General features: G+C 41.3%; 6 protein-coding genes across 10 annotated transcripts; 3 read left to right on the top strand and 3 right to left on the bottom strand.

Annotated features, from left to right (window-relative positions):
* Positions 1 to 2,894: 2,894 nt before the first annotated feature.
* Positions 2,895 to 6,711, bottom strand: LOC121617002 (charged multivesicular body protein 1b). The gene is made up of 8 exons (XM_041951953.1): positions 6,556 to 6,711; positions 4,917 to 5,014; positions 4,676 to 4,822; positions 4,507 to 4,575; positions 4,284 to 4,391; positions 4,146 to 4,189; positions 3,842 to 3,914; positions 2,895 to 3,641 (listed from the first exon to the last, which is right to left on the bottom strand). The coding sequence occupies exons 1-8, from the start codon at positions 6,569 to 6,571 to the stop codon at positions 3,597 to 3,599; spliced, it is 600 nt and encodes a 199-aa protein (XP_041807887.1). The 5' UTR covers positions 6,572 to 6,711; the 3' UTR covers positions 2,895 to 3,596.
* Positions 6,712 to 11,503: 4,792 nt separating this feature from the next.
* Positions 11,504 to 13,816, top strand: LOC121617535 (terminal nucleotidyltransferase 5C-like). The gene is made up of 2 exons (XM_041952728.1): positions 11,504 to 12,069; positions 13,201 to 13,816. Exons 1-2 carry the CDS (start codon positions 11,504 to 11,506, stop codon positions 13,814 to 13,816), a joined length of 1,182 nt encoding a protein of 393 aa, XP_041808662.1.
* Positions 13,817 to 17,424: 3,608 nt separating this feature from the next.
* On the bottom strand, positions 17,425 to 36,905 carry brwd3 (bromodomain and WD repeat domain containing 3). The gene is made up of 40 exons (XM_041952292.1): positions 36,769 to 36,905; positions 36,543 to 36,601; positions 36,408 to 36,437; positions 36,164 to 36,223; positions 34,709 to 34,859; positions 34,435 to 34,533; positions 34,151 to 34,311; positions 32,416 to 32,637; positions 32,068 to 32,168; positions 31,906 to 31,976; positions 30,954 to 31,054; positions 30,805 to 30,845; positions 30,612 to 30,716; positions 29,269 to 29,419; positions 29,019 to 29,153; positions 28,797 to 28,925; positions 28,264 to 28,489; positions 28,019 to 28,159; positions 27,586 to 27,766; positions 27,342 to 27,435; positions 27,067 to 27,237; positions 26,731 to 26,804; positions 26,459 to 26,651; positions 26,208 to 26,318; positions 26,016 to 26,123; positions 25,454 to 25,578; positions 25,278 to 25,360; positions 25,078 to 25,189; positions 24,797 to 24,858; positions 23,234 to 23,389; positions 23,015 to 23,135; positions 22,774 to 22,899; positions 22,614 to 22,689; positions 22,468 to 22,512; positions 22,216 to 22,359; positions 21,919 to 22,071; positions 21,659 to 21,828; positions 21,240 to 21,328; positions 20,482 to 20,616; positions 17,425 to 20,372 (listed from the first exon to the last, which is right to left on the bottom strand). Exons 1-40 carry the CDS (start codon positions 36,800 to 36,802, stop codon positions 19,549 to 19,551), a joined length of 5,370 nt encoding a protein of 1,789 aa, XP_041808226.1. The 5' UTR covers positions 36,803 to 36,905; the 3' UTR covers positions 17,425 to 19,548.
* A 4,170-nt stretch (positions 36,906 to 41,075) lies between these two features.
* On the top strand, positions 41,076 to 86,808 carry npas2 (neuronal PAS domain protein 2). 3 transcript variants are annotated; one of them, XM_041952026.1, is made up of 22 exons: positions 41,076 to 41,323; positions 66,573 to 66,771; positions 68,826 to 68,882; positions 70,360 to 70,514; positions 70,635 to 70,726; positions 71,107 to 71,196; positions 71,745 to 71,865; positions 73,185 to 73,298; positions 73,497 to 73,615; positions 74,544 to 74,626; positions 74,726 to 74,832; positions 75,000 to 75,147; positions 75,270 to 75,354; positions 75,462 to 75,588; positions 77,692 to 77,786; positions 77,916 to 78,002; positions 78,404 to 78,601; positions 79,063 to 79,281; positions 80,284 to 80,471; positions 80,587 to 80,679; positions 80,796 to 81,006; positions 82,370 to 86,808. In XM_041952026.1, the coding sequence occupies exons 2-22, from the start codon at positions 66,716 to 66,718 to the stop codon at positions 82,586 to 82,588; spliced, it is 2,664 nt and encodes an 887-aa protein (XP_041807960.1). In that variant the 5' UTR covers positions 41,076 to 41,323; positions 66,573 to 66,715; the 3' UTR covers positions 82,589 to 86,808. The 3 variants fall into 3 exon arrangements, with proteins under 3 accessions (XP_041807960.1, XP_041807959.1, XP_041807961.1); XM_041952025.1 differs by having other exon boundaries at positions 77,689 to 77,786; XM_041952027.1 differs by lacking the exon at positions 77,916 to 78,002 and having other exon boundaries at positions 77,689 to 77,786.
* Positions 86,809 to 87,355: 547 nt separating this feature from the next.
* Positions 87,356 to 94,428, bottom strand: radx (RPA1 related single stranded DNA binding protein). Of its 2 annotated transcripts, none has more exons than XM_041952450.1 (15): positions 93,378 to 94,428; positions 92,902 to 93,044; positions 92,559 to 92,751; positions 91,918 to 92,026; positions 91,004 to 91,104; positions 90,783 to 90,902; positions 90,590 to 90,685; positions 90,325 to 90,492; positions 89,614 to 89,771; positions 89,382 to 89,533; positions 89,193 to 89,240; positions 89,001 to 89,113; positions 88,680 to 88,916; positions 87,885 to 88,067; positions 87,356 to 87,753 (listed from the first exon to the last, which is right to left on the bottom strand). In XM_041952450.1, exons 1-15 carry the CDS (start codon positions 93,964 to 93,966, stop codon positions 87,617 to 87,619), a joined length of 2,547 nt encoding a protein of 848 aa, XP_041808384.1. In that variant the 5' UTR covers positions 93,967 to 94,428; the 3' UTR covers positions 87,356 to 87,616. The 2 variants fall into 2 exon arrangements, with proteins under 2 accessions (XP_041808384.1, XP_041808385.1); XM_041952451.1 differs by having other exon boundaries at positions 89,061 to 89,113.
* Positions 94,429 to 96,776: 2,348 nt separating this feature from the next.
* Positions 96,777 to 113,584, top strand: tbc1d8b (TBC1 domain family member 8B). 2 transcript variants are annotated; one of them, XM_041952220.1, is made up of 21 exons: positions 96,777 to 96,985; positions 99,181 to 99,291; positions 99,545 to 99,663; positions 99,898 to 100,123; positions 100,639 to 100,879; positions 101,432 to 101,639; positions 101,771 to 101,938; positions 102,047 to 102,208; positions 102,464 to 102,614; positions 102,817 to 103,031; positions 104,081 to 104,198; positions 104,319 to 104,604; positions 104,694 to 104,823; positions 104,905 to 105,003; positions 105,087 to 105,155; positions 105,285 to 105,525; positions 105,614 to 105,679; positions 109,310 to 109,402; positions 109,576 to 109,623; positions 109,729 to 109,826; positions 109,989 to 113,584. In XM_041952220.1, exons 1-21 carry the CDS (start codon positions 96,859 to 96,861, stop codon positions 110,451 to 110,453), a joined length of 3,441 nt encoding a protein of 1,146 aa, XP_041808154.1. In that variant the 5' UTR covers positions 96,777 to 96,858; the 3' UTR covers positions 110,454 to 113,584. The 2 variants fall into 2 exon arrangements, with proteins under 2 accessions (XP_041808154.1, XP_041808153.1); XM_041952219.1 differs by lacking the exon at positions 109,310 to 109,402 and having other exon boundaries at positions 109,989 to 113,583.
* The last annotated feature ends 3,039 nt before the right edge of the window (positions 113,585 to 116,623 follow it).

Raw genomic sequence — 116,623 nt, 5'->3', positions numbered from 1 at the left:
ATTTGGACTGTTGGTTGGACAAACATTATAAAGATATCACTCTGGGCTCTGGGTAACTGTGACATTTCCTTTCTCACTATTCTCAGAATTTTTGCAAAGCAAACAATCTGTCGATTAATAAAAAAAACTAATTAGCAGATTAATCCATCATGAAATAATCATCGGCTGCACTATACAAAATAGTTCAAAATGAGCTCCACCTCAAAGAGCTACAACATTTTACTACATTTCCTGATCATAATTACATTCCTTTACTAAAGTACTAATTTCAGTGCAGAGCTTTTGTACCAGAGTATAAAGGAATAAATTAATAACAATCCAAAATAAACAGTTTAGGCTCGTTGAATGTCTTCCTGTAGATTCTAATTCTAATTTAGTGGATGGCAGGATAATTCATAAATGAATGTAACAAGTAAATAACAATGTAAATAATTCATAGCATCAACAAATTTTCGAACTTGTGCCTCTAAAGTAATTACTGTAGGTCCTAAGATTTGAAATTAAATCAATCCCCAAAGCTGTTTGTATGAAGAGGTAAAAAACAGACTTTTTCTGCATGCTGTTCAAATTGTCATGTCAACATTTACTGTTGTAAAGTTCACAGATAGCTGCTTCAGAGAGCACAGTATCTTCAGGAGAACATCAAATCCTAGTCACAGATCACGTGAGAGGAGAAACTGTGGTGGGGGTGCCAGCTGCTGGGCTTCAAAATCCTCCATCTTTCTTCTTCATCTAATGCTTAATGAGCTGCTCATAACGAAATTCGCTGACTTCATCCACAGCGAACAGCAAAGACTCTTTCTTCCATCTTATGACTCTGCCACCTGAATTGAGACATTTTGATTTATTTTGAAAGGCTATACAGGAAGTTTACCATGCTATCACACCTACCTTGACGCTGGAATGAGCATCTTCATCAAGACCCGACCAGAAAACTGTTTTAAAAAAAAACAAAACAAAATACAAACCGTTCGTTTTTGACAGTTTTTATAAATACCATTATTATTTTTAAAGCCACAATTTACCCGTTTACATATCGATATTAATTTTTTTAGATACATACAAATAAAAAGTGGTGCTGCAGTTCGTGACAATGGCCGTAGATGGCACTGAACAGTCATGACTTTGAAGGATTCAGCCACCATGGATGCGCTATAGGAACTGGATAACAAACATGGCGCCCACATTATTTAATTCTCTTTCACTTTTTATTGTTGTTTTATTGTGAAAGTTTTCACCGGATGTCGATAATTTTTTTTATTGCAAATTGATACGTATGCCAGAGGGTAAAGGCTAAATAAAACAAAGCTTCAGCAGTTCAGTTACACTATTTATATATACTGAGAGTCTCAAAGTCTTTTTACTCTTCTTTCTGTACGCACACTCACCTTGAACACAACCAAGTGTACAGGTCAGAGGGCTTCCACACTTATGTTTTCCTTAGCAAAGGTAAATAAATTGAAAATAAACAGGAAATAACAAGAGACAGATCTGTTGACAGGGTTTATAGAGGAGAACATGTTTAATATATTTTATACCATATGCCCATTGGGGATGACGTCACACAAATAAAATCACTGTTCCAGGCTCTGGGAAGTTTCACAAATATAAACTCTGTGTGGATGAAACATTCTGCGATGTTGGCCTATGGGAAAATTGCTTTTTGGGTTGCGGGGGATTTTTTTCATTGCAATACATTAAGTGGCTACTATGATAAATTAGCATCAAAGCTGATTGGTGGTGCTGCACCCATTATCCCCACACATAGGCTTCTACACTTTAACCATGTCATGACGTCACGTTCGGGCTATGCTGTGTTCCACTAGTCTCTGCAGCTCAGTGCAATATCTGACTCAGCATTTCCATTTATATTAATTTATATTTATATATTAAAGTACTGTGTACACACTGTACGTAGCTACGTCTGAGAAGTTAGGTGTGCTATTTGACCAATAGTCTGTCAAAGGAAAAATACCAAATTAGATATACAGTATAATATGCTGTAGTAGACCAACACTGTAAGACTTTTCATATTGTATGTTTCATGTTCTCACCTCCTTTATCTGTGCTGTTTCCTGGGGCTGCCCTTGACTGAAGAAATTCTCCATATTCATGCACAAGCACGATGACTGTGGCACACTTAAACAGCTGGATATGATGACAACCTTCTCAAACATCATTGGCATCTCTCGCACTGAACGTGGTTCAGCTGAAGAGAAGGAAGATGTGTTTGTCTTACACAGAAATGCATGTTTTAGGGCTCACACTGATGGACTAGTTCTGATTTTACCTGCATGCAGCAGAGCAGAAAACCAAAAAAATGGCTTGAAGTAAACACTTCCCCAAGAAGGGAACTACGATTGCCAAGAGGGAAACAGCCGCAACAGAGAGAGCAGTTGGGTTTGGATCTGGGTTGATGGGTGAATGAGGGAAGTCACTGACAATGACATGGTCAGAAATCCTGCACACCTGAAATACTTAATGACATCTTTTATATGATTACATTAAATATTTATATTATAGCCCTATATATTCTTGCACCAGATTTCTGACATTTCCTATGAAGGCTTAATACTGGATGTACTTGTCGTCTCAGTTGTTATTCTCTCGGTTCTCTGAGGATATTCATTAGTCAGCTGGCATTTATTTTCTCCAAATATTGGTACCTACATAATGTTGATAAATGATACTGTCTCCTGTTCACCCCGACAGTTGTAAGTGCCAATACTTCAACATAAAAACACACTGCAGTGTCTGAGATGTCTTCGAGTCAAGGATAAACAGTATGTGACTTTGTTTTGTAGTTCATCTTCAAAATAGACGTTTAGCTACAGACAGAATAGAAATCTAAACAGAATGACTGAAAATAATAATTTGTTGAACAGGCAAGGTGATAAAAGTATTAGAAATTTTTATTTGCTTACTGTATGTAATCTCCAAACTGTAACCCCTTCCCAAATGATTAGTGAACATACTGTAGATGACCAAACGCATAATCGTCCAGCATCTCCTTAAAATATTCGTAAAGTAAAGTAAAAGACAGCAAATCAATGCAAGAAGTCAACTCAACAGCACGGGTGAAGGTCTTTCACACTCTGATACCAAGAATAGAAAATGCATATGTTTTTCCTCCAATCATGCACATATGAACCAAAAACTGAATCCTTCCAGTCCAAAACCTTAAGCTTATTCCCCATGAGTATATGTAATCAGCCTAGAAATATAGGGTAATAACTGCTACACTTCAAATCTTTTCAAAATGCATGGACTTCTTAAGTATACATATTAAACAATTATGTCACATTCGATCTTCCTCACTGGTAAATACGTATATTTGAGAAACACATACATTTTTCACAACCAGGGTTTCCGTTAGATTACATAAAAGGTATCCAAAGGTTATTATAAACACACAATCGACAAGGAACATTATCTGTGATGAAAGCAATGATGCAGTAGCTCCTCGACAGAGACACATGAGACGGACAGAGGAGAAAAGACTTGATGTAAATAAAAGGGATTTGGGAGTGATATTCAGGTAGCGTATGTGTGTTCTAGAGCTCTGCATTGCGGTCTCAGTCCACTGCAGTCAGCCTTTACATTTGATCTCGGAGTTTGGCGAGCCTTTGAGACAGTTCATCCTTTGGACGAGAGGGAGCGAAGACATTCATTAGTGAGGAAGGAGAATCTCTTTTTCTCCACACAATCTACAGCATGTGATAAACCCTTAAATTATATTGCTACAAGCAAGATTTTTTGTGTCGATACTTACTACCTACTTTAACTTAAGTTTATCTGTGGCAGATGTGAAAAGATTTTAACACCAAGTGTGCACATGTACCTGTTCTGCAGAGGCCACGCTGGTACCCACTGATCCTGTCTGGCCCTGGGGGAGCTCCATGTTCAGGTCCAATCTAAACATACACACCGACATTCAAACCTTACTTTCAGATCAAAAACACATGTTTGCCTACATGACACCGAATAATACTGTCTAAAACATTTTTCAAATGAGTATCTATCAAATTCTTTGGCATGACAACCACTGTTTACGCCTCAGTCTATGCCTTTACTATAAGAATGCACGCCACACACCTGCATATGATGTAACGTTATTTCACAAAGACAACAAATGAAAAGCTTACCCTGCTTCATCCGCCATTTCATGCATTAATGATTCCACTTGATTCTGAAACACACGTTAGACTCACAGTGAATGCGTCTGTCTTTCAAAGACTGTCAGACAATGAGAAAGGATATGAGAGCGGAGCGGAGAAATGTACCTGTGGTGTCGTGAGTGTGGTTGTGCTGCTCATGGTGTCTTCCATATGGGCTGTCTGGACATCCAGAGTTTCAAACTGGTGTTCAAATTTGTCCATGAGAGCAGAAATCTGACAGAAAAGGGGGATTAAGAGGTTGTTTTATAACTCAGAGTAATTTGTTACCAAATGTTATGAAAATGACACTGCTTTTGCTAAAAAGAAATGTGAAAATGTCACTCTCCACCTTTTCCAGATTCATAGACTTGAGAGTCATATCCATGCCTTTCACCACTCCAGCCATAGATTTTGTGACCTGCGAAATAAAACACCATCACTGACACGGAAGCCAAAATGACAACAAACAAGGTGTTTTAGGCCTGCAGTAGCATGCAGTGACAGAACATTCAATGTACCTGGTTCATCGTAACTGCAGTTTGAACCCTTGCTGCCACTGCGTCTACCCGAGCGCTCATCCTCAGGAAGTTCACAGACTGGTTCTTCTGTCTAATGGCGTTCTCTGCATGGATCCTCGCCACGTCCATATTCCCCTTCTGGATGGCCTAGAGATGACACAGAAATAAAGCGGTTGAGTAAAAACCATGTGTGGTTAACACCTGCCAGCAAGCTGTCATCATCTTCAGAAGTGAAACTTACTTTCTTGACTTTAGCCTTCTCCGCTTTTTCCTCTTTGTCACATTTCTTGGAATTTCTTTGGAGTTCTTTGGCGGCGAACTTTAGATTGAAGAGGTGTTCTGGATTATGAAATTAAAGAAGAACGAAGTCCGAACAAAAACAACTAGCAACCTTAGATGACCATTTTTATTGCTGGGGATAACCCTAGAAACTGGGTCCGGTCGAATAGTCTATGTCCTATGTCTTTTGTTAAACACTCTGCTTTGACCTCGATGGAAAAGGCATAATAAAAGCCATCAATGGATGTAAAAGGGTGATGCACACTCGCGGCACAGAGAGATGATGTGGATGAGCGACACAGAGGGAGCCTGAGAATGGAAACTGAAGTGTCGCTGTGCTACACTGCAGACTGGACTCTCTGTTCCAGTGACAAACACACAGATCCATGTTTAGGCTTCATTCGTCTCCTCTATGAAACGTCTGTATCTTATGTATTATTATAAACTATGATAAACTGGTCGTGGGTCACATCTCTCACCGGCGCCCAGGCCTGTCTGTCCCCCTTCATCTCCTCGCAGCTCTCATGAATTACTTCCTTGCTGTCGACTGTGTAGTTTCTGTGGCTGCTTTCAGTATGTTGGTGTTCAAGTTTGCTGTTGTGGCATATTAAGCATTCAAAAATGAGTATGACTGTGTGAAATTAATGATTAAATTTATGTAAAACAGCCATAGTATGTCAGGCCTACAAATCTACAAGTGCACATATCGTCACTCGTTTGAACTATTTTGTGTTAAAACCATCATCTGGCTAAAAACGTTTCAGATCGCTTTTTACTGTTAGACAGACTTCTGTGTTATGATTAATACGCGGATTATGATCACGTTATAAGATTATAATATTTTAAGAGCTACACCTCAGTAAACATCTTGAAATGCTTGAATCCCTGTCAATCGGCACATTCTTGCAAATTTGCAATTAAACAAATACTGCAAAATAAGGTACTGAACCTGGAGCCTTCTGGGGTCCTGAAGTCTGGGACTCTTTTTTTTTTACCTGTTTTGCTTTACTTGTTCCTACTTACTATGCTTAATAGGTTTTAACTTTTAATTAACTGGCGTTTGGTCTGATATTTAAAATGAACACAATTACCGCAGCTGTAATCTTCACTGAGTTCACACGCAGTGACAAATGCAGGTTATGTAACTGGTGTTTCTAGAGTTTCCTATTAATGTTTACTGCAGTTCCCGTGAAGGTACCTTCAGGCGCTGTGTTACATTTAAAAAAAGTCACTACAAGATGACCTGGTCAAAAAACGGGTCAAACGTACAGGCGTACACCTAGAGAACATGGTTAGATCGAAATCACCAAGTGTAAGTTGTGTATTTCCAGCCATTAGCAATGAAGCTTCCAAGGCCTTCAGCCTCGTTATCTCCCATTTTATGACGCCTGGAATCGATTAGGCGACGTTCAGGTTGTTCAGCAGGGCAGCACTTGTGCCTTTGTTGAATATTTGACCTACTTAGCAACGTTTCAAACTTCTGTCAAACATAAATCTCACCGGTCTCATGTTGTTATTTTCGGTCTTTAAGCTCTCATACCGACGTTAACGTCACACCACAGTCTTACGTCCCTCTCGCACAGTTGTTTTTAAAAGGATACTGTCCATGCTCGGCATCTTCGGTCGACTCTTCGAGAATTCAACAATTTCACGATCAAATCCTCACGGTCAGTCCGCAAAACAAGCAGCTAGATGAGGCAAAACTCGCCAGTACAACTTCAGCCTTTCGGGTTTCGGTGCTCGCCTTCTTCCGCACTTCCTGGTATCCTACCAAAATACGAACGACGTCAGCGTCACGTGGCGGCGGTATTCCATTCAACGTCACGAGCGAGCTGCCCCCCTCTTCTCCCCTCCTTCCCCCCCGCAAAATGTGAATGAAAGGGGAAAAAACTACCCGTTAACAGTAAAACACGACACTTTAAACAATTTAGCTCGAGTTGGCGCCTTGCTGTCGTTCAGCGAGCGGACACACTGATATTGAAGCGGCCGCGGCGCTGTGGAACAGTGGGCGGTGAAGGCGGTTGATTGATGATTAGATTTACGGTGTGGATCACGGCGGGGAGAGAGGATGACTCACTCCGTCTGATGTGATGTTCACCCCACAACAGCTCGGCAGTGCGGTGGCACGCCGGCGGCTCAGCCTGACAGATCGGTGTGCTGCACCTGTGAAAGTCAAACTTTATCCAACTGTTAAGATGCGTTTGGACGGTGCCTTGTTTGTTTGAAACTTGAGCGGTCGTCACTCGGCGGTCAGAGAGACTGAGCGTCGTGATTTACCGTAAAATTTCGTGACGCCTGATTGCCATGGAAACAGTGCTCTCGTGCTGAGAGGAAACTGTCCGTGTTAACTTCAGCATCAACCTCTCCAACGGGGTCGGATAAACCTGTTGGATATCTCAGTGCTTTGCCTTTTCTCGCTGCTCTGGCTTTACTTTGCGTTGTATTTGGCCACAGATAAGGTGAGTTTTTCCAAATTGTGCAGCCGTTGTGTTTTTGTGTGTCATTCTGGCAAAACGCAGTTTATAACGTTGCTGTGTTTTTTTTCCCTCAGTTTCAGCCACAATATTAGCCTGTCCATTCACTCAGCCTGGCTGTCAACTTGTCACCTGCAGTGTTGTGACGGGTCTAAATGTAGCCTACAGTAAAATACAGAGGCTGGGCTCATTTTGAACTAAGTGGCGACTCAGTTAGTTGATGCATGGGCAACATTTTGAGTTCAGAGGACAACATGTAATGGCTGCAGAGAAACAGCAAAGAACAAAAGTGGCTTGTGCAAAATTGGTTAAATATGTCCACCAATATATGTGCCTCCAGATCACGACATCCATATATGCTGAGCTGAATAATATGGTCTGCAATGTGCTTCAATCCATTTCCAGTGCAATCAGGCTTGCTGATTAAATATTCAATGTATTTCGCGACCCTAAACGCCACCACAAGTGGTGCATTTTGTGTCGTTTGTGCGCACAGGGAAGAGGAGAGCCAGCGAGTGATGCTTCATTCAGGGGCTGTATGACTCATATAGTCTTATCTATAAAGAAGCCAAGTGGCAGGAGAGCAGTCCTGCTGCAGGACCGAGCTGATGTAACCCCTGAGATTCACTAGAGGCTGCTGTGGGCCGTGCTTCCCTGTGCCCCGAATTATTGACTGCATGTGTAGAGATGACCGCCAAACACCGAGCACAGGCTGAGGTTGTAGCCGGGCTGTTCACACGCCGTGCACCCAGCAGATGAGCTGTTTCCAGCACATCACACGACCAGGCCAGTTTCAAAACAATGCACATTTTCACTGACATAAAAATTGAAGGTTTTCCCCATCGCTATATGTAATTATTGGGATGCAAGACTTTTTGAAACACTTGCATTATCTTCTATCTTGATTCAATCTAAAAAAAAAAAAAAAAGCTAAAATAAAATAATAGAAAAATAACTTCAAGAATAACATTAGAGCAATATATGATAAACATTATGCTGATCATTTCTAACCACTGCTTAAGAGGAATATTTGGCATCAATTTCTGATTAAATGATGACATTTAACCAGCATTTTGCTCCAGTGTACAATGAGGATGTTAATAGGATTCACATTTGACCTCATACACAAAATAAGATAGTATAATAATAATAATTAGAATAATCTTAGCTGATACTTACAGCACCATAGATCTGATGACCTGAAAGTTGATGCAGCTTTGCATTTTCTGTCAGGTAATTGTACTGAGTCACAGACCTTTAACTCAGACATTGAAATTCACGTACAACTGTCTTGATTTTGATTACATTTTGGCGGTGGGGATGCTAGCATTAGTATGTTGGAGCAGCAGGAAATTAAATGCCAGCATAAAGCGAAACTTTCCTGTTTATATAATGTGGCTTCATGCAAACTTAAATGTACACACTCAAGCTTTTTATCAGATTTGTTTCTCAGAACTATTTGTCTCAGAAAGCCATGAAGGCAAAAAAAAAAAAAAAGAATCTAAGACTAGATCATTAAAAGTTCCTTATAACAAGTTCAGTATGTCTTATTATTAAATACAGTATGATTGAGAATATGACGAGAGCATTCATCTTTTAAAACACCCCGAGGATCCTTAACTGATCCCTGAACCCTTTTGTTGTCATAAAGGTATCTGAGAGTGTGATGGTCCTTTAAAGACTGCTATCAGTGGGCTACAAATCCGACATTTGCCTCAGTAGTGAGTCAGTCAGCATACATTAATGGTGATGCACATATTTCCCTTTTACAAATACCATGTTTTCACACTATAACAGCGGGAATAAGTACGCCGTCAATCAATACCATATTGTTTATTAGCAACATCATGCAGTCTATTGTATAACCACAGCATTATATTCCTTGTTGGGTATGGCAAGCTTAGATCCAGCACTCCTGCTTCAGTGGCAGAGAGCTTATACATACAGCTTCAATAGAAACAGACAAGTCTAGCCTGTTCCTTATAGATCTATCAACTAGATTGTCCCTGCAGCCGACAACCGGTGAATGACAGACAGGTGAGTCACCTGTAACCAGCAGACGGGCACATTGCCGCGGAGGACTTTCAACGTGACGACTGCTGAATGTTTATCTCGTGTGACCAACAAGTAAAATTTTGTGAGAAACAGCTGCTGACATTCATAATGCTGCTGAAATGTATTGACTCACTGTCAGAAAACCTCACAGTGCGTTGAGGGAGGTTTCGTAAAGTGGGCACGATCATCTGATTTTATGGCTCAACCAGGCAGATCTTACCAGTTTACTGTCTGCATTATTGGATGAAGCGAATATCTAATAATGAAATCGCTAATAATTCCAGAAAGATGCTTTACATTGGTTAAAATTATCTGGAAAATAACACAAATAGAACATTAACCACACATTGAAAGCAGTTCTGAGAAGGTGAGTTGTGGTCAGTGATTTGAACATGGACAGGTCGGTGCAGTCTCAGCTGTGTTTGGGGAGAGAGTTCCAGAGGAGGGGGCAGCTACGGAGAAGACCCTGTCACTCCAGGTCTGGTACTCTTTCCTGAGTGGTGGAGACAGGAGGTCGGCATCAATGGAGCGGAGGCTGTGGGAAGGAGTGTGATGGTGGAGCAGGTCGGTGACGTAGGAGGAGGCCTGGTTATGAAGGGCTTAGGGAGTGAGGAAAAAGACTTTAAGCAGTGGAGTTTATTTAAGACTTTGGCTGATGTGCCATAAAGAATGCTATTGCGTTTGCCTATTCTGGATGAGATGAAGGCACAGATCATAGTTTCAGCAGCAGAGAAAGAGAGAGATGGACGGAGACAAGCTATGTTTTTGATGTGGAAAAAGGCACTTCATGTGATTTAATTGACGTGCTGTTCAAAGGAGAGGTTGTGTCAAAAATAACTCCAAGGTTGCGGCTATGTGTGGAGGGAGACAGAGTGGATCTATTGATGGATGAGGCAGCGGTTGTAAGTGGTTTTGATGAGGGATTTTGGGCCAGTGGTAATGGTTTAGTTTCAGGAATTTGGCCTGCATCCAGGATTTAATTTCACTGAGGCAGTTGTTCAGGGTGGAGGGTGTTACAGTGGTGATGGAGTTAGTGGAAATGTAGAGCTGGACGCCATAGCAGTAGAAATGGAAACCATGACGGTGTAGGATGTTACCAAGGGGAAGCATGTAGAGGATGAACAGGAGAGGACCAAGCACAGGACCCAGGGGTACCCCTGGGGACAGAGCAATGCTGGAGGAGGTGCAGTTATTGATATGAACTTAGCCAGGAGATGGCGATGATGTTGAGGGAGGATTCAAGGCGGTAAAGAAGAAAGGTGTGGTTGAGGAGCTTGAGGAGGATGGGACTGCTGCGGTGACCGGAGCCTAAGGCGAGGAGGAGGTCGTTGGTAACTCTGAGCAATGGTGACATTGCAATTCCAGTAATGTCTGTTATCACGATAACCACGTTGGAGAATGTCACCATCTCATAGAAATAAACACGAGAGCACAGATTAAATTTACATATTGCAGATAAACCTGTTGAATTAGCTCGTTCAAATGTATTATCGCTGGTATCACATGTTCAAGCACTTACCATACTTCATGTTCTGATGCTGTTACATCTACTTAGTGGCAGCACATCAGACAAGATATTCATTCATGCTTCCTCAGTCCTCTGAGCTCACTTGTCTGTGTCCCTTTATGCTTCATGAGGAAGAAAATCAGAGCAGTGACTGTATTTCAAATATAGCTGATAAACAGTGTCACATATCTTAGCACATCCTGCAGTCAGAGAGGAATGAGGATGAATACGTCTCTCTCTGGCGCATTATGTTTGTTTTATTGCGCTTGTGCATTTGAGACTTTCAGGAGCTTTTTCTTTGTGTTTGAAAAGGGCATATTGCCCAGAAGACAAAATGGCAAAGGCTGGCAGATTATCATTCTAAGAAGACTTTTTTTTTAGATGACAGCATGTTTTCAACTCTGCTGCACTGCAGCAGTCTTTCATTGGCCATCATTTCTGGCAGGATGAATACTGTATAAATGTCATCTCATATTGTGATACATATGTCAGATCTCTATTTCACAGGTAAAGATGATGGAGCTTCAAACGGAGAAAAGGTTCCACAACTTAACCCTCGAGCAAGTCCAGGCTCTGGACAAGGTCTTGACTGAGGTGATCCCCATCCACGGACGAGGGAACTTTCCTACACTGCAGGTGAGAGCGAAAGACATCATTCGTGTGGTGAAGGATCGGCTGGTCGAGAGAGACATCCAGGTGAAAGACATACGGCTTAATGGCGCGACTGCCAGCCACGTCCTGGTGAGGGATAACGGCCTGGGCTATAGGGACTTAGACATCATTTTTGGAGTGGAGCTGCCCAGGCAGGAGGACCTCCAGGTGATTAAAGAGGTGGTGCTGGGCAGCCTACGAGACCTCCTCCCTTGTGGAGTTAACAGGCGGAAGATCACCTGCCTGACAATGAAGGAGGCCTATGTGCAAAAGATGGTGAAAGTTTTCAATGAGCATGACAGATGGAGCCTTATCTCGCTCTCTAACAACAGAGCTAAAACTGTGGGGCTCAGATTTGTCAGTTCCCTTCGAAGGCAGTTTGAGTTCAGCGTGGATTCCTTCCAGATAATATTAGATCGAATGCTGGAGTCCTACTGGGAGACTGAAAGGAAACAAGGAGGAAAGTTGGCTTTGAATGCTGGGAATTTGTCTAAAAGAGACAATAAAGATGAAAACAAAGAGCAAGAGAAATCGAGCATTCCCCAGGATGTGGAAGCAGATGTTGAAAAAGACTCAGCAATGGCAGCCAGTGGAGAAAAGGGGTGCCAGGATCAAGCGGTTTCCGTGCTTGAGAAAGAGCTTCCGCATGCAGAGGTTGGGCGTGGAGATGGAAAGCAGGAGGCACAGGAGGTGGTGGAGCTTGAGAGCATTAACCTACCGCAGGAGGAAGAGGAAGTGGAGGGCATAGAGGATGTTCATTCAGAGGAGGACATTGTGTTTGACCTATGTGAAGAAAATAGCGGAGAGAAAGGACAGTTTCACAGCGATTATCCTTTAGTTTCTTCCCCTCAAACCTTATTTACAGATGTCAGGGATAAGCTGATGACACATGCATGTTTAAAGCTACAGAGCAACGAAGAGCTATCCGGGTCACAAGCTTCCCAGCCAGCTTCTGTGATGCATACAGAGACGTCAGCTCCGCAGGAGAAAGAACGCTGTGAAGAAATAAGTCAGTTCAAAGTCGACCCTGTAATCTGTAGGACTGACAGTAACTCAAACCTACAAGATTCACATCTTGAGTTTTCCTTTCCTCCTCCAGCTAAGAAAACCTGCAGTGCATCACAGGACATTGTGCCAGATTATTGCCCCTCACCAAAATTACAAAGAAAAATGTCACGGAAGACTATCAGTAAGCCTGAGAAATGGTCTTTACTGACTGATCTTTCAGATCTCACAACACAGCTGTTTCCACCCATAGAAATCCCGAAACCACTGCAGCCAAAGTCTCCTTCACAGGACAGTGCTCCAGTTCAGTGCTCAAATGTTCCAGCCTTCAAGCCAGAGACTTTAGACACCCTCACAGTTCCCACATTCAGTCGGGCCAGTGCACCTCAGGACGGGGCCGGCTTGAATGACGCTGTAGAACAAAGTGTAAAGCCAAAACACTCAAAGAAGCCTCCTGATTCAGACACTCAAGGCCGCACGTGTGCTGCAAAAGTAGCCTCAGAGCCTCAGATCAGTGAACAAACACCTGAGCTGGCAGACGCCGTCACGAAAAGCCGCGGGGAAAGCTCACAGGCCGGGCCAGCAGAGGAGCCCACCATCACCGTCGAAGCGGAGTGCATGTACGGAGACTTCGAACAGGCGATGGACCACCTCCGCCACCGCCTCATAGCCACCCACAACCCAGAGGAGATCCGAGGAGGGGGCCTGCTCAAATACAGCGACCTGCTGGTGAGGAACTTCAGACCGGCCAGCGAGACAGAGATCAAGTCCCTGGAGCGCTACATGTGCTCCCGCTTCTTCATCGACTTCCCCGACGTGAGCGAGCAGCAGCGGAAGATTGAGGCCTACTTGCAGTGCCATTTCATCGGCAGCGAGGAGGCGAGCAAGTACGACTACCTGATGACCCTGCGGCGAGTGATCGATGAGAGCACGGTGTGTTTGATGGGACACGAGAGGAGACAGACGCTCAACATGATCACGGTCCTGGCTCTGAGGGTGCTGGGCGAGCAGAACGCCATCCCCAACACGGCCAACGTCACCTGTTTCTATCAGCCGGCCCCGTACATGGCGGAGCCAATTTACAGCAGCTACTTCATCACCCAGGCCCAGCCCCCGCTCGTCTACCACCCCTACCCTCTACACGTCCACATGCAGACTGGCCTGGTGTAGCTGCAGTGACGTGCCCACAGAGAGTGTAGGCATGTAGGCTGCTTTCAGCTCGGTGCTCTGCATGCAGAGGCACAAATGGAAGTTTTACCAACAACAGGCAACCGCGGGCGCAGTGTTGTTTAACGCTTTAGAATCCCTCCTGCTTATGACATGAAAGACGACGAAAGGCCAGAACTGAAAGGGGTCTGGAGGCAAAGCATGTCACCCTTTCAAGAAGAACAATTTTCAAAAGGAAAGAAAACACTGTGAGGCCACTTTGGAGAGAGCATGTGGAGAGGATTTCATTGAAGTGGAGGGACTTTGTTTACGGCGGTTCCAGCTCGGTTTTGGCAGGGCTTTATACTGGTCGCCCTCCCCCTGTCGAGGAGAATGCTGTCATGTCATAAATCTCTGTGGCTAGAAGATAAACTTCTCTAGCATTTAAAAACATCTTGATTTGGTTAAAGTTTGAATAACGATAAATCCTTACAGTTTCTGAGGGGTTCAAACCCCATATAACTGTTTTGTGAATCATCGGTCTCTGTGGAGTAACTTTCAGCACGTGGTTATGTATTCACTGTATAGAAATAGGACACCTTTCACTGAGGGCATTACATTAGACAAGTTGCTGTGGTACTTCCATGATATCGTAAGTTCTGTATTTGTGAATGTAAACATTTAATTTCAAAGGTAGAATCAGATCCTAGGGTCACTTCAAGTAGGGATTGTAAGAAAATGATTTGAACCGAATGTTTCACTTTGTAAAAAAAGAAAAAGAAGCAAGGCCCTAAAACATATCTGAAGTACTTCTATAACTGTGTGGGTGTGGTTTGATCAGATTTGATTGACAGATGCTTGGCAACATAAGCAAACGACCCACCATCCAGAACAACAGATCTGAGTTTAAATGTTGCTGAATCCTGATTGGTTCACAGAGCTACAAGCCGTCCAGCGAGAGAAACTATGAAAAAATCCATCACGTAGGACTCTTAATAAAAAGTTCCTAGTGACTTTTAATGTTTTCTTGTAGCGTTTAAAGCATATTTATGTAACTGTTAAGTAGAAAAGCTGAAAAAAATAAAATTAAAGTGCGAAAAGGAGACCCCACCCCTTTCCTGACCCCTCTCCACCCCTAATAATTTTTGTACAATCCCCTACAATATTAATATATAAGCCAAACTCAGAGTTGCACTGATCCCACTCAGTGACAGTTGTTATGATCTTAGGGACTATTAGTAGTGCTTTTGCATTGTAATCAGCACAGCGCTCAAGGGTAAAAACCAGGAACTGTGGCCAAATCTCCCAGAATTCACCCAACAAATCATTTATCTAATCGATTCTCCTGTTCCACTTCAGAGAAACAAGGATTTGCCTCTTTACAGCATCATGAAGAAACCCCCGGCTGTCTCGTTTTAAATTTAGAAGAAAAACGAGGACACATCCGGAGCGACCATCTTCATCTCCATCTTCAGCGGGCTGCGTGTATTACACGACAGTTGTTTGTCGTAGTGGAAGTAGTGAGCGTCAGTTCTGTCGGGGTTTTGCCTGCCAATGTGAGCAAAAATGTTCTGCACTTTTAAATTATTCAAGCAGTGTACGACGCAGCCGGCAGTTGTTGCACTCTGTCCCTGTGTGTTTGTTCATTGTGTATGTGTAGCTACAGTACATGTGCTCAGTATTTAAAAAAAAGAGACAATTTAAGCACAGGTTAGGACGTGTGGGCCGTTCACACTGACTCTGAGACTGAAGCACAATGTAAATGCACATAGCTGTTGTTGAGTAATAAAGGTGTTTCTGACATTTGTGTGAACCTCCAACTAAATATTGAAGACATCTAGAATACTGTGTGCAGTAGTGCCGTATGTAGCTTCAAAGTGATGTATCTATCTAGAGACTTTGGGTATGTTGTGTATCGTTAAGGAACTCCTTCCCCAGTACAGAAATTAAAACAGTCCTGTTATGATATCTAGTTGCTGAGATTGTTGTGTTATTGTGGTAATAAATATAACACAACCGCTCTTTGTCTGGAGTCTTCCATTGGTGGTTGCACTGCTGTTGCGCTGTTGCATGCATTTTCAATTAGATTCTGGAGTATATAATCACACCTTCAGGGTTACTGTTTTACTAGATTGTATGCAAAGTGCACCAATCTTTTTACCGGCATCTCTGCGGTGGTCTGAGATAAATATTGGAGAAGTTGGGTACTCATGTAGTACCTCTTTATAGACATGCTTGGCCAATGGTACTGTTTACATTATTATCGTTATTATTATTTAATCCATTCATTTCTTTGAGTGTTAAATTTGATGTTCTATGTTTTCTTTTTCCAATTTTGTACTAACTCCTGTAAACGAATCATAAGTTTTTAATCAGGCCAGTCTGGTTTTAAAGAGCTGCTGTTTTCAGCCAATCCAGTGTGGGTAAGAATAACATTTTAGTTAGACTTGAAAGTTAATTACATTTATTTCTAAAAAAACAAAACAAACAAGACTGGAACAGCCTTGGAGTTTTATTTGAAAGCAAAACAAATATTTGCACCTTTCCAACTTCATTTAATGCAAAGCCCACGTGCTTTGCCAGTCTGTGCACACACCCTTCTGCTGTTCCTCCTCAATGCCCACATGCTGTAAGAATATCCTGTTTTTATGCACCAAGGACACCGGAAACATTGCTTCAACTGAAAGAACTGTTGGCTCTTGCCACAGTATGATACAACCTAAGCCTCAGCTCCACCTCTTTGTTTGGTACGTTTACATGAAAATGTGACATTATTTGGAGTCTTGTGAAAGTTTAGAATTCCTGAATGCTTTGTATAGATGAGTCACATTTGGGTGCTCGGCTGCTTATATCCAATTATCTAATAAGAGACACCAGCATCACTGATCTATTGCTGCATTTATGCGTACATACAGACCGGACAAGCTTAATCCTGAGAATATTTTTATTCCTGACAAAATATAGAACACAAGACTGCTAATTGTTTGACTAGCACAGTCTTTTTCTGGCCGAATTTCTTGCCCTAACCCAGAAATTGAACATATGCACACTGCTATTCCCAATAATGTGAAAACGGAACCCTTTTTAATAGTAGACATGGTTAATATTATCAGCACTGGAGATTTGAATAAAACATATAATAAATATATAAATAAAAATTGACCTTTTATTATCACCAGCTCATTTTTAATTAGTTCTCAACACCAGCATGTACACATGTGACACACTTTGTCCCTTTTGCATCCTTTAAAGTGACCTTTACATCTTAATGCATCGATCCCCTTTAATTCCCATGATCCTCCAGCATCTGCAGTTTCTAGGTGTGGCAGAGCATGGTGCGTCACAGCTCAACCTTGTTTGTTCCTCGTCTGACTCACTCCAGCTTTCAGTGCATTTATGCAGTTAGGTAGTAGCAAATAGCACGACTTTCACAGTCCACGGACGGTCGCAGCATTCTGTAACTCTAAATCTTTAGCCTTTGGTGCATGTTTATGACCCTACGATCGAAGCGACTTCAGATGACTCAGTCGCAGTGCTGGTGAACAGCTCCTGATGCCTGCGCTGGCTCAACACTGGCAGAAGTCATGAAATCATCAAAGAACAAAGACCACAGCCAAGAAATTCTTTTTGAGAAATCCAATGTTTTATTAAAAAAAAGAAAGCACATACAATCAAAACATTGTGTATAAAAGACAGTCACATATTCCACCTACAATATTTTGTCATCAACTAATCTGATACTTCGAGGCAAGAGCCATCAACTATATGAAAATAAGATTCCAAAATATGAATCTTAGTCTTCTCACACTCAACCAGAATCATTTCTAGACACCAGTTAATGCGGTCGCTTGGAGCACCCTAGATGCTGATTTGTGTGTTTTATCTCTGAGAACCTGACACTAACCAAACTCTTCAGCCAAAAGTTGGAAAAAAAAAAAAAGAAAGAAGCAAAATAGAGGCCTCTCTCTCTCTCTCTCTTATGTCGGTGACCACCCAGAGGCAGAGTGATGAGGAGGTGGGTTCGGATTAGAGCACCCAGTGTTGAAATGAGAATCTGAGAGTCAAGCTTTCCTGGTTTCTCCTGACTGACTCGAATGATTTACCAACCGACGACTGCACCAGCTTTAAAGTAAACATTATTGGTGCGACAGAACAGCATCCATTTTGATGTGATTCGGCTACGTGACTTTAGAATCATGGTCATGAATCACTCATTATAAAACCAGGCAGAACAACTAGTGTTTCTGAGTGTAGTATATTGTGAAAAAAAGCAATCGTGTGGAGTTGATCTACCCCAAAAGTCCAGATATGGTTAGAAAACCAGGGGAAAAAAATGGTACAACATACAAAGACTTGATCCATGGTTGCTACCTTTGCTTTAGGCCTATAGGAAGCATGCTTAAGATTTCAAAATGTTCAGCTTCATCACACACAGGCTGAACTTGTTACTTGTTCAAACAAAAAAAGACTGGATTGTGTGCTGGCACAGTCAGACATTCTAATACAGAAATCATGAGCGGTTTCATCTTATTTCTCTTTCTCCAATAACTTTATTACTCAGCTGCCATGTGGAGTAGACAAATGTGCAAATATTTCCTTTTCCTCATCACTATTAATGTACGAAATAGCTAAAGCAACCCAAGTATAATACAATGGAAAAATAAATATTTCTGTGGAAGAGAGTAGGCCAGGGACCCCTTGCTTTTGCACATGCTGGGTGGAGAAGGTGTGATGGAAGCAACCATGAATGGATGTGGGTCTGAACTCCCTGTACAACAGTACAAATACAAACAGGATGCAGTGGCTGTTTTCCCCGAGGGAAAAAAAAGAAAAGACAAATCTCTTTTACCCTAAAAAAATATAATAAAAACAAAAAAAAACAAGCAATCAATTCTAACCAAATACGAGAACCAAAGAGCCCAAAAACAGTCAACACCAGCAAAGGGAAGCAGGGAAAACATTTAACATTCACAGGCCAGGGACGTCAAGATGTCCGACGGGTTGTAGGAGCAGGGATTTTACTACGGTTCTGTACTCCGACTCCAGCCACTCCGATTCCTCAGTATTGCTAGTGCCCAAACTACTCGTCTTGACTCCAGCCGCAGATCACACACGAAATCTGACTGATGTGAGCTCTGAAAACTAAGGCTTGTGGTTGTGAGGAAAGACCGAGTACCAAAAAAGTTGACATCAGTAACCTTTAGTGATACTGCATGCGTTTCACGGCGGCCGTGACTGAACTTGGTGACCACGAGCACGAGAAGTTTTGTTAATTTACTCGTCGAGAAAAATCAACAAAACGGAGAAATAAAACATGAGCACCATTTTTTGGCATCTCCGCATCCTTCTTTGGTGACCAGGAGGAAGAAAAGTTGTGGGAGGGACGAGAGGAGTAGAAAGGAGGGGTATATAGTGTTTACTACCGGACGTGAAACGCACAGGATGAGGAAGAGAAGAAGAGCAGTGCCGTGTCGTGAAGGCTCCTCCAGCGAGCGGTAAGGCCGAGGTGAGTTAGTCCAGTTGGAGAGGGTCTGCGTTGAACAGTAGCTGTCGACCAGGGAAGGGAAACTCCTTGGCAACACATCGTGAGGACCAACTATCAGTTTGAGAGTCATAAGCAGTCTCAGATAAAAAGAAAATCATATATATATATTTATATATTATATATACACTTGTACAAAAGGAAAGAAAAAAATCCCTGAATTATTACTCATGTTTAACAGTTTTTTTCTTGAGGTTTGAGAAATGACGGCGTGTCAGTGACTCCAGCCCATGAGGTGGCTGACACGGGCTTTCTCGGTCATGCGGCGTACCCGTCCTGAGCGGGACATACCCAGGTTGAGGGGGTCTTCCTTCGAGCCGTGGCCGTCATCCTCTGAGTCGTCCCTGTACAGAACTGTCCTGCGGCCCTGGTTGCGTGTGTTGACCCGTCGAGACTTGCACTGGCTGCCTCTCACACTGCTAGCTGCCGTCGCTGCAGCCCCTCTCTGCACCTCATCAGAGTTGTCCTCATCCTCTTCCTCCTCTGGCTCTTCCTCCTCGTCCGGCTCCTCCTCTTCCTCTTCCTCCTCCTCCTCACCCTCCTCCTCTTCATGTTTTACATGCACCTGTTGCTGTTGCGGCTGCTGCTGCTGCTCCTCCTCCTCGTCCTCCTCCTCTTCTTCTTCTTCTTCCTCGTCCTCCTCCTCCTCCTCTTCTTCTTCTTCTTCATCATCCTCCTCTTCCTCCTCCTCCACCGGCAGCTGCACTCGTGCTCTTTTAGATCTCTGTGCCGCGTCCTCTCCTCCTTTGTGTTTCCTTTTCCCTGAGGCCGCCACCTTACCCTTAGCCGAGAGGCGTACTGACAGGCAGGGGGCTTTGCTGTAGTCGTGGTCTCCCCCTTCCACGTACTTTCCCATCTCAGAATCAGAGCTGTCCTCGCTGTCCGACGATGATGAGGAAGAGGAGGATGATGAGGTGGAGGAGGACTCTGATGAGGAGCTGTTGGATCCGGACGCTTCCTCATCATCGTCAGACTGCAGCTCGTCTGGCCTGTGCTGCTGTCTGGAGCCATTGCTTAGATGCAAGTTCTGCTGGTGCCCTGAAAGCAACACAAGAGGACCACGGCTAAGCTCTGCGCCGTAACTCTGAAGTCACATTAAAATGAAAGTTGACGATACATTTGGGTTAGAAGACACTGCTTGTGATACCTGACTTCTTCACAGGAGTTGCTTGGCTGCGAGTCACCCGGTGCAGCCCTTCATTTCTGCTCTCGCTGCTCGTCCCTGAACTTGGGGAAGAAGGCTGGGTGTCCTCTTCCACTGCTACACTGCTGCTTTTATGAGCTACAGCGACAAAAAACTGCTAATCACTCATCAGGACTGTAAACATATTACTTTTCACAGTACATTAGTATTGTAATGCCTTACATTTGATCTTCAGTAATTAGATAATGACAGGATATCTGAAAATGGTGTTATTACTTTACATATACTTTTACTGTTTGCTACAACATGCTGAATTTAAATGTGTGTCCAAACTGTGTCTATAAAGCAAAAATCTAGTTTCTTCTGCTGCCAGCATGTGTGCAAACCACAGTAAAATGCATAATGTGATACTTTGATAAGTGGAAATACACAGAAGGAGAAGAAGCTGCAGCCCTCTCATTTATTTAAATGGAGGCCAGTCCACAGGGCAAAAAATAAAAATAAACAAATATCCAGGGTTGCCCAACAAAACAAAAGTGGGACCAGGCTTAACCTTTGCTGAGCTGGTTAGAAAGTGATGCTGTATAATGTTTCTAATTGGGTAAAAGCTAAATTAATGTTTTTACAATTTTGGAAGGGTAATGTTTTTTTTTTTGTTTTTTTTTTACTTCCCCGACACTGACACCAATGACAATTTACAGCAGGATCCTGCACAACACAGCAACCTACAAACACATTAAGCCACAACAGTGCAGTCATACCCTGATATGGTCTCTGAGAACGATTCTTGGTTGAGGTCTGGGATTTTTTTGGCTTTGACACCTTCCCTGACTTGTGCTTCCCTTTAGGGCTGGACATATGGAAAACAGAGAAAAGACACATTTCAGAATAATTGACTTCTTTACACAATAGCAGGGTGCCTGCAAATTAATTATATTTAAGGCTCTGAAAAACCTTTTAAGACCAGGACTAGGGCTTATTTCTCAGCAGAAATCACATTGAAGAAAAACAATGAGAAGCATTTTAAAGCTGAATGTCAAATGTCAAGCAGGCCCCGAGTTTAATGCAGCACATGTGAGATATTTTCAGGAGCTGCAGACACCCCGTGAACAGCAGAATGACAAAGATCACTTGATAAGTTAGAGTGTCGAGTGACAGGTTTGTGAATGAGGCTCAGTACCTGGGGGATGGACTAATGGGCGGGGAGCTGCCTCCGTTGTGCAATCTGTTCCTGTAACTGAGTCTCTGACGAGACCGCCGCTCATTCTGAATGGCAGACTTGTGGTCGGAGATGATGGAGATGATGCTTTTTTCAAAGAAGGCCGACAAGCTGAGTGTCATGGTGTAGATCTAGAGAGAGAGACCACAATAAGAAAGTTTAATGAAACTACCAGACTACTACTTTGTCAGCTATAGTTAATCTCAGGGATGTTACTTCACCTGTGATTTCTTGTTCGGTGTGTACGCTTTGGAGTTGCTGAAAATGAGGCGTATGTCTTTGGCAAACTCCATCGGGTTTTCATAGTTCCCTTCAACCAGCGTCTCTGACACTGTACCCAGGTCCATGGGAGTGTCGATAATGTCTCGATAGTCCTGAACACAACAAAGCAGAGAGTAGAAATGTTCATGAACAGAGAGACTCATTTTTATTTGACTTCTGCTTTTGAATTTCTGATGTTGCATCTATGTGGATTGCATCTTTGCATTGCAAGTGACGGATGTTCCAGGTTGTTTTACCGGATACTCAAAGAGATCCACAGGCTGTCTAAAGGGTTCTGAATCTGGTGAGGCTATCATTCGACGCAGCAGCTCTCGGCATTGACCTCGCCATGCCTTCACATCCAAAAGCACGCCACGCTTCTTAGAATTCGGGTTGGTTCCCTGGCAGAGAGGAAAAAACATGAACCAAAACTGAAGCTACTGCACGTGATCTTAGGTCTGTGACGGTCCAAGACCATTTGAAGTAGATGGGACCGTGGTCCCTCTTACCCGATGTCCTGTAGATGTTCCTGGAGTGTCAGAGTCCACATCCAACTGCAGAGGAACACATACAAACCCAAATGACTATTTACAGCAAAAACAATCTAAAGAAAAAGCAGCAACAGAATGTAAAAAACAAAACAAAACCTTCTCACCTCAGCTTCTCCTCCGCTGCTGATCTCAAACTTCAGTTTGTGATACAGATCCAAGATGTCTGTGCAGCTCTGGTCCCTGAGGGAGACAGAGGGCCAAGGAATCAGACACATGTGTAGGCGTACTGATCAGTGATGTGGCTACAACTCTGTGGAGTCTTACCCGATGTAGTGAAGGAGAACGTCAGTCACCACCTTGGCAGTTGCTACAATGGGGCTCTGGGGTTCGTTGAAAGTGCGGGCATTGTGTTCAATGTAGCGCACCTCCCACATTAACGCAGAGATCCGCCTGCAGCAGAGAAGAATATCCATACGTGAAGCTCAAATGTCAACACATTGGCGTCAAGGCTTTGGATTTGTGTAGGAGATAAACTGTGTGATTGAGGTCATGTGTGCTGCTCCACCTGTAGAAACGGTTCTCCAGTCGTCTGCGGATGGTGCTGAGGTCAGTGGGGTAAGCCACGGCGGTGCAGTACAGAGGGTAGTCCCGCAGATCTACTGGTGACGCGAATGCCTTGGCTACCTCTGTGGACAAGCAGACATAAGATCAAACATGGCAGACATGACCGAGGTCACATGTATCCAGTAACAAACAGGCTGGTTTCCACCCTGTGGTGGCTTACCCAGTGTAAGAAGCTGATCGATGCCGTGGATGACTCTCTCGCAGTCTTCATCTCGTGTGTGAGCCCCCCATTCTCCCTCCTGAGGCCTGTACAGAAGAGCCTTCAGCTCCTCCTCCGCCACCTCCACGCCATCACCAACCTGTTCTGGCAACGCAGCTGATGGAGCCATACAATGTGTTGGAAAATAAACCCATGTTTAGTTAATTGCTCAACAAATAGAGCAAAAACGACAATAAATTACAGATAATCATCAGCCAAACAACCCTGATAAAATACTAATCTAGGTATCTGCAGGTTAGATGCTCTACGGCAGGGCTGCCTAAAGTGGCCACCATGGAGATTCGATATGGACCGGCAGATGTTTCAAGCAGGAAATTTTTTTAATGAATTATGACATAAATTAGCATTTATGTTGTTTAGTTTTTCGGGAGTTAAAAATGTGAGCATAGTGGGCAGACAGGGAAGTTAGGATCATTTCACAATTTTGCACATTAACAATACAATACAATACAGTACAATAGGTGTTTGCTTTTGGCCCGTGGCCCACCACTGAGTTTCAGTTTTGGGCCTCTGAGGAAGAAAGTTTGGGCCCTGTTGTAAAGGAAACAATCTCTTAGTTTAAGCTCAAGCATGAGGAAGGAATAAAAAGATAAACATCCATGTTTAAGAGACAGAATGTGTTTTCATTTTTCATCATTCTGCTACTGAAAAGAAATGTGCACTGACAGAGGAAACTGCATCAACAGACTGTGACTTTTCAAATATAAACGGACTACCTGGTTGTATAATTACATCAGAGAGGAAACAGTGCCACTTGAAAATGAGCAGCAAGTGGTTTCAACCCCACAGGTATGGTGACTAAGTCTTCTGTAATACGGAAGGTTCCCAACTGTTCAACACTATCGAAATGGCCATCACGACCATTTAGATAGTGTTGAACACTAGTTGAAGTCTAAATGCTAAAATAACGACCCTTTTTGTCCAGACAACAACCTTCTTTGTGGAAGGTAAAGAAGACATTATTTCCTGCTTTAGCAATGTGTGAAGTCCAGCTGGGTGTTTCCAACCAACCACAGGTTGATAAAGGCTTTACTATTTTTGTTAACATTCATACGGACTCTGAATCAAAACCCTTTTTCAGGAATGAAATGGGAAATTACAGCTTGAAACCAAATATTCCTGAACAGATACAGATCTATGAAAAAATATTGAACTCTGTGTGGTGTGTGTCTGTACATGATTTATTTCTGAGCACAACTGATCTTAATGAATATACTTTTTGGACTTTTTATTGTATTTTCTTTCACAGAGATTTGATTTCTCTATGCTGACACAGTTTCATATTTTGCAACACTCTGATGCAAATTTCAATGACATGTCATGCTCAATGACAATAAAGAATCTTGAATCTTGAATGTATACCTGCATTATTTACTTAAAATTTCAACTCACTCTCTTTTCTGAAACTTTACCTCATGGTGATTTCTAACGAAGCCAAGGAATCAACTAATTAATTGATTGAGGTTTATACCTAGGTGGAATTATTACATTAAAAATACTGACCTTCCTCAGGAATAGGCTCCATGTCCCAGGGACTCATTTTCTCCCGCTCACTATTGTCCCACCTGAAGAAACAAGGAATTACACAAAAAAACATGAGTTAGTTAATAAACTACACCGTGTGCGAGATTACAATCACTTATTTGATTTAACTTCAATGAAAAGTAACAGCGGGAAAACTGGCGAGGAGGAACATGATATTAACAGAGGGCACTGCTTGATACATTATGTTGGAGCGGAGTTCTCCTCCAGCAGCCACAAACACTGCAGAGATACAGACGTACTTCACTGCGTAGCACTGAAACAGGCTGTCTGGATACTCTGGCTGCAGAGGCTCCTGGTCCTCCACAGAGCCGAACCACCAGGCGTCATCAATGATGCTGCGGAACCTCATACCTGGGGAGAGTTAAGTGAAGACAGGCTCAAACATGAGCGAAGGACAGCCCACAACAATGAACACATCTCACATCTTGCAAGAACTAACCTGGCTGCCAGTTGTGCTCTTTAGCCTCGTTGTAAAACTGCTGGAGCACCAGGAAATCGATGACATCAGGCATGTCGTGGTACCTTTAGATGAGGGGAATGAAAAAGTAGTGAAGCTCATGTGCTTAAATGTACATTAATTATCTTGTCCTGTATATACTGTATATAAAGGCTCACTTTAAGGAGAATGAGTCATTGGTCATCTTCCCTGAGACTGCATCCAAGAAAGCCAGTTTTAGGCAGCAGAGGGTGGGGGGTCCCACTTCATATTTAATTCCAACCACCTTCACGGATTCCTGGTCCTGAAGGGGGGAAAAAAATACATCCAGTAATTGTTGCAATAGTTGAGTCTGGACCAGTGATACCAAGAGACTTATATTGCCATTCCTAAATTAGACTAGATCATTTAGGCTGCATTTCACAATTTATACTACATACTATATGTACTATTAAACCCATTAAAAACTGCAACTCAGTCTGCCCAGTGATTAGCAATATTAACTAGGCTTTACCACTACAGAGGTGAGCTATGCCATTCAGCTGTGAATACTGGTGCAAGTAGGACTGTGAGGATTGTGAAAGAAAGAATTTGCAGAGGGCTTAAAGCTAGAAGTGGGCATGACCGTTGGATTGCTACTTTCAGAAAGTCACAAAAACTGGCTGCTGTTTTCAGACTCTCTGAACAGCTTGTCTAAGGGCCGGTACACAGCACAGGCTTTAAAATAACACCTCGCCTTACCCTGAGGTCGAGTCTGTTCCAGGGCTGTTTCTGGGGGTTGATGCTGTAGGCCTTGGCCCTGCGGACAGCGCGGACGTAGGCCTGATGGCCCTGTTTGAAGTAGATGAGCTGTAGGAGGACGGGAGAACCACGGTCAAAAATGTACATAATGTAATGTATTTTTCTGGTTGACATTAGAGTGACTCTTCTCACCTCATCTCCCATTTGTGGAACAAAAGGAGAGCGCCGTGGGATGGTATCCATTATCCATGATGGTGGCAGCCACTCCTCCGCATCAAGTCCAGCCAAAGAGGACGTGGGTTTCTAAGTACATACAATTTGTTGGTCAGGCTACAGTGAGCATAAAGCTGCAGGACAGCATTTAAAACAAGGAACACGCTAATGTTTTCCACAAAGACATGGTGTCAGTGTGAGTACAGAAGCTGCAGGTCATGCTAGCTCACCTGTTTGGTCTCCTTGGGCTTCTTCCGCCTCTCATTTTCCTTCTTCTTGGCCTCCTTTGCCTTGTCATCGCCTTCTTCCTCCTCGGAGCTGCTGTAGGCCTGGGGCTGTGCGGGCCTCCTGGTTGATCGCTTCGGCGGCTGGAGGTTTATCCCAGCATCGGCTGTCCAATCCGAATATTCACTGGAGGAGTCACTGAGAATGACAGAGGGGTGTTGTTAGCTGTGTGATTAAAACTCCATCCTGAAAATGCTGCTCAGTCAAACATACTTACCTGGAGCTGCTTTCACTCTGCCACTGAGCTTCACCAGAGGAGGAGGCTTCACTTTGCTCTACCTGTTCTGCTGCCTGTTGACAAAAAGTCAAACAGCACCATTACTATCATGAATGGTTGTTAACAGATGGTGCTCATTTCTGGCTTAATTCATTCTCTAGTAGAGTATTTCCACAGCATTTTTATTTTCAGCTGGTTAAAATGGCAGTTTTCCTGACTTTCCTCACTGACAAGATTTATTGCGGACTTGATTTAAAAATGTTCAAGATGCTACACATGCACAAGAAAAATCTGCAGGCTATGTTTGTATATGTAGAGTACAAAGACCAAACATACCTCTCCATCGCTGTCAGAGTCTATCTGGCTGTCAGAGTTGCGGCGGTTGCTGGGATTTCGACTCCTGGTCCCTGGTCGGCGGACTTGAGCTGAGCGGGTCTGATAGGCGTGGCGCTGCTGCTTTTTCTTGGTGGGCCGCAGGGAGCGCAGGCGTGAGGTCAGCGGATCGCTCTGTAAAGTGCAGAAGGAGGTTGTAAAATGAGGAGAGTGGGAATGCATGGGCAGAGATCGTATTTTGACTTGTGAAAACAGCGGTGAATTGAAACACAGCGCACCTTGGGTGTGCAGGTGACTGGTTTCCTCCTCCTCTCTGCATTGTACAGAGAACATTCCATGTCTCCTTTGGCTTGTCTGCACTCCTCCAAAACTCTGATAAAAAAAAAAGAACAATTTCCATCATGAAGTTGTAGACAATTACTTAAAAAAAAAAAAAAACACACACACAAAAAGATCTATTTGTTCAAAAATCTAATCCTTTCACTTATGTGTCCTTACACAAGTTCCCTCCATTGGCCTCACCTGAACATGCCTTGCGGCACTTCATTCACTATCACTCTGCGGCTCCAGGCCAGTAGATCCCTCTCTGTGGCCACTTGACTACGCAGGGCGTTATGTTGCATCTGCCACACCCCGTCCACCTGCCCTCTTCTGCGTGGTCCAGCAGTCGGAGAGGAAGCCACCACCTCTGCTGCATTAGCAGCTAAACATTAGAAAAAAGGAGTTTGCTATGAAACATTACGTGGGAATTATTGTATTTCTGGCAACATGTAGCTATTAAAAATCTAGCATCCACACGATTCTCATGCTCACTGCTTTATCATAAATCTTTTTAGAGGCATAATTCCAGGCACACTGAACACACTTGACAAACCAAAAACATACTGTTAAGACTGTATATGACAGAAAAATCCCTGCAAAAATACTTGTCGACATAATGTAAAGTGAAACAGACCTTCTGCCTGTTCAGCCTGCTCCTGTGCGTTCTCACGCTCATCCTGCTCATTCTGCAACTGTCTGATGAGATTGTCCAGTAAGCTCTCTCTGTTTTCTGCCGTTTGCTGGCCAAGTACTTGCTCAACCAACTCTCCATCACCTAAGCAACAAAAAGGCAGATATTGGGTCAAACTCTGTCAATCATATTTCAAACTGTGCAAGCATTTTGAATGGTGCGAGTAACAAGAGAGGAGAGGGTTTTACTGTTAGCCATGTATCCTAGCTGGGGTATTAGCTGATCCTCCTTGCAGCTCTCTCTTCCCGGTACCAGGCGCTGGTAGTGAGGAGGGTGAGGATTCCCATCGACATCCACCAGGAAGGGTGGAGGCATGAGGTGTGGGGCTTGCTGCGTCTGCTCGTCCAGCACATAGTTATTAGAGTCACGGATAAGAGGTCGGTAGTCCGTGTGGAAGAACATCTGGTCAGGGATCTGGAGGGAATAAAGAGTACATTTGTGTCGATAATGAGGTAAGCCGAGTTCAAATTTACTGCTTGCTTGCTCCCCTGCACAGGGCAGACGAGGACCAGGAGTAAGTTACGATAGAAAGATTCTTTATGGTTATTTGCAGTCTTCCTTGTAGTATTTTAGAAGGATTCTTGCTGACATGTGGCTTAAATTCAGGTCTTTTGAGCAAAGAACTACATTGATTCTGAATGTTGCTCCTTTAAGCAAATATCAACTGATGGAGGGATTATTAAGGGTAAGTATGTTTTAATCAACAGTTATGTGCTGTTACCTTCTCATATGGTCTGCTGCAGCCGAAGCCAAAGATGAGCAAATGGCCATGTGAGTCAGTGCAGGCAAAATGCTGCCCATCAGCTGAGAACTTGCAGTCAAAAATAGCACCGTGGCCTTGCCCTTCAATCTGGAGACAAATATTTGAATATGAACTCAATGACAGTGTAAAAAACACTATAGATGATTTTAGGGAATGAATGACTAATTATTGATCGACTACCATGTTGAAGAAGTTGCGGATCTTGGCTCCTTTGGTCAGGTCCCACATGTAAATGTTGCCATCATGGCCAGCAGATAGCATGATGCGGGAGTCAAATGGGTGAGCCTCCATCACAAACACCTCGTCATCATGACCCTTGAGCAGAGAGAGCACAAACATTGAGTCAGTCAGTATGTCGATAGTTGTTTTATTCTTTTTTTAAAAATCCTAAAGCAGCTGTAAGGTAGAAATGTCAGCTTCAGCCACTCACAGATAACACATGCAGCAGCTGTCCAGTGGTTGTGCTCCACACTTTGAGCAGGTAGTTTGACACTGCTGTGATGACGGTGGTATCTGCACGGTCCCAAGCCACCATGGTCACCACCAACTTGGTTTTATCATCCCCATTAGCAACAGCACTCCTATAAGAAAACATCCCAGAAATTAGGAACCAACAGAGTTTATCGAGATAGAAAAGGCAGCGTGTAACTACGGGTGGGCGGTATGCCAGTTTTATCAGCATCACCGGTGTCACGTTCTGCCACGACATGAATTTTACAATTCCATCACTACTGTGACAAATGTTTCAGCATATTAAAAATATTGTGATTTAATGCAGCTGTGATAACACGCAGGGAGAAGGCTACACACATACTCAGAGAACTGGAGTTACATCCAATAACTACTACTTTCCTCACTAATGCCTATTCCAGTAACACAAAGACGCAGACTGTACAAGCAAAGTATGCCAATGTCTCTGTTGTTGGCTGCAGGAACCAACACGAAAATCTTCATCTACTCCCACCACCCAAGGAAATGAAGACCCAGTGGATTAACCTGATGGAAATGTCCCCACAACAGCAACAGCTGCAAAAGTCTCATATAGTGTGCGCACGCTAATTATTTTAGCTGTGCTTTGATGGCCAATATAAAGCAGGATTTGCTTCAAAACTGAAGCTCAAGGTTGGATTGATACCGACTTAAAACTTAAAACTCTCAGTGTTGCCATTTTTATGTTCCTTTACTGTTAAATTTACTGGTTAGCCTGTTAAACTTGGCATTAATGTGTTGGGTATCACCTATTGACACGCTGGAGTAATTGTGTGAACATTAAGTCTCATTTGAAGCCAGTTAAAAAAAGAGTAGTAGGTGAGATGTAGGAAACTATTTCTTCACGTTGCTTTTTGAGGTTTTGTTGTTACATGACAGCCCCATCTGCTCCAGGAGCTTTGCTGGTACATGATTCTGATGCTGTCATATGTAAATGTACTTGATAGACATGCCCCATGGTACACTGACCATTGTACTTAAATGATACACTTTGGGTTTTCTGCCAAACAAATGCTGCTGAGATGCCTGATCCTACCCCTTGCCTAACTGAAAATGACTCATTATATATTTACTAATTAACCTACATTATGGCACAGATTACTGCTCCAAAACACATCTAGGCCTGTACCCCTTTTGATTCCTATTTGGAGCCAATTAACACATCCATTTGTTTACATAATTTTTTGAAATTTTTGTAATGCTGTGATATAATACCATCACCGTTACAAAAAGTCATATCACCCACCACTACATGAAACTCTGTAATACTGTTTATTCTCTTACCCAGGCAGCCTGGCAGCCATGTCTAAAGTGATGCTCTTCCACTCTTGTTGCTGGTAATGCCAGATCCTGGCTGTGCCGTCACGACTGCCACTCACAAACCTTAAGCTGGACACATACGCACATTTAACGGTCAGAGGCTTGAAATCCACATAAAAAAACTTTTTGGAGTCTAAATCCCAGTAAATACACTCACCTGTCACTGTTATTGCTAAACTGGACGACCACAACTTTATCCTAAACCAGAAAAAGAAGACATGCATTTCCGTTACAGAGACCTTGTTTAAATAAAGTTTAAAGTATGAAATAGAAAGGAACAAGAATGATGCAGCTACTGCATCTTACCGTGTGAGCGTCCATCTCAGAAACCTTCATAGGAGTTTCAGCACCAAGGTAGTAGACTCTGATCATATGATCAGTGCCACCGGTAGCCATGAACATACCACCTATTAACAGGAAACAGAATGAAACGTAAGAACAAGAACACGTTCACTCTACCACACCATCCATATCCTCTCGTTCTGTCGCTATTTATATGTTTATTACATCTGCCCAGTGAATCTTGAAACAAACTATCAAAACATTCCCCATTCACTCTGCAGCCACTTTATTCCATACACCTGTACAATATCTGCCATAAAGTCTACTTTTACACTGTCAAAGAGGTGTTAATCCAATTATGGGTTTTAGCATTAAGGTCACAGTTAGTGATGGTGTTGTACTTCATTATGCTGTTGTCAAGGGTCTGTCACTGTCATGTATGTAAACAGGGAGGACAAAAAAAATAAAAACACCTCTCAATATAACTTATTCCAGCAAAACGCCACATTTAACTGTGACCTCAGCAATAAAAATATAATTTCATCGACACATTTCTGACAATATCAGCAAAAACTGAATATTAGAAACGTCTTAAAGTAGAATTTATGACGGAGCTGTTGCGTTGACTTGCAACAGATTGTACAGGTGTACCTAATAAAGTGGCCACAGTCACTGCCACACTGAGATTCCCTGTTCATTTGCTGAGGTAAGCAAATGTTGATACATAAAACTACTACTACTACTACTACTACTATTATTGCTACTACGTAGCCACTTTCTGTGCTTTACAATAAATGCTGTGGAAGTTTAAAAAAAAACAGATGATTTTTACACTTTTAGCAGCCTGAGTAGAAAAAAACAACATAAGCAAAAAAGTATGTTGTTGTCTGGATGTGGTTTGCTGCTCATAGCATCCAAACTACATGTTTGTTGTTGTTGTTAAATAAAATGCTGCCAGACAGGGAAATACACTTACCACTACTGAAGGAGGAAGTGGAAACCTGCACCCCTGGACGTGACCTCTCAACAAACTTCACTGGTTGATCACTAGGGAAACATAAAAGCTGTTGTTACTTCCATGTAACACAGCAACTTTAGTAGACCTAAAAATGCTACAACAGATATTTCAAACACTTACCTGAATTTCATGCTGACTGAGTGCCACTTCCAGAAACACACCATGCCGTCTGCACCAGTGGAGCCCAGGTACCGCGTTGTCCCTTTGACAGCAGGACAAAACTAAGGGAATAGAAAGTCAGAGCTGGTTAGTTACAGGCAAAGAGTGGCCAATATTTAACATGATACTACAGAAGCAAACAATTTGGTGTTGTGAAAGCTGACATGGTGCAGTAAAGGGCAGAAATAATAAGGTTTATATAAGTGACAACCTGTCACTGGCTGCTTTAGCTGGTTTGAGAAAGCCTGAAACAAATCCCATCCCTTCCCATTCCGATATTTTAATTCCTTCAAAATGCACCAGTCTCACCTGTATGGATGTGATGGAGGCACCATGGGCCTGCAGAACAGTGATGGGTGCACAGGTGCGTAGGCACCACACTCTGATGGCTTTGTCACAGCTCGCCGAGGCAAGGAGAGTGTTCTCATGGTTGACGGCCATGTCACAGATCTCTGCTGAGTGGCCGCGGAGTGTTGCCAAGAGCCGGCCGTCATCTGTAGCCCAGATTTTCACCAGGCAGTCATCAGAACCCTGAAACACATATGACATTGGCAACAAATCAATAAGAAGACAGTTTCACTGAGAACTACCTTCAATTTACAGTATCTCCACAAAACTTTGAAATCTGTTTTATTTTCCCCCCAATTCCCTATTTTCTGTTTTCATGAATCTGAATTCTGTCTTTTACATTTAAACACATATTGTCAACAGAGTGTCTAATCATGTGGCAGATGAATAAAATATCAACAATGCAACAACGAAATATTCAAAATGTAACAAATATCAATGACTTTGATGTAACACAACATTGTACTTTTTTTTTAATCAAACAGATCTTCTGCAGGACGGTCTCCAACACTTCGCCTTTTGCTTTTTCATTATTTCCAACAGAATATCTGACTCCACGCATACAGCCATGAAGTCTACAACGATTTGATGTGGTTACACTTCTGAGAAGTTGAAGCAATGAGTTCTTGCTAGTACACTGCCTCTCTCTCACTCTCTGAGGACCTCTTTAATATGACTGTGCGTATGTATGTATCTGTGTGTGAGAGAGAGACACCATGAAATAGCTGCATTGTTTTTTTTCCTGTTCATTCGCCTTAGGTGCTGTGAAAGAAATGCTTATAATGGTAGACGAAACCCTGCTTTTAGTAAATTGCATCCACATTTTGGCAATGGCCACAATGTTCTGCGTTTTACAGTTGATTCTGTTTTATCAAATTCTGTGACTCCTTTTGTGTTTTCTGCATTGTGGAAATTATAGGGCCCTGGAAACTGTCAACAAACGGGCCTGTAAGTTAATGTGAGCATCATTTGTGTCATTTGATCGTGCAAAGAGAAATGATTGACTATTCTGCATGGAAGAATGAATGGAAGAGTGAACCTAGTTTATAACTAATAAAACATACATTGCATACTACTTCAATTGTATTTCTGAATTTTCTTCCTTCAAAGTTTACTTCTCTGAATCACCTGTATATGGCAGACCTTTTAAAGTGAGTCTATCATACATCTGATTTATCTGCAATTCAGCTGGACCTTCACTCATTTTGACAGAGCAATCAGGTCCAACTTAACATTCAGCTGTGTTTGAAACCAGGTTGTGTTTTGGCTGAGCCTGTTCAAAACTGAACCAAGCTAATCAGATGCTAAGTGACACAACAAAAACACCTACATGTCTTGCTTTCATTAGCACGTACTTCATGCTCTATAGTAATCAGCAAAAATGAAATGACCAGAAAATGTTTTACGGCGGCGAACATCCATTAGTTTGCGAATTCTGTTTCTTAACAGACAGATTTGGAGATGTCCCTGAAATACATTTATGAAATAGATTCTGAACTACAGTAAAAATGAATGTGCTTCTCAACAAAACTGTATACAATGATCTGGAATGGAGAGATGCCTGATTCTCATTTTATCTTCTGCAACATTTGAAATGTTTGCTTTACTGGAACTCAGGAGATGGAAACACAAATAGTGAGACACTATAGATAAAGTTTTGTTGCCGTAATCATCTGGCCCAGAAATCATCACTTACCGTAAATATCCGACGGCCGGTGCGGTCAAAGGCTACGCAGTAGACTGAAGAAAGGTGGCCAAGGATACGTTTGTGTATCTTCATGTATTGGTAGGAGGAAGACGGCAGGGCCTGGCTGAAACGAGCAGTGCCTGTGGCCTGGCGAGCACCCATGATGGACACTTCATATAAAAGACACACAAGAACAATTAGTGGATGAAACAGACTGCTAAAGCAAACTTAATTGGCGTAGGGGCTTAGGGTCCTTTTAATGGGTATGAATTGAAACAAAAAGCTGTACACACCAACATTGGGAGGATCTCCACCGTTGACTGGAGGTTCTGGTGGACGTCCTCGGTGGAGTGCAACCACAGCTGAGCCATTGCATACTTTGCGGCTACAACCTGAATTACAGAGATAGTGAATTAAAAAATAGATAGCAAAAAAATAATATTAAGGAAACAGATCTACTGCTGACAAAAAAGAAACAATATAATTAACAGCTACAACAGTATTCATATGTGGATTGTCCATAAAAACAGAAAACAGGAACTATGGCGGATGTGAGGGAATGCCTACTTTTGGTGGTACGCAGCAGGGACTGTCTTCCAAGCCCCACAAGAGTTTGGACTCCAGGAACACTGGGTGGGATCTCCTTCTCTATAAGCGGGCCTATTCGCTGGCAAACACGCAGCAGATAGTCCGCAGGAATGTGCTGGTTTAGAATCACCTGCAGGAGTCACACACAGCTGTTACATAGTGACACAACAAATGTATAAGCAGAATTTACTGAAATAACAAACACCAAAACATTATCGTCACTGTTATTTTCTCAAAAATGGCTTTAACAAAAAGGCTAAAAAGGTCTAAGAAATTAAATGAACTCCAGTTTTGGTGAACAAATTGACAATTGAAAAACTTGCAAAGTAGACCCACTCTAAATTGCCACAAACATATCTTTGTACTGCAATTTCTTGTTATCCACCAGCACACTTAGACACTGATACCAACAGCATAAGACAATATTGTTCCATATGTTGGTCCAACCAATTTATCCTTCTGGCTCTATTTATAAGTCACATTTATTTTCCATTCAAGATAAAAAAGAAATATGACAGCAAAACATAATTTACCTATAAACATATTTTCACATTTTCACATACCACTAAGCTTCTAGTTGCATCGAATCTATATGTAGCCCCTCTTAGTGTTTCAATCAAAATTTCAGCTGGCATCTAATCCAATTTCTCTTCACTCTGCATTTGTCTATCCAGACTCCTTCAACATATGAGACTGGAAGGCAACATTCTCAAATAAGGAGCTAAAATACACACATGAAAAAAAAAACACAGACATGAAAAAAAAACCCCCAAAAAACCAACCAATGCCTTGTAGACTTTCTGTAATTTAATCATCATATAATAATGGTTGGATTTTTTTTTCACAACACTAATAAACTGAAAGATCAATTTCAGTTGAGTAGTAACAGCCAAGCACATAACTATCTACTTCCTCAAAAGTGACTAAACTAATTGTTTTGTTTCCTTTTTCACTTCCTGTTGATACTCGGAATATGTAGCATGGTTTTGCAATGCAGGTAGTTGAAAAACAATCAAAAGAGAAGGAGGGAAAGGGAAAGAAAAAGGCGGTGCAGAGAAGCTCTGAGCCAACCAAAAGACTCTCTCACTTCTCTTCCGGTTCGCTCGCAAAAGTAACTGTGATTCCATTGGCTCAAACAGATGACTGACAGCTCCCGGATCTGGTTCAGCCTATCACAATTTGCCCTTGCCTCTATTCTCCTCCTATTTGCTCACACAATAGCAAAGCCTGTTCATACTTATTTACCAATAATAGGCCTATACTAATATCAATGTTTAAACGTGTTCTATTAAATATAAATATATTACCGCCGCGTCTATTGTGGATTTCTAACTGAATTAAAAATATAGACATGCACTAAGACGCAACTGTAGACTAAAATAGAAGTTCCGCGCTTCATTTGAGTAAAAGTTAATAATGTCAATTCACACTCACCCAGTCTTGGAAGGTCCGTTTGTATTTATTCCCGTCCCAACTCCATCGTTCAGGGATCAACTAAAGTGAAAACACAAGATATTAGAGATGGCACATAATAGCCAGTTTCGTCCCGGCTCGGCAACACGCTACTTTGACTAACATCTGCCAAAAATACTGAAAACTTGCCCAAAAAGCGATCAGATAGGCAATATTGCGGAAACCACAGACGAGAATAAACACAGAAAGGTCCAGCTGAACCTACCTCATACTCCTCCAGCTCCTCAATCAGAATCTAACAACAGACGGACACAGTTAGCGTTAGCGGCTAGCACAAGCTACTTATTTAGACGATTAATAACCGATGTGATTAAATATCTTTCCTATTGTCGGGTGTTACCTGTGCTGCCTTTTTACAAGGTCCTGACTGCAGAAATCTGGCAATGAGGTAATACAGTTCTGAAAAGAAAGAGCGGTGTGTTAGCTTGCCAACAACTAATGTTACTATTGAGCCGAGCTAACATTAGCTAGCTTTAGGTTATACACGGTTACTTAACGTTAGCTCGCTGCAAACTGTGTAAATGCAAAATGTCTTGTAGCGAATTAAAGGGACGCTCAGCACTCACCAGCTTCGGTCTGCGAACACTGTTCTCTCGCCATGACTTGATAAGACAGGCGACATTAAGACAAACTGATGTTTTAGCTTGCTCGTTAGCCGCCGGCTAGCTAACAGTAGCTAGGTGTGTGTAGCTAAAACAGGCTAGTGAATGGCCTCCTCCTTTCTCAAGTTGTTCCCAGACCACCTGGTGCTTTGTGTTAGCGCCCTCCAGTGAAACAATGCAAAACAGGACGGTTTGCTTTCTTTATCGAAAATGAATTAGCATGATAAACATTTAAATATTCAAATGTAAAACTTTCAATCCAACAGTTAAAATTGAAGAAAAATAGGTTTCATTTTCAGTGTTAGTTAAACTGTCAGATATTTACACTTCACTGCATTTGTTTTTTGAAAATTCAACAGAGGTAAAATAAGTTCCAATATTTATAAGAAGGATTTTGAAGAAATTTGTTTTTAGGTGACCAGAGAAATCTTGTTGATGCAAAACATCCTTTGCTTACCCTAAGTTTTACAACATGTTTACAAGATATTGCTGTCATATAGCTACATACATACAGCACATGCACAGTACATAGCCCATATCAAGATCAAATTGTTTGGGAAATCTTACTCATGTATTGGCTCATTTTCTCTGCAAAAAACGCATTCCTGTTTGATACCAGGGCAGTATTTGGAGACTTTCACTCTAAGGACAGCATCTGGGTTTAATTTTGGAAGAGGCCTCCTTGACCTTAATGGTAACAAAGAAAAGCTGCAGGTTATATTCCAGAGTGGTAGATCATACATTTTCAAGCTTAAAAGCAGGAACCATGTCACCCCAGATTTTTTATTTTAAAAAATGAGCCTTTCTAATGATGGCATATAGGGAACTGAACATCATGGACCTTCTTTATTTTAGATTACTTATATCTTGCCTACAATTCAAATAAAAGATTACAGTACTAAGAGGAACGTTTATACAGTTTTCAGTAGACTATTGAAAATGTTCATAAGATGAATATACAATTACAGAAAACATTGTCATTACTGCAGTGAAGTTGAAGAAAACATACTGCAAAACCCATCAATTCCTTGAAAACTGCAACCTCACAGAACAAGTGAATAAGTTACATAGCTGTTTTTTTCACAGGCATTCATTTGCTTAAAAAAAAAAAAAGAAAAGGTCATGGAAATCTTGAGAACATGTCTGAGTCTCAACTAACAACCAAGATGATGTCAGTACTTATTTGGAAAGCTGAAAGCAAATGTCCTATGATTCATCCTATGATGTTTTTTACTTATCTGATACTGAAAAGAACTAAGAAAGACTGCATTCAGCGTAGGCAGTACATTTATGTTCAGTTTGACATTGTGTGAACTGGCTGTGTGTGTGCATGACTTGACTCCATGATAAAGCTTGGCAGATCATGAAATTGGAGCAGCGATGTTCTGCCTGAGTAGAATACATTCTGTAATACTAAGCTTAAAGGATTTCACATCCTACATTGGATGTTTATCAATGAATTTCTTTTTCAATACTTATGACTTTTGTACCTTAGTTATTGTATCAATAGTGTCTCTGCAGGCACTTCAATTTGCCTGCACTTCACAGAAAGGCAGTGGAGTTACCTTGCTAAATGGTAAGTTGGCCTCTCATTTCACAGATGTTGACTGAAGGCCACAGACGAGCCAGTAGACTCAACAGAAATATCTTCTCCTTTAGATCAGCACTCCTTCTCCTGTTCTCACTACTAATTGCAGTTAAACTCACCCACATAATGCAGAATGCACACAGTGTATTCACACTGTAGTATTTTCACCTCGAATGAGTGCAAGTCCATCAGACCTCCTGGAAGGCGTCCTGATCCACAGCAAGCACAGGTTTAAAATGGTGTTCCTCCACTTGCCTGCCAAGCAACAAGACCTATCTGACTTGCTCATATGACAAAACATTAAACATCTGAGCAATGCAGACATGGCCATGTCTTAAACAATCCAGGCAGCTGCCAGGGGTGTGAACATCGGTAACAAGCTTATTTTATCTTGTGCAGCATCACCTGGTCCTCTCCCTGCACATGAATAGGTGTTAGCTAGGAAAAATGAAGATTGTTATTTCCTCTTTTGTAAAGGAAAGTTATGTGAAACATATGTAAAAATGGTAAAAGAAGAAATCTTACCTTGAGCCATATGAGCCTGAAAAGTATTTTTTTTGACTGAAAAGATCCCTCAAGAGTTTTCTGTTAAATTACTATCAACAGCCTTTAAACTAGGAATTACTTTTTTGAATGGAGAAAGATTGAATAGCATGTTTTTTTTTAAATCTTTCAGGGGCGCTTCACCGATTGCACATGTCTAAGTCAGTTTACAAGGGATGGGAAGGACCACTCAGCCTGTTACAACAGTATTGAAATGTCTTCCATGGCTCTGTGCTTTGCTAAATCGAAGAAAATAACTGGTGACAGAGTAATCTTAGATTGGGGCTACATTGTATCGGAATATTTGCAAGTGTAGGTCTGAGGACATGTCCATTTAACAGACAGGGAGGGCCTGACTAAAAACACTATGGAATTGCATTGTGGGTAATGTAGGACAGTCCAAAACTGAACAGAACTGTGATAGGAAATCATGCTGAAATTCATTATGGGCAGTTTTTAAATGCATCTATATCTCAGTAAACTAAAATCAATAAACCTTTTAAAGGACACTTACTTGTTGTATTGCATGCTTTTTTTTTTGTATTTCTTAATGGGTAATCAGAAGTGCTTTCATGTAGAGCAACGTAGTTCACTTACATTAATCCAAAGCCTGCTGCTTAGTCACGCAGTGTTTGTTTAGGCTGTTGTAACTTAAACAAGGGCAAAGAGCAGACGATTCTAAGCTTGAAGCTTTTATGCACAATTTGACTGCACATACCGAAGAAGAGCACTCAGACAAAAGCAATCAGAAGCCCTACGCACAGCTCATTTGAAGCTTTGACTGGCGACAAAACATTTTAGAGCGCATGTGGTTTACCACTAAAATCACAATCTGTTTACCAAATGACAGCATGTCTCAGTTACTGTTTAGTCGACACATTTCATCTTTCATTAAGTATGTGTGGTATGTCAACAATCAGGGCCAAAAGCTGTTCACCTCTGACTGTCGCGAAGGCCCAAAATAGGGTCTTGGCGACAGCCATGGAGAAGCCAACGACTCTTCCAGCTTGAGCCACGCCAAATAGTAGTTTGGAACAGTTTATTTGAAGTGGTAATTGGCAGTTTACATGACGTGTTCCCTCTGAGAGATACTGGCTTTTCAGGTGGTGATTGAATGATTGGATTTTTTCACTCGGCTCTGGTTTTTTGGGTTTGGTTTGAGACATGAAAAGGTGGCAGCTCATTCCTTAAAGCTTTTTTAAAAAACTCCAGTGATGGAAAGTAACTGAGTACATATATTCAAGTATTGTATTTAAGTACACATTTGAGGCACTTTTCTTGTGTTTATTTCACAGCTAAAGATTAGTTACTTAGCAGATTAAAGAATTGTATCTACAAAGCATATGATGATTTTATATAATAAGTGGCAATATTGTAGATTAAACTACTCCACACACCCAGTATATAGACTAAAGATTTAATCCAACTTGACCATTTACAACACTAAAATGCTAGTTACAAGTTAATGCATTATTATTAACAATTCAGTATTAACTATGCCAGGAGTCACTTTAAGTCCATTTTTCTAATAATACGTTTACTTTAGTAAAGTCGAGCATTTTTTTTATATACACAAGTACACCTATTAAGCTGTGAGCAGTTATTCCACTGATTGACCTAAGGGTGGCGCCACGGCGTGCATTGATTTGTTGGGAGTCTGTGAAATTCGGGGGACTCACAACTGCACTCGTCTTAACATTTTCCAATCATTCACCGATCAGCACGGCTCCACGTAGACCGCCATGTGATGATCTGCTTTATAATGGCCTCTGAAAGCATGACTCAGAGAGCAAAAGGCATGACTCACTGAAATCACAGCGCATCAGTGGACTGCGGGCTGCACGTACGGAACCGTAGTCACCGCTTTTATAACGTGTTGATACTTGTTGATGCACGATCAGCCAGGTCGAATAAAGGCTTTTCAACAGAGATTTGGAGTTGAATTAAATATACTTCATCTACCATTCATTTAAAGGGCGTCTTTAAAGCCCTAGCCCCGCCACTACACACGCACACGCACACACACACACACACACACGCAACTTTATTTAGTATGTAGTCCAGTGGGCGGGACTGTGCGTGTTGACCGCTCCGGCTGCAGGAACCTCTTCATCCAGCCTTCACCGGAGTGCGCGGACAGGACACGTCTGGATCGGCGCTCAGTCAAATGAGACTGAAATGTGAGGTGTGGGCTGGACCAGGATCTCCCCTCAGCAGGCTGTAACCCCATTGTACCGGTGTTCACCGTCTCCTGACCGAGTCGGCGCCGCTGTCTCATCTCTGGGCAACTTTTTTGGAATATAGGACGTCGGGGGTTTGCTGTCGTTTAAGGCTGCTTTTCCACATGTCTCCGTTTGGACCCGTCTGACCCTTATCCCACAGAGTAAGGTAAGTTTTCAGCCGCGCGCTGCCGGTGCGCCCGGCTCGGTCCACGGTGTCCCAGGCTTCATGTTAGCTAACAATAACACCAACGTTGGACAAATTAGACACTCGTTAGCACGTATGGAAGGAAAACAGACGCGTAGTTTCTTCGTATTTTCTCTCTCTTTAAGTCTTTACCCAGCTTCATTTGCTTCGCAGTATTTCTGTACAAAAAATAAAACATTATTTTATTTAATCAGTGGACAGTCTGTTCCAAAGTAGCTTAAACAGGGTGCTTCTTCGTGCTTTAGCCATAATGAAAATAACATTTAGCTACATGACTGTTCACTTTATTCACGTCCCATTTTCGTCAGTTGGAGTTAAAAGCCTGTCTGTAACTTGAGTGTATTTTAAGGGAGTGACATTTCCTCTGGTGCTGTGTGAAGCTGTGCGCCATTAATCGAAGCTTTACCTTATTAGCTAGCTAATGAAGTGCTGTTGAACTATAACTTATGAAGTTTTGCATGTGTTGACATGGCTACTTGGTAACCAGCTGTTGGTTTGGGGCACGCCGGAGGCACATTATTACATCTGGAAAATTCAAACACGTTGTTCGAGTGGAGTGGGATGACATAAAATGAATGTGGCATAAATGTAATGCAGAGGGTGCACTAGTGAAAGAAGAAACAAATAGGCCTCTCCATTAGGGTTGCAACGTTATGAGATATGATAACTGCCTCAGAAAATATCATACAGTATTGCACAGTTATTATTATTGTTATCAGTTGCAGTGATCCTTAAAGGGATAACCATTTTTATTTTGTTTCACAGTTTTTAGTTTTAGTTTTTTTATTACAGTTTCACCAAATACTGTGTCCGCACAGACATGAAACTTGACAAAAACCTGAACTATTTTTTTTTTTAACAGCACTGATTTGATGGCCCTAGGTTTTCATACCATGGTGCATCCTCCACCAGGTAGCCCTACTCTCCATATATCATTGAAAGATGGCAGATTATGTGATTGGGAAAGACACCAATTTCACATGAGTTTGAGAAGGCTCCTGACCAACAAAATGACAACTGTGTCATTTTGCTGAGGAACCTGATGCTAAAAAGTAAGGTCTGCCCCTATGGAAACAGGTCAGGGATCAATTGTGGCCCTCATTTTTCTGGACTGTGCTGTACCACCCCCCCCTGACAGCTATCTCATTCACGTTATGGAAACCTGTGTCCGCCACTTGAAAAAATGATACGTTTCTCACAATTATGGGATACAAATTAAGATTGCCAATATTACCGCTAAATATTATAACAATCCACCTTTACTCACATTGCAGTTTGTGGTAATAAATTCTCTTAAGGCCTTATAGTAAAACTTTGAATACGTTTGACAATCAGTGACTTGTAACCAAAAAATCAACCAATCAATCAAGCCACAGTCCAAAAGTCCAGATTCTGTATGTGGTCACACTGCATTAGCCGTGTCATTGTTAAATTTGTTGAGCAGAGAAAGCACACACAAGCCGTGTCAGTTGTTTCACTATCTATGCACTATCTGTGCAGTCGCTCTGGGTGTTGGGAGTTTTATGTTAACCTAGAAACTCAGGAGAATGGTTTGAGGGTATCCGGTCGTAGGGTTTAGCAGTTTGCCTGATGTATGGACTGTCATAAGGTGGGGTGTGCGCAGAGGAAGGGAGAAGCCCAAGGCATTGTCCTGGTGCCACTCAGCAATCCCTCCGGTTAGTGTAGATATAAAGGGGTAATGTTTCAGTGGGAAGTTCTCTAACCATTGTTTAAACTGAAGAGTTTTATGTTATTGCAGTAGGTGATAGTATTATGAGATTCGTTTCCATAAGAAATGCTTTAGTATGTCATAGTTGTGTGAAGCTTTGTGATTATTATATGGTACTAAGCCACACAAGAAATCTCATAAGCTGTTCACGAATCTCATAACCTTGAGAGTTTTCACAAATATGATTTATCTCACAATTTGTAGGAACCTTTTGTAACTATTACTTATGATCTTATAATCATGACCAATTACACCATTACTATGACTAAGCATTTCACAATTATGAAAATTCTCATAATTAGCTGGCCCCATACTCACTGGTATCACAAACCAATTTTATTTGTCAAAGACAGAAAGAGAGTTCCCTCATCCCTTCATTTTTGTGCCATTTCTCCATGTCCTTATTTTTATTTCTGCTCTTCTGCACTGCCTCAGCTATCAGTTTACAGCATTGTATTTCACCTCTAAGAGTAAACTGAGAAAGAGGCCATATGGAGATTTCCTTTTCTGAGACATAACTGTTAACATTGGTATTCTGGTTTTGCTTAAGCAGTGCTTTGTCTGCGTTTTTGCGGCTCTTTGCTGAAACTATGGCGGCAAAGGTTAGTTAGCTGATGACACACAGCTTCGTCTCTGATGTTACAGAGCATGTTGTGGGGAAAGTAGGTTACTGGGCCATGTCCTGCAAGCTTAAACTGAACGGTAGTCTGAATATTGCTAGAGCTGCTTAGTGTGACTGGGCATGCACAAATGGTGTAGCTCTGTGCAACAGCAAAGGGAACATTTCCACCTTCTGTCTCTTTAAGAAAACAGAGCGGCGCTCCACATAGAATGAATGTTGAATGTACAGCCCATGTTGATTCATCTCAAACACACATGAAATGGAGTGAAATCTGACAACAGGTTGACTAACGTCACAGGTTGCAAATTACTAATCCCCACTCACCTTAAACATCAGTGCTCCCATCCCTTTATGTGTCAGCCGCCCATTTTTAGTATCTACTTTGTATTAATATTTCAACCTTACTTTCTCGCATTTATACCAATGTTTTTTTGTTTTAGAAATAAGAATTAAATGCTGATGTTGCTGAAGCTGAAGAGACATGTGACTAAGTGCGATCTTTTTAAGGAAGTTCAAGAAATTAATCTAGAAATTTGTTTCTCCAAAACATATTTCAGACCTTTGGAATCACAGTACAAGAGTTTGGTTAGTATTATATGGGCCTTGTGCATGCATGACTTTATGGTTGCTTCCTGTGGCCTATGGCCTATATCGGTATTATTGTTTTCTTTTTTAGACTTGACTACAGCATTAGTTTCCATCTTGTGACATATCCTATCATTGTTTTGCTTTTTTTATAATATAAAAAATTATATATTATAATCAAGTCAATTATAACTCAATTTGAAATTGAAATTCTATTCTGCAGAGGCCTGCACGCATTAAAAAACAATGTGAAACCTTTCTTTATTCAGGTTAGTTCCACAGAGATCAGCCCTGTACACAAAAAATACCTGACCTAAACATCAGAGGAATGCTTACCGAGACAGAGCAACAGTGAAAACCTCTCATAATAGGCAATGAAATAGAAAAGGCTGAAAGAGATGGGAAACAGACACTCTGACTAAACTAGACAGGCATTTGAACTATTTGTAATTTCCAACAAAACAAGACTAGAGTTCCACACTCGTTGACAACCTATAACAATAGTTTTTGATTTGTTTTGAATGCCCTCGGTCAAACCATTAAAGACAGTGTGCTGTTTTCAGAGGAAAGCAAGTCCTGGAATACTTAGTCCTGTATGAGTGAAATGTAATAAACATTTTTAAATATAAACAGGCACTGGATTAAGATTGAATGCTGCTTATTATTACTTACTCAAGAAAAGAGACTGGTAGCTGACATACAGTTTGCCTGTATATACATTCTCTACAGTTCAACCAGGAAAGACGATGAAACAATGATGAAAGTGTAAACTAAGAACACAAAAGTGTACAGATTGCATATATTGACATTATAAAACAGAAATCCAGTGGCCCCAAGATGTTAAAAGACAAAACACAAGACATGCAACATAAAACTAGACAATAAAACCCTGACACCACCACAAATTAAATATGAAACACCCACATCAAAACAAATGAACTATTTGTCGGCTGAAGTAAAAATGCAATTGAAAATTTCATAATAAGTCTGTGACCATAATCCATGAAAAAGTCACGACCTGATTTTTATATGCCCCTCACATTTTTTAACAACTGGATGTGTAACAGAAAGCTGTTCCATAATACGGTGTCAGAAAAGGAGGATCATCAACTCAAAGCACTTGACATGAACTCACACAGGCAAAAGTTCTGGCAGCTTCAGTCAATTTGTCATAAAACTGATGCAATGGCATGATTTTTGTACTAGAAGTGTAATAGTGATGTGATGTTCATAGTGTCAGTATCATTGTTGAGTTTATATGCAAGGAATATGATACAGAGGCTGTCATGAATTCTCCTGACATTTCAACAGCATGTACTCTGGGAGTCCAAGGCTGTCATTCCAATTGAGCTGATAGAATAAGGATTGCTAAACATATAATGAAGATCTAAAAACAAGCTCTTAAAAATGATGAGGATTGTTTAGAAGGACTGCAATTAACAATTGCCATTTATCTGTCAATACATTTTTTAATAATTTGATTTTCTATGTTATTATTGTTTGTATATTCTGAATAAGTCCGAAAATACTGAAAAATGGTGTTTACAATTTCCCAGAGTCCAAGGTTATCTTCATATTACTTATTTTGTCTTTCCGACAGCCATAAACCCAAGAGATATTCAATCTGTACAATGATATGAAACAGGAAAATAATCAGCATTTTTCTTTAAGAAATTATTTAAATGATAAATTGATTATTAAAATAGTTGGCGACAGGCTTGGTCTGATACAGCTTGAATCTTAAAGCTGTGGTAGGCAGTTTATTTTTATCATTATTGGGTAAAAATTCCATAATAAGCTTTCAGCATATCGTAATTCAAGTGGTCTGAGAGAAAGCTAGACTTTCTCTTGGCACTGTTTTCAGGCTTTCCCTTGATTGGAGACTTTGGTCAATCACAGGTCATTTTAGAGAGAGGACTTCCCAATAAGCTGTTCTACAAATGCAGATGTGTGTGCATGTGCTTTCAGATGGTGAAAGCCTATCTTCACACTTTGCTTTAGCGTTGTGACACTTTCACTGAAGTGAAAGTGAAAGCCCGATTTAATGGCAGAAAATCCTGCGGAAAATCCTGAAACTTGTGGTAAATTTCCAATACCTCCTTTGCATACAATGGTGTGTAGTGCAAACACATGTGTGAACATGTCCCGGCTCCACACGGAGCTTCAGCCTCATTATGTTCGATGCCATGGCACTCGCATCAAGGAGTAGTGGAGAGGCCTGATGACAGACAGTGGGGAATAACTTTTGAGGTGTGTGTACATGGTGCACTTGCCTCTCATCCCACTGTTAGATGGTGTCGCGGCTGCCTCTGAAGCCGGGCGTGTTCTGCATTGAGGCCGCAATGCGCTGGAGGGCCGTCTTTGAGCACACGAGTTACGGTAAGAGGGTCATGGTGAGGCTCATGCGGTGGAGACTCATATCGTATAGTGATAAAGTCCTTATATATGTATGTCTAACATGTTTTAAAACATATGAAATGACTCTACTATGAATAATTATTTGTCCAATATGGTCTTTCTACAAAAATGTTCAATCAACTACTTAAATTCTTGAAATTTAAGTAGTTTGTAGAAGTTCTTAAAATTGTAGATACTCTTTCTAACTCATTGAAAAATCCAGAATTGATAAATATGCTGCAATTTTTCATTTCAAAAGTTTAGCCACCAGACACAAGATGTCTCCTGCTACACTGAAATGTCCATTCTCTGGAGGCTGTAGTTTCCCTATCACACTTAAGTTTTTAGTTTTCAAACTCGTTGTGATGTCACAGAATCAAACACACACGTCTTGAACTCAGATTCAAGGTGAGCACAGAGAAACCTTCCCCCTTCAGTAGATGAAGGTGAAAACAGTTTTATGTGCAGCTGCTGGTTAGTCTGCTCTGTGGTTAAGAAATGTAGATCAGCTTTGTTGTGTCAAACCTGTGCAGTGGACAAAGCCAGCACTTCACTACACTATGCTCTAGAAAAATCTTGATTGTAGACTTGACATGCCTCGTCATACATTTTTTGAATAGTGAATAATTGGTGTCTCTTCAGTTTGTGCTTTCTCAGAAGCCCCGAGCAAAGCAAGTAGTCTGAAGAGACAGACATGCTGATAATTAACATCAAACCCAGCCATTCCTCTTGCTCCATACTGCACTATACTGCTGCCTGCCTTGGTGAACTTTTTTAACTTATCTGTCCTGTGGAACTTCAGTATGTTGCACATGACTCTTGAGACTATGACTGGTATTCATGTCACCCTCTTTAACCTTGCAACTATGACAGACAAAATGTTCAGCTCCGGTTATATAACTGCCCCTACAGACGTCATCGTCCTTGCTGCTGTCGCTGATCTCTTGCTCCAAAGCACACAGTCATTGTCCTCCGTAGCTTCAGGCGCAGATCCACTGGGGCATGATTAAGACATTTAGCTGCTTTTTTTTTGAAAAAAGAAAAAAGTCTACTTCTTCTAGCTCTAAGACTTACCACATTATGTGAGTTTGCTTTCCCTCTTTTTATTTGTGGCATGAAATGAGATAAACATCTGAACATTATGTGTGAAACCTCTTCAAAGATGCTGTTGTACTACTTGGATCTCTATTGCAATTTATGCCAGTGACCTATAATTTTCTGAGTGGCTTTTAAGGTAGTTTTCTGAAGATTTTATCTACAAAAATAAGGCTCATTAAGTATGAGGTGACATTAATTCAGACACTGTTTGAGTGCTACACTGTCTGACGCGCAGTCATTTTTTTTCCTGTCTGTGAGTACATGCTTCCTTTGGAGAACCTTTCTATTATGTGGCTGATTCACAGTACAGGTTCAGCTTTTCAGCTTTCTTTCATGACAAAGAGTCACTTTCGAGGATCGGGTGTGGTTATACTTTGTATTTCAGATGGAGGGGGAAAAAAAGGGTTTCACAATATGTGTGGGCCCAGCCCCTGTGTGTGACCTAGATGTGATTCAGATCTTCAACTCAGGGTGTTGGCTGCATGTGCATTATTACAACGCAGTTTGTTTTGGTGGAGTAGAATACACAACGCAGCACAAGACCGTAAAGGAGCACCCGGGTCTGATCCTGAAATGAAAAGAGCGCTCCCAGATGGATTTTTCATTCCTTTGATGTTCAGTAGGTCATCCGCAATCTGTGATGTCAAGAGGCCAAGCCTGATTTTCAGATCGGGGCAGATGTCAGAGCTCACACACCACTGTGATAACCGAGTTTTATTTTCAGGTTCAGTCCAGAAAACATCAACAGGAACCTGAATTATTAACATTTAGTTAAGTCATACTTATACTACAAGCTAGATGGTCTGGCATGTAGAGTGCAGTGCAAAGGTTTCCCTGTTCCCTGGGGATTCCTGTGATTTATATGCAGCTTTTATTGCAATATTTCAAACATTTTGCAGATATGTAAGAAAGTGTGATATCTTTTGGAAAACTGTAGGAAACTTCTGTTCCTCTGTCCACAGAGGGGTCAGAGATCAGGGTCTTCTACAGAGCTGGAAGTGATATGAGGCTTTGCTCAAGGACACTTCAGCATTGCGAATAAATCATGAATCATTATCGCAGTGAAGCATGATTTCTACACTCACCGGACCAATCTGCTTCCTGTTAGCATAAGCTGCTCTCCTTAATAATGTGTGCACACAATTCCATTCACAGAGATTGTGGTCTTTTTAAGCATCCAAATTAGCTGTATTTTGCTCTTCTTTAATCAGGCATGAAGCATAAACTGAATGTGTCAACAATGTGAATGTGAAAACTAGTCAGTGGGATTATTATTATTTTTTCCAGATGACTAATGATCCGGCCTTTTATCATTAAAAATGTAGATGTTATTAACCCACTTTCTTTGTCAGGCATCTATTGTGATTATACGTGAACTCATTTTTTTCCATTAACAACCCCTCAGGTGAAAAAAATGGCATCTGCAGCTGATTTTGTGTCCTGGAGCTCAACTAAAATGTTGATTACGTAAAAAATATATGAAAAATTCATGTTTAGCTGTCAATAATGTCTGCTCTGTCAACCTGGAAATGAAAAATATCTATAGTCCTGTGCTTTTGGCTTCTTTGGATTAAAAATTAGACAGTATTCAGCCATTTGTTTACCTGTTTCCTGAAAGAGAGGAATACTTCTTATTACAAGCTGCTTTCCTCTCTAAAGAGAAACCTGAATCTAACAGAGAGATTTGTGTGCTTACAGGGGGAAGCTTTGGAAATATGGATGGCAGTGTTTCATAACAAGGAAAATTAAATAGCAATAGATAGGAATGGAGACATAAGGTCATTTTTTCCATGGACTGCTTGCGAAAGGCTACTTCAGTTCAGAGTCTGTGCATAAAAGAGTGGCTGGTTGTGATTTTATAAACATTCACTGATGAATTCCTAACGATGATATTATTCTGCTAATCTGCTCGAAATGTTTCTCACTAGGGCATTGCAAAAGTACCCTTCCAGCAGCCAGGAATTTAATCAAAGATGCAACTATGATCTGAACTTGAGACAGTGGCACAAAGAAAGAGCCGCATTGCCCTTTCCACCCATGCCCTAGAATTGTGACCCACATATTTGCTCACACACTGCCTTAGGTAATTGCATCTTTTCCTGAGCAGCAGCAGACAATAACAGGCCTAGGATAATTTTGTGATTCATTTAGAATTGTTGAAAGAATATAATTATGAGGAAATTTGAGAGCAGATCTACCTGGTGAAAGGATGTTTATTTTATACGTCTGCTCTCTCATTGGAAGGATGCGGCCACCCACAGTGAGCCTGCGCTGTGTGGTGAATGTGTAATTACAAGGCACTTTGGGTGAGGTATCACCAAAATCATTGACAAATGTTGTTGTAGGAGCATAAAAAGTCAACATAGGTAAGTGAAAGAAACGTACATAAAATGTAGTTGGGCGGAGCGGGATTGAGCTCACTGCGCACTAAAAATGATAGGACGAATTCATCTGTTGTTAGTTATTAAATTGTATTAATTTAGTGTATAAAACATCTCTTATAATTTCAATCACATTTTAGTGGGAGCCCAGAAATCATGTTTTCATACTAAAGTATCTGATTTATGAAGATGAAATGGAAAAATACTCCATATTTATAGCCAGCTAATATTATGCCAAAGCTAGTTTTGCTTGCTAATTTATTTAAATCAGAGTGATTTGAGCCATTTTTGACTAATTGATCATTTGTGTTATAGTTCTGCCATGAAAAATATATATATTCTAGTATATCATTGAAGTCATTTATGTAGGTGCAGTTAAGAAGGGCATGGAGAAAGGGCATGTGTTCTTTCCTTCGTGCACAGCAGGTGAGGATGTGTTAAACTGCACTGTGACAGGATTGTCCAGCGGGTAGAGCTCAGTGAGTGCAAGGGTTCAGCTGTTGCCCAGGGGAGGATTAGCGAGAAGCTGCTGTTTGGTTGAGACGGACAACGCTCGTGGGAAATCGCTGCTGAGGAAGGGCATGAAGATTTGTTTCTGCCGACCAGTGCCTTTTTCCATCGAGCACTCAATGGAAGGAAATGCTGTTATTGGCGCGAATGTCCCAAATAGGCCCTTCTGTGATTTTTTCCAATGTCCTTGCTCTGCTGTTGGATAAGGTCTGAAGTTGTAGCCAGTGCAGCTCCATCTATACTGAATTACATGGTGCGAAATTTCCTTGACCTGAACATTGTGTAACTTCAAACCAGCCAACAGTGAGAATGGACTGAAGAATGGTTATGTAAAAATCAGACAGCATTTCCTGTGATAAGGTGCTTTTCTTCAGTGGCTGCAGGAAGAACACCTGCTGCTGATGTGATGCTCTTATCTTTCTGGGGAGCTTTCAGGTGTTTGAAACATGCAACAGCAACGTCTGTCTTTCCAGTTTAGTTAATTGTGTACTTTTTGTACTATTGCCAGTTTTCTAGATAAGATCTATGAGATTGTAAACTGTGAATCACGATGCTTTTTCTTCTTTTAACTATTCATATTTTCAGAACCTCTGCTACATTTCATGATTTCTTCTTTTAATCATGTCATTTGAGACATTCTTTACATATATAATATTATTTGATGTTTGATAGAAAAACAGGGGACTATTACTTTAAAGCTGCAACAGCAAATTTTTCCTTTTTTGGTTCATCTTTTTGCTCAGCAATAAATCATGCATCACTGCTACGAACAATGTGTGGAGGTTTAGGTTGCTATAATGAGGAGTCAGAGCATACAGCGCGAATGGTTGCCTGCCACTTCATTAATATTAATCATACTAACAAATTAGTTTCTGTGGTATTTATGGATGAAAATTCTTCCAGACCTGAAGAACATGGAAACCAGTGGCTTTCTGGACTGCCTTGGTTGGGGGAAAGTAGACACCACACATTGTTACCATGGGAACACAGAGCGAACAGCAGTGCCACAGTCTAATTAATGACAGTCAGTGCTTCAGCAGAGGGGCATGATGACATCATCAATACCAGTATCACAGATGTAGCTACAGGGAATATGGCATAATGTCTGAGTGATTATGAAAATAATCCAGTTTTTCACTGATGTAAAGGGAAGCAGTCTGGACAAACAGGCAGGATGTAAAGCACCAAACACTGGCCATTTATTATGTAGTGAGGCCTGCTTATGAGCACTAAATGTCATCTCATCATCCAATAGCATGACCTACATAAAAGAGCGGAACTAATCTCTATGTAGGCGGATGGTGAATAATGCAGTAAAATGTGGGAGATCTTTATGAATCTTAGATGTCTCACACTTGTTGGTTGCTGGCATAGCAACAATTTAGTTCAAATTTGATTCTATATCATCACTCTGTCAGTGTTCACTTTGTTATCATTGTTTGAGTACCATATTGTTCATACAGCGTGAAAGTTACTAGTCATCTAGATATGACCAGATGAGTAGATGACACAGATTTTTAGATGTTTTCTGAATATTTTCTAATTAGAACAGTCTTACATTAGTGGCTCAAGAGACCGAGCAGGTTGTCTACGGATCACAGGTTGGCAGTTCAATCCCCACCTCCTCCTGCCCACATGTCGAAGCGTTCTTGGGAAAGACAGTGACACCGGGTTTGGGGATGCACAAGCCGGTGCATTCTTAATCATCAGCCCGAAGCCTGGATGGTTGTGTCAAGAAGGGCATCTGGTGTATAAAGCCTATGCCAAATCAAATATGCGGATCACAAAATCAGATTTCCATGCCTGGTTGTGTGAGGCCTAGTCTGCGAGCGAGACCTATTTATTTTGACATGAATTATTTTGTTGTGACAGCTGTTCCTGCATTAATTTGTCATTACTTCAAAGAGATCACTTTATGGTATCACTTTGTAGATATATATTCTTAAGTGAGATATTTATGTCACAGGCTTGTTTGCCTACTTAGTTTAGCATGTCAGCATGCCAACATTTGCTAATTAGCACCAAACACAAAGTAGTCATTTTGACCTTATTATAGTGCCAGATGTAATGTCTTTTTCCCCATTTCACTGTGCGTTGTTAACTATTACAAATTATCCTGGGGATGACTGTGTCAATTTCATGGCAATTGATCCAGTGCAGTTGTGACATTTCACTCAAATCCATAAACTTGATGCTCTTTGCGGTGCTAGATAAAATGTCAGGCGATTACCAAAATCACTTGGATACATTTAAGTCAGTGGGATACATTGTTTTGAACCATGACCAAGTGTGGACCAAAGTGTTGGATCAGCTGATGAACCAAATGACCAACACTGCCATCCTTAGTGTCATGCCACTAGTGTAGCTGAAATACACCAGACTCATCTTTGTAAATCACAAAGTGTGGCCGCAGTACAGCAGAGCGCCCCATCCTTGCAAAATAACAGTCTTTACATCTGTTCTTCTTCTTTAGGTAGGTGGGCAGGATGTGTTTGTACTGTAAAATGTTCATTTGAGAGCTTCAGAAATCATCAGGCCATTGAACAACAATTTATTCTGAGGCAGGCCAAGTGTTGTGTGTGCACCGAGCTTGTGGTACAAAGAATTTAAAGGGAATGCAAAAACTAAGAGACTATGGAAACATGTTAAAATTACTTTGCAAGAGCTATTGGTAAAGAATCCCAAAAAGTTGCACTGTGTTCAGACAAAAGCCACAATCACTTAAGGTCTTTAATCGTTCTTGTCTGTTTAGTATTTTTTGGTATAAAGCAAACACAGACTTGAGAGGTCGGTAAGTACTGTCTACTACATGCATCAAATGCCTTGCATTAAAAAGAGTATTATTACAACTGAAGTACCTCCATGTTGGCTTTTGTTTTTCAAAAGCTGATAGCAATATAAGTCAAGTCGATCTTGTTATCTGACTTCTCATTTCATGCATCCTTAAATTTGATGAATAAAGCTGTGTTCAAATTATCGTTTGAGAAAGGCACATCTGTTCCATTCTCGTGAACAAGACATCTCAGGAAGGCCTCAAAGGGGATTTCTTCAAAAGTGGCACAAACGTCCACTTGGACTCAGAAACTGATTAGATTTTGTCAAAGGTCAAGTTCACTCAAGACTCAAGAATTCACTAATTATGACAAAATTTCACACAAATGTCACACCGGAGAAAAACTTTGACTTTGACATTATAATGTTCTGTGAAACAACTGGCCATTATTCAACACCATAACTCAGAAGGGCAGTTTGTAGCCATATTTCCCATTTGGTCAGATACTGAATTGGTGACACTAATCTTAGGCGTCCACTTTGAAACTGCGGTGGTTGTACAGCTCTTCTGTGCTTCTGGGTTGAAGATGTGTGTGAAGAATCCACGTTTTACAATTGGTAGCTTCTTTGCAGCAACATCGATTGTAAGTCATTGTTGTCCAGCACAGGCTCATTGGTCCTGCGGATATTGAGCTGCAGGTGATTGTGGTTGCACCATGTGATGAAGCGCTCTATCAGTCCTCTGAACTCCTCTATAAAAATAGTCTCTAAGTGAAGATAGCAGGTTTCTCACTGGACATTAATACAGTGATCACTTTAATTTTCACCAAAAATACATTTAATGCCTTTTATTAAAGTCCTTCAAAGTCTTCTCTAACACACTGTATGTGCGTTACATGAGTCTTGACAGACATGGATGTAAATCATAACTTGACACCATGAGTTGGTAATTTTATCTTTATTTATTGGATTTAGTGGATGGTTATCAAAACAAAAGGAATATGCCGCAGGGTTGGAGGAATTTTGTGAAGAGACCATTAAGGTCCATTATAATCAGAACCTAACTGTAATTTAACTAAATAAATAAATCTAGCCAAATCAATAAATGTCCTATTACAAAAAAAATACAAGTTTGCTTGTATGTTTTAATGTGAATAAAGAAAAAATCTGTGGTTACTTTCAAGTCTGATTCTCTCAGCCTGGCACAAGATTTCTGCACCTCCTCTTGGCTTTGTGTTTCAGGCTGTAGAAAATCTAGCCCTGGACAGCAGGCTTTGGCCAGTCACAGGTGATTTCAGAGAGAGGTCATTTCCAATTTCTGTGCATGCATGGTGAAAGCCTAGTCTCATATAGCCAGACCTGTCTCTGCACTTTGTTGAAGTGCTGTGCCGGCACTGGAGAACGTGATAGTGAAAGCTGGATTCAACGGCGGAAAATTCTGCAGAAAATTTTGCAACTTCTGATAAATTTCCAATACCTCCTTTGGCTACAACAACATATAGTACAAAAAATGTGAATACATCCTAGCTCCACACGATGCTTCGTTCATTCAGTATGTTTGATGCCATGGCGCTCGTATTGACGAATGGCGAAGAGGCAAGATGACAGACAGTACCGAATAACTTTTGAGCGGGCACGGTGGTGTCTGTGGTGTACTAGCCTTTCATCCCAAAGGAAGTCTTTGCCCTTGGGCCATGATGCCATAGAGACGCAGCTCTGATCAAGTCACAGCGAGAGGAACCAGGACCTGGACAACCAACTCCTGCTGTAGTTGTGGATTTAGTAAAAAGGGCTTAGCAGAGTGGTATGAGGCAGCAGAGGGAGAGGTTTTGCATTGTGTATGTTCAGTTGTTGCCTGCTGTAGCTTTAACTCTGCAAGCATGGCTTTCATATGAGGCCACAAACAATGACACAACTGACTGTAGCATTGGTTGAGCCCCAGGGTTGCTGCTGCATGCATGAGCATTAATTTCACACTCTTTATGTATTCACGCGAGCAGCAACATCATTCCAGGTGATGATAGTTAGAATAGTTTTGTTTTGTCTTGGTGTGCACTTTAGGACAGCATCGTCTTTGTCTGGGTTCAATCACCCCTACCATAAAAGTGATCTTTGGTTTTTGCCAACAATTTCCTCATTTGGGAGTGCACAGCAACAATAGTTCATCAGCCCTGTTGTGCTGTGTTCTGCTCACTCTTTTTTACTAGCTGGCGGTCACTTGGTGTTTACTGGTGTTTTGCTGCAATGTGTAAGCAAACGGCTGCTGTGCTGTATGTGCTACGACCCGGTCAGCTACATTTCAACAACACCTACAAGTTACCATAGTTACTAACAAAATATATTAGCAATTTGGCTTTTCCCTGCCCTGCCCCTCACCTGACTTTCATGTCTTTTGGACCTGGGAGAAATTGGAACAACCAGTGTGATCACACAGTGGGAGCTCCAAACAGAAAGGACCAACAGTGGGAATTAAATGTGGGCATGTTTTAAAGTGTTAATCAGTACACAGCAGTTTTCTACCCTTTGTGAGTTACTGTTATTTTGTTCATAAACTGCAACATAATTAATAGTCTACTTTAACGTCCATATCAGAAGCATATTTTGGTTGATTGGTGGGCCATCACTTTTATGTATCCTGAGTGCAGGACTAAGTGCACTTCAAAAGTTAACTGTTAAAATTCTGTATGTGAGCAGTGACAATGAGGAGAGGTGAGACAGTGGAAATACAAAAGAAGCCATGCCAGTGATTCAAGATGCAATTGAGTACAAATATGCAGTTATTAGGTTGACAAAGGAGGTATAAGTCACTGGAGAACCAGAGAGACTGGCTGTGCTGCTGCGGCTACATGTCTCACAAGCTGGTTAGAATAGCATCATACTAGTTTCACATCATAAGCTGGATCAGTCATCGAAATCTAGACTACTAGAACAGCTGCAGTCTGAATCAGCTGTGGGAAAGTTTGACTCATTCCCTGAAGATTGCCATTTAGACAAGTGGTCTGCAAATGTAGCATTGCTGCAACTCCGTCTCAAGCTCATGGATATCTTAAGGGAAATTCTAATCAAATGTAATTAAATGGTGAATATAGAGGGATGGCAGAGCCAAAGGCAGCCATTTCGTTGGCCTTGACTTTGAAATCACGTACCCACGGACTGTTTTCTCTTTTAACACATCCACAAGGACCCAAACATACAGAACACAGGATAAATCATTTTGTGTCCCCTGTGTGGCTCAGGGTGGACTGTACACACAATATTGAATATTTTGTTATATGACACTGTACAGCTTCTTCTTCATATTTGATTGCATGTGTTTGAAGGGGATACAGAATGTTTCAATCTTTAAAAGTATTTGCTGAAGTGTTTCAAGAGCCACCTCATAGTCACAGGCCAACACTTGCCCTCTCCATTATGAGAAGCTCCATTTGTCTAATTGGGAACATTCACTTGACATTTTCTGATGTCATAGACTGATTTGTCAAAGCAGTTGAGTCTCATGTGCTCTGTTGTAGTTTCTCTTCTCTCACATGACAAATGGCCTTTATCACAAGACTGCCTATTAGGGAAACTCCTCTATGCAACCTTAACATCAAGTATTAAAAGGAAAGGACGATGTGAGATTATATAAGAGATGACAGCATCAAAGTAATAGCTACAAAGTGTCTCCTGTAACACACAGCGACAAGGCTTTGTCTAAATATCTAAGACCCTGACAGGAGTACACATTTCTTATCAGAGGTCTGTCAGACATCACTAAGTCAATACAGCCAGAGGGAAAATCCTTTAGTGTGATTATCATGATACACAAACAGCTTAGCAGCTGGTGTCCTGGTGGACTGGTCTCATAAGAGTTCCAGCATGCACAAGTATAATGTTGTTCTCGTTTGATTCGGACTCTGGACCATTGTTGGACATCGACTCCCTCATTCAGTGCTTTTTAGACTTGCTCGGGGCGGTGTACTATGGATCAATGTTTTTCACTTACGTTTATTAAAGTCCTTCAAAGTCTTAACTGCACATATTATATGAGTGTGGACAGACGTGGATGTGAACTGCAACTTGACTGGTTGGCAGAGAGGCAGTAATTCGAGTTTTTCATGAAACACTGCATTACATAATGGTAACACCTTTTGAATATAATCCAAAATGTGCTTTGTTCAGTTGTTTATGAACAATAAACAGACATTACACAGCTTTAAAATGGTCTACCAGTGCAAACTAGTGTGTAAATGCCCATCTGTTTTGCTAAGAGGCACACCAGACTTTGAAAATTCAGACTGTGAAAAGAGAGTCACAGGTCACATATTTAGCAGCTCACTTTCCAAGATTACAGCTTTGTTCTTTAGTCAGCAAAAACACTGGCTTACATTCAGGTTTGTCATAAAATTAACAAAAAAACACTGAACATCAACCTGTTGAAAACCAGTTATCACAACTAAATTATAGTTAGAGTCAGTAGTAGTGATTTCATGGCTTTAGTCACACTTGTGCTTGTCGTCACTCAAATGCTGTTAATCAAAGTCAGGATCTTTCTGCTGCAACTGTAGACTGTGGAGACTGCACAATAAGATTGACTGTGGAATGATTAACATACTGGTGATTATGACAGGCAAATACTGATAGGGATGTTTTAGAGTCTAAAGTTTCACCCTCCTCTTATTATCTCAAAATAGTGTCTTTAAGTAAACAGATTGCCTTAAATGCTCACTGTCAGTGGTTTTAATGTTTTAAAAGTTCTCACCACCTGGATATACGTCTGCATGCGGAGCCATCTGGGTGATCATTTGACAGAAGCGAAACATTTGGAGCCGGTCCATTATGAGCCCTTGAAATTAGTCATGCAGACCGCTGACCCACATTTGGGACTTCAGCTGAGGGAAAAGGCAACCAGGAAGTTGTAAAAAAAACATAGGAAGTGGGGAAGTACTTGAGGGGAAAAACAAAAGCCTTCAGCTTCTTGTTTTGCTCGTAGGTTGTGTCATCTTGCTGTATAGCCCAGGTTTTTTTTTGTCCCCAGACTAAAATAAATAGTTTCATAAACTTACAAACAAGGTCAGACAGGCTAATCTGCTGTCTTACTGGCAGGGAGGAGACATTTACCCTCACCTCCTCTACACGCCACAGCCCTCATGCTGCAGACTGACAGCACCTGAGGGCCAGCGATCATTTAATGCACATTTTTCTTCGTCTTTCTGGGGAAATGTGCGGCTAGCCTCACAGTTCAAAGGCTACTTGTCATGCTTCCATGGCTAAGTGGTATTAGGCTACACTTCAGACCGTACCATTCACAGTCCCACACCCCGAGCAAACTACGCTACAAACGCACATCCACACATTATACACCATTCTCCATTTATAGTACTGGAAATGACATTCAGTGGGCTGCTGTTATGCATTGAGCACGTGTTAAAGATTACGATCGGCCCCCTCTCCCCGGTCACTACAGGTTTCTTTCGGTTGTGTTGCTTATGCTGCTGCCGTCGTTAGCCGAGTATTGAGCTACCAGCTGACCTACTTTCTCAGCTCGCAGCCACTCGGTCCTGTTTACAAGCCGCTGCCAGCGGAGGATGTGGAGTACAGTGCCTGGAAAATAGACGGACGCAGCCCGCGACTGGCGAATACCACGGACGGGGAATTTGGTCGTGTGCTGTTGATAAATTAGGACTGCCAAAGCCACAGACGGCTCACCGGCGATTAATAACAGCACGTTATTAACTTAGGCGTTGTTATGCAATTGAACGCGTTCGGTGCCCTCGCCTGGCCAGTCAAACGCTGCTAGTTGCGCTCAGCTGCGATGCTGTAGTTTTAAAAAGAAAATGAGCGGATTGATGAAAGTTAAGTGTGGATCTTTATTTCTGCTGCGGAGCCGCTGTCAAGGTACGTGGGGATTTCATTTAAGCTTGCAGTTTTGCGTCACTCTTGACAGACGAGCGCAAAATGTTGTCATCTCGCTGCCACCCGTTTACAGTGTTTCTAACATCCGAGTTCGTGAGTGGCCTCAGTCTTAATGAACTTAGAGGTGATCGGCCGCATAATTGGCCCCCTTTTCAGGACCCGGTTAGTCATTTTGTACTGGAGCCAGGCTGTGCAGGCTGAAGGTGTATCTGTCACATACAGGAGTAGCAACGTTACATACACCCAGCGCTCTTGAATGCTGCTTACATGTTTTCAGCTCACAGTCATCAAGTGCCCTGGTTACAAGGTTGAAATAACCTATTTTTTTCCCCGTTGTACCGCCGCTGATGACATTCACGGCAAAACACTGAAGGGATTTTCGTCATGGTGTCATCTAAGACGTCAGATAACACAATGTTAAAGGTCACAGGAAGAGAAAACATTAAATAATTTCTCAGCGGGCTTAGGTCAGGCTGATGTTACCCAACCTGGCAGCTTTACGTCTACTGGAGTTCACATTTCTCTGACTAAACCGCAGTTTTCTTCTTGTCAAGGCACTTGGGGCTTCTCATTTGCAGTGGACACGGTTTACTTATGGACAGAGTGATTTCCTCTGCTTGAGCCTGGGATGAAGTGTGCAGAATGACTTATTTACCATGTACATACTGGGAAGTTAAAGGGTCAGTGAGTGCACTTATTGGACTTCCCACTGTTTTCCATTTGTAGGTGTGTAACCAATAGAAGTGCTTCCTGTTTTCTTCTCCCTTAAGGGGAGCCTTACACATAAAGCAGAAATTACAACAGGAAACTGTGACTTATTTGTTGATACAAGCAAAGGTCCAGCAGATATCTCTGTGGCATATAGATGTTGTATACTGGTGAGGTTCAGATCAGTTTTATATGATAACATTTAGTCATAATAACTTTCTTATGGGGAAATAGAGCAAATGAGTTCTGGGTAGTTCTGTACAAAATGATTTCAGAGTAAATGCAGTCTAAGCTAAAGCAACCAGACCTAGATACTAAGAAACTAAGCTTGTCCAGGCCCAGTTAATGTTTACCTGACAGCTTGAGCTGTCGGCTCAAAACCAGATGCAGGTGGAGGTGGTCAGGCAATGTAAACTTTTACACAAGCGGGCAGTAGCAGTCACTACCCCAGACTCTGCTGCTGGTTTAGCAAGTACCTGGCTGGAATACCAAAATACCAAAGTATTTCATTAACATGAAAACCGCGTGGACAAGTCCTCTCTTGATAATGATCATCAGCACTTAATAAGTGGGTTTATTGTGGTGTTTCATAGAATAGATTTTTTGTTGCACCAGGAAGTAAGCAGACTTAACGCGTTATAACTAATGGCTGTATAAATTGTTGTTCTTTACTTCATTATGGAAGGACATGGTAAAAATACAGCCAACAACAGTAAAGCGTTATGGTGGTGATAAACATTTATTTCATTGTGAGCTTTCACTCTGGGCACTTTATTGTCCAGATCTTGGGTCCAGCCTTCGTTTTTTTTTATTGTTTATTTTTTTGCTACAGGATGTGTTTGTTTTGTACTCATGTTCTATTACAGCTGAAGGTTGCTTCGCTAAATTATTTTTAAACCATTGATGAAGCCATTATTTGCAACTTACCCGGTTTAAAGTGTACCTTTTTTGAAAGCACAACAGATTTTTCTTCTGGTTGTGCTTGTGCTCTCAAGTGGTTTTCTGCTTTTTTGTGGTTTTGATAATTGGACATGGCCTGTAGCTCACATTGAAAGTTTTAAAATGCCAAGCTGAGCTGGTGATATCGGCTTATTATAAACACAAAATAATTCTACGCATGAATAGTATGAGTCACCTGTTCTGACCATTTCTGCTTTGACCATTAAAAGCTAAGTGTGGGTGAAATCGATCTGGATTTTATTTATGTGGTGTTGTCCTGTATATTTTGATAAAGATCTGGAAAAGCAATTGAGAAACTGTTCATGGACTGGCATGTCTTGGGCTGACCCAGCAGATTAAACACCAGACAAATCTAGTTGCCTCATCACGTTGATGCACAAATCCTGTGTTACCACGAAGCAGTCCTGCCCCTTGATACAAAACATTGCCAATAATGGCCTGATATGCCCAGAAATATTGCAGGTATATCCTCCATAATATCTCTGGTCTGGTAAAATCTTTGATGGTTGGCAATTTTATTTAGTCTCACCCTAATAAAAACTCTCCAGTTGAATTATTTATTAACCGGGTCATTGTAGATGCAAGGTAATTCTGAAAGTCTTTAATCTAGTCTTAATTCTAATTTGTTAGTGTTAGAATAAATGAAAGGCACAACAATTACACAGTTTCTGTCCTGTACGATACCAACAATGAAGCAGGTTTTCTTTGGTGTTTGGACTAAGAGTAGATTACAGATAAACTGCACTGTTGTATGACTTACCCAGTAAACATAGTCTAAGATAAAACAATTCAAAGCATTATGTGGTAAAAAAGTCTGGGCTTTGCTCTCGTCTACAGCATATTTTTGAAATGACTTAAAGATTGTAAGGCGGATAATAACGTCTTAAACTGTCTGTGTGTCAGATCACACTATAATGCTCAGTATGGAAATCAGATAGAAATACATATTCACAGAACATGCATGCCATCTATGTGTGTCAGAAAATCTGTAATCTGCTGCAATCCTTACATGCTGACGCTGACAGGCTTGTCGGCCACACCTCAGCTACTGACGTCAAAAACAGGTATTTTGTCTTTGACAGCTACGGGGAAATATCTGAGGTCAACATCACTCAACTGTGCTCAGGTGATTTATAAGCCGTTCCTATCCCGAGTTGTTGTTATATAAGTTACTGATGGTATCAAATACAACCTGTTAGTTCGAGAGCTGTAATCCATCATTAAAGGGACAGTTCACCCCAAAAGCAAAATTCATTCCTCTTATCTGTAGTGCTGTTTGTCCATCTAGATTGTTTCGGTGCGAGTTGCTGTGCTCTGGAGATATCGGCTGTAGAAATGTCTGCCTTCTCTCGAATGTAATGGAACCAGATGGCTCTCAGCTCAAGCATTAAAAATACTCAACAGCAATGTCTCTTTCCAGAAATTGTGACCCGGTGACTCAAGATAATCCTCAGACTCTGTCGTGAGCAAAGTCATGTCTGAACTGTTTTTTGTTTTTTTTTACTGAACCACGCCTGCCACTCCATCAATGTGTAGAAGGAGGTGTGCATCTCCTCATTGTCGAGAGGCTCATGCTCATGACAGTGCTGATCTTAACGTTAATTAGCAGTAGCAGTTAGCTAGAAACTAATCTCCACAAGCTAGCAATTTCAGACTAGGGTTCAGGGAGTACGGCGGTCATACCGCTGATGAGTGTAGTTCAGTCGAAAGAAAATAGTTCCAACACGAAATTGCTCACAACGCAACAATTATCTCGGATTATCTCGACCAAAATAATCTGGATGGAGAATTCGATTTTGGGTTGAACTATAATAATAATAATGATAGTAATGCTTTTAATTTATAGGCGCCTTTCCGGACACTCAATGTCACCTTACATCATTAAAACAAACACAGAGTTTAAGAAACAAATAAGAATAGCAATAAAGTACAATTTAAAAAGATGTAAGAGAAAGGAAAGAAAGAGAGAAATGGACAGTGGCTGTGGTCAGATGGAGTACGCCAATCTAAACAGATGAGTTTCTGTAACTCAGAAACATGCAGCGGTGTTGATAATCCCTAAATGAGGCTCTGTCGGATGACTTGATGTGTGATGTTGTGGTACGTCAAATGGTTTTATTTTGGTTTACAATATAATGTTCAAAGACTGGTGCTGGTGTGTTTGGTGACACCAGCTCACTCTTTTCTGATCTAAGTAATCAGCTGTTTTCACTGATAGCATTGAAAAGGCTGGTTCTAACATTTAAAATCTACTGGACGTTCATGAATGTAACACCAGATGCAACCTTTTACTATGCTGATGCTGCTGGCCTCAGGAAACCTAGTGAGCACGATGAAATTAAATATAGAAAGGAACAACATATAACAAGCTATAGGGTGCGGTGTGAGGTTCAGGTGTGGCAGCAGGTGTTTTTCCTCCATTAAACTTTAAAATGAAACCTATACCTCTTTCAAAAAAACAAACACAGCCTGCTTACGTACAGCTTGGTCATGAACTTGAACTTCAGTGTCAGGGCGAGTCAAAGGCTTTAAATACCTGAGGGGACAAATATAACCAGACTCTGCTGCTTTTTAGCTGCTAACCTTGCAAGGTGTTGTTTAACCTCAATACAGTCAAAGAATGCAGGCTGATATGTGAGGTGTCGTTTTTCACAGCTCTGCAGAGTGAGTGAGTTAAAGCTGCACAAAGCAATTCTTGATGCACCTGAAATTGGATATTTTTCAGTAAATTTTCCAAAATAGACTTTTTCACACAAGGTTAGATTATCAGTATTAACTAATTTTAATTTTATCTTGCTCATATAGGAATGTTTTACTTTTTTTTTTTTTTTACTGTGTTAACATTTCAGGATTTTTTTTTGAGTTAGGAACTTTCTGTCTCATGCTCTTAAACTGTAATCTGTCTAGACAGTAGTTTGTCATTAAGTACGGGCGGCACTGCAGTAAATGCAGAAGTTATGATTCTGATTAAGAATGAGTGTTTGCTGAACATGAAAAGAATGTGAAAATATCAGTTTTAGAAACATTAAAATCGTAATGGCCCAATTGAATAATAGCTTGAATTATCTGCAACCCTTCAGAATTTCAGTCATCAGTCATTCAGCGATCTCGAGCGTCCTGGGCTCTGAGTGCCAAGTTTCCCCCTGCTGCTTTTCCTGCTTTCATTTCTCATGTGTTTGTGTGGACATGGGAGGAAAGGAGTCAATATTGGCCTGTTTACATTAATTAACACTGTAATGGAAAGGCGTCTTTCAGTTGGTTTGAACTGAAAAGTCATTCCTACCTTCTTTGAACTAGCCAAGCCTGAAGGTGCTGTACAGAAGAGTTAAGGTATAGTCAAGGTTAGAACACTTGTTGCTGACTTGAAGTAGGATACAGGATGTGAAACTGGGCCTCCCATGTTTAAGGCAAATCCTGTCCATCCACGTCACTTCCTGCATTGAAAGCTGTCAGTCAAAAGCAAATAACTTTTTCAGATTAGATGTACATGAAGAGAATTCATTGGTTGAGCAATGCATTATTCCCCGGAGATTTATGTCTTCATCCCAAATTGTCACCTGCCGCTTCTTTCGTGCATAACAGAGAAAATGTGAATCTGTGTATTGACCAAAGTAACCAAAGAGAAATTGTTTCTAAATAATTGAATGTGTCAGCTTAATGGGATTTTTTGAATTTGGAGGTTTTGTACCGTGAAGCAGTAACACCAAGCGTGGAGAGCAGAGAGTTTGCAATAAAGCACAGAAGAGGAGAGCAAATCAGAAAACAGTGATGTGTGATCTGTTGAATCAGAAGTACGAACGGGAACATATGAGCATAAAAAAAAACTGAACAGCAGTGCATATAGCAGCATTGGACAGCACATGACTTCACGATAAATTAAAAGGGGCAAGCATAAGTGACATGCTTTTAGGTTTACAGTGGTCTCTTTTGGCATATCAGCTGATACATATTGTAAATCAGATTATATCACCTGAAATGAGAGCATGCATTTCAGTGATGATACATGTTCGCTGACACTAACGAAAGATCCGGGTTTGAGGTAAACTGCGATATTAAATATGTTTTTGCTACAAAGACCCATTAGTTTAAAAAAAAAAAAGGTACATTAGGATATTCTTTAAAATAAAATCTGTGACTGAGATTGATTCGTGGATGTGATCAGCAATTACATGGGAAAAAAAATGTTTTTTCAGCAAGACATGGCAGTTTAGTCATCCATACATCCATACATCCCTCAGATATACCCACTGTGTGGGAGGCAGGGTTCACCCTGGACGGGTCGCCGGTCAATAACATTCACACATTTACATTTTTACAAGTCACACAATGTTGACCAGCTACACACAGTTGTATGTTTGCATGCGCTATAAGAATAGAGAAAGAGGGGCTCATAGGGAATATACGCTAAGACAGAAAATGATCCCTATAATGGAATATCTTCATTTCAGCATTAGAATTTACTCCTTTTCCTTTGCTGAAGGGCACAAGACTCTCTGTCAGCTTGGATCAGTTTGAATTAAAGTATAGGATGTTGGATTTTGTTTTCTGTTTTGAGTTGTTAGTTATTTGGGGTTGTGCCACACCACGCTTAAATTTCCATGAAAGTTTCCCCCCTGTGACAATGGGTCGCATCTTAATTGAAAGCGATGGAAAATGCAATAACTGGTAGTTTCCCAGTGGCTTCTTATGTACATCCCTCTGTGTACATGTGAAATAAAGACAAGCCCACAAAACAAACACACTGACGACTAAATGAATTCACATTACCCACCAACTGTAATAATAATAATAACTTGGGTATGTTATTGATGTGTAATGTAAAAAATTTCCAGACCACAAAACTGCAGACTAATTTAATCAAGGTTAAAGGAAAGCAGTGCGTGTAGTTTCCCTACTGGAAAATAATTACTCTTTGTTATTGTGACTATTTTGGACTTAGATGATGTATGTTCTGTTGACCACATAAAGAATTAAAACAGTGTGTAGAATATATGCAGATAATGTATGAACATGTCGAATTGAATACAGCTGTATGTTGTGTCATTGCAGCTGGCCGAGGCTCCAGTCTGTGAGTTCTTAGTTTGGCTTATAATAGAGGTGTCTGCTGTTGTTTAAGCTCGCCTTATACAAGGGATGTGAAGGAGGTGGCTGCTCTACACTCTTCTTTTTTATGCTGGGTTATCAAAAGAGGTTTCTGCTTCAGACATTTTTCTAGGTCAGGGGAGCTCCTCCTGTGCAAAAAAACACTTTTTTAGCGATGAAGTAACTGAAGACTGTGGTTGTTTTGCTGGATAGCCATTAATAAATGTAAAGTGTACATTGTATTGTTAAACCGTTAATAATACAATGTAAAGTGTGTATTGTATTTTTAATGGTTATCCATTAAAACCCATGAAGTCCTTATAGAAAAAAAGAGCAGATGAATGGAGGACCTTCCTGTATTTTCCTTAAACAGGTCTCAAAGAAAATACCTGTTTATGTCATGTGAATTTGTCATCCTCAACAAAATGCCCACTTGCAGAATGCCGTAATCCGTTTGGTCTGTCTTCACAGGATTTGGCGTTTCTTTGGTGGACTCCAGGAGACGGCGGGCAGCTGGTCCGCGGTAGGTTTTTCCAAAAGAGTGTTCAGACGAGGTCAGCGCTGATGGGACTTATAAGACTTCAGAAAGGGCCTGGTTGGGAAAGGGAGTGAGTATGGACAACCTTTCTGACTTCGGTGGCCCCTGTCCGTCCACCCGCAGGGAATGGGAGTGAGTATCAGAACAACTTAGGTTTACTCTGTGATCTTTTTGTATTTCCGCTTCGTATCCAGTCTTTTGTATCTACACATTCTATGTTGTGCTTCAACGTTTGAAATATTCGTAATAAAGATGTTGCATTAAAGGGTGGAAGAATCCTGAGCTGGGATATGCTGTCTGCATGCAAATGTAGTCATAAGATGCATTGGAGACCTTCCTTTACTCTAAAACAGGCATCTCATATCCTGCATGAGTCCAGTTATGACAGTTGGTGTTCAAATTTTGAACATTTCCTTTATGAATTATAAGCACTACTGGGTAGAATAGACATCTATCATCCTGAATAGTGCCACCGGCTTCTTTTGGCTAGATGATAATGTAGACAAGATGTTGAAAAAAAATTGAAAGTAATATAGCTTTTGTCATTTTCTCCTCAAAAGAACCTCTCTTATTACTCCTCCTGTCCTCCTCTACCACTACTGACAATTTCAGTGGCTGGTTTGTGTTTCTATTCATCAGCTGAGCACCATCTAAAAAATATCCACACATAATCTTCTTTTCATGACTGCTGAACAATAGTTCAATGTGTTGCACAGATCTATTATTATTCCTGTGAAATAACCGGTGATAATAAAGAGGGAGCTGAGCTACTAGTCAGAAAGTCTGACAAGATGTTTTCAGTCTGACTATGGCAAAGTTACTGTTGGAAATGGACCAGAGTGTGGGTTGACTAATTGAGGAATAAGATGATAGACAACTGTATGGGTGAAAGTGGTTTCTAAGAAGGATTCAGCTGGCTCAGATTTTTACAAGAATTTGGCATCCATCAAACTTTTTCCATCATCTGTAACTGTCAGTATGTAATATTACAAAGCACAAGGGAACATATTAAATAAGCATGAGTGTAAAAACACATTGTAAGAGCTCATTTAGTAAATTTGGGCTCAGAACAGTTGAAGGGATCTGTCTCATGCACGTTGAATAACCTCCCAGTCTGAGCTGGAGTGTGCTACAATATTTAAGCTATACAAATGCAAGTATACACATGCACACCTGTTTCTGACCTTTCTTCTGCTTAGCCCACATCACTGTGTTAATGGAAAAGCTTGGTACCCTGTTGTCATTATAATCATGTGATCATACGTCATTACTGATCATGTTTTTATCTATCCTTAGACCCTCGATTCATATCAGGAAAACAAAACCTTAAACACACAAAATATCAGACCAATGCTGACATGTATGTATTGCTTTACTGCAATTTCTAAATCAAAACAGGCATCTTACTGCAGTAAGTTCTACACAGGCCTAAAACTCAAACCTAAACCAGAAGCAAAGTTTTGGCTTTATATGGCTAATGCTACACTGTTTCTGTACTCTTTTACTTCTCTACTTGCAACACATGACGTGGGTGCGGGTGAGGGACAAAAATGTCTTAGTGAATTACAATAGAAATAACTAAACCCGACTGGAGCCTGAAGCTTCACACAACAAAACACGCTGAACCTGACCCAAACCCAGTGGAACTTGACTAAGTATCAGGGTAGCAAAAGTCTGCTGGCACTCCTTGAAATTTCTTATCTGTCACTGTTGTAACATGCACATAGCAACTTGCTGCTTACTGTTTCTCTGTAGCCATTAATGAACCTGTTACAGTATATAAAAGTCTACACTGTTCTGACCTCTGATAGTAAAACGTCTACTGCAACAATGAGTAAAATGGATAACGTTGTGGCTGCTGGCTAAGCCCTCCCACCGCAGAGCACAAGGTGCCTTCTAATACAAGGGACATAAAATGTGATTTCAGATGTTAAACTTGCTACTGTACTTCTTGTTGCTATGAAACTGCGTGAGCCTGAACGTGCAGCATAAACCAAAAACACATTTATGGATCAGGAAGTTTAGATGCCACACTGACCTGTTAAATATGGGAGAAAAGCAAGGCACTTCATCTGGGTTACTGGGTTATTTGAACAGAATCACAGCGTTGCCAGTGGAAAATGCATGTGGATGTAGCCAGTGGAACTCTGCTAACTACATTTACCTTGTACCCCTTTGTTTTCCAGCACCAACAGCTGCGTGGATGATTTAATGGATGAAGATGAGAAAGACAGGGCTAAAAGGTAATGAGTCTTGTGTATATGTTTATGTTTCTATGTCTGTCAGCTTGGACTTTGACTCTGACTGTATGCAGTACATTATATGTACATGTACTGGATAGAGTGTGGAAATGTTAAGTCATTTAGTCACACCTTCACTAAATGGATTTGTCTGTCCTTGCTCCTTCAGTAATGAGAGTGGAAAACATGCAGCTATGGTAGTTAATCATTTGAAAAGAAACCTGAAGCTATAATGTCACATTATGATTAGCAATGAAGTCTGTGGAAATTAAAGGCCATCTGAGCATAATTTTAGATTAATAAATAGACACGATTCTGGTAAAAGAAATGCACCCACAAGTGATGATTGCTGGTTGTCACCTCTTGCTTCTAATAGTATGCCTGTACTAAAAGCCATTTTTTTACATTCCAAGCTACTATTGAGGTTTTGAATGAACCTTCAAGTGTCTGTCGTCATACAGTAGTTTAGGACATCATCAGCCTAAAAAAATACAGAAATAAAAAGTCCTCAAACAAAGTTCTCCATTTGAATAAGGTGATTCATCAGTTAGAACGAGCTAGTCTTTTTTTTATTAAATCAGCTTCCTCTGATGAATATAACTCATCAATTTTGTCAGTTCAATAAATTTGACTTTTGGACTTTACAATGCTCTGGAGTTATTAAATTGGATCACACGAGTTGGAAACAACCCTACGCAGCTGCTGCTGGAGTCTAATTTTACAAATAGTATAATACTAATAATATTAGTTTGTTTTTATCTGATACTGTGCAGAAATACCAGGTTTAAACAGAATGAATAAACATGCTGCCCAGCATTTAAATGTCAACATTATGAATGAAACTTCAAACTGCTCTGTCCTTGTAATAGGATAGTTACATTTTTTATGATTGTGACGTTCATGCTATGTCGGATTTCTGCAAATTAAATTTGTCACCGGTTCCTCCAAAATGCCTGCTCTGACCCCTTTGAGGAAACGAGTGATTTATCGAAATACATTTGTAATTACACAAACCTTGAATCCACTAAAATGACTTCTGGGTACACGTTGCAGAGGAGATCTGAAACCAGCTGACAGACACACAGCCCTAAGTTGTTATGGCTAATGGGATGGCCACATTAGCATTCATCTGGGGTCCTGTTTTTGGATGTAAATCCAATATTCACCTTTTTTTCATGCTCTGTCTTCGTTATTTTACTCGCCGATAAGAGCAAACTCTGACTCAGGCTCTGCTGGTTGTCAGCACTGTGCTTGCTCTTACCCCTCTCTCACTTCTTTGTCTCTCCCTGCTCCATCATCCACTCTGAATTGTTGTTATTCTTTTGTCTGTCTGCAACTGAGTGTGTCCTTGCAGTCTCGCCTCGCTTTTGTTAGGAAGAAGGGATGTGCAGTCTGAACAGGAAAAATGTACTTTGATAGGCTGAGCTTCCACCTGCAGTTCCACCGACTTAAAGTTGTTCTTGTGTGTTGGCTGCTGAAGGGCATCTCGAAACAAATCTGAGAAGAAAAGAAGAGATCAATTCAATGTCCTCATCAAGGAGCTATGCACCATGCTGCAGGGTCAAGGCCATCCACGCAAGATGGACAAGTCCACCATATTGCAGAGAACTATTGACTTCTTGCAGAAACAAAAAGGTAAGCGAAACTAACGCATGCATTCTTAGTTTGAAAAAGTTATGGACTACATTGTAATATACAGGCAGGAATCTGAGTTTGTCGTGTTATATACTTAATCCTCGTCCTTGTCTTTTTCAGACATCACTGCACAGAATGAAACGTGTGATGTGAGACAGGACTGGAAGCCGTCGTTCCTCAGTAATGAGGAGTTCACCCAGCTAATGCTGGAGGTAAAGCTCAGGAGGATGTTTTCGTAGAACAGTAGAAGTCTGTTAAGCTCTGACATTGACTGATGGTGATAATAAAAAAGGAGACATTCCCCCTAAAATGCCCATGGAGAGCTGGGCAAGATGACGTGATGAGAATTCAATTTTCTGCTGAATGATATTTTCACTGTTGGTGGAAATGTAAGAACCCCTGAACTGTGCTAGAAGTAGAGGAGGCACTTCGAGGCAGATAGGGCACCAAAAAGAGCAAATAACAGCACATCAACAACATGCGGCAGTGTAATTGTTTAATGCATTTAACGTAAGAGTGCAATGTTTCATTCACCCCGTGCTGTTCTTATAACCTCCTCCTCAAAGTGCCCACTTTCTCCCTCTTCCTGCAGGCTCTAGATGGTTTCTTGGTAGCATTAACTACAGATGGCAACATTATATACGTGTCTGACAGTGTGTCTTCACTTATTGGCCATTTACCGGTAAGTGACAAAGCTTAATTTTATTCTCTTGTGAACACTGCTTTGTTTTATTGTTGTCCTTTATATTTACTTTTCAGCTTCAGGCTTATTCTTGTCCAAACATACAAAAATATTTGCCTGCCAGCAGCATGGTGCCACCTGGGTATAAATGCCACCTGATGAGAAACAGATCAATGCACTATTATAGATATTTATTGGCCAGTATTTGACCTGCACTGATAAATTGATATCTGCAATTCACCTGATCTGATCCAGAATATACTGGAGGTTTTATTTTTACTTATTTGTTCCCAAAACACAAATACAAGAGATATAGATAGATAGAGAAGATAGAGATTTCACTTCATGGCTTCTTTCATGTTTATGAACTAAAATGTGTGTGTTTGCTGTACTCTGAGCATATATTAAAATACTTAAAATTCAGAAATAGAGATATCCTCTAGCGCACACTGATTACATCACCTGCAATTCTGTTTCTGCTGCAACTATGCCGCGCATGACATACTCCCCGAAAAACTGACCGTCGTTCATCTATCCTTTTGCACCAGTCAGATATGGTGGACCAAAATATCTTGAATTTCCTCCCGGAGCGGGAGCACGGCGAGGTGTATAAGCTGCTATCATCCCACATGCTGATGACTGACCCCATTGCTGCTGACTTCCTTGACAGTGAGTGTCCTACTGGGCGACCTCCCTGCACACGTCTGCGCCCTGTCTGTTTCTGTCTGTGTCTTCTATATCAGGAGGTCAAAAGTTCCGCGTGTGGGAGAAATAAATTGTACATATTAGTCAGTGTTGTAATGCTCGACATTCTGTATAATATGATCTTTGTCTCTTGACTCTTGATATCAGTCTTGTCAACTCTTTTCCAGCCATCATAGTGTCACAGTGAACCACACTTGAAACTCTTTATATTTAGAGCAGGTTCCTGAATTAGGATCTAAGGTTTATTGGATTGCTGATTAGTGTATATCTATGATTAGCCTTTTAGCTAATAATAGAAGCTAGCTTAGTATCATAGTTAAGACTTTAAATCACTGTTCTGTTAGCACAGTAATCCAAAGCAATGTAATATCTGGGGCTCAAGACACTGACCTTAATCCTGTGTTACTATTGGGCTTTTCTGAGGAAGAGAGATGGTGAGAGGCCCGTGTCTCGGTCTGTCCTTAGCCTAAATAGCAAACTGTCACAGAGCCATGTCTGGAGTGATCATCACGTCTTGGGCACATTTCAAAAGAGACATCCATCTTTTGTCGTCCTTACATAAAACGGGGTGGCTGGCCTTTAAGCAGAATGACTGCCTTACTGTTCACACTATGCTGAATCACGTTACACAAGATGTGGATTTTCAAATTCGCCTGCTTTTTAGTTTTTTTTTATTTTTTTTATTTTTTTTGAGCCATTGGCTGAACTCACATAAAAGGCATCTTCAGTCAGTGCCCAGACTTCCTTGGCCTGTCCTCCCAAAGCCTTTTGATTTTTGATTTTCTATGTAACTGCGGGCTTATTATGCACACGTCCACAGTATATCTGCAGGAAATTCAAAAGTCTTGTCGAGGTCAAAGTGTTCCATTAACAAGTTTCTCCTTCAGAGAGTTCACAGTGTGAAGTGACTAAAGCTTTGACTGATGTTGAACCATGAATCTGCTACTTTGACTCTCCCACTGAATATAAGAAATGTATTAATGACTGTATTATTTTATTACATACACGTGGTGGCTGCCATAACCTTTTGTTGATGTGAACCTGTTCTTTGTCCTCTGGCTATTTGACTACTAAATAGGGAACATTATCTATTGTCAGATCTGTTGGTATGATGAATACAAGGTTTCCATGCTCCAGATCTGTAACTACTGCATTGTTAGTGCCACACAAAACCTGATCAAGAGGCACCTCATAAAGAATTGAGATCATTTGTGATACAAATGCATATATACTGTATCATGAAGAGACTGTTAGCCTTTAATATAAAACATGCTGTTTTTCAGGTGAGGCACATATTGAATTTTGCTGTCATCTAGCCAGAGGTAACATTGATCCAAAGGAGCCACCCGTATACGAGTATGTCAAGTTTGTTGGAGATTTCAAGTTTCATAACAATGGTAAGAATTTTTGTTTCCTTAAAGCCTTAAAATTGAGTAAAATGTGTAATGTTTCTGCATTAAGTAAACAGTGTTGTTAAAGTTTATGAACCCTCTTAATTTAGCATAAATTTACAGAATGGAATAAAGACATTAAATTAAGTAGCAATTTTTCATTGCCACTGCATGTGTCCATGTGCCTTGTCTTCTGTCACACAGTGCCTACATCTTCTTGTAACGGGCTTGAGTTGACGTTACCAAGAAGCCTGCAGTCATCGCTGGAGGAGCAGGTCTGCCTCATTGCTACTGTACGATTAGCCACTCCACAGTTTCTAAAGGTGAGACCTCAAGACTTGTGCCGTTGTTTGTCAGTGTGTCTTCTGTGTGTGGCATCATGGCTTTCAAAGGAATGGACCTTGGCATGAGGGGGATTTTGTCTGAGAGATCACACATCGTGTCAAGCGCTCTCTGGAGATTTCTTGTGGCACACTGTGTACCTTCCAGCTGATTGCATCAGTAGGATGCATCTGATCCCAAAGGTGCTATACAGGTCGAAATCTGGACCCATGGCATGTCATTGAAGTAAATTCAAGTCACATCAGGATGTCATGTTAGGTTAGGGTGAGACCTTTTTCCACAAAGACGCTATGAAGTGTTTATAAATGTTTTTTTCTCTTCAGAGGCAGCATGACATTCTTCTTTTCTTCATCTTTTCATTCTGATTTTTTTTGTACGCATGCCTTTTTTCTGTCATAAATGTGCTGGAGCTCAGAGAGCAAAAGTACCAGAAGAACCAGATCTGTTGGACGCGCTTCAACTCTCCCCCACTACTTATTCCAAAATGTAAAAGAGACTGATTGCACTGATTTGCCAGATGGAATGACTGTAACAGTAAAGTCTGGATCCCATGGCATGGAATATTTTTTCTCTCAGATAGTCAGACACAAAATAAATCTAATGCAAATAATGGGTTTAATCTGCAGTTTTTGAACTCTACACTATTTTTCACTATTTCTCCCACAGACTAGTTGCAATTGTCATAAGCTTTTCTTCACAGGCTTCTTGGATGTTGAAGGTTACAGCTCTTAGGCAATATTCTGATGGAAACTGACTGTGACACAAAAATATATGATTACAAGATGATTGCATTGTGTGAACAGTCACTTATTGCTAAATTCTTAATGCTAAAGCAGCAAAATGTAACATGCTGTATATTTTGAGATATGTTTTATGTGATGGTGACTATGTGGCTTTACTTTCGTTTAGGATTTGTGCAATGTGGAAGATCCCTGTGATGAATTCACATCCAGACACAGCCTTGAATGGAAGTTCCTGTTTTTAGATCACAGGTACAACACGTTTACAATTCCTTCTCCTATCAGTCAGCAGAGCATAGTTTTTAGCAGGAGTCAGTCTTTCTGACATGTTTATCATCTTTGCTGTTTCAGAGCTTCGCCAATCATCGGCTACTTACCCTTTGAGGTTCTCGGAACTTCTGGTTACGATTACTATCATGTGGATGACTTGGAGCTTATAGCTCAGTGTCATAAGCAGTGTAAGTAACTCTGTCTGTTGCTTCTCAGTGGCCTTCACATGCAGGAAGCCATCTCTGTAAAATAGGTCATAGTTGCATGCCTTTTTCCACTGCAGCAGTGCACAGAAAAAGTCTTGACCTGTGACACCTGAACATTCCATTGAAGTTGTTCTTTTTACTCTCCTCAGTAATGCAGTTTGGAAAGGGTAAATCCTGCTACTATCGCTTTCTGACCAAAGGTCAGCAGTGGATTTGGTTGCAGACTCACTACTACATCACGTACCACCAGTGGAACTCCAAACCGGAGTTTATTGTCTGCACTCACACGGTTGTCAGGTAAGCCTGATTGTTGAAACTGGTGCATAGACTGTCAGTGTGCTGGGGTGTATTAGGCATAGATTGTCTTGACAAAAATGACAATTTGTTTGAGTTAAGGTTAAGTTGATTGTTTCTTTCAGTTATGCTGAAGTGCGAGCTGAAAGGAGGAGAGCATTTGGCTTTGAAGAGCTATCTCCACCTGAGATAGCTCCATCTTCAGTTAAGGTTAGAGTTCAGTACCCCTCTCCATGCAGTATGTAACGTTTACAAGGTCAGTTCTTCTGTCGGCTTCAAATCTGACCCTCGGTGTCGAACATGACTCTGTGTTCCAGGCTCAGGAGCTGTACTTGGACATCTGCTCCACACTGGACCCTCCACGGGACAGAAACAGCGGTGCACGTTCGGTATCCTCCCACAGCTCCCGGAAGTCCTCCCACACAGCGCTGTCGGACTCTGCATGTGAGTCATCCTCTGCTCCCCTAAACTGCTAACTCACTCAACAGCAGGTCTGTACGTACAGACATCCTGCACCTGTTTGGCTGCAGGAATTGTTTTGCTATTTAGATTCAGAAAATGGGATTTTCTCTTTCGTTGATTCATTGTAAATGGTGTGGTGTATAATGTGAATCCTGCTGTTATTCACTGCAGCAACAGCTCTCAGGCTTTCATTGGATCAAAATAATGGGCGGTAAAGCATCCTTTTTTTAAGAAGAAAATTGGTTGACTAGAATAAAAATATGAGAAAGATCTGAGAAGACTTGTGATCACAGGTAAAACCTCTGTAACTAAGCAGACCAGCAGTCAATAAAACACCCACCTTGATATATGTGGGTGACGATGCATCTATGATGAAGTGTGTCCAAGGCTTAGTTTAGCATGCCTTGTTTGTTTGAACCTCCAGTCTCTCTGACTGCAGCTGTTCCACCCACCGTCTAATGCACTAAAAGACTAAACTTCCATCTGCATCTGTTTAGGGACAGATGCAGATACACAGTGGCAGATTCATTAGAGCTACTGTTTGTAAACGTAGCCGCTGCTACCGTCTTCCCTTAATCCACACACAGACAGCAAACGGACCTTCATTATTTTCAAAGACATATTATTCACACAACTGCAGCTGTCAGAAAAAATAGTCAGTAGATGATTTTTCTTTGCTTCTTCAATTTGCGTCGGCTACGATCCACTGATTGCATCACAGTTTGTGGGTTTAAGTCAGAGGCAGAATGAGGTGGCAGTAAAGGGCTCGTGAATCAGCAGTATTGTTACACAACCAGAGAAGAAATGCGTTTCATAAGTTGTTCTACCTTTACCTCAGAGAGGCTAGTTACTCTGCTTAGGAGGAGTATTGACAATCCCCCTTTTAAGGAGGAGAGATGTGTATGTTTCATTGAAGTTTCTCTGAATTTAAAGGGAGATCCACCAATTTACACATCAGAGTCTGTTTACAGGTGTTGGGGGGTACTGCTGCATAAGTGAGAAAAGCCTTTGTGGCTGCAGAGGGAGCTGTGTGAAGTCCGATAAATTGTCCCAAGTGATGTCACTTATTGCGTCAGTGTTGGTGGGATGTGAAGACTAGATTAAGGAAATCTGGGGGTTAGAAAGAAGTGCGTTTACCAGACCTCTGTAGCTGCTCTTCATCTCATTTTGAGGCTGGCAGCTCAAGGCTGCATTAGCCACTGCTAGCATAACACAATCTCCAACCGACCTGTCGGCGGTCAGCTTGTGTTGTGGTTAATGCAGGTTTTTTACAAGGAAGAAGAACTCCTTTAATAAAAAGACGATATCTCTGGTTCTGCTGCGTCGATTTTGATTAAAAAAAGAAAAATATAATTAAGTATTGATAAGCATTGTTTCTTCCATTGAGCATAGAAAACTGAAAATATCCAAATGCTTCTTTTTGCTTTTTTATTCTTATTGATTAAGTCAATAAAACATTACTGTGAAACCAGTCTTCAGGCTTTCCAAAATAATGGTAGTCTAATACGTAAAAAAAAAGGAGTCCAATGTTCATTGCTGTATTATTAATACATACAGAATCACGTTTGATTATTTCGTTTTCCTTGTTGACCTCATGCTTTTATATCAAAGTTGTTTGTGCATCTTTACGACAAAGGGCACAAGGACACTGCTATCCTTTACTGCCTTATCTTTGAATAGGGCTGAATATTGACTGTAAACAGAAATATAGATTAATTCTTTTTTTTTTTTACTTAAAAAAATTGATGAGGAGTTTGAGCAATCTTTTACAGCCCTGAGTCTGCAGATCTCCTGTCATTTTCCTTATTTGCGCTAAAAAGGTCTTTAACGGAGAAGTATCGCTTTTACTCATAGAAGTTGTTCTTTCACCAACCACCAATGACTGACAGATTAAAGGATGTATAAGAAACTATCCACTTCGTGAATTTAGCCAAACATGGGGACTATGAATGTATCCTGCCTTTGTCAGCATTATCAGCTGTCGTTTGACAAAGAAAAACAGTGATTATGGTCTAACTGAACACATCCTCTGTCTAGTATTAGTAAAGAGTGCTTAGAGGTGACCCGTTGTCTCTCCTGCAGCAGCTAACTCCTACACAGAGGCCTGCACACCATCATGGCAATCTGCTTCCATTGGGACCGAGAAGACATCTGCCAGACTCCAACCCAGTAGTTCAAAGGTCAGTTTATACAGTGTTTACGTATGTCTGTCTTTGGAGATATAATGGTCAGTGGGAAACAACTGCACAAAGCTGACACAGTATCGCAGAGTGTGCTGAATTGTAAAACTTTGTCATTTTCCCCTGTAGAATTTGGCACAAAGACAAAATTCCTTTGACCTCATCCCCCAAATGAGCCTCCCCCTTTCTCCTACCTGCAGCAAGCACTCCGCAATGGTTAGTGTTTAGACTTCTTCTCCTGCCTGTTGCCTTCCTCTCGTCTGTTTGTGCAATATCTTATTGTTATGACTGTTGCTGCAGTGTGTGTTTATGTCATCTGTTGCTTGTGCCTACAGTGCCTCCAGGCCCAGTTAGAAGATTGTGTTATAAAACCAAGTGAAAAAGACAGTTTAAAAACAGAAAGAAGTATCAAGATTATATCTGAAATGTGTTTCTTTTTTTTGTTGTTGTTGTTTGGCACATTTGGCTTGTGTATTTCTCAGAAAGAAATCACTCATCTGTATCATTTTCTGACCCATTTCACAGGAAAAGTGAGAAGCTTGATGTGCTCTCACCATCACAAGAATAAGCCATTATATGATTCAAGTTCAGAACAAAAATTGATCTTGTCTTTCCAGCAACAGCAAACACAGCAGCAGCAGCAGCAGCAGCAGCAGCAGTCGTCCATGTATCAGCTGCAGCAGCCTCAGCTCTGCGTAATGAACCAGCTGAAGGAGCAGCTGGAGGAGAGGACGCGTATTCTGCAAGCTGACATTAAGACGCAGCAGCAGGAGCTGCACGACATTAAGGAGAAGCTTCACCTCGCTAATCTCCAGGTAACACCCCCACAAAGATCAAAGAAGAAGAAAAAGACTTGAAAGTAAATATTAAATTAAGCAGTACTCTGGAGTATTATCCACCACAGAAGTGCTGTTTTCTGTGTTGGGAAAACACTATTTGACTTAAATCTAGACATAATAAATTATTAGGCCTGTACGTATTAGCTGTTAAGGAACATCAACATCATACTGTAAGCTTGTGTTACCTAACCCCTGACAGTGATGGTGGAATGGCCCCACCAAGAGGCCAATACTAACCAGTTCAGCCACAAATTTTCTAACCTCCACACGAGACTCTGGGAGCGTTGTGGTGTTTGTACGATAAGATGCCAGCTCTCTCTAGAAGTTTCTATGTTTCTACAAGATATGCAGACTAGAAAACAAAAAGAATGTGTTTTTTAATCGTCCTTTGGCAGTAAATGAAGGATAAATTAACACTCTCTGTTTGTGTGCATAAGATGTTGTTACAGCAGCCTATCCACAATGACTTTGGCCAGGCCCAGCAGCAGCAGCAGCAGCAGCAGCAGCAGCAGCAGCAGGGCTCGGGCAGGCCGGCCCAGCAGAGCCAGGCAGGGGTGATCAGGCAGCTCTCAGGCCACCCGAAACCAGCGTCCTGCAGGGCCCACAGTTCATCCCCCCACTCACTCCTGAGAGAGAGCAGCTCACCCTCATCACAGGTACAGAGCTGCACAAGTGAAAAATCCAGATCTGAAAGCCAGCGAAGCTGTCAGAAAACTGTCCAAACACAGCTGTTTGGAAAGCTCTCCTTTGATGCTGAGAGGACAATAATTGAATCGAATTACCTTCGGTCATTAGCGGCTAACGACCCGTAGCCTACTTAAGCGCTCACAACACAACAGGAGGCAGGTTATGGATTCAATGGTTAGTATCAGTCAATTATTGAAAGATAGAAACATCACAGCCACAGGTGGTAGCCTGGTATTCAGTTTCTCAGCTTCTTATGCTCCATGCAATGTGTGCTTGTCTGCACTGCAGCAGAATGACACAGAAAGAGGAAAAAACTCCTGCCTCATACTGTATTTTCATGTAGAAAGGAAGTAACAGCACATTTGATGTTTATCCCTCTGGAGTCTGAGGCCTGTCAGCTCCTTCTGAGGTAGTTTGGCATGGCTTGATATTTTATAGAGATTTTATTAGAAAAAATAAAACACAAACATTTCTGGCCAAGACGTATGAGCTCTGAATCTTGTAAAGGTTTTGGCTACACATACTTGATTAAATCATTCAGAAATGCGGTCTGCCTACCAGGTGTTAGAACTTCAAACTGATGATATTGTTTTCAGAGCCAGGGGAATATCGATGAAGCAAGTGTCAACATGCACACGCTCGTGTTCATAGAAGACAAACTGGGAGTTTTCACATGCTTTCTTGACCCTATAACAGCTATGGAATTACCAAACCGTTATCATATGAATAACTTCATTTGCAAATGAGTGGGCCATCAAAAGCTGCTTTCTGACTCAGAGACTGACATGTGCATGTTGTTCTTTTTATTCTCCTCACATAATAAATTCATTTTCAATTGAAACAGTATTTTTGTCTCTGGGACAAAAAGTTACAGTTTTACACCACCGGCGGGACCCCTGAGGATTATTTGATTTGGCTGGTGTGTTCTGCAGTTTTTATATGCTGTGTGTATTTCCTTGGTTTCATTGTAGGTTCATCAGAGGATTGCGCGGAGCGGACAGGCGCAGTCAGCAGTGAGTGTGCCTGTGCAGACGAACACAAGTCTGACGATGCCCTTCTACAGCAACCCCATGATGTTCTCCCAGACCAACACGAGGTCTCTGCAGGACGCAAACCAAAGACACACAGACAGCGAGTTCAGCCAAGATGGACAACTGCGGTGAGAGCCCTGAAAGAAAGAGAGCCTCTTTGACGTCATGCCTCGGAGTTGTTGTTTTTTTTTGTTTTCATAGTACAGATTGAGTTCTTCCTGTAACGGATTGTATTTCCTGCAGCATGCTCCTCAACCAGCCAGTGCAGACGCTGGTTCCCACTAGCAGTGTCACCTCGCAGCCTTCCCAGTGCAACATGGGCATCTCCCAAACCTTGTGAGTACTGTTTAATTAGATCACACACACACACACACACACACACACACACACCAGTCTGTTGACATTGTTTCATGCTGTGCCTGAGTTCTTCGTTGTGCCCCCCCCACACACAGATACACGCTGGAACAGCAGATCATCGCCCCTTCGTTCTCCATGCAACAGGTCAACTGCAACGCCGTCCTTGTGCCCTCCCCGGTCTTCACGTCCCCCATCATGTTCCCACACAACACTTTCATCACAAACCAGTCCCAGTCGACCTACCACACTCAGCCTCAGGCTTCTCAGCACTCCCTGCAGCTACAGCAGCCCCAGCAGTTCTTTCAGGTACGACGCCCATCTGCTGTGTCGTGATGCAGCAATATTATGTCTCTAGCTTTCCGGAAGCCTATTATGACTTTAACTACAAGTAATTTGTGACGGTATAATGCTCAGTGCAATTACCCAAGGCTTTATATTTAATGATATGTGATCATTGCTAGCATTGCACTGCAACGAATCCCTAGTTACCACAGCAACAAGCTACAGTGCAATTCCCACAGGCTGTTAACCAAGAGAGCTGTGTTATTTTCAATCCTTCTAAAACCTCGGCTTTGTAACAAAGCTGAGGTGCGGTCTAAAATTCATTAGGTCAGATATTAAATCATGTCATTCCAGACTTATCATCTTTGTCCAGAAGGGACAATACAAACTATCAGCCGATAAAAAAAGTTAACACAGATAAATAGTGTTTGTCTGGTGTAAAAACACAGTTTGTAAGTAGCTTACCTAAATCCCTCGACACGCCGAAGAGAATATTGCATCAGTGTATTTAGAGAGCCACACTGTGGAGCCACTTCAGAGATCACAGATGCTTTAGTCTCTGATGTGATCACTGTTAGTTTTGTAAAATATTGCTGAAATCAGACAATAGTCAGTATAGCAGTCATAAGGAACTGTTCAGAAGTGATACGGTATGGGCAGGACATGGATTTTTTCTTTTTGCTGATGGGAGAGCGGTCCAGAGTCTTTAGTTTTTCCATCAGGGCCGTCTTCTCTAGTAGCTATGAGGACCAATATGTCCTGTTAGAGTTGTAAGTCATATAGAGTTAACCTATAATAAAACGATCTGCAGCACAAACCAATCTGTTCTACTAGTGGGTGAAACAAAAATATTAGTGTGCCACAGAGCAGCTGCCTGTGCCCATTTCACTTATTCGGTGCCAGTGGTACAACCCAGGTAAAAAAAGCAGCGATCTAATGTGTGATTTGGGCATGATAAAAATCAAAAAGCCATTACTTTTTGTTCTAAGTCAAGGGGAGGGTTCAAACCAAGTAGTAATGATTCTGGTGAGTACTTTGTTAAAAAGTCAGGCATATGTTTCAGGTTCAGCCCCCTTCGCACACCAAAAGTGTTTGTACAGTTCTGAAGGTAAATACTGTTGATACTTTATACAACATAAAAACGCTGTCCTCACCTGACAAGAACGGCTTCATTTATACTGCACACAGACAGGAAGTAACGGCTGCATTCTTGTTTCATATTAGAAATAATAACTGAATGATGTGAACAAGTTGGAATGAGGCCAGGCGTATGTTTACAACACTCTTGTTACGTTAATGCTCAAGACAGATTTCACAGATACAGACTTAGTGATTTCGGTTCTGTCGGCTGGCCAGTGAACATTCATGTTCTCCTTTGTGTTCACAGATGACTCAAGGACTTGTACACGGTGGATCTACTCCAACATTCTTACACACCGCTAATGTCCCGCAGCAAAGCACTGTGGGATACATCCAGCAGCAGCCGCAAACACAGCAAGTGCCGCAAGCACAGCAGCAACAGGCGCAACAGCAGCAAAGGCAATACCAACATTCCCAAAACCAGACTGGCGGTGTTTCAGACTTCCGAAATATGCTGACTCGGTAGCGCTCTGGACTGTTTTAGAGCGCCGACATCTCCCTCCGTGTTGTCGCCGTGTAGGCGGCAGCACGCCGTGGCATTTGGAAGTCAAACTTGACGTCCAGTTCTGCAGCGGGAATGCTTTGGAGTGGCAAACTGCTTCTAGTGACCTTACTTTTTATGTGAAGCTGCCCATTCAGAGGAGGCCGGTGTGCATGTCACCGGCGTGAAAAGCAGAGGCTGCGCTGGCCTGGCGTCACCTGCGGGGACCTGAGGAGAGTCTGAGCTGCTGGACCTTCATCACCGCGTCACTATCGGTGACACTGCCGGAACAAGTGGATTATCAAAGCTCTCGAGAAGTCGCCGCTTTCACATGTTTACACGTGGAAGTTTTTCACTTAGCGAAGAGAGTTTCCTTCTAAATGTCTGTTTGCACTTTGGTACCACCCCCCACCTAAAAGTAGAATATTTATTTTTGCCCATGTGAATTAATATTCTATTTTCCTCACTAAGAATGGCTTAATAGTGTTAGTATATTTTAAACCTACTGCTCGACCACCCTGCCCAGTGAAACCATCAAATCATCACCCTCGGTCAGATTTTTAGCTATGCTGAAAATGGTTCATCTCACAAAGGGATTTTTGTACATGCCAACTTTACATCAAAGTGCGTTTCAGCTGGCAGACATCAGATGTCGCTCGCGGTTTGTCCCAAAAACAATGATTTACTCGCAGGTATGTTCGTGGCAAGTCACAAGAGAGGGTTTTATTATGAAATACACAGTGGTGAGATGGCCGTCATATCTAAAAGTCAGGCTTGATCAGAAAATCTATGTAACACGCTACACTGGGAAACGGGGGGTATTCTCCAGTTATAAGTAAGGTCTATCTAGATTTTTAAAGCCTCAATCTGGGACTGAAGAAGTGGTGCTACAACTATGCCACCACTTCTCCCTGACAATGACAACAAAGCTCTGAAGTCCTGATTTAAGGTGCTTTTGAATGAGCTCTGCAGCAGGAGTCCTTGGGTGACAGACAGGCTAGCAGAGGGGGGGAATTTTGTGCCTTTAGCCATGGTACGTCCATGGTGCGGTCTGATGGTTTTGTCTGATTACGGCTTTAAAAATCCAGCTCAGGTCCATTTGGAATACAAAGTTCTATTTTCATAGGTCACAATTTATTATTTTCCACATCAGATTGAAACAGAAGACATCTAGATTTGTAGTGGATATATTACAAATATATATTGGATGCTTTTTGCAACCTTTACATCAGTAAGTCCAAACTGTTATTGAACACTTTCTGTAATTATAGTAACTAAGATTCATTTAACTATTTACTGAGACCCTAATGAAATAATTTCATGTTTATTTATTGCATATACATTTAAAAAAAATGAAATTGAGAAACTAGTTTTATACAGAAAAGTTCTAATTGGTTTTATGCGTTCATTTAGACATTGAAAGGTCAACACTGGTCTTAATGTCTTACCCTGGCTGGGTTCATGGTTTAATGCAAGCTGTTTTCACCAGAGCACTGCACCACCACTGATTTATGTGGCTCACAGTAGTTTTCCATACCACACTGTAACAAACTGCTGCAGAGGTGTGGGCTCGGTGATTGGAATAAACCTCGGAAACAGTGAGAAATGATTTGGATGAGATTGTGCCTGCTACCTGGATATTTGTGAACAGTATTATCCTGTTTGTTCCACTCTGGTCCTCCACTTGTTTGCTTTTATTTGACCGTCTGTACACTCTAATCACTACCAAATGAGCTCATTTCCAACTAAACAATACATTGCTTGTTACTATGAATGTGATCTCCTCGATAAACTAAAATATTGCAAGCATGTTTAATTCCCCCAAAAAATATATTAACCTCCAACACTTTGTTGTATAAAATATCATACAGCTGCAGTGAAAAAGTTTCTCATACAACTGAAAGTTTCTCAAGTTCTTTGCAGACTTAGTCCTGTCAGTATTTCAAGTTGTTACAGACTTATTCTTTTCATGCTGTAACTTTCTGAACGACAGTCTTTGGAGTCCACCATATTCGTTGAGAGATGCTGTTTTCTGTTAGTTTGGTGAAGGAAATCTTGCTGCGATACGTGCAGCTGCTAATCAGCTCTTGTAACTGCACTCCTATCTCAAACAGTCATATTAAATATAGAAGCAAGCTGACGTTAACATATTTATCAGGTCACGCTGTAATGGTGCGTGGCACGTTGAAGACAACGTTGGCCAATTGCAGCTCTGATAAGGGTGAGTTGTATTGTTGCGAGTGCACTGGTGATTAGCAGTTAAACGATATCCAGGAAGAAAACAAACTGAAGAACACAGACGTACACCTCTCTCTTGTTAACGACAATCAGATTTGACTTGTAACCGTATCCTGCACAGAAGCTGCCTGTGCCAGAGTCTGACTTCATCATTTAGATTTTAAAAATCTTTCAGTATGTTCCTGGGTTACATAGTTTCTCCCACAAAGCTCAGCAGGCAAAACTCAGCGTTTCCTGAAATTCTCGCCGTGGCCCAATATGACCGTTTGGTCTCGGCCACCTCAGCCGCACACATTCAAGTTCATCCACGTCACAGTCCCTTTCAACACTGGTGCTGTTCGTAGTGGACGACAAGACTCAACTGTCAGAACACTTTCAACATGTACGCTCAGTGCCGTTTTACACTTTCCTATGTGCAATGTCAATTTGAAAAAGAAGAATGTTAATTTATACTGTTTTAAATGTTTCAGAACAGATGTACGATGTATATAGAGGTGTATAATAAGCCATTGTACCATGTAAATTATATGGAAGTATTTTTTTAATGAAGATGTCCTAACATTCCTTAACATTCGTTAATATCAGCAGTATCTTTTTTTTTAAAGGTACAAGACATGTCCAGTATGATTACAAGGATTAACACAGGGCTTTGTCTGCATGGGAATGTGGTGCAGAGTGTTAGTCTCTCCCCAAACATGATAACTAAATACAGAAAACTCTGGACTAAACCGCTATCGTGAAAACAGATTAAATGAAGAATCAGAATCCTTATGTCCTTACCCAGAATTTCACACTTTCAAGGCTCACATCAGGGTGCAACAGCTGTCCAGCTGTGTGTTCAGCTGATAACAGAAGGTAATTCAGCCAAAACTGACTGAACCCGCAAGTCGTTTTCCTGTTTTCAGTTTCAAGAAAAAGTGCAATTGTTCATCATCATCATCAAAACATGTATTTTTAGTCGGATGAGGGAATTCTCAGTCTCCATTTATGTATTTCTATACATCCACGTTTGGTGTAGCAAACAGTAGACAGCCCATAATATACATTCAGCTCAGCCAGCAACTCAGAGGTGCCATAGATGATTATATTTTCACTTTCCTTTGTTATTCAGTTTTATCTCTACTCTCTACTACTGAAAGAAATCTATGGATGAATAATGTTGAGATAGTTCATGCATTGTGCTCCAGATGTGGGTTAAGCCCCCTTTATTTTGCTTTGGACAAATCACCTCACTCTGCGCCAGATGTTCAGATGCGAGATGATTTCTAGAGTTGCTTTAGGTGTGTATTGCTTCACAGAAGTTCTTGTAAATAATCCATCTGCTCGGTCGGTACTGTTTTTCTTTGTAGTTGCTCGCTCCCCGACAGCAGTTACCACACCTTTCCTCTTTCTTTCTTCATCTTTCAGAATGCTGTCCTTCTTCATGGGGTTTTCAGTGCGTGTTTTTTGAAGGCATGTGATTTGCATCACATTTAACTTGTGTTTTTCTGATTTGTAAAATAATGACTGACACCTTAAATGTGTGAGTGGGCAGTCAGATCAATGCTTTCTGTGTAAGATTTGCCAGGACATGAACAAAACAAACCTGGTTCACAGCCATTTCTGCAGTTTCAGTGCAGAAACAAACATTGAATATATTGTATAATAGAATGTAAAAAAAAAAGTTTAGACTATATAGTTGTTTATTTTATATGTCTAATAGATTACATATGTATGTTCCATGATTTTAAAATTAAAGTAATTTTGTAACAGATAATGAAGTGTCTTATTAGAGGAGGTGAGGCTTTTTTTGCGTTCAAGTTGGTGTTGCACAGTCACTTGTATGGCTTGTTTTCTTTCTGTATTTACCATCAAAATAAGCTTTAAAAATATCGTTAATATTGTTTTAAAAGAAATTAACAAATTAAGTTTACATTCTAAAATATCTTGATATTAATTATGTTATATTGAATTATTTATAAATCAACCTGGATATTGTGAAATATATGAAAATAAATATTTTTAAACATATGTATTGTTATTCTGAGCAAACTGTTTACATAGAAAGTTATTTATGTACAAGATTGTTTCTAAGCTGTTTGTTCTTAATGCAAGAAGATGGATTTTCACATCAGAAAGCCAGACTAGTATTAATCTATGAAAAGACTCAGCAGGCCTCTGGACATGGAGGACAAAGCTTTCACAAGTCGTCTCTCACGTGATGCTGACAGCTAACTGTAAACCATGTTGACAGCGGGCTGATGATCACATTTAGGATGTAACATTACTTGGGGAGGGGAGCCCATATTACCCTCTGTTATATGTTAGTGTAATCTGATGATTTTCACAGTGACTCATTTGATGGCAGCTACCCAACATAGCCATCGCACAGTTATTAGTCTACAATTTTTCACAGTTATTAGTCTACAATTTCCTGGTTAGAGGAGTTAAGTGTCTGTAAAAACTGACACCCTATTTGTAGCCTAAGCAATATCTGTCAGTCAAAGTAAATACACAGCGGAATTCTGATGGTAAGAAAATATGCAACTTTATGTAATTCAATATTTAAATCAATCATAAAAAAATCCTTATTTCAAAAGATTGAAGAATTATATTTTGTAACATTTACTGTACATGTGAAAGTTAATCAGAGAATTTACAAGCATCAAACTCAAGTTTGGTCTAAGACTAGGTTTCCTTCACTCGATCAAAAATAACTGTCTAATTACATGATTACTGTAAACTGATAATAAATACAAGACTTCCTCAGAGAACTGGACACTAGTTCTGCACCTCCTAGTCGAGAGAAACCTCTGTCACTCTGTACATCTTGTTGATCAGGACTTCCACCTTATCTCCACCCAGATGACAAAGGTCCAAGATGCACACAACATGTGCGTCCTCCAGCTCGCTGGCAGTAACTAAGACCTCCTCTGCAAGACAAACATTTCTCATTATAGCGTCACCTGTCACATTGATCCTTAATATGACGCTATATGGAACCACATGTGTTAAGGCCAAACTGTGCAGTGACTGTTTGCTGAATGGGTGGAGTGGTGGCTACCTGGCTCAGGAAGCATCACTTCACTGTGGTTGGCGGTATCACTGAGAGGGCACAGGAAGCCTGACGAAAGGCAGGATAGCATCGTGTTGCCGTGGGGATCCTGAGGAAGACCCACAGCCCTGGGCTCATCTGAGCTCACGACAGGAAAATACGCAGCATCAACAGCTATCTGCTTGTTTATGCCTGCCAGAAAGATACAAAAAAAGAAGACTGACAAACAGGCTGGATGGTCGTCATCACTGTTCTTTGCTAACAACATAAAAACATTGGTCATTTTTTAAGATGTTAAATGAAGATGGGCTCTAACGGCGGACCCATTACCCAAGTATTGTGATTCTAAAAGCTGCTGTTTGAAGACAGCACCATGTTTAACACAATTACAAATTACACAATTTACTGAAAATGGAATACAGGGCACAGAATAAAAAGTTTAATGAAGGAGATCCACCTTAATAATACAGAATTATACACATTATGGTGTTTTCTAAATGAGACTGAGACATCTGACTGTGCATCTTAGTTTACACTGACAGCAGGTCTCGACCTTAAAAAGTCACTCACTGATGACACAAAAGATAATATAATAAATATTTTAAAAGTTGGGCCACTTATTTAGGACCAATCACACGAGACAGCAATTTTTGTCCACTTAAGAGAGCCTTTGAAAAGAAAGAGAAGGCCTTGGCACACATCCTCTGAATACTTCAGACAGAATATGTAGAAAAACAGAGGATGTTCGGAACAGAGGCTGCAATGCTGGAACAGGTCAGAGTCATGCTTAATATAAAACGTCACCTAATATTGTTACTTGGTAGTATCCTGGAGAAGCCACGGGTGGGATGGTGTCAGCGGTGTGCTCTGGTGCCCACCGCGTCGGCTGAAGGTTACTCCACTGCAGGAGGACGTCCTTCTCGTCGAACGTGAACCTCCGAGAGACGCTGTCCTGGTACAGACCGCCTTGACACAAATGTTCAGACACTTCTTGTCGTTGCTTCAGCCAACTTCTGCTTTCCCAAGACAATACATCAGAGTCTGGTGGAAGTGAACCCATCAGTGTGACAGTGTATCAGAACACGTGAGGTAAGCTGCAGTAAAGCTGTAGTTGCTGTAACGCACCTTCAGTTTGAAGTTGTGGGCAACGCTCGGCATCCTGAGCCTCCTCATAGTCATACTCACTCTCTTCTTCTTCCTGCTCTTGTCCTTCCTCTGTGGTTTCAGGTCCAGCCCTCCTGTAGGAGCAGAGACAAATGAGCACAGAATGGCTGGAGTGGGTTACTGATGAGCACTACCAGCTGAAATCTTCAGTACCTTTTTGCTGGCACGTCACGATGATTCAAGCAGGCCTGCGTGGCTCCTCTGGAAAACATGTCGATATGTTACATTTAACTTAATGAATTAAATGTAAAACTCTGCTGGTTGAAATGTACGAGCCACAGAGGCACAACTAACGATTCAATACCAAGCTCACAAATCTGATAGTCAGGAGTCAAATTATACCTCATTTGAATTCTTCGTTTCCTTCTGTTTGCAGAGATTTCTTCAGCAGAGGGAGATATTAAATTGGCCTGTGAAGTCTGCTCAGCTGCTGAGGGATCATTGTGTGTGTCAGGTACAGCTTGTTCACACACATCAGTAGGAATATCTGGCACCTGCAGGAAAGCAGTTGGCTTATTTTACAGTTTTAATGAGCGCCTCTCTTCAAAGAATGCTTTGAAATAATGTCTACTACCTCCTTCTCTTCTGTTCTTTGAGACTCGGTGGTCTTTGGGCTTTTAATGTAGCGCACTGCCGTGATCTGTCCTTGAATGGCCAGTTGTTTATGCTCTCTAAACTGCAAGGTCTCTAACTCCCTCTTCAAGTCAGCCGCAGCAACCAGAGGACCTTGAGCTGAAGATGGAACATAAAGGTTTGAAATAACAAAAGTCTCAATTAAACCAAATCACTTATCCTGTGGGGTGCAAAATTTTAGATGCTGGGTATAGTGCACTCCACTTTAGAAACCACGCTGTAAATTGCTTGTCTGTAAATTGTCTTCTTATGGGTGGCTTGAACGAATAGCTTTTGAAAATTCAAATAAAATGTATAAAGATGAACTCCTACAACCAGGCGTCAAGATACAGATGGAGCAGGTGTGCAGTACAAGTGATTTATCAGGGCCGGACACTGCGCTTTATCTTGTGGCAGAGTTGCAGGAGAATGCTGACCCACATTTTATTGGATTCCTGCCACCCACAAGCGAACCGAGTGAATCTCAATATGGTTCAGTACTGAAGTGGAGGTCATCATTTCATTACCTGAAATTATAAAACGTTAGCTGGACTTTTTCTGAGGCTAATGGGAGCATTCTGAAATGAAACCGGCTAAAAAAACTAAAGCATGTGAATTTGTTCTAAAAACTGATAACGCGTTTAACTGAACCACTGTGTGTTTTTCCTCTCACCTGAGACATCTGCCGTTGGTTGGGTGTATTTCTGCGGGGGCCGAGGGTAGCAATAATGACCACCAACAGCTGTCTTCTGCAGGACAACGTTGTCCTTCAGAGTTTTGGTCCACTGGATGAAGCTCTTCACTTTGGGGTCACTCACATATGGCTGACCTTTGTGGTAGCCTGTTGTCGAGCCAGATAATACACAGTTTAGTTTCAACCACAGTGACCAATACCATCACCACATGTCTGTACAGTACATTGTTACAGCTGTGCAAACCTGTGATGAATGTTTCTGTCTCGCAGCTGCTTGTGAGGTAGGGCAACGAGCCTTCCACTTGACAAACTCTCATCTGCGTGCACACCAGGTAGGTCACTGTGGAAGACAGGATGATGGAACAAACAAACTAAGTGAAACTGCCTAGAAGTGTGGCAGCATAGCTGCCAGGAAGGAGCTGGTACAGTTGTCTTACTCGGGCATATACGACTGAAGATTTCTGGTTGAGAGGAGGAAAAAACCTCCAGGATGAAAGGGTGGCTAGACGTTCCATCCACTGCGTGGATCCAGCGATATGTCCAATATTTTTCTGGACCTAGAAGGCGAATATTACCAATAAGTAATTAAAATTAAAAAGGGAACTTAATTAAGTTTTTTTTAAATTCTAATTACAATATAAATATGAACATTTCTTACCCTTGTTCCCTTTACTCTTGACTCTTTCAACGCGGCCAACAAATGTGACCAAACCAATGACATCACATGCAGAACTGTTGGATAAATTTTCCAACTCTGACCTGCAGGATAAATTCATAACAGAAAGCAGGTTTTGAACAAAACTGTCCTGAACAGCGTGAATCTTCTTTCACAACACTGACTTTCAAATTCTAAATCAGCATTTGAATGCTGCGCAACTGTTTTTGTTTTGCACGTCTGTTTCTTTAAACCTAGTATTTCTGCACAGCTGCAGGCAAAGATTAGACTACACTAATATTATTAGTATTATACTATTTGTAGAGTTAGATTCCAGTGGTGGCTGCATAGGATTGTTACTGACTTTTGAGATCCAATTTCCAATGACTCCAGAGTGCTGTAAAGTCCAAAAGTCAAAACTTATTGAAAAAAGATTTAATCATCCACATGATTCAGTTCTTTTGTTGGCGTTTAGCCTTTCAAAAAAAAAAACAAAAAAAAAAAAACAAAAGGTCAAAACTTTGGTCTCCCGCTTGCTGCACACAAAGGAAGACACACACCTGTATTAACATTAAAATCTTACAGGAATCTGACTGCACCATAAACTACATTTACATATATGTAGCACAATAACAAAAAAATCTATTTCAGCTCTAACTCGTTTAATCTGATGAATCACTTTATTCAAATTGAGGATTGTGTTTGAGGATTTGTTTTAGGGTTATGACGTCATAAAATATGACGACAGATATTCAAAGCTTCGTTCGAAAAACTTTAATAGACGCTTCAAATGTAAAAAAATGGCATTCAGTACAGCTCTGCTACATGGCTCAGCAAGAAAATACTGTATAAACAGTAAATAAAAATAGCATAGCATGCACACTTCAGAGACTAGACTAAAGCTATGCTAATTCTACCTGGTGATGAACTGGTAGGAAACATCAGGCAATCCCCACTGAGGCAGGACACTCTTTGGTGAGACGACAGTGATAACTGAGGCTGGGTTGCGAGGATTCAGGCAGATTTCTTAGAAAAACACACATGGAAACATCACATTACAGAGAGTTTAAGTTGAGGGTATAAAGTGGTTCACCAGCCCTTTCATAAAAAACAAAAATAAATCAAAACTACACCCATCTTGACAGCTTTTCACAACACTCTATTTTTTACTTACTCTTACTAATTTTCAAAAGTGTTTAACCTTTGTAGAAACCCTGATAATGTGAAATCCTGAGGAATGGAAGTTAAACGCCAGAATAGGTGAAATATTCAAAGGATAGCAACACAAATTCTCAAGACTGACCTTAAGTAAAAACAGATTTTAAACCATGTATAAACTACAAAATCTTGCACTTCAGAAAAGTTGCAGTTAGTTGTTTGATTTATTACTATTCAAATGACAGGTGGACAGACACGTTTCTACTATAAGACAATGCCAGTGTTAAGCCACATATAGCATTTGTGCAAAACAAAACAAAAACAAAACAAAAATATGATTCACACCCAACTTTTGTACTAAACCTCAAAATACAAGATTGTGTTGTAAGACTGTACATACCTACAGAGTTAAAGGTCTTCATTCTGTGATGGTCCATTTGCGGGTGTGACCGGTTTGAATAACTCGGCTTCAACGTGTAATTTTGGACGTACAACACTGTGCCCACATTCAGTCTCTGGTAAAACTCTGGACAAAGTTCGTTCCAAAGCACAAGGGACATTGTCCCACTCTGGTCAGCAACTTCAAAGTATGCCTGAAATATGACAAAACATGAGGTGAAAAACAAGTAGACTCCTGCTCTCAGTCGTAACACAACGGTGAAAAATGTGTAAGAACTATGAAAGTGAGATCCTGTTCATGTCGTGTTACTGACTCTCCAAATTCTTGAGAGGTTCAAACTCACCTGGTAGGGGTAATCAATCTTCAGGCCAAACTTGCCATAATACCGTAATCTGGATTTGTGTATTATCTTCACTAGAAGAGGGAGAGGTTTCCATGTGTTTCTGAAGGATGACTCCAGACTACAAAGAAGGGTGATCTTGGACACTGTTGAAAAGAAGAAATTGCAGACAACACATATTCAGGATTTTCTCTGCGATTTAGTGGCCAGAGGTTAGGCAAATAAATATAACATTTACTTTGCAAGGGAGATGCATTAGCTGGAGTAGACAGAGTGCTAGCTCATATATCCAAGTCAACAACTGTGTTCCTAATGTGTATAGTTTAAACTGTAAATTATGCATATGGTCCATGTGGAAGATATATCGTGCATTAATCATATTGGTTTTAAGATGTAAGACTACATATTGTCTTATGGATTGTACTGTATTCCATGTTAACAGATCATTGCATGACAGAGGGATCATCATAGTATCTCACCGTCCAGCACCGCGTCAGATGAGGATGAGTCTGAGATCCAGATGTCTCCCTCCGGGTCGTCGTTGTTCCACAGAGACAGGTAATGTTTGCGGTTCACCTGGAGGGGAACATCACGTTGCAGCACCACACTCCTCTCCATGCCATGTTTGACCAGCATAGGCAGCGAACCGACATCCTTTACAAGAGGCAGGACAGCAGATCTGTCAGCGCCACAGCTGAGCTTTTCAATGCAGATGTAACCGTGTCCCAGTCTCCTCTCGTTGTACACAAAAGAGCACCGAGTGATGCTGATGTCAGTCCCAGTCCTCAGGGTGTTTGTGTGCACCAGATGATTTAAACCAGGGTGAAGAAAGCATTTGGCTCGCCAGACTCCGTCAGTGACCGTCACATCGTAGCTGTAGCTGTCGGGCTGTTGCCCCTCAGCTTGCTCAGACAAGTACCTCTGAAGTGCAATGACAGCGACGGGAGCCGCCTCCTCAGTTCGGACGTTCAGACACTGTGTGGAAGATAACCGCTCCAACGTCCTCTGGAGGAAAGATACATGAGAAAGACCACTCACCACCGAAGAACAAGACGAGTTATCCTCCATTGTGGACGGTTCATGCAACGAGTTTCCCCGTTAGATAATCGGTGTGCCACTGCTACACCAAAACTATCATGTTAGCTTGTTTGCTAACTAACTTCTTCCTGCCTGTATTAGCAACAACAGCGTTAAAGTTAGGCACAGAAACGGGTGATATCTGAAATAATATAGGAATAGACTTATCTTACTGCAGCTAACTCCCACTTTACGACACAATACCTAATATTTCTCGGTGTTTTGAGGGGAGAATACTTTGGTAAACGAAGTTTACTAGCTAAAGCTGGCTAACGTTACAAAGAACGCGGGTGCTGTTTGATTGCGTCACTATTTGCCTTAAATACCAAAAAGTGCGCAAAGAGAAATAAATCCACCCGAAGTTTCTGTTGTATGGCTAACGGCATCGGGCCAAATAGTTAAAAACTAGCCGGCTAACGTCGCAATAAAGTCCTGGTTTCAAATTCAGCGCGGGGCAGGCTCGGCTCACCTGACGTCATCAACGCGACTGTTGTTTGTTTTTGTTTTGTAAATGGGCAAATGTGCTTTCCAGGAAACATCTGAACCTTTATTTCAGCAGTCAGTACACAAAAAAATCCTGACAGCAAAGTTTTTTTTTTAATTAATTGAACATTCAATTAGCCAAGCAAAAAATCACAAAACTAGAGATTGTGGATGCAGTGCACATACCTGGTACTGAATTATGATTGAGGTATTTAACCAACGGAAATAGAGAATTTTATGTATTATACAAACAGTTTTGAAGGACATTATCAGCAAAAATCAGCCTTTCATGTAGCCCAGTGCAGTACAGAGCCCAGAATGTGTCCTTAAGTTATCAAAGGTTGTATTTTGAAGAAAATTTTGGTGGAGAGCTATTATTTATTTATTTATTATTATTATGAAACCATCTCAATTTAAACAATATTCATACTGCTAATGCATAAAGTGTCCTCAAAGCCTGTGAAATTAGCACGTTTTAAACATGGCCACTTGGGGGCAGCAAAAACCAGACTGAGAACACTGATTACCTTCTAAAGTTTCAATTATATATTGATATATATCACAGAAGATGAGCAACAAGAGCAAACGGATAAACGATGAAACATGTGTTGCTTTAATTAAACAACACTATTCCATTTTTTAATTCAATTAATTTCAATGACTTTTCACAGTTTGATATCAGTTTCACTATCAGTATCTAAGTATGCTGACTACTGATTCAAATAGTAAACCTATCTGGTCCTCAGTGTGGTTGAAATCTGAATAATATGGATCAAATAAATAGATGCAACTTAGATCAAACAGTAATATAATAATAATTTACTATGTGTCGTTAAATTCATCAAGTCACAATGCTTCTTACGGAAGTTCACATTAAGCTGTGCCACGTACATCTTCAGTCTTAGTTGGTAAAGGGGATTTTCAGTTGTTCATAATGCTGACCTCCTCATTCCAGCTTCCTGGCAAGTGAATCAGCCATCCTGGTACTCTCATTTCCTTCAGTGAAGCAACAGTCATTTAACTCTGGCAGTATTACATTTTACAGACTGCACAGAGTTCAACTGAAGCTCATGTTCAGGCATGTTTGATAATGCATTTTCTGTTTTTACATTTATTAAAGTGCTCAATTACCACCATGGAATGTGTCATGATAATATCATAGGCACAGCATAGATTCCCTGTACCTTGAAGACTTTTATAGTTTTTATTTGTAGGTCAGGCAACATCTTTAGAAAGTGTCCTTGCTTTATAGGTTGTCCCAGCATTACTGTGGTGAAGGACACAGGCAATAAAATAAAAACAGTCTTGAAGAAGTGGTGGCATATTCTTATCTACATGTCCTCGCTCCATGTTATTCAAATCATTAACGTGTCAGTGAGCAGAAATTTATTCTAGGGGTCTGTCATCAAGACCTAAGGATGTTTATGAGGGTACTATTACTGTTTACATTACATTTAGGACCCAGTGGACACTTCATCACAAAGCAGTTTCCAGAATGTTGTTCACTGGGTCCGTAAAAAGCCTTTAGACAGTGCCAAGTAAACTAATATATATAGTCCTTGAGATATAGGCAGTGGTGCTGTAGAAACTCTGAAGAGACACAGTAGAGGTACTGAATCTTCCCCTACAGTGTACAGTATGCCTTGTTAGCTCTTTGTGTCTGCGAGATACCAACAACAGCAGCAGCCACAGTATAAAAACACTATTCTGGCAATATTTAGGAGTCCAGATGATTACAAAACCAACAAGTCAGACAAAAATGTAAAGCAAGTCCTGTCACAAGGCCATTCAAGTGATGCTTTCAATGTGTTCTTTTAGCAGAAATTAAAACATTAATACTAAAAAAATGTACATAGAATGGAAAAGTCCAAATAAAACATGCACTTTTTCAAGTCTTAATAATTCTTTTAGTATTAGCATTTTTTCTGCTAGTCATGTGTTACATTTCATTTAATAATCTACTCATCTATTTATTATTTAATTTATTTAATTACTACCCTTCTCTGTTATCTTTAGTTTTGAGGTTAATAATTTGATTGCAAAACATATTCGCATTTATTAATTTTGAAGTATTAAAAACTATTACAGCTTGGGTGAAAAAAATAATTTGCTTATGAATGAAAGAGGGGCAAATATAATAGAAATAAACGAACCAATTACTCGGTAGTTCATTTTTCATTCATGAAACAGCTGGTCCCTGATGGTGAATCTCTGAGGACCGCCTTCTCATCAAAAACTACAATCCCAGAATGCCTCGCGACGTTAGCAGCATTTCTTGTCGACGTGGGAAGGGAGGGATTCGGACACAAACAAATGTCCACGGGATTGATGTCGGGCCACGTAACAGATAACAGTGGCATGTCAGCTGGATTTCAGAGATAACTCCATGACATTTGAAACATGTGGCTCAAACCTGACGAGATTCTGCTGAAAAACGCGTTTAAATTATGGGTCACCGAGGAGGATAATGAGTACTTCGTACTGCAAAGGAGACGGGGCTACGGAGAAGGTGGAGGCGGTTTGACAGGTAACATTAGCCGTTATGTTTTCACCTCCCTCGCGTGTGTAGGACAGCTGCTGCGGCTTCGCCAAACCTCATTTAAATAAAGACGTTATTAACGGGTTAACTCGCTGTTCGTTTGTGTGGCTAACGGCTGCCTGCCATGTACAGGGCGGGTGCTGCTCGGTAGCGTGCTCGTCCACAGTAAAATACCCTCATAGCAACAGGTACAAGGCAAGTGTCAGCATTACACGAGTCAGTTTAGGTGCTGAAGAGCTGGTTTCTCATGTTGACACACCAGTCTGCAGGAGCGAAGGTCTCTGTGAGCGTACGTGTCGGTGCACTGGCTTATTTGGTTTGGTACAGCACAGAGTTGACAAGGAGATTACATGGGGAGAAGTGAGTGTGTGTGTTCCCTCCCCGGTTCATTTCCTGCTGATTTCACTGCCCTGTGGTGGGGTTACAGGATGTGCATGGGCCTGAAAACTTGACGAGACACTGTTCTGTCAGATTTAGACTGGAGTCACATTACCAGCTGACAAAAGCAGACTCAGAAGCAGACTCAGAAGCATGCACTTTGGAGTGGCGGTACTGACTGACTTCCTGCCACAGGGCAGTTCAGTGGGTTTGTGAATATTTGCTCCAGTTTCTCCCCGAAGCTTCAAATATAACGGAGAACCCTTTATAATGTCACTGCAATGACAGGGACTGCTGCTCCCTGGACAGTGAATGTGTCAGCAGCTGTGGGGACACTGATGCTTAGTTGAGTTGTAATATAGGTTATATCAGGCTTTGCTGAAATGAGATGGAATATTTTTAGCATGGAGAGAAAACCCTGACAACGGCTGTTGTTTTTACAGACTGGGGTTGCAACCAATGATTGTTTTCATTATTGATTAATCTGTCAATTATTACCAATAGTCCAAAACCCAGAGTTATTGAATTTTTGATGATATGAAACCTCAAAAAGGGCAGCAAATCCTACAAGTTGTTAAATTACTTAGTTAATTACCAAAATTTGTTCATTAATTTCCTGTCGATCAACTAATCAATTCGTCAACTAATCATTTCAGCCATTCTACAGGTCTTTTGTAGAGCTGGGATAGCAGCTTTCCCTCTTTATATGGAAACGTATATAAATATACATTGTGTGTGTGAGTGAGTAACAAAAACATATGCAAGGTATAACTGGCCAGCAATATTATGAGCAGGCTACTGATAAGATGTCTTGAAATGACACGTCTTTCATATTTAACTGTGTTTATTTTCATTACTGTGTTTACTGTTGTATTATATCCTTATTGTAAGGCAAATAACCTCTGAGAGACAGTAACTGACCTTCAACAGATTTTGTGCTTCCAGTTACAGAGGAGAGTGATGCATGTTCAGTGTGACTAACTGAAACAGTTTTTTACATAGCAGCTATGTGTGAACTCTTAGAAATAGCGACACCCCTTGTGAGTTTCTGATTTAGACACAACCTGTTGTGTAAACCTTAACTGCATGACATTCTTTGCTACCTTGGATCTTTGAAAATCATTGAAAGTATAAAAGTAGTGCTTGTAATGCCACCAATGATTGTGACCTACAGGATCTAACCACATGCCACAGTGTGACAGCTGTAGGGTAATTAATGATAATGAGTGGTGTTCTAGCTGGGGACGAAAGGACCGATGTTTTGTCTGGGTGGTGTAATGATAGCAGAGGTGAAATACTGCCCGATTGTGCATAGCGTGCAGCACTTGAAGCTCTCTCCAGCACAAGAGCCTTTTATGTCCAGCGTCTTTTATGTGTTAAAGTCTGTCCTCGACTGTTTGATGCCGTTCTTCTCTGATGAGAACATAAATTAAGTGAGCTGTGTTTGTAGCTCCTCTGGTAGAACATGTGGAGAGCTGGTCCGTGTTCAGCGGGCATGGCAGTGTAATGCTGATGCAGTGCATGAGTGTGGTTTCACTGCGACATGGTTAATTATTCATGGAGGGCATGTCAGAGAGAAATAGTAAAGCTAACGGATTTTGCTAATTTTAGTTGTGCGCCGGCTCTGGCATGGACCCGAGGGATCTTTCACTTCTATGTCTGTCGGGGCGAGTTTAAAGGCACAGTCCGCGATCCAAGTATAAATAAAAATATTTGTCTTTCAGATTTCACAAAGGCGTCACATGGCTGAAGGTCACGTGTAACATTTTAATTACATTCTAAATATCAATGTATGTATGTTACAGGCCTGCTTGTGGGAACTCTGGATACTGTGTTGGACTCCACATCCAAAGTTGCCCCCTACCGCATTCTACACCATACGCCAGACTCCCAAGTGTATTGGTCAATAGCATGTGGTATGTCACTGGATTTCATCTTATTCTGGCAAACATTCTGATAATGCCATCAAAGTATTAGTGGAAGATATTACCTATTCAGTCACATTTAAATTGTATTACAACAGTCACTGTTAATGTACTGAAGTCCAGCAAAAGTTATATCAGACTCTACAGTATAAAGGATGTTGTCTTTCCTGTGATAAACATAAAAAAAACCCCTCAAACATGAAATTTGGCATGATTTTGTTTTTCACCCTTGATGTTGGGTCAGGTGTCACCAAAGAGGAGATTGTTCAGCACTGGGATTGGCTGCAGCAGAACATCATGAGGACGCTCTCTGTTTTCGACTCCAGTGAAGACATCACCAGCTTTGTACAGGGCAAGATTAGAGTAAGAATTTATGAAAATCAGTTTTCCTTCACTGGGGATGACCTGAACCACTCAGCAGGGCTGCAATTGTCATGCTATAAAATACTGAATATGATAATGGATTCTTAATTCTTGTATTAACAAACTCCCTGACTGAATTACTATTTTTTTCCATTATTGACAGAAAGATGTTGATTTGAACACCTTAAGGAAGATGATGCATTGTTCTCTAACCCTCGATGTTTAATGTGTCAGGGTCTTATCGCCGAGGAAGGGAAGGCGTCCCTAGTGCTGGAGGACGATCCTGAGAAGTTCCGAGAGGCACTCTTGAGGTTTGAGAAGTGGTTTGAGCTGCCACCGGAGGAAAAGCTGGTCACATACTACTCATGCAGCTACTGGAAAGGCAAAGTGCCCTGCCAGGGCTGGCTCTACCTCAGCACAAACTTCCTGTGCTTCTATTCATACCTGCTGGGAGCTGAGGGTAAGCTATTTCTGCGCCATTTGTCCTGATAATGTTGATTGGTGGTAACAAAGACCGTGGCAGCGCATAGCAGCCACCGTGGTGAGCTTTCATGCATTAGAAAATAGCTCTAAGTAATGACAGCTGCCATAATGGTTAAAAAGCTATTAAACTGTAGTTGACTGCATAGTGGAGGCGAACTTGAAAGCAGTATGGATAATGGATAACACTTATTTTCATGACACAGAGTGACATTTGAAGAATCTTCACAATGAGTCAGTGAACATTTATTTTTTTGGTATCAGTAATTCTTTAAAATGGCTCCATGAAATGGGTTTTTACTGCAGTGCATTTCATATATTCATATATATTCATATATTATATATCTAATGAGAAATTGGACTTTATTTGACAAAAAGAAAACAGAATTACACAGGCACAACAACACAGATTTACCCCTCTGTTCAAAACCCTTGTCCTTGCAGCTTTGGGACTTAACCCTGATTTTGTTTTCATTCATTGTGATGACTTTGCAGTGAAGCTGGTCATCTCCTGGGACGAGATCTGGAGGCTGGAGAAAACCTCTAACGTTATACTGACTGAGAGCATCCATGTCTTGGCTCATGGGGAGGATCACTACTTCTCCATGCTGCTGCACCTTAATGAAACATTTGTTATCATGGAACAGCTGGCCGACTACTCCATCAAACGCCTTTTTGATAAGGAGGCCTTCCAGAGAGAGCCAGCGCTCTCTGACCCCCTGCAAATTACCAAGAGGTACTGTCTGCCTGCTACGCTGCACAGCTTTACACGATCCTGTTAGTGCTGGCTGCCAACTTGAAGAACCAGAGTAAACACAAAGTCTGACGGGAGTCAAATAGCATTTGTGTTTGTTTTAAAGGTGGTCATGCACCAGTGCCATGTATTTTTAAAATCAACCTACTGTAGTTGCTTACTCTGACTATTCTGATGACCTTATACTGTGCCAGCTTTGCCAGCTTTTGATTTGAGGTTGATCTACTAGAATCACGCACGCTTCTAAATAGAGATACTACAATTTAGAAACTAACCTTAAACAAAATGATCTACCTGTCCATACTAACAGTATCTGTAGGAGTTAATATATTTGTAATTATCTAAAGCAGTTTTAGGCACAGAAATAGTCTAATATTCCAGTGCTTGAAAGAATGATACAGAAAGTGACAGTCATGAGCACAAAAGAGAGGTTATTGACTGCTGTGCATGTGAGTCTGGAGGCTGCTGAAAAGATGTTCTAACAAAACTTAAACACGATGTTCCGCTCATGACTTTACTTCCTTCCCCCTGCAGAGGCCTAGAAGCTCATGCAAAGAGTGAGCAGTTCCGGGCATTTTTCAGGCTTCCCAAAGAGGAAAATCTGTTAGAAGTGCATGAGAGCTTCCTGTGGGTGCCCTTCAGCCATTTTAACACGCTTGGCAAGATCTGCCTGTCTGAGAACTACCTGTGTTTTGCCAGCCAGGATGGAAGCCAATGCCATGTCATCATTCCAATGCGAGAGGTAAAGTGAACCGAAGGCAGCATTTTTTGTTGATTGATAAAAGCACTGCCAATAATGTCTCAACCAGCAGCCTGTATACTGATGAATAGCAGATTCCGAAGCGACTGTGTGGTCTGCCAACGTTCTTCCAGGTTGTTAATGTTGAGAAGCCAGACTCCAGCAGCAGGGCTTTGACGGTGTGTGTGCGTGGCAAGAGGGCGCTGCGTTTCTCTGAGGTTCGGGACTACCAGCGGCTAGCCAACACAATCCGTAGCAGGTGTGGGATTAGTGCCAGCCCTCAGCACTCTGCTTCATCAGAGGTAACATGCTTTGATTTATCTGTGCCATTGCGCTCTGCATTCTGTGTTATTATTCTGTAGTTTGCAGTGGTGTCTGACATTGAAAAATGAGATTTGTTTATCACTAAGGCCATACGAGGCGAGTGCCAGTCACTCATCAACCACTTCGAGGACAACCCAGAGGACGTAACACTGATGGTGGGGCAGAAAGACAGCAGCAAGGCTGTAAGCACAGAGGCTCTCATGACTGTTTTCCACCCCCAAGATGTTGAAAACCTTGACCCCAAAATGGTAAATACCAGAAATTTTCTTCAAAAGAAACACACTGCTTGTTTTCAGCTGCATTTTGTGGAAAACTTTCACATTCACTTAGAAAATCTGACTGGTTTACCTTGATGTAATGAAACTGCAGGATGGGGGTGTGCAGGTGGGCGTCTATTCAGGGGTGGACCTAAATAAAAATGGAGCATGCATCTGTTTAAAAATACAACCAGTTTAAACAGCATTGCAGAGCATGTACAGTCACAACTCTGTGTGTTTTGACAGCTTAAAGAAAAGATGAAGGAACAGTCTTGGAACATCCATTTCTCTGAATACGGACGTGGCACAAGTATGTTCTTCACCAGGAAGACACGAGATTTGATCGTCCGTGGTGTTCCTGAGGCCTTGAGAGGAGAGCTGTGGATGCTGCTTTCAGGTATTTAGACAGCAGACATTACTCTCGCCGTGGTATGTACAGTAAGTGATCTGAAGTGTCAGTGATTTGTTGATGAATCCTTGCATGATTGAAAGTGTTAAGCCCTCGAGTGCTCACTCACATAAATAATTGAGTAGAACGTGGTTTGTGTGGGATCTCGGCGGCATCTGTTTTTGGACTGACTGTGGTTCTGCCTCTGTAGGAGCCGTGAACGACATGGCCACTCATCCGGGCTATTACGCCGAGCTGGTCGAACAGTCTCTTGGCACAAGCACTTTGGCTACAGACGAGATCGAGAGAGACTTGCACCGCTCTCTGCCAGAGCACCCTGCCTTTCAGAGTGACACAGGAATCTCAGCTCTACGCAGAGTCCTTACTGCCTATGCATACAGGAACCCCAAAATTGGCTACTGCCAGGTACTTTGATTTCTTCAGGCAGAAAAGCCCTGATCGACACTGATAACAAACGCTCTTTGAGGCTTTGACGTAAATGCAGAAGATTGCATCAGGAAGACTATTATCACCATAGACTGTATAAATAGCGGATGGAGTCTGAAAAGTGAAAGCACTGTTGAAGTGCCTTAAACTGCATTCTTTCTAATGGCCAGCAGAGAGCAACCCCGCTGGTTACAAAAAGAAGTAAGATTGTATGTAAGCTTATGAGAAAATGAGCTACTGCTCTTCTCTTGATTCATTTCCTCAGTAAACATTTTCCTAATGAGTTTATGGTCTCAGTTGCTCAAGTCCTCTTCAATACAGCATGATGTTCATTTAGTAAACTTTGGTCTCATTCTGGGCGTATGCTTTAGGGTGTGGCTACGTTGTGATTGGCAAGTCGCCAATCACCACAGTGTGTCCTTAGGCTCTCAGTCAGATCCAATCAGCATAGAGGCGTAGCAATGAGTATCCACCTCAAATATGGTCACTTCTGGCTAAAAAAACCAAGACAGCCGTCATGGCCATAATACCACACTTGAGGCTACAAAACAGTAGTCCACGAACCAATGGGTGATGTCATGGTAGGTTTAAAAAGATGCAATAAAAATGAAAAACTTGCACATAAATATACAATTACCATTTCTGGTGGTAATGTGTGTGAGATTATCTTGTTTCTGCTGTTTTAGGTGAGATGACGGTTATGGTACAGGCTTCAACAAAACCTTTAACCCTTGCCCGTTTAAAAACCCATGTCTCCATTACTGTGATTGGTCATTTCATGACATTGAGGAGTGCAGCAGCTCTGAAAAGGAGAGGTGATTTTTAAAAAGGCCAAGTACTTTAAAGAAAGGCTCTGAAGCTCAGATAAATCCACAAGTGCGCGAGTGATCTAGAACCATTGAAAACATTTTAAAAAGGCACTGATGCTCTGAAATTGCCTTTATAATGGCGTCCTCTCTGCAGTTCACCGGACACTTACAACCGAAGTAGTCTGTTTTTTAAGTGTGTCCTTTTTTCCCCCCATTCAGGCCATGAACATTCTCACCTCCGTTCTCCTTCTCTATGCGAAAGAAGAGGAGGCTTTCTGGCTGTTAGTGGCCGTCTGTGAGAGGATGTTGCCGGATTACTTTAACCGCCGAATTATTGGTGAGAGGGGAAGCAAAGGATGCCATTCTCATACTGCCTCTGCTCGTCATTTTGGAACATCAAATATGAAGGAGTTCAGGAATTTGGTTGTATTCTGAAATGTTGCCGATCTTTCTTCAGGCGCACTGGTCGATCAGGCGGTGTTTGAGGATCTGATTCGAGAAAACCTGCCCCAGCTGGTGGAGCACATGACAGACCTGAGCTTCTTCTCGTCCGTGTCCTTGTCCTGGTTCCTCACTCTCTTCATCAGCGTCCTGCCCATAGAGAGCGCTGTGAACGTGGTGGACTGTTTTTTCTACGACGGCATAAAAGCCATCCTGCAGCTCGGCCTGGCGGTGCTGGACTACAACATGGAGGCTCTGATCAGTTGCCACGACGATGCTGAGGCCGTCACCATCCTCAACAAGTCTGTGTGAATACAAACAAAGCAAGGCTGATGTATTTAAACATTATTATTGTGTAAATAATTGCCTCTATCTGTCGGTGTCGTTTCAGGTTCTTTGACAGCGTGACAAACAAAGACAGTCCGTTGCCTCCAACAGTGCAGCAAGCTTCAGTGGGCAATAATGATAAAGCATCCCACTTCAGTGTGGATATCAGCGCACTGATCCGAGAGGCCTACGAGGTAATGCAAGATTTTTTCACACGAGTTTTGTTCAGTGATGTCAGCGTTGTGGTTGATTTAACTAACTCCGCTTTGCTTTAGAAATATGGACATATCCGCTCAGAGGAAGTGGAGAGTTCACGGAGGAGGAACAAACTGCATGTGATCCAGACGCTGGAAGATACAACCAAACAAAATGTTGTAAGTGACGATCGAGTTCACGGTAGTTAGCGAAATAGCACTGTTAATGTGGTATTAAGGATGAATTTTAAATCTATTTTCAGATCCGGGTGGTGTCCCAAGAAGTCAGATTCAGCGCCTCACAGCTTGATGAGCTTTATAACTTGTTCAAAGTGAGTCAGAGGTGCAATAGAGTATCTTCAGTGTTATTCTAAAAAAAAAAAAAAAAAATTAAACAGTCATAATGAAGAATTGAAAGATAGAAACATCATGCTTCTCTTCTATGTTCCTTCTGTTTTTAGAGGCAGCATTTCCTTTGCTGCTACTGGACAATGAAGAGTCCCACTCTGCTCCATCATGACCCCAGCCTGGCCTATCTGGAGCAGTACCAGTTGGGTTTCCAACAGTTCAGCGGGCTCTTCTCCCTGCTGGAGCCCTGGGCTTTCTGCACCACCAAGAGCACCCTCTCTCTCTGGATCTTCCGCCTGATAGACGAAAACCAAGACGGCCTCGTCAACTTTAAAGAGTTCTGCTCTGCCCTTGGTATATTCACTCGTTCTCTGCTCTCCACTAATGCAGCCCTTATCCTCAGTAACCTCGCTGCTATAATTTCAAATTGCCTCTCCCGCAGATACTTTGTACTGTGGATCTTTCACAAATAAGCTGAAATTCCTCTTCAAGCTGCATCTGCCACCAGGTGAGTAATGAACATCAGTCATGTCTGCCTGTCTCTTGTAAAGTTATAAAATAGATCTTTTTTTTAGTGTATCTTCAGCTTCAACTTCTGACCTTTCTCTGACAACATATCTACAGTGATCATATACTTCTGCTGGTTCAGAATTCAAGTGCAGCAAATGTTTTCAGACTAGATCCTTACAGTCTCTAAATTCTACCCAATGCTGTTCCATGACAGCAGTAACACAGCAGCAACAGACATACAAAAGCAGCCTAAAGTATACCCAAGGTCAGACAGACTTGCATCAGCCTGTGGTTTACATGGCTTGAATGTATGTGAGTTGCCATTTCAATAATCCAGTCCACAACTCAGCATTTGTCGAGTGAGCACATTGCCTGGGGGAAGAAACTGTCCTTGAATGTGTGGCTCTCGTCTGCATGATGTGGCAGTGCGTGCTTGAAGGCAGGGGTAAGAATAGGCTGTGTTGGGTGAAAGACCTTCGCCATGGCAACAATGGATGTGAGGAGCTGTAAGGGCATTTTGCAGCGGGCTAGTTTCCCCATAAAGAGGATCTGTGATGAGGAAGAAGTGCTCAAATAACAACTGACAGCTTCACAACACAAGAGTACTGAGTCACAGTTTGTGACATGCCAGACCAGTGAACATCAAGCAGTAAAGCTTGTTTTGTGTCTCATAGAGAGTGCGTACTGCTTCAGCACCAAGGACAGGTCCCATCTTGTTGCTACAGAGTAGAGGCTGTGGTAGGTCGTTTATTTTTGGTGTCATTGGGCAAAATTCCATAACAACCATTCAGCATATTGTAATTCAAGTGGCCTGAGAGAAAACTAGACTTCTGCACCTCCCCTTAGCTCTGTTTACAGTCTTTAGAAAATCTAGCCCTCGATGGAAGACGTTGAGCGATCGCAGGTCATTTTAGAGAGAGGGTGTTCCTATTGGCTCTTCTGCAAATGCAGATGCATGTGTTCATCCCCTCAGATGGTGAAAGTCTGTCTCTCGTAGCCAGCCGTAGGCTGTCTCCACACTATCTTTAGCGCTGTGCCACTGCTGTAGAACGTGAAAGGGAAAGCCTGATTTAATGGTGGAAAATCCTGCAGATTTTCTGTATGTGTCGGCTTCACACGGGGCTTCGGACTCATTATGTTCGATGCCATGGTGCTCATGTTGACAAACGGCAAAGAGGCATGATGACAAGCAGTGGGTCATGACTTTTGAGTGTGTGTACGTGCGTGCACGTACGAGCCTCTTATCCACTGTTGTTTCCTCTCTGGCTCTGAAGCCTGGGGCATTCTGCCCCGTGGTCATGAAGCGCCGGAGGGGCGTTTTTGAACAGATGAGTCGTGGCGAAAGGGACCGGGGTCTTGGCAAGGGTAACACTGTGGAGAGTGGGTTGTGGGTGGGTTTGGTGGGAGGGGCTGGTGGGAGTGATATGAGGAAGCAGAGAGAGAGGTGAAAGGTTTTGCATTGTCTTAGTTCAGTTGTTGTCCACTGCAGCTTTAAGTACTGAACCCTCACAGGCTGAATCTTCGGACAGCACTTTCGTGAGAATGGCAGTGATGTTTCTGTGGAAAGTTAAGTGTGAGGTTGATGTTTCAGACTGAGAGACACAAGACATGTGATGATAAGTTTTCCCTCAAGGCATGATCTGATATCCTACATCATCATAATTATGTTGCTCCAGGACCATCATTGCAGCTGTTTTGATGTCAAAGCTTTGCGACTTGGAAAAAAGGCCGGAAAAATGTGCACATAGAAGAAGCTTTTTTAACACATGGTTAGCGTTGTGAAAGAGTCTATTTTAACCCAAACTGTGATCTTTTCCTAAACAGAACCACGTGACAGAAAACAAAAACAAACTCAAAGTAATAAGTGAACTAAGCCTAAAAATAACAAGTCAACAATATAACAATAAGTTCCACCCAGGACACAAACTCCAGTGTTCTGGGTGAAAATCCTGACCTTTACCCCTTCATCCACCATAACCTGCTCTGTATGAGGACTTTGTCCCTTTTTGGTCAGTTGCAATGACAGTCCTGCAGCAACATTAATTATGATTTAGGAACAACACCAACATGGTGATATCATTTAAATCTCCCCTGAAGCTAAGGGTTGTGGACTGAAAGTGTACACAGAGAGCTGAAAAAGTAAACTGCATTGACCACAAACACTTGCCGATTTCACGGTGGGACAGCCCTGAGCTTTCATGGACCGAGCTGGAGCCCACATCAAAGTCTGACATTGTAACGGTGCCAAAAGCCCCATTGATCAAGGAAATGAAAATATGTGCTATCTAGAGCTCAGAGTCTACAGGTTTCTCAGTCCAGGCACACAGTACAGCAGCTGTATCCACTCATCGGCTTCAGTCAGACAGGAGGGGCTACACAGCAACATCATCTCTGTTCTAATTGGTCGTGTCTTGTTGTTGTGCCTTTAACTTATAGCTACATCTCTGCTAAAGGCTGCACTGTTCTGCGTACCACAGTATGAAATGCTGGGTGAACATAGTGAGGGTTTTTCCTGTTCTGAGAGCATTACAGATAGGAGTGTTGGGGTTGCACGATTGTACAAGTGTGGAGCACGAACATGATATCACATGGCAAATGGACTGTTACCTGAACTGTATCTTGTGTGTAAATTGACATTTAGTGTAAATATTTCCACAGCTGGTCATTAGATTCAAAGGTGATAATTGGATGTCTCGTTAGCACAAAGGAAAAGGAAGAATATGACAGAGATCGTCTGGACATTAGGTTTCAAATAATTGGTTAATATTGATAATAATATAACTAGATAACTATAATAATAACCGTTGGAAATTTGAATCTGAGTCTTGTAACTAAAGAAAGGTCATCATAGTCATTAAGGTTCACTCTGTTTGGATCTTGAATATCAGCAACAAATTTCATGGCACAGACACACTGAACCACTAACCGACATGGAGATCCTCTCATGCGACGCAAAGCTGTCGGGCAAATAAAAGGACACTGTTGGCTTGTGAGGGTAATTGCTTAGTCCAGCAGGGCAAACTGACACGCATGCATGCACAAACACACACACAGCCATTGGCAGGCTTTGGAGCACAGAAGTATAGCACATATAAAAGCGGAGTGAGAAACTAAAAATATAGAAGTCAGAAGTGTTTTACAAGGGATTGGATTATTTTATTTTCTAAACAATACTTAACTTTCTTTGCACAGACGGATGCTGAATTTATTCAATTTGATACATGTATGTTTCTGCAATGAATGCAATAATACTGTACATAACAACGATTTATCAGTTGATTAGCCCCGCCTAAAGTAAAAGGATGATTAGAAACCCATTTAAATATGATGCATTCCAGCACATCACCACTAACTACAGTATAATCTTCAACATCATCGTAGATTTGAGGCTTGACGCAGTTAAACTGAAAAAACATGGCAGTGTAAGCTTCACAAACATATTGCAGGACTGTGAGATGGGATTGCATTACAGTGTGTATCATTAACTGATAAATCAGTGTATATGGACGCCTGTGTTTTCTTTCAATAAATCCATTAACAAATCTCATCTGCATTGCTCATGTGGCTCCTCTGTCACCCCTGTCTCTTCATCTTTCCTCTCAGTGCACTCACAGTCAGTATCTTCTAGCTTTCACAGGTAGTCCTTTGCACATAAAGGAACAAAGAATCCAGCACTTTGTTCCAGCGACTGAAGACTCTTCTCACTTGAGTAGACTCTCTGGTTAGCCTCTTTACGCCTTCTTTTCCCTTTAAAACTCAGATTTCCCTTTTACCCTCTCCTCCTAAATTCTGTCATGATTGTGTCTTGATGCTTGCCTGATGTCCTTGAATGCATTGATTGTTTCTGAAGCATTTCTCTGTACAGTTTGTTCACATGCTGCTTATATATTTCAGCATTTGACCTTCCTGAAGATGGTGTGATAAGGAAAAGCCCTGAAAGAGGTAGTATTTCACCCATTTTCATCACAAACACTCCATGGCTATAATTAAAACCTGTAAGTGTCTTAATTGTGTGTGTGATGTCGAGTTTGTGTATGAACTTCACAGGTAGAGGAAAAGTGGACCTGCAGGCCTACCTGAAACAATGGCAAAATGAAATACTTAAAAAAGAGGAAACCATCAAGGATCTACCCCGAATTAATCAGGTAAGTCAATCCATGTGTTGTTTATTAGCTAAAGAGACGGTTTTCTGCCTGGAGTGACAAAAACAGAAGAATTTGCTTCAGAATTTCACAACAAAGGGACCTATGTGATATGTTGAATTATCTAAGTACAACACATTCTTACTGATTCTATTTCTGTGTCAGGCTCAGTTCATCCAGTTCTCCAAGACCCTGTACAACATTTTTCATGGTGATCCAGAGGAGGAGTCTCTGTACCGAGCTGTGGCTCATGTGACCAGCCTCCTCCTGAGGATGGAGGAGGTGGGACGGAGGCTGCAGGAGCCGAGCAGCCCCCCTGAATCCACAAAGCCTGCCGACACCGCTGCAGACACCACCACCACCACCGCTGCTGCTGCTGCAGCTGCAGAGGAGCCTTCAACCAAAGAAGCCACTACCACCCCGGAGAGCTCCGACACCTCCGGCTCCCACAGCAGTCAGGATGCAGGGCCCAACCTCTCAGAGATGGAGTGGTCTTTTTCGTTCGAGCAGGTCCTGGCCTCTCTGCTCAATGAGCCGGCCATAGTGACCTTCTTTGAAAGGCCTGTCGACTTTCAGACTAAGCTGGGACAAGCTAAGGTCGCCCAGCTGAAACTTAAGGCAAATAAGTGAAGGAATACATAAGTGAATTGATACTTTGCTTCAGATTCAAACCCAGAAGTCACCATGAGTTTCCTTTCTCCACTCGGATAGGACAGTGGGTTTTGGTGAGGCCATATTGCAGGAGGAGACATCAGATTTAACAATCTGTGTGTATGTGTGTGTGCGTGTGTGGGGCTTGTATGTTCAGGCAGATGATGATCAGCAGCGATGGCTGATGAAACACATAAGGCACAACATCTTGAAGACACTTTAAACCCTGTTGCAACACTGACCAACACCTTCAATGCATTTTCATGTGAAGCCTCGTTGCAGACATACTGTAGCCTGTCGTTCCTCAGATCTAATTATGCATTTTCAACCATCGCTGATTAAATTCACTCTCTCATGTAGCTTCAGATTCTTCAGAATTTAAGTTGAGTTTAAGATATTTGTTCCTCTCTATGCCATGGAGCACATCCAATATAGTTTTGTATTGTATAAGGGACATTCGGTACTGTCCCCTGTATTCACAAACACAAGGGTTTGTCCTTCCCTCTGCCTCTGATGTCATGCTGAAGTACAACTCCATGACAAAAAGACTTAGACAAGGTGACTGAGAGTCCACAGAAAGATCGTCTTTCTGGATATCTTGATACATTTTTCGTCAGATTACAAGTCACTGCTGTAGTTTAATATAGAATATAAATGCTGATGTGTCGTGTGACTTCAGTGTCTCCTTACTTTAGCAACATTCATGTTACTCTGTCAACGTATTGTGAGGAACACCAGCTTTTCAGATGATAGAGGCAGAGAATAAACAGTCGTTCAGTGAGTAAGGGCAAGCAGCACTGTTGTCCCTGGAAGCCGTGCATTGAATTCTGAGGTGATCAGTGTCAGATGCATTTTATTGAGAGGATAAAAGATTCAATACTATATTATGCATTTGCAATAATATACAAGAGAGGATACCATACTGCCACAGCACTCACATGTCTATTCCTCCAACTGCAGCAAACGCAGTATGAATATTATAGCATGACTTCAAGTGTGAAACTATGGTCTGTAAAGGTGTAATAGTCTGAAATCCACAGTGCTGCTGTTGGGAAATCTCCTGCATCCGCTTCTGAAAATGTGCTGTGTGCGATCTTCACAGTGCGATCGGTTGATGTACTGTCTGCTTATGTCCGTCTCACTGTATATGTAGGATGTTATGCTCTAGTATAAGTGCAGCACTTTGTACATAGAGGTCAGTTCAATAGTCGTTTGATTATTGTATTTATGAGGCTTGTATTGAAAATGTAAGATATGAGCTAGTGGACTGTTGTGGACACAACTTAAACCTTTCGAAGGACATTTTGTTTTATCAAATCTCAGGGTGCAATCTGTGTAAAATAAAAGGGAGAAAAGGGATATTTTTTGACCTGGGACATATAAAGTATATGACTGAGTTATACATAGCTTACATTAAAGTATAGAGCATGAGTAGCATAGTTACAGGATTAGCCACATTATGCTAGCCTTCAATGGACTATTACTGCTCGCTACAGAAAGCCAGATTTGACTTACAGTATTTCAGTTGTTTTCTTTTCATCTGTGTATTTTCTGCTTCTTTTCTTTGTTTTTGCTTCTGTCTCAGTAAATCATGTTGTTTGAGATTGCCTGATCTTAGAGGCTTTGCATTGCAAAAGGCCTTGACCGCTTCTGCTGCAGCTTGTCATCTCCAGGGGCCAAATTCACAAATTTAGAGCGCTTTATTTCTGCTTGTGTAGAAGCTCTTTCAGTGCAAGTGCAATTCTCTGTTTCCTACATTTTTATTATTCTTGTTGTTATTTTTACTTCAGATGTTAGGACCAATCTGAAATGTATTTCATTGTGTAATTCTTGGGTTTGATTGTTGAAGTGAGTTGTACGTACTCATCGAAAATAAGCATTTTTGCACACGTCCATGACTCATTGGAACTGAAAAGACAAATCTGCCACTGTTTACATGACTAATGTAAAAAATGATTAAAAAACCCCCACCCCATTCTTTTATATGTTGTCACTCCTTAAATCCAAAGCTTGATCAGTGACTTCAGCTCAGTACCTAAATCATGAAACAGTACTGAGTTTCGACAGCAGAGCTCAGCCTGGGGCTTCAGGGCCTGAGTAACTGATCATTTTGCAACCAAATCAATCAAAACACTCATATTTCATTATTTGAAACAGTGACATCTGACCGTGCTCTGACTATTTCAGTAAGACCGTTCCCCAGCGGTTTCACACCGCCTTTGTAACATCTCCACACTCTCAAGACTTTATTATGAAATGCAAACAACAACCTCTTATCAAAGAATGTGTTGTGCTGTGAGGGTTCATTTCGTGTCGATTTATGGCATGCTTCGTCTATTTCTGATTATTTGATAATATCTTAAAGATAAGAAATCGTTTGAAAAAGACAAGTTTGCTTTGAAGAATTCATTTGTTGCTCTTCATGGAAGAAACACAGAACAGTGGTTAAGACAAACAGACCTTTTGATGCTCAGTAATGTTCTTTTGGAAAATGACACGTAAGATCTTATTTTTTTTAAACCCAGAATAGGTTGTGGTTTTGTCTTGGAGGGGAAATACATGAAAGGCGACAACTCTGTAGGAACAGAGGAAGGAAAACCAGAGGGTTGGAAGTTGTCATCACTCTGGCACGCTGTCAGTTTTTCCATTAAGCATCAGAGTGTATACAGTAGGCATGGATAATGCTCCAGCTCCTGCATTAGTATATGGGTAACAAAGTCCTTATATGTGCAAATGTAGTTTGACAGCTTTTATAGTCTGTACCTTTTTGCTTGAAAGCTTGTTTTTGCGCAACATGTGAAGCATCGATATCTCGGTTTACCTGCTTGATTATGATTTCTTTTTTTATCTCCATGCAGAGTTACCAGAATAAAGAGTGATGATTCTATGAATAATAAGGTTCTGGTCATTCTGAGCATCACCTGAAGCACCTTAGATCCACACACACCAACATGAATTGAAATGTGACTCATGACATGTTCACTGCTTATAAGCCTCTGTCTGATTGTGTTCTCTGTCAGTAAGCCATGTTTATATTTGTCTATATGCATTTCAACAGCTTATCATAAAGAGGTAATTATGTATATAATAATAAATAATATAATAAATATAGTCATGGCTGGACAACCAGACTCTTAACCTTTCTTGTTTGAGAATCAAAGGGCTGCGACAACAGAAACATCATTTTTAAGATGTCTCAACAAAGCTAGAAGGTGGGTCCATGTACAATGAGGGACCTTTTAGCCATCTTGTAATCTATCCATAGTTGACGTGTGTAAAATGCAAAATGACGCATTGACGACCTATATCATATCTACATTCTCTGAAATAGATTAAGTAGAACAAGTTGTGAGCTGACATTACCTTCTGATATAGCAAACATCCAGCCGTTGTAAAACAACATTATCATTAATTGGTGTCGTGTTTGTGTCCACCTGTCTAGTGTTAGTCTGTCATTCACATTCTTTCAACTGTGTTTTTGGTCTCATGTTAGTTAGCTATATGCTAACTGTGCCTGTCCACTGTTGGTGCTGAGCAGGTAGTGAACAGTGGGATTTTTCACTGAAAACAGCTTCCAGGTGCAGCTGAAAACGATGCTACAAGAGCCAGTGTGAGTAAAGTAAACAGACAAGTTTGAACAGCAATCAGTTGAAAGTCGCTCTCAAGCTACATAAAGCCGAGCGGAGCTGCAGATTCCCCGTAGGTTCATCACTACAAAGGACCCCTTTCAGAATGTGACTTTGGTGTCACATAGTGGGATTGTTAGTGTACAACCCCGAATCCAAAAAAGTTGTGACTCTGTAAAATGTAACTGTAAACACACAATTTAATAATTTGCTAATCCATTTTGACATATGCTCAATTGAAAACAGTACAAAAACACCTGTTTGGATCATTCCACAGGTAAACAGGTTGATTGGTAACAGGTGATAGTATCATGATTGGGTATGAAAGGAGCATCCTGGCAAGGCTCAGTCGCTCACAAGCAAGACAACACATGACTGTATAAAAGATTTTACTACATGGTCCCAACTTTTTTGGGATCTGGGTTGTAAAAATATGAACGATTGTGGTTTAAAAAGGTTTGCCAGGCACCTCTGACTCAGCGAATGCTTACTGTATCTGTCACAGTGGTTGTGAGAGAGGCTCCAGACTTGAGACACAGGTCTGGAAATTCTTCGCTCCCCCACAACAGCTGACTACCCCCCCAACAGCAAACAATAAATATCTACAGTCCCTGGCATGTTTCCTGTCCAGATCTGTGGCCACAGACACCTTAAACGGCCCCTCCTCATGTGGTGACCCAACCTACAGTAAGTGTGACGATGTTAATGGAAAAATCCTGGCGTTCAGTTTGGATGGTTATGTTAAAATTAAAAAATAAAAAAAATTTTGAAGAAGGCAGCTTCATGACCAGCATATGAGACGTTTAAAGCTTCTTGATGAACGGCCAACACGCACTAAACTACAATAATATTACTCACTCAGTTTGAATGGGAGCAGGATGTAAATGCAAAATACTTCAAAACCAGAAATTAAATCCAGGGCACATGATGTGTAGAGCATGCAGACTGAACAAAATCAATTACACTAGAGGCTGGGTTTATTTTAATGTCTTGGGCAATGAGAAGCACACATCTTGTTTGTTATCCTACAGGTCACTCTTTGCCGTTAGTGGGTCATATTGTGACCTATAACGCAGGCTTTATGATTGACGCAGTCTTACACTCACTGGCGACACAGCAGCAACATAAATAGCCACTTTATGGAATGACAAAACCGCGGGACCATATAGGCTAACACTAAATCATCATTAACAGTGAAACGTTCCCTCGTTGGCTCGTCCTAAAGCGTGCAGTCTGTCTGTCTGATTTACAAGCAGCGGTGTGACTCATTGACGGATGGTCTCTGCGTGTCACTCATACTATTCTGGCTCGGAGATTTGGTTGCATATGGTGGTAACCTACAGTTCATAACCTCAACCCCCGTCACCTGTTCGCTTCTCAGCCTTGACCTGTCAAGAGAGATCGGGCTGCTCTGCAGGTTTGAGAGCTCTTGTCTAGGCTCATAACATGAATGAAAGCCAGTGGAGACCTGAAGCATTTCACAGACAAACGGGTCTGCTTGACCTTGACGACTACCGTTTTGCATCAGGGTTGATCTTTAATCACGCACGCCACTGGCCTTGGTTGCCCCTATGTGATAGCAATAAAAATTCTGCAACTTCAAAATGCTGCTGCGCTTTAAAATGTAAAACTTGTCAGGAGTCTTGTAGATGCGTAAAATATCACAAGATACGGAATAAGAGACGGAAAACTAAGATGAAGGAGAATCAAAGCTTCATCACTCACAGCCAATAAGTATTTACAGTTTTGGGCCAAATGAAAGAAACGATTAACCCCGCTGCAGGGCAGAGAGCAGATGATACATTACAACAGATTTATTGTCACCATGTTGTGTTGTTTAATGACTGCCTTCATGATTCGATGCACAGCAAGCCTCTCTGTCTTTATTTGGGCTAAATTGCTGGCAACGACTTGTTGTTGTTGCTGATGCAGGAGGAGAAACTTCTAGTCCCCTACCCCCATGTCACCCACCACGCTCCTCCAAGTGTGCATGAGAGCTATTTATAGCAGCAGTGAAAAAGTCTTTGAAGCAGAGCTCTCGCCGGTGTATGGTGGTATGTGCTTTGGAAATGTGTCTATCCATACTGCGCTCAGTCTGTGCATGTTTGCTGCAGCTGGCGGAAACCGAGCAGTGAAGATGGCAGCTCCCGGCAAAAAATAACAGGGCTGCATTGATACTCTGAGCAGATCGTATCATTGCGGTGTCTGCACAACATCACAACACGGTTACACAGACCTTCAGAGAATATGCAGACAGTAATAATGTTTCTGTCCAGGGATGGGTGGATGGAGAGATTTTCAAACTGGTTCGATATTAAGCCAAATATCTGACCGAGCTGGTAATACCTGAGAAACATAATGAGCTCATGAATGAGAGTGTGGCATGTGAAGTGGGTGTGTGTATTTGAAACTGCCTAAAATATGTATGCCAAAAATACCATACAATGTACGTTTGCTATTTCATCACTAAATTCACTTCAGAGAATTTTTTGAGATGAGAAATAAAGTGTGTACATTTTGAAT

This window comes from Chelmon rostratus, chromosome 14 (genome assembly GCF_017976325.1).
Source record: "Chelmon rostratus isolate fCheRos1 chromosome 14, fCheRos1.pri, whole genome shotgun sequence".
Taxonomy (NCBI): Eukaryota; Metazoa; Chordata; class Actinopteri; order Chaetodontiformes; family Chaetodontidae; genus Chelmon; species Chelmon rostratus.
Note: the sequence above shows the minus strand (reverse complement) of the source record. Positions and strands in the feature narration are given on the sequence as shown.

Bases quoted from the DNA above. Each gene is read 5' to 3' on its own strand.
- LOC121617002 (XM_041951953.1), bottom strand. The intron at 4,823-4,916 runs GTAAGTTTCACT...TGTCATCTCTAG, and splicing joins AGAAGGCTAAAGTCAAGAAA to GCCATCCAGAAGGGGAATAT. The intron at 4,392-4,506 runs GTGGAGAGTGAC...CTTTTCTGTCAG, and splicing joins AGTCTATGAATCTGGAAAAG to ATTTCTGCTCTCATGGACAA.
- LOC121617535 (XM_041952728.1), top strand. From the start codon at position 11,504: ATGATGGAGCTTCAAACGGAGAAAAGGTTCCACAACTTAACCCTCGAG. The intron at 12,070-13,200 runs GTCCTACTGGGA...CGTCACGAAAAG, and splicing joins ATATTAGATCGAATGCTGGA to CCGCGGGGAAAGCTCACAGG.
- brwd3 (XM_041952292.1), bottom strand. From the start codon at position 36,802: ATGGCGAGAGAACAGTGTTCGCAGACCGAAGCTG. The intron at 28,926-29,018 runs GTAGTCGATCAA...ATTTGTCTCCAG, and splicing joins TCCGCAACTTCTTCAACATG to ATTGAAGGGCAAGGCCACGG. The intron at 22,900-23,014 runs GTGGAGCAGCAC...TCTCTGCTGCAG, and splicing joins CTGGAGAACCGTTTCTACAG to GCGGATCTCTGCGTTAATGT.
- npas2 (XM_041952025.1), top strand. From the start codon at position 66,716: ATGGACAACCTTTCTGACTTCGGTGGCCCCTGTCCGTCCACCCGCAGG. The intron at 70,727-71,106 runs GTAAAGCTCAGG...CTCTTCCTGCAG, and splicing joins TCACCCAGCTAATGCTGGAG to GCTCTAGATGGTTTCTTGGT. The intron at 74,627-74,725 runs GTACAACACGTT...TTGCTGTTTCAG, and splicing joins TTCCTGTTTTTAGATCACAG to AGCTTCGCCAATCATCGGCT.
- radx (XM_041952450.1), bottom strand. From the start codon at position 93,966: ATGGAGGATAACTCGTCTTGTTCTTCGGTGGTGAGTGGTCTTTCTCAT. The intron at 89,241-89,381 runs GTATAATTTGAC...CATGTTTTCCAG, and splicing joins AAACGAAGAATTCAAATGAG to AGGAGCCACGCAGGCCTGCT. The intron at 89,114-89,192 runs GTACTGAAGATT...CTGCTCCTACAG, and splicing joins CGTGACGTGCCAGCAAAAAG to GAGGGCTGGACCTGAAACCA.
- tbc1d8b (XM_041952220.1), top strand. From the start codon at position 96,859: ATGTGGCTCAAACCTGACGAGATTCTGCTGAAAAACGCGTTTAAATTA. The intron at 101,939-102,046 runs GTAACATGCTTT...TTTATCACTAAG, and splicing joins AGCACTCTGCTTCATCAGAG to GCCATACGAGGCGAGTGCCA. The intron at 105,004-105,086 runs GTAAGTGACGAT...ATCTATTTTCAG, and splicing joins ATACAACCAAACAAAATGTT to ATCCGGGTGGTGTCCCAAGA.